The sequence below is a fragment of the Thermobia domestica genome, chromosome 5, assembly GCF_964235325.1.
Source record: "Thermobia domestica chromosome 5, izTheDome1.hap1.1, whole genome shotgun sequence".
Lineage (NCBI taxonomy): Eukaryota > Metazoa > Arthropoda > Insecta > Zygentoma > Lepismatidae > Thermobia > Thermobia domestica.
This window is the reverse complement of record NC_137458.1, coordinates 45539562-45683740: the sequence shown is the minus strand read 5'-3', so window position 1 is coordinate 45683740 and position 144179 is coordinate 45539562. Positions and strand designations below refer to the sequence as shown.

Here is a 144179-nt window from a genome sequence, read left to right as displayed (position 1 = left end):
TTTCGAAGCGTTAACCCCTAGAGCGAACGCGACCAAGTTGGCTATTTGATAACTTTACTTTTGCCAGAGCTATAAATCATACTGTGAGCCAGTCAGGGTTTCCAGGTCTTTTTTGCCAAGTCCAGGTCTATAATAGCAGAGTTCCAATACTCTGCACAAAACACCTTCCAAGCAGCTGTTTCTTGCTAAAATCCCATTGCTTGGCAACATGCCTTGCCTTTTTTTCTTTCCTTTAGTCTGTGGTTATTTGAGAATGCGTTTTCGAAGCGTTAACCCCTAGAGCGAACGCGACCAAGGTGGCTATTTGATAACTTTACTTTTGCCAGAGCTATAAATCATACTGTGAGCCAGTCAGGGTTTCCAGGTCTTTTTTGCCAAGTCCAGGTCTATAATAGCAGAGTTCCAATACTCTGCACAAAACATCTTCCAAGCAGCTGTTTCTTGCTAAAATCCCCCTGCCTGGCAACATGCCTTGCCTTTTTTTCTTTCCTTTAGTCTGTGGTTATTTGAGAATGCGTTTTCGAAGCGTTAACCCCTAGAGCGAACGCGACCAAGTTGGCTATTTGATAACTTTACTTTTGCCAGAGCTATAAATCATACTGTGAGCCAGTCAGGGTTTCCAGGTCTTTTTTGCCAAGTCCAGGTCTATAATAGCAGAGTTCCAATACTCTGCACAAAACACCTTCCAAGCAGCTGTTTCTTGCTAAAATCCCATTGCTTGGCAACATGCCTTGCCTTTTTTTCTTTCCTTTAGTCTGTGGTTATTTGAGAATGCGTTTTCGAAGCGTTAACCCCTAGAGCGAACGCGACCAAGGTGGCTATTTGATAACTTTACTTTTGCCAGAGCTATAAATCATACTGTGAGCCAGTCAGGGTTTCCAGGTCTTTTTTGCCAAGTCCAGGTCTATAATAGCAGAGTTCCAATACTCTGCACAAAACATCTTCCAAGCAGCTGTTTCTTGCTAAAATCCCCCTGCCTGGCAACATGCCTTGCCTTTTTTTCTTTCCTTTAGTCTGTGGTTATTTGAGAATGCGTTTTCGAAGCGTTAACCCCTAGAGCGAACGCGACCAAGTTGGCTATTTGATAACTTTACTTTTGCCAGAGCTATAAATCATACTGTGAGCCAGTCAGGGTTTCCAGGTCTTTTTTGCCAAGTCCAGGTCTATAATAGCAGAGTTCCAATACTCTGCACAAAACATCTTCCAAGCAGCTGTTTCTTGCTAAAATCCCCCTGCCTGGCAACATGCCTTGCCTTTTTTTCTTTCCTTTAGTCTGTGGTTATTTGAGAATGCGTTTTCGAAGCGTTAACCCCTAGAGCGAACGCGACCAAGTTGGCTATTTGATAACTTTACTTTTGCCAGAGCTATAAATCATACTGTGAGCCAGTCAGGGTTTCCAGGTCTTTTTTGCCAAGTCCAGGTCTATAATAGCAGAGTTCCAATACTCTGCACAAAACATCTTCCAAGCAGCTGTTTCTTGCTAAAATCCCATTGCTTGGCAACATGCCTTGCCTTTTTTTCTTTCCTTTAGTCTGTGGTTATTTGAGAATGCGTTTTCGAAGCGTTAACCCCTAGAGCGAACGCGACCAAGTTGGCTATTTGATAACTTTACTTTTGCCAGAGCTATAAATCATACTGTGAGCCAGTCAGGGTTTCCAGGTCTTTTTTGCCAAGTCCAGGTCTATAATAGCAGAGTTCCAATACTCTGCACAAAACATCTTCCAAGCAGCTGTTTCTTGCTAAAATCCCCCTGCCTGGCAACATGCCTTGTCTTTTTTTCTTTCCTTTAGTCTGTGGTTATTTGAGAATGCGTTTTCGAAGCGTTAACCCCTAGAGCGAACGCGACCAAGGTGGCTATTTGATAACTTTACTTTTGCCAGAGCTATAAATCATACTGTGAGCCAGTCAGGGTTTCCAGGTCTTTTTTGCCAAGTCCAGGTCTATAATAGCAGAGTTCCAATACTCTGCACAAAACATCTTCCAAGCAGCTGTTTCTTGCTAAAATCCCCCTGCCTGGCAACATGCCTTGCCTTTTTTTTCTTTCCTTTAGTCTGTGGTTATTTGAGAATGCGTTTTCGAAGCGTTAACCCCTAGAGCGAACGCGACCAAGTTGGCTATTTGATAACTTTACTTTTGCCAGAGCTATAAATCATACTGTGAGCCAGTCAGGGTTTCCAGGTCTTTTTGCCAAGTCCAGGTCTATAATAGCAGAGTTCCAATACTCTGCACAAAACATCTTCCAAGCAGCTGTTTCTTGCTAAAATCCCCCTGCCTGGCAACATGCCTTGCCTTTTTTTCTTTCCTTTAGTCTGTGGTTATTTGAGAATGCGTTTTCGAAGCGTTAACCCCTAGAGCGAACGCGACCAAGTTGGCTATTTGATAACTTTACTTTTGCCAGAGCTATAAATCATACTGTGAGCCAGTCAGGGTTTCCAGGTCTTTTTTGCCAAGTCCAGGTCTATAATAGCAGAGTTCCAATACTCTGCACAAAACATCTTCCAAGCAGCTGTTTCTTGCTAAAATCCCCCTGCCTGGCAACATGCCTTGCCTTTTTTTCTTTCCTTTAGTCTGTGGTTATTTGAGAATGCGTTTTCGAAGCGTTAACCCCTAGAGCGAACGCGACCAAGTTGGCTATTTGATAACTTTACTTTTGCCAGAGCTATAAATCATACTGTGAGCCAGTCAGGGTTTCCAGGTCTTTTTTGCCAAGTCCAGGTCTATAATAGCAGAGTTCCAATACTCTGCACAAAACATCTTCCAAGCAGCTGTTTCTTGCTAAAATCCCCCTGCCTGGCAACATGCCTTGTCTTTTTTTCTTTCCTTTAGTCTGTGGTTATTTGAGAATGCGTTTTCGAAGCGTTAACCCCTAGAGCGAACGCGACCAAGGTGGCTATTTGATAACTTTACTTTTGCCAGAGCTATAAATCATACTGTGAGCCAGTCAGGGTTTCCAGGTCTTTTTTGCCAAGTCCAGGTCTATAATAGCAGAGTTCCAATACTCTGCACAAAACATCTTCCAAGCAGCTGTTTCTTGCTAAAATCCCCCTGCCTGGCAACATGCCTTGCCTTTTTTTCTTTCCTTTAGTCTGTGGTTATTTGAGAATGCGTTTTCGAAGCGTTAACCCCTAGAGCGAACGCGACCAAGGTGGCTATTTGATAACTTTACTTTTGCCAGAGCTATAAATCATACTGTGAGCCAGTCAGGGTTTCCAGGTCTTTTTTGCCAAGTCCAGGTCTATAATAGCAGAGTTCCAATACTCTGCACAAAACATCTTCCAAGCAGCTGTTTCTTGCTAAAATCCCCCTGCCTGGCAACATGCCTTGCCTTTTTATCTTTCCTTTAGTCTGTGGTTATTTGAGAATGCGTTTTCGAAGCGTTAACCCCTAGAGCGAACGCGACCAAGGTGGCTATTTGATAACTTTACTTTTGCCAGAGCTATAAATCATACTGTGAGCCAGTCAGGGTTTCCAGGTCTTTTTTGCCAAGTCCAGGTCTATAATAGCAGAGTTCCAATACTCTGCACAAAACATCTTCCAAGCAGCTGTTTCTTGCTAAAATCCCCCTGCCTGGCAACATGCCTTGCCTTTTTTTCTTTCCTTTAGTCTGTGGTTATTTGAGAATGCGTTTTCGAAGCGTTAACCCCTAGAGCGAACGCGACCAAGGTGGCTATTTGATAACTTTACTTTTGCCAGAGCTATAAATCATACTGTGAGCCAGTCAGGGTTTCCAGGTCTTTTTTGCCAAGTCCAGGTCTATAATAGCAGAGTTCCAATACTCTGCACAAAACATCTTCCAAGCAGCTGTTTCTTGCTAAAATCCCCCTGCCTGGCAACATGCCTTGCCTTTTTTTCTTTCCTTTAGTCTGTGGTTATTTGAGAATGCGTTTTCGAAGCGTTAACCCCTAGAGCGAACGCGACCAAGGTGGCTATTTGATATCTTTACTTTTGCCAGAGCTATAAATCATACTGTGAGCCAGTCAGGGTTTCCAGGTCTTTTTTGCCAAGTCCAGGTCTATAATAGCAGAGTTCCAATACTCTGCACAAAACATCTTCCAAGCAGCTGTTTCTTGCTAAAATCCCCCTGCCTGGCAACATGCCTTGCCTTTTTTTCTTTCCTTTAGTCTGTGGTTATTTGAGAATGCGTTTTCGAAGCGTTAACCCCTAGAGCGAACGCGACCAAGGTGGCTATTTGATAACTTTACTTTTGCCAGAGCTATAAATCATACTGTGAGCCAGTCAGGGTTTCCAGGTCTTTTTTGCCAAGTCCAGGTCTATAATAGCAGAGTTCCAATACTCTGCACAAAACACCTTCCAAGCAGCTGTTTCTTGCTAAAATCCCCCTGCCTGGCAACATGCCTTGCCTTTTTTTCTTTCCTTTAGTCTGTGGTTATTTGAGAATGCGTTTTCGAAGCGTTAACCCCTAGAGCGAACGCGACCAAGTTGGCTATTTGATAACTTTACTTTTGCCAGAGCTATAAATCATACTGTGAGCCAGTCAGGGTTTCCAGGTCTTTTTTGCCAAGTCCAGGTCTATAATAGCAGAGTTCCAATACTCTGCACAAAACATCTTCCAAGCAGCTGTTTCTTGCTAAAATCCCCCTGCCTGGCAACATGCCTTGTCTTTTTTTCTTTCCTTTAGTCTGTGGTTATTTGAGAATGCGTTTTCGAAGCGTTAACCCCTAGAGCGAACGCGACCAAGGTGGCTATTTGATAACTTTACTTTTGCCAGAGCTATAAATCATACTGTGAGCCAGTCAGGGTTTCCAGGTCTTTTTTGCCAAGTCCAGGTCTATAATAGCAGAGTTCCAATACTCTGCACAAAACATCTTCCAAGCAGCTGTTTCTTGCTAAAATCCCCCTGCCTGGCAACATGCCTTGCCTTTTTTTCTTTCCTTTAGTCTGTGGTTATTTGAGAATGCGTTTTCGAAGCGTTAACCCCTAGAGCGAACGCGACCAAGGTGGCTATTTGATAACTTTACTTTTGCCAGAGCTATAAATCATACTGTGAGCCAGTCAGGGTTTCCAGGTCTTTTTTGCCAAGTCCAGGTCTATAATAGCAGAGTTCCAATACTCTGCACAAAACATCTTCCAAGCAGCTGTTTCTTGCTAAAATCCCCCTGCCTGGCAACATGCCTTGCCTTTTTTCTTTCCTTTAGTCTGTGGTTATTTGAGAATGCGTTTTCGAAGCGTTAACCCCTAGAGCGAACGCGACCAAGGTGGCTATTTGATAACTTTACTTTTGCCAGAGCTATAAATCATACTGTGAGCCAGTCAGGGTTTCCAGGTCTTTTTTGCCAAGTCCAGGTCTATAATAGCAGAGTTCCAATACTCTGCACAAAACATCTTCCAAGCAGCTGTTTCTTGCTAAAATCCCCCTGCCTGGCAACATGCCTTGCCTTTTTTTCTTTCCTTTAGTCTGTGGTTATTTGAGAATGCGTTTTCGAAGCGTTAACCCCTAGAGCGAACGCGACCAAGTTGGCTATTTGATAACTTTACTTTTGCCAGAGCTATAAATCATACTGTGAGCCAGTCAGGGTTTCCAGGTCTTTTTTGCCAAGTCCAGGTCTATAATAGCAGAGTTCCAATACTCTGCACAAAACATCTTCCAAGCAGCTGTTTCTTGCTAAAATCCCCCTGCCTGGCAACATGCCTTGCCTTTTTTTCTTTCCTTTAGTCTGTGGTTATTTGAGAATGCGTTTTCGAAGCGTTAACCCCTAGAGCGAACGCGACCAAGGTGGCTATTTGATAACTTTACTTTTGCCAGAGCTATAAATCATACTGTGAGCCAGTCAGGGTTTCCAGGTCTTTTTTGCCAAGTCCAGGTCTATAATAGCAGAGTTCCAATACTCTGCACAAAACATCTTCCAAGCAGCTGTTTCTTGCTAAAATCCCCCTGCCTGGCAACATGCCTTGTCTTTTTTTCTTTCCTTTAGTCTGTGGTTATTTGAGAATGCGTTTTCGAAGCGTTAACCCCTAGAGCGAACGCGACCAAGTTGGCTATTTGATAACTTTACTTTTGCCAGAGCTATAAATCATACTGTGAGCCAGTCAGGGTTTCCAGGTCTTTTTTGCCAAGTCCAGGTCTATAATAGCAGAGTTCCAATACTCTGCACAAAACATCTTCCAAGCAGCTGTTTCTTGCTAAAATCCCCCTGCCTGGCAACATGCCTTGCCTTTTTTTCTTTCCTTTAGTCTGTGGTTATTTGAGAATGCGTTTTCGAAGCGTTAACCCCTAGAGCGAACGCGACCAAGGTGGCTATTTGATAACTTTACTTTTGCCAGAGCTATAAATCATACTGTGAGCCAGTCAGGGTTTCCAGGTCTTTTTTGCCAAGTCCAGGTCTATAATAGCAGAGTTCCAATACTCTGCACAAAACATCTTCCAAGCAGCTGTTTCTTGCTAAAATCCCCCTGCCTGGCAACATGCCTTGTCTTTTTTTCTTTCCTTTAGTCTGTGGTTATTTGAGAATGCGTTTTCGAAGCGTTAACCCCTAGAGCGAACGCGACCAAGGTGGCTATTTGATAACTTTACTTTTGCCAGAGCTATAAATCATACTGTGAGCCAGTCAGGGTTTCCAGGTCTTTTTTGCCAAGTCCAGGTCTATAATAGCAGAGTTCCAATACTCTGCACAAAACATCTTCCAAGCAGCTGTTTCTTGCTAAAATCCCCCTGCCTGGCAACATGCCTTGCCTTTTTTTCTTTCCTTTAGTCTGTGGTTATTTGAGAATGCGTTTTCGAAGCGTTAACCCCTAGAGCGAACGCGACCAAGTTGGCTATTTGATAACTTTACTTTTGCCAGAGCTATAAATCATACTGTGAGCCAGTCAGGGTTTCCAGGTCTTTTTTGCCAAGTCCAGGTCTATAATAGCAGAGTTCCAATACTCTGCACAAAACATCTTCCAAGCAGCTGTTTCTTGCTAAAATCCCCCTGCCTGGCAACATGCCTTGCCTTTTTTTCTTTCCTTTAGTCTGTGGTTATTTGAGAATGCGTTTTCGAAGCGTTAACCCCTAGAGCGAACGCGACCAAGGTGGCTATTTGATAACTTTACTTTTGCCAGAGCTATAAATCATACTGTGAGCCAGTCAGGGTTTCCAGGTCTTTTTTGCCAAGTCCAGGTCTATAATAGCAGAGTTCCAATACTCTGCACAAAACATCTTCCAAGCAGCTGTTTCTTGCTAAAATCCCCCTGCCTGGCAACATGCCTTGTCTTTTTTTCTTTCCTTTAGTCTGTGGTTATTTGAGAATGCGTTTCGAAGCGTTAACCCCTAGAGCGAACGCGACCAAGGTGGCTATTTGATAACTTTACTTTTGCCAGAGCTATAAATCATACTGTGAGCCAGTCAGGGTTTCCAGGTCTTTTTTGCCAAGTCCAGGTCTATAATAGCAGAGTTCCAATACTCTGCACAAAACATCTTCCAAGCAGCTGTTTCTTGCTAAAATCCCCCTGCCTGGCAACATGCCTTGCCTTTTTTTCTTTCCTTTAGTCTGTGGTTATTTGAGAATGCGTTTTCGAAGCGTTAACCCCTAGAGCGAACGCGACCAAGTTGGCTATTTGATAACTTTACTTTTGCCAGAGCTATAAATCATACTGTGAGCCAGTCAGGGTTTCCAGGTCTTTTTTGCCAAGTCCAGGTCTATAATAGCAGAGTTCCAATACTCTGCACAAAACATCTTCCAAGCAGCTGTTTCTTGCTAAAATCCCCCTGCCTGGCAACATGCCTTGCCTTTTTTTCTTTCCTTTAGTCTGTGGTTATTTGAGAATGCGTTTTCGAAGCGTTAACCCCTAGAGCGAACGCGACCAAGTTGGCTATTTGATAACTTTACTTTTGCCAGAGCTATAAATCATACTGTGAGCCAGTCAGGGTTTCCAGGTCTTTTTTGCCAAGTCCAGGTCTATAATAGCAGAGTTCCAATACTCTGCACAAAACATCTTCCAAGCAGCTGTTTCTTGCTAAAATCCCCCTGCCTGGCAACATGCCTTGTCTTTTTTTCTTTCCTTTAGTCTGTGGTTATTTGAGAATGCGTTTTCGAAGCGTTAACCCCTAGAGCGAACGCGACCAAGGTGGCTATTTGATAACTTTACTTTTGCCAGAGCTATAAATCATACTGTGAGCCAGTCAGGGTTTCCAGGTCTTTTTTGCCAAGTCCAGGTCTATAATAGCAGAGTTCCAATACTCTGCACAAAACATCTTCCAAGCAGCTGTTTCTTGCTAAAATCCCCCTGCCTGGCAACATGCCTTGCCTTTTTTTCTTTCCTTTAGTCTGTGGTTATTTGAGAATGCGTTTTCGAAGCGTTAACCCCTAGAGCGAACGCGACCAAGGTGGCTATTTGATAACTTTACTTTTGCCAGAGCTATAAATCATACTGTGAGCCAGTCAGGGTTTCCAGGTCTTTTTTGCCAAGTCCAGGTCTATAATAGCAGAGTTCCAATACTCTGCACAAAACATCTTCCAAGCAGCTGTTTCTTGCTAAAATCCCCCTGCCTGGCAACATGCCTTGTCTTTTTTTCTTTCCTTTAGTCTGTGGTTATTTGAGAATGCGTTTTCGAAGCGTTAACCCCTAGAGCGAACGCGACCAAGGTGGCTATTTGATAACTTTACTTTTGCCAGAGCTATAAATCATACTGTGAGCCAGTCAGGGTTTCCAGGTCTTTTTTGCCAAGTCCAGGTCTATAATAGCAGAGTTCCAATACTCTGCACAAAACATCTTCCAAGCAGCTGTTTCTTGCTAAAATCCCCCTGCCTGGCAACATGCCTTGCCTTTTTTTCTTTCCTTTAGTCTGTGGTTATTTGAGAATGCGTTTTCGAAGCGTTAACCCCTAGAGCGAACGCGACCAAGGTGGCTATTTGATAACTTTACTTTTGCCAGAGCTATAAATCATACTGTGAGCCAGTCAGGGTTTCCAGGTCTTTTTTGCCAAGTCCAGGTCTATAATAGCAGAGTTCCAATACTCTGCACAAAACACCTTCCAAGCAGCTGTTTCTTGCTAAAATCCCCCTGCCTGGCAACATGCCTTGCCTTTTTTTCTTTCCTTTAGTCTGTGGTTATTTGAGAATGCGTTTTCGAAGCGTTAACCCCTAGAGCGAACGCGACCAAGTTGGCTATTTGATAACTTTACTTTTGCCAGAGCTATAAATCATACTGTGAGCCAGTCAGGGTTTCCAGGTCTTTTTTGCCAAGTCCAGGTCTATAATAGCAGAGTTCCAATACTCTGCACAAAACATCTTCCAAGCAGCTGTTTCTTGCTAAAATCCCCCTGCCTGGCAACATGCCTTGTCTTTTTTTCTTTCCTTTAGTCTGTGGTTATTTGAGAATGCGTTTTCGAAGCGTTAACCCCTAGAGCGAACGCGACCAAGGTGGCTATTTGATAACTTTACTTTTGCCAGAGCTATAAATCATACTGTGAGCCAGTCAGGGTTTCCAGGTCTTTTTTGCCAAGTCCAGGTCTATAATAGCAGAGTTCCAATACTCTGCACAAAACATCTTCCAAGCAGCTGTTTCTTGCTAAAATCCCCCTGCCTGGCAACATGCCTTGCCTTTTTTCTTTCCTTTAGTCTGTGGTTATTTGAGAATGCGTTTTCGAAGCGTTAACCCCTAGAGCGAACGCGACCAAGTTGGCTATTTGATAACTTTACTTTTGCCAGAGCTATAAATCATACTGTGAGCCAGTCAGGGTTTCCAGGTCTTTTTTGCCAAGTCCAGGTCTATAATAGCAGAGTTCCAATACTCTGCACAAAACATCTTCCAAGCAGCTGTTTCTTGCTAAAATCCCCCTGCCTGGCAACATGCCTTGCCTTTTTTTCTTTCCTTTAGTCTGTGGTTATTTGAGAATGCGTTTTCGAAGCGTTAACCCCTAGAGCGAACGCGACCAAGTTGGCTATTTGATAACTTTACTTTTGCCAGAGCTATAAATCATACTGTGAGCCAGTCAGGGTTTCCAGGTCTTTTTTGCCAAGTCCAGGTCTATAATAGCAGAGTTCCAATACTCTGCACAAAACATCTTCCAAGCAGCTGTTTCTTGCTAAAATCCCCCTGCCTGGCAACATGCCTTGTCTTTTTTTCTTTCCTTTAGTCTGTGGTTATTTGAGAATGCGTTTTCGAAGCGTTAACCCCTAGAGCGAACGCGACCAAGGTGGCTATTTGATAACTTTACTTTTGCCAGAGCTATAAATCATACTGTGAGCCAGTCAGGGTTTCCAGGTCTTTTTTGCCAAGTCCAGGTCTATAATAGCAGAGTTCCAATACTCTGCACAAAACATCTTCCAAGCAGCTGTTTCTTGCTAAAATCCCCCTGCCTGGCAACATGCCTTGCCTTTTTTTCTTTCCTTTAGTCTGTGGTTATTTGAGAATGCGTTTTCGAAGCGTTAACCCCTAGAGCGAACGCGACCAAGGTGGCTATTTGATAACTTTACTTTTGCCAGAGCTATAAATCATACTGTGAGCCAGTCAGGGTTTCCAGGTCTTTTTTGCCAAGTCCAGGTCTATAATAGCAGAGTTCCAATACTCTGCACAAAACATCTTCCAAGCAGCTGTTTCTTGCTAAAATCCCCCTGCCTGGCAACATGCCTTGCCTTTTTTTCTTTCCTTTAGTCTGTGGTTATTTGAGAATGCGTTTTCGAAGCGTTAACCCCTAGAGCGAACGCGACCAAGGTGGCTATTTGATAACTTTACTTTTGCCAGAGCTATAAATCATACTGTGAGCCAGTCAGGGTTTCCAGGTCTTTTTTGCCAAGTCCAGGTCTATAATAGCAGAGTTCCAATACTCTGCACAAAACATCTTCCAAGCAGCTGTTTCTTGCTAAAATCCCCCTGCCTGGCAACATGCCTTGCCTTTTTTTTCTTTCCTTTAGTCTGTGGTTATTTGAGAATGCGTTTTCGAAGCGTTAACCCCTAGAGCGAACGCGACCAAGGTGGCTATTTGATAACTTTACTTTTGCCAGAGCTATAAATCATACTGTGAGCCAGTCAGGGTTTCCAGGTCTTTTTTGCCAAGTCCAGGTCTATAATAGCAGAGTTCCAATACTCTGCACAAAACATCTTCCAAGCAGCTGTTTCTTGCTAAAATCCCCCTGCCTGGCAACATGCCTTGCCTTTTTTTCTTTCCTTTAGTCTGTGGTTATTTGAGAATGCGTTTTCGAAGCGTTAACCCCTAGAGCGAACGCGACCAAGTTGGCTATTTGATAACTTTACTTTTGCCAGAGCTATAAATCATACTGTGAGCCAGTCAGGGTTTCCAGGTCTTTTTTGCCAAGTCCAGGTCTATAATAGCAGAGTTCCAGTATTCTACACAAAGCATCTTCAAAGCAGCTGTTTCTTGCTAAAATCCCCCTGCCTGGCAACACGTCTTTCCTTTTGGCAACTTTCCTTTTCCCTTCCTTTTCGCATCTTTTAAACAGCAGGCAGTCTATTGTTCCGAAGCGCACCAAATACGCTAAGCTGACGTTTTCTCTGTGTTTTTATTGCTTTCGCGTTTGTAGCGCATTGTGATTAGCTATCCATATTTAAATACATGGTCAGCGTATTCCAAGCGTTCGCATGAGCAATAAAAACACTTTGCGAACGCTTCGAGTAACCACCCTGCACAGGACCACCATCAGTTGCCCTTGCTGTGAGCACCATCTGTCTTGGCAATAGCCCTGCACCGCAACTTTCATTGTAGTGTGCTAACTAACTAATTAACTCTATGGCCTATGGAACCCGGAGGTTCAATGCCGCGTTCACAAAAGCTCTCCACTAACTTCTATCCTTAGCTAACTGCATCCATTTCTACTTTGTATTCCAATCTCTGCGAGATCCATCTTAATATTGTCCTCCCATCTGCGCCTAGGTCTTCCTAATTGTCGTTTTCCGATTGGTCTTCCAGTCAAGACTTTGAAAGCGTTTCTACTTTCTTCCATTCTAGCTACATGACCCGCTCGCCTAAGCCTCCTAGACTTGACGACCCTAAGAGTAGTGTTGTAAAAAAAACTGTTTTTTTTTCTGTGAAGTTTTTTTTCAATAAAAAACATCGTTCTTTTTCATGTTTTTTTTCAAAAGTCTGTTTTTTTTCTGGCAACTATTATTTATTGATTTATGTGGCAGATTATTGAAATAATCAACAGAACTTGAGTCGAAGCCCTCGTAACTTACAAATCATTTGTTTCTTTGTACTTATACGAGCAAAATTGTGCGATTATTCCTTTCGGCCCCAGGTCATTTTTGGCGTTTTCCTACATTTTCAGTTATTGACTTATTGCTCAAAAACTATTCATTTGATTGATATGGTTAAGGTCTTGTTTTTTAGAAAATAGAAGTGGGTATTTTTTGGTGTAAGTTGCATTGCATTGTTGCCAACGAGTGAGAAATTATTGAGGGAAATGTAGGGGTGAAAATTTACAAAAAATTCCCTAACCGAATTTCAAAATTTTTTGTATCTAGCACCACTGCTGCTATAGGAGTTCAAGTCACCTAAACAAATCTTTGGTGTGTTGAAAAGGTACAGTGAAATCCTGAAGTCGATGGCTTCCATTCAAAGAGGGAAAAAAATCTGTCATACACATGAAATTTTGACACTTTTTAGGCCTGAGAAGCAAAAATCAAATATGCCGAGGCTACAGCTTCTCTAATTATCCTATTGAAACTTTTTATGGTGCGTTCTGTAGGGCAAAGAGAAAGCTTTCAGGTAGTGATACGTTTGTTTCAATGTAGCCAGTAAGAGGGTAATAATAGAAGGGAAAAGGGAATTTTTCCGAATTTTTCACCTAATAGTGGGAATTAATTGTTTTGGCTGGAAACGCTGCCATCAGACAGACGAAAACTATCTGGAAATAAACCGTAGTACTCCAAGAATATATCCTACAAGTATCATGGCGATATATAGCAAAGTAAGCATGAAATTTAAAAAAAAAATCTCATTCTAACTCACAAATTCACCATTTTCTTACCATTTCCAGAAAATGGTTTATTATAAACCTCAACTGTACTTCCCCTAATTATTCTAGTGAAGCTTTTTGTGGTGCGCTGTGTAGGCTAAGGATGAGGCTATTATAAACTGGTACGTTTGTTCGAATGTAGCCAACAAGAAGGAAATAATAGAAATAAAAAAGGGATTTTTTTCCAAAGTTTGCCCCTAAAATCTGGAATTAAAATTTTCTGTAGCTGGCAACACTACCATCAGACACACACAAACTATCTTAAAATAAGCTTTGGTATCCCTCTAATATATCCAACAAGTATTGTGACGATATCTAATAAAGTAAGCATGTCAATAAAAAATATCTCATTCTACCTTTAAAAAAATCAGTTATCTTTCCAATTAGAGAACAAGGTCTACTGTAAATCTCAACTGTACTTCCCCTAATTATCCTATTGAAACTTTCTATAGCGCGTTGTGTAGAGCAAAGACTAGACTTCAAGATACTGGTACGTTTGTTCCGATATAGCCAACAAGAGGTAAATAATAGAGACAAAACTTATAATTTTTCCAAAATTTCCCCCTAAAATCTGGAATTAAAATTTTCTGTAGCTGGCAACACTGCTACCAGACAGACGCAAATTATCTTAAATTAAACATTGGTACACCACTAATATATCCTACAAGTATGATGGCGATATTTGAGGAATAAAGTTTCTAATTACCAAAAAAATATTACGGTAAACAGAAAAGTAAATCAAGGGTTAGAACCTAAATACGAATTTTACGTACGCCCCCTAATTACCCCATTGTAACGATCTGTACTTGCGTTTGTGAAGTAAGGACAAATTTTCGATTGGCGTAAGTTGACTTGCACTCGGACGTATAAATACCGATTTATAAACAAAAATTTCTAATTTTTTGCCCAAATATAGGAGAATTTAAATTTCCCTAATTGGCACACTGCGCGCAAGCCCGTCCAATTGATGTCAACAGTTAGGTATCCATCCGAGGTATCAACCTGGCAAGTCTTAAGGATGTCTTTCTACAACTAAGGAAGCTACAGGGAAAAAAGAAGTAAAGGAAATTCGAAATTAGAAAATTCTCGAATTTTTGACTGGGGTGAAATTTGAGAAGGAAATTCGACACCAGAAGAAAAAGAAATTAATATGATAAACTATAGTCCAGCCATATTTTGCAAGAATAATATCCCGATATCTTAATTAGTGTCCACACAGGAGCGGATTAAACAAGTGACACACCCGTGTGTGCCACTTTGGCCACCTGGGCCACCGAGTATACATTTGATTACATTTTGTAGTTATAGTCTCGACTAATAATAATATCGTTGTAAACAATAACTTTAAGGTAAATTTTCTCTCCTTTTTACATCTTAGTTCCAACACTGTTGGTGAGAAATGCAGGGTATTTCAAAATAAATTTTGAGGCTTTAAGTCTTCGTAGTACTTATTACATTTTATGTACAATTATAAGCAATGCATCAAGTAAAAGAGCACCTCAAATAGTCTTTGCTACAAGTGTTCGATGTAAGATTCATTCGTCACACGGCACACATCTAGTCGATAGGCGAGAAAGGCCCATAAAGTTTCTGCCATATGGCACAAAACACATTCAATTTAGGGGAGTCTCGTTTCAACTGTACTATCTCCTGAGGATTTGCTGACGGCCAGGTGCAAACATTATGAGTGTTCACATTAGCTGTTAGATGAAATGAGGATTTATCATTGAAGACGACACGATCCAGAAAATCTTCATTGTTATGCAGCAATATTTCACTTGCGAAATTGGCACGTAAACCGTAATCTGTAGGCTTTAGACCTGTAGCAACTGCAAACGATAAAGACGTAGTTGCAAGCTTCTCCTTAATATTCTTCACACAGACGGTTGCACTGTACAGATTCAGTCTTTATTAAAACACAAAAAGCTTTCTGCTCTCTAGTCTCCATCTTTGCTACTTGCTCTTTCTAACGGCAGACAGAAGAAACAATGCATGTACATGCGTGAGTACAAAACTGTTTGAGTTGCTCTTTCATTTGATATAATATTTATAATTGTAAGTTAATTGTAATAGATACTACAGAGTTTCAAAGCTCTAAAATTAATTTTGAAACACCCTGCATTACTTCAAATTGAGTCATCCTATATTCATGACTTTTATATACATATCATCAGGGCCGGTCCTAGTCAATTTGTCGCCTCGTGCAATGGCATAATTTGCCGCCTCCCCCTTTCTCCAGAAAGAACAAATCTTAAAAGTCGTGATTTTAAGTATGCTACTCCAGCATGAACAACAAAGGTGACGGTAAGTGCAGTCGCACTCAGAAAGGCTTAAATACTTACTAAAAATGCAATCCCGTCGTGTCTGTTTATTTTCCTTTAAATATTAATCTATTATGTTAGTGAAAGATAAAGCAAACACACCTGCAGAGGAAAGATGGTAATCCTTTTTATAGAATTCACTATCGAGCTTCAATCTCAATGTATCAGTTTGCAATTCCAGTGCAACTAGCTCTTTTATCTAGAATCAAGGTGAGTTATAGGTGGTCTTTGACCGTAAGGTCGCAGACAGGATCTCCAACAGAGCCCCGTAGCAGGCTAAGAGGAGTGGATTTAAGGAACCAATGCTCCGTAGCAAGCAGAGGCGGGTTAAGTGGCCAACAGAGAACCGCAGCAGGCTAAGCGGCTGAGGTTAGGATTCCCAGACAGAGCCCCGTAGCAGGCTAAGCCAGGAGATGGGATAGGCGTAGTCCCATAGTAGACTAGAGGCCTGGGGCTAGGTTACTCCAAGAGTCCCGTAGCAGACTAAAGGAGGGTCTCCAAAAAACTGGTATCGAGTTGCCTTCGTCCATCCAATTTATAGGGTCCTTTGGGTGGCGGTGGCGCTGCTACTCCGATGTCGTCTTCTGCTCCGTGGAAGGGGACAGAAGCCATCGTCTGCATGTGATTATAGGTCCCTCTGGTGGGAGATCCTCTTGCTGAACCATGTGGCGGTGTTTGTAAACATTGATGCGTGGAACTGCTTGTTTACCACATTACATAGGATATTACAATATACTTATGACAAATTTTGCCGGACCATCCAAGCTTGCCGCTCCACGCAAATGCACGTGTTGCATATATGGTAGAGCCGGCTCTGCATATCATATATATCTAGTCGACAAATTATTTATATATGACATTTAGAAAAATACTATTAGGCAAATTAGTATTAGTTTTTACCTTTAGACAAGCTATTGGATACTGTTCGTGACATTATTTTTGTACTTATTAAAGGCCTGCTTTCACGAAAAAACAAAATTTCATTTCTACTTTTATTTCTTAGTTGATAGTGATGAAAACTGCTGAAACCCGAATTGTTAATAGGTATGATATACATGTAAATTGTAAAATATTTGTAGCGTATCAGTATCTAGCGTATAATTTATGTTGCATTTTACGGTAATTACACCTACATAAAAATATTTCATACTTAAATTGACGTAAGATGCATTACAAATGACTATTTGAAAAAAAAACGAAATTTAGAAAAAAAAACGAGAGGCAATGTTTTTTTTTCTAAAAAAAACGTAAATTTCTGAAAAAATACGAACCGTTTTTTTTCTATTTACAACACTACCTAAGAGTGTTGGGTAAACCGTATAAATGATGTAGTTCCTCGTTATGAAGTTTCCGCCATTCCCCATTCCCGTTCCTCTTGGGTCCGAATATTCGTCTCAGGATCTTTTTCTCAAAAACTTTCAGTCTATGTTCTTTCCTCAGAGTAAGCGACCATGTTTCGCAGCCATACAGAACAACAGGCATGATTATCGTTTTGTATATTTTAAGCTTCAGATTCCTCGACAGAATTCGCGACGACAAGAGATTTTGAACAGATATTTGAATAACTAGTATTTGAATAACCGAACAGTTGTTCATGTAGGATTGCCTGGCTGTCTCGTCTTCAAAAGATGAATTGGCAGTGGTCCTTAGTCTTGGAAAGCATATCTGTTCCTATTGATTCATTTTCTCGTCTCACTTTTTTAAAAAATCTGCCTCGTCTCAGTAATATTTGAGTAATTATTTAAATAACTAAACCCTTTAAATAACGAATCCTTGATTGAATAATTATTGAAATAACAAACCTTTGTTTGAATAAGTTATTGATTGCATAACAAATAATAATTTGAATACTTATTTAAATAACATATCCTTGTTTAAACTATTATTGAACAACAATCTTTGAACGAATCCTTGTTTGAATAACAATCACTTGTTTGAATTAATATTTGAATAACAAATCCTTGTCTGAATAATTTTTTGAATAAAAAAATCTTTGATTGAATGTTTAAATAACAAATTCTTGTTTGAGTAATTAAATAACTAAATCCTTTGAATAACGAATCCTTGATTGAATAATTATTTGAATAACAGGCATTTATTGAATAACAATTATTTAAATACTTATTTAAATAACATATCCTTGTTTGAATTATTCTTATGAAACAAAAATATTTGTTTGAATAAATTCTTGTTTGAATAACAATCCCTTTTTTGGATTAATATTTGAATAACAAGCATTTACTCAAATAATTAATTGAATAATGAGGAGTTGTTGAAAAAAAAAACTATTGGATTAATTTTTGAAATAGGTAGTTCTTTAAAAAAGGTACATAAATAACGAGCAATTGTTGCAATGTTTATAAGATTAAGCTAGTAAGTGTTGAGATAACTTTTAAAAATCTCTCTTAATGTTGTTAAAGTTAGCTTCAATTGGTTTGCCAGCAATGGCAAAATTCTTAACGATAATGATGTTGATGATGAAACATTTTACGCTACTATCTGTTAATATGTTTTAACAAGCTCAGATTTCTTTAAGTTCGTAAGATTAATTAGAGTGATGATAAAGATAATGTTTATATTTTGCATTAATCCCTTCTTAATCCTTTTTATACTTTGTTTTAAAATGCAGCAACTTAGAAAAAAGATTACAAAAAGAAGAAGAGGACGGTACTGCATTAAAATCTGATGAAGTTATCAGAGCGAGTGTTTATTTCAGCTTGTGTCATCTCATCAACACTAGAGCGCGCTGCTGTCACGATGCGCTTCCGACACACCCGACAGTCTTCACTCATACTTCCGCCAAAAACGGAGCACTTTGCTCCCGTCCGGAAGCGAGGGTACCGTGAGAGCGAGTCTCGTGCAAGTTCATAACCGGAAGTGACTCTGTCTCGCTATTCCGTCACCTAACTTGGTTCTTTAGTAACTTGGTTTTCTTTTTTTTATTATTATTTCTCCTTTTTGATCATCTTCCGTCTGTCTGCGCCCATTCTTATCCATCACTTCTTTCTTTTGGTTTCCCATCAAATCCCACTCGCTCTGCATTACTTCTAGGACTTTTGTCGCTTTATTTTATTCTCAGTTCTTTTTTTGCTTTCTTTAGCGTTTTCCTTTCTACGTCGCTCTTCGTTGCTAAAAAGGTTTGTGGTTTTGCGCTGTTACGTCCAACTCTTAGCGTATATAGTAAGACCGTTCGTTTTTCAGCTTTCTGGCTTCCATAGTTTCACTCCCTACGCAACTACCCCAACTTATTTTTTGTGTCATTTTTTCCTCTTTTCTCTATTATGCGTCTGCTACAGAACTTTATATGGATATTATTTTCGTTACTATATATATATATATATACTTTTGCAACATTGAAGTAGAAAATAAGTATGCGAGGGTTTAGTATTCTTCGAGACGAGTTTGAAAAAGCTATATTCGAAATGGAAAGGCAACAGGAATAGATAATATCAATCGAATGCATTAAGAATATGAGAGACAAGGGCAAGAAAGAATTGTTTCGACTGCAACGAAATATATTAAACAAGACAGTGGCCAGAAGGCTTCCTGAAGAAGATCATGATACCGATGACTGAGAAATTGAACTCAGATGTGAGAATTGTAGAATTATTAGTCTCATATTATATGCAGCAAAAATTTGCTTCGAATACTGAACAGAAGGTTGTATGGAAGAACAAATGAAGATATTGATGAGAAACAGTTCGGGTTCAGGAGAGATAAGGGCACAAGAGATGCAATTGAATTATTAAGGGTGATCGGTCAAAGGTTTATAGAGAAAGGAAAATAGGTCTGTTTTGTATGTATTGATCTAGAAAACATTTTTGACCGTGTGAACTAGGAATTATTGTTGGGCGTTCTAAAGAAGGTTGGGTTCGAATGGAGAGATCACAGACTCTTAAGAAACTTATATATGATCCAGAGATGGATTAGGTCGTGAGTTAACAGAACGTGGCCCAAAATGACCCACCGTGACCCACTTTGATCCACCGACTCATTCTGCTCACTGCATTGGAGAAAGCATCTTCAGAACACTGATGAATTTGTCTAAATTTTACTTTCAGTTTTCTTCCTTTTTTCTGTTTACTTACCTGAGATGTGTATATCTGAAAAAAGAACTTCAGAATATTGATATTTGTAATTGTAACAATAGCAATAAAACTTACTACTTGACCTTCGAGACACAGACGATTTTTATTTATTTATTTATTTATTTATTTTTAACCCTGGCTTACTCTTTTACGATATAAAATGGTAAGGTGCTTGTCATGGGCCATATTCGATGAATTTCAATTTAATTATCATATATATTTCTTTCCTTGTTGAATTACAGATGCTTTTCAGGAGAAAATAGGATGACATTTGAAAGTCTGAAATTGAGGTAGGCAGATCCACCGGTATTGTAACAGAACTATGCTTGAGCGGTTGACTATAAATATTGAAACTCCGATGAGTGATAATTTCACAGCCTTAGATTATTACAAGTGTAAATTCTTTATTCAGTGGAGAGGAGGGCGTGGACCATGGGTCTGAGTTGATGACGATAAGCTTTGGTAGGTGGTGGATCATGGTGGATCGCGGGACAGAGTGGGTCATGGGTCAATTTCTATTGAGACACTCATTTCTAATATGAACCAACAAATAAGTATTAGAATAGAGGAAAAAATAACAGAGGAGAATGCAATTGGAAGGGAAGTTCGACAGGAATGCTGTTTTTCGCCAACATTTTTCAATATCTCTTCTTCATAGATATTAAATAAGAGCCTACACAATCAAGACGTCATTTCGGCAGGAGGTCGAGTGATTAAATGTATACGATTTGCAGATGATATGGCGCTTGTGACGGAATCTGGAAAGAAAATCAATAAAATGTTGGAAAACTTGAGGAAAGGCCGTGAAGAACATGGGATAAAAATAAATGTTAGAAAGACAAAAGCCATGAGAATCGGTGTCAAATATAGGAGGGGAGCAAATAAGACAGATGAATAGTTTTCGATACCTGGATGGTATTATTACTAAAGTCTGTTTCAGGCAACCTGATAGTAAACTCCCCTACCTCCCACTACTTACTACTGCAGAAGGGGAAGGCAAGTTGTTAACCTTCACAGGGAGGGAAGCTTTTCAAATAAACAGAATCGTGTAAACTCTAAATTCGTACGTCAATTCGCTCGCACCTGATGTTGAGAAAGCACTGCTGTTCCTTTTGGCTATCAAACCCGAGTGGAAGGCGGAACACCAACATTCACCTGTACTTGAGCGTGGTGGAGGGAAAAACTTCTTCTTTTTCCTATCAGGTTATGTGAAACAGATTATAGTAATGTGAAGTGCGAACGAAAAATGAAAGCAAGGATAGGAATAACGAAAGAAGCCTTTAGGAGGAAGTAAAGATGATTTTATGCGACCTTGACAAAAAAAAAAAAAAAAAAAAGAGTTGAGAAAAAGGCTTATGAAATGCTTCAAGCGGGTACTGTGTGGATCAGAAACATGAATATTACGCAAAAATTATGGAAACTGACTGGAAGCTTTCGAAATCTAGGTGTAGAGAAGAATGAAGAGCATTAGTTGGGACGAGCGGAAAACGAATGAGAGAGTATTAGAAATGGTGAAAGAGAAGAAAAACAATTTTCGATATTATTAGAGGAAGATAAGAAGAGGAAGATAAACTAGTTGGGACTTTTGCTAAGAAGGAATTGTATAGAATGACAAAAAGACATTTGAATATGTAGACTTGTGGACCTGCTTCGTCCACAATAATTTTTATTAACTAGTAGTTTTGATTTTCACTAGCTGAACCTGCGCTCTCTACACAGCGCATCAATCGCATATGAGCATAAATCTCCTTCTCATTCCTCACAACATATGTACATGTCCCTTTACGGACACAAGTGAAAGACGTCTTGATAAAAAATAAAGATTTACCTTAGACTCGAGAAATCGTTATCCTTCCTTTTTCATTATTATTTGGCCATAAAACAAACGCCTGAGACATATACAACCCCAATATACAACAATATGGTGTTGGAATTATAACACATAGGATATGATGCTTTAGTTTTTTTTTTTTTTAATTTCAACGCTTCCAGTGTAGCCAAACAAATGTAATAAAGAAATAATGGCCATGCTTTTTTTAAATATTCAATTGGAACTGGACAATCTACGCAAAATTTTCAATCGATCAGTGAAAACGTCATCTTTCTAGAGCCTGTAGTTTCCGAGATCTCATTGTCAAAAGGATTGACCACAAACATATAGTTTAAAAGAACTCGGAAGATGGAAGCACAATTCACATGCATTGATTTTAGAGAAGGCTTATTAAAACACAAAGGCTTTGAACAATAATTTTATATCATAAACTTTATGAAAAAGATATAGTTAACTAATTTAGACTATTTAAAGTACAAATACTTAAAATGTTTGTCTCTGTTAAACATGAAATCACACATACCCGTAAATGAAAGATTTGAAAGCTAAAGTTATAGGTTGGAGCTCAAGCGCTTTTAATTGCTAGTATAGCATTTTAATAGATCTAACATCTGTGCCAAAGAGAGGGCGTAACCCTCTAATGGCTGGGAGTGCAACATCTCTTCCTCAAAATGAATGCTCAAAAAAATGATGAATAAAGATATATATTTTATACCTTTACTCCCTCACCTAAAAAAAAAAAATAATAGATAGATGGAACAGGTTGCGTTCAGGGGACACTGTTGTTTTAGTGGTAGAGTGCTCACTTGTGATGAGTGTTGTCACTATTTTCAACTCAGCTCATACAACATGATGATTAGTTTTCGTAGAGTAATAGAATTCCTTATATGTTCATTCTACCTATTCTTCCGTAATCTTATTCAGTTGCAGGTAGTGCTCTCAACGGGTCGGGTCGGGTCGGGTTGAAGACCGACCCGACCCGACCCGTGACCCGAATTGACTGACCCGACCCGACCCGACTGACCCGAACCGTGATCCGATCTGATTGACCTGACCCGATAACCCGACCCGAGCTGACCCGGTTGACCCGACCCGACAACCCGACCCGAATAACCCGACCCGACAACCCGACCCGAGCTGACCCGATTGACCCGACCCGACAACCCGACCCGAATAACCCGACCCGACAACCCGATCCGAGCTGACCCGACTGACCCGACCCGACAACCCGACCCGAGTTGACCCGACCCGAACTGACCCGATCCGAGTCGGGTCGGGTCGGGTCACGGGTCGGGTCGGGTCAACCCGACCCGTTTGAGAGCACTATGGTCACGACAATGGGTGAACGCCAAAATGCACTCACATTGGAAACTAGTTTTAAAAGCATAATTTTAGAAAATAAAGCATAAAACATAATTTAAAATATATAGCACAATTCTTGGAAAATTCTCTAACTGAAAGTTTAACATACTGTGTTAATATTTTTTAAAGTCAATATTTACAATGCAAAATCATTGAGAACATAACAATGCAACAATGAAAAGCTTATTTTCATTTCTGTAAACTTTTCGGTGTAATCCTTTGATGTGGAGAAAAGAAAGTAAAAGAATAAATTTTTCCGACAACAATGAATAGTATGCAAGAACTCCATACTATATTGTTACAGTGACGACGGCAGCTTTAAGTTCTTAGGGGGGCAAAGGAGGGGCAGATACATTTTCGGGGGGCGGCTATTTGCCATACCAAAAATGACATACTTATTACGTTTGACTTATTTTACATTACATTGTGTATTTCGGTGCTGTTTTTATATTAGACCTATATGATTATAAATTAAAGTTATTTCAAGTAAAATTTGTAACTAACAAATAAGTAACGTCTGCACATGAAATATTTTTCAATAAAACTTTTCAAGCCTAAACATAAATTGAACTACTTTCGCGTATGCTACAAGTAACACATTCGTCTATATGCTACGTATCTCTCTCTCCCTCCCCCCTCACTCTCTCTCTCTCTCTCTCTCTCTCTCTCTCTCTATATATATATATATATATATATATATATATATATATATATATATATATATAGAGAGAGAGAGAGAGAGAGAGAGAGAGAGAGAGAGAGAGAGAAAGAGAGAGAGAGAGCTAAAGAGATAATTTACGAGGATCTGCTGAAAATGTCGTAGTCCAATCTAGACGGAGTGTAGGTACTAGGTAGAAAAATGAAACCGTAGTTTAGAAAAACATATCTCTGTATGTACAAATATAAATTTTCATATTAATAATGAAATTCTTATTGTTTCTCAGACCTCTGAAGTGATTATGTGTGCCCAAACAGATAATTTCACGAACATCCTGATCCTTACTGTTATAACATTCTTGTTCCACCAAGGAAAGTCACCGAAGTAAATTAATTAGGAAATCAGTGAAACACCACGGGACTCTCCTCCGTTATATATAGTGGTGAAGAAGTAAGTGGCTTAGTATAAATGTAGCAATTTCTCAACAAATTATGCTTTACATCCAGGATGATTAAAAGCAATGACTCTTCCTGGAATCATGGATGTAATTTGTGACATTATTCTTGAAAATTGCAGCATTTCAGCCAGTGGTGGATATAGCCCGGGGCCGGAGGGTTAGGCCACCCCAGTTTTTGTGTGACAAAAATAATTTAAGCTATTTATATTTATTATAGTCTGAGGTCTGCACCCCGCTTTCTCAGTTTTTACCTTCTCAGTAAAGCTTGTGTCAGGGATTCTGGGCATTTCTTTGGAACTCGTCGGTAGCATAATTCAGAATGGCTTGGGTATGCGCAAGTTCTCGGCATAATGGGTTCCCAAAATATATGTCAGGAGAATAAAAGGGTAACGGCATTAAGAGAAGTATTCTTCCAATTTGACCGTAATGCTGATCAATTTCGCTGACGAATAGTAACCATAGATGAAATATGGTTGTACCACTATGATCCTGAATCGGAACAACAGTCAATGGAGTAGTAGCACTCATTTCTCCATCGCCAAAAGAAGTTCAAGACACAGAAGTAGGTTGAGAAACTGTTTGGAACATTCTTCTGGTATAAGTATGGAGTGGTAGACTACCTCCTCAATGGTCAGATATTTAATCCAGAATCTCTACATTACTTACAAAACTTAACGAATTTCGTTGATCTTCTTTGTGTCTACAAAAACGCATTCCTAGAAACCTACAAGCTAGGTATCACCTCTGTGATTATATCAGTTTCTAGTGCTACATGTGAAAGGTCATTCTCTTCTTTGAAAAGATTAAAGACTTGTATACGCAAGTCAATGATTCATGATAGGTTGAAAAACTTACTGTTACTTTATATTGAGAAGAAAATTGCTAAATCGTTAGATCTTTAACAAATTGTGGATATGTTTGCTGCTGCCCACACGAATAGAAAGATCCTCTTCAAGTAGAGGCATGAACCTACAAGTTATTTTCTTTACCTGTAAAAGTGTATTTGCTTCCACTTAAGTCAACCAGCTACACATATTTTAAACGCCATGATTAAATAACTATTTACTAATATTAGAAATCAATTGCATTAATGAATCCTAGTTGTTTGAGGTACTAAATTCTTATATTTTCACTGTTTTCCAAAGAGTAAAATCATGAACAATAAAGATGGAAACATTCACCTTGAATACACACACACACACACACACACACACACACACACACACACACACACATATATATATATATATATATATATATATATATATATATATATATATATATATATATATATATATATATATTAGAGATTCCCCCTCAAAATCCTCTTGGGCCCTTCATTGCCCTCCCCCTGAAAAAAAAACTCTAGCTACGCTACTGGACACCATGCACCAGAGATGAATTCTCTACCACTGAGCCACCGTGGCCCTGCTTGGGCTTGGTCGTCCATATCCAATCTCTCTTTTGGCGTTGCTTAAACAACTTCTAGTTTTGTTCTAAATCCAGACTCCATATTGTCGTAGATATTAATATTACAGTCGATTGGTAAAATCAATCTTCCACATTTAAAAATTAAAGTACACACAAGTAGAAAAATAAGCATTTATCATAAAAACACTAGCTGCAAGTGTTCAAAATAGATTTATGGTTTCTATAAAATCAATTGAAAATTGCTATTTTTAAATAGGCAGCTTTCGACTCCAGCCGAGTTTAAACTCAACCTAAACTCAGTTGACCAAAGTGAACTGACCCGACTGACCCGACCCGACAACCCGACCCGATAACCCGACTTGACCCGACCCGAGCTGACCCGATTGACCAGACCCGACAACCCGACCCGAGCTGACCCGATTGACCAGACCCGACAACCCGACCCGAGCTGACCCGATTGACCCGACCCGACAACCCGACCCGAATAACCCGACCCGACAACCCGAACCGAGTTGACCCGATTGACCCGACCCGACAACCCGACCCGAATAACCCGACCCGAGCTGACCCGACTGACCCGACCCGACAACCCGACCCGATTAGCCTGACCCGACAACCCGACCCGAGCTGACCCGACTGACCCGACCCGATAACCCGACCCGAGTTGACCTGACCCGACCCGACCCGTTTGAGAGCACTAGTTGCAGGTATAATAAGCTCTCTTTAACCTACTAGACATACCTATGAAACTTTAAAGCTTTATATTTCATTTTTTTTAATGCTGTGGGATTTCTTTTAGACTTAAGAGTAGCTCAAATTGCATTGGGTTGAAATCGTACAAGAATGAGGTATTCTCTCCGCTCATGGGCATAATGAATATTCGTGTTTTGTCACTCTTCCCGCTGATCTAGTGGCTAGCTCGTGCGCCTTTGATGTACGAGATCTCGGGTTCGACACCCAGTGGGAGAATATTGAAAATTTGAACGTATTATTGTAGCTTAGATTCTACTTTGAACTGTAGATTCATGATTCATATAGACTCGGTGCTGAAGAGGGGCGCTAAACTTCTACAAACGACAACAGCGCCGGTCTTGTTTACTCGGCACAGTGTGACTATTGACTATGAAAACAGATGCTCGGCCTATTATCCAATAGATTGAGATCATCTTTGTGTTAACAACCAGTAGTTGGAAAATTGAGACGTTCTCCCCGATATCTTATAGCTTTTGAAAGAATCTTGAAATTATCCAACTACCGATTATGAAAACTGGTTTTCAGAACAGTATCCAATAGAGTAAGTTGAGATTATCTCTCAATTTTTCCAACTGTTGATTGTGAAAATACATATCGATCTATTACCCATAGACTTAAGTTGAAATTGACTTTTAATTTTCCAACTATTGATTGTGAAAACAGACATTCTCCCCGATATCCTATAGGTAGCCTTTGAAACAGTCTTGCAATTTTCCAACTATTGATTATGAAAACTGGTTTTCAGAGTACTATCCAATAGAGTAAGTTGAGATTATCTACCAATTTTTCCAACTATTGATTGTGAAAATAACTTAGTCTATGAATAATAGATCGTTATGTGAGATTGTTTTCACAATCAGTAGTTGGAAAATTGGAAGTCAGACATTCTCCCCGTTATCCTATAGATAGCCTTTGAAATAATCTTGCTATTTTTTCAACTATTGATTGTGACAGCTGGTGTTCAGCATATTATCCATTAGAGTAAGTTGAGATTATCTCTCAATTTTTTTTCCAACTGTTGATTGTCAAAATAGATGTTTGCCTGTAAGAATAGGTACTTTCAACAGCTTGTAATTTTTTTGCTGGGTTTCCATATTGTAATATTATCTTCTCTTTGAAGGCTTTTGGTTCAGTCTCTGATGTTTCTCATCAAATCTACTCGTAGAAATGTTATCGTACAGGGTTCATGAATATGAAAATTAACATAAGGGGTTTAACAGTTGGTTATACTGCAGTGTAACAACCATATTGTAACTATACCAAGAAAGAAAAAAAAAAAGCTTCTGATAGAAGAAATACAAAAAAGCCACCTCCCTATATTCATGTATTCTTTATCTTTTTTTTTTTTTTACTCCAAAATGTTAATCAGGAGACACTGAAGTATGTAAAGAATGAAACGAAGTCTTTTGTGAACGTATATTTTCTTAGTAGTTCACAAAACGAGGCGCCTAGAGGTTTATTTTTCATTATGTCGTTTCATTAATAGTGGATATACGTACTACGAACGAAGAGATCCAGGCAGAGTGATTGTTCTAATATGCTGTCGGTCGCTTTCTTTTGATGTTTTTAGTGAAAAAGAAAAGACATGTTGAAAAGAAAATGCCGCTAGAGGGCTCCAGTCTTTTCTCTGTTTCTTCTTCTATGTTCCTTTCTTCTTCTTTTTCTTCTTTCCGAGCTCGATTGTTTTGTCAACGAGACATACAGATTCCTTCTAACTAATCCATTGAAATCTTAGGTTAGAGAGAATAATAATAATAAGGAAAAAAATCCCTTCCGAATCTTTTATACTTTGTCATTTTGGGAACATTTTTTTTTCTTTCTTGGTAAGATCTCTTAAGCTTATATATATATTAAAGTAAATTAATTTTTGCTAAATCAATATTCTACGCTCCAAATCCAGTAAATGTTGATGTATGGAATAAAGAAAAAAAGAAAGCAAAATAAATGTCGTATAAAGAAGAACAGTGCATTAATCATTGTAAGGAACATTAATCTTCTTGTATGAGTGGTTCATCGTCAACTTGATGATGGAGTATCGACGAGTGATGAGAAACCGAACCATGTTTTTAAGAGATTGTTTTTTTCTTTTTTTCTCTGCCGCGCAGAGATTAAATTTGATTACGGTTGGTCGGAAGGAATCTTCATACTGTATTCCTACACTACGACCTACACAATTTAGTCAAGTTACGTTCTAAAATTATACTTTTCTTTCAATATTTCTTAGAAATTCTATTACATATCGCTGTAATAACTGAATCATACTTGAAAAAATGAAATGAAATCTTTTAAATTTTACGTCCCACGCTTATACCGATTAGGCTAAAGGAGACGGTGATGATGAGAGATGAGTGAAATGGTGGAATGAAGACAGTGGGAGGAAACGGGAGAACACCGAGAAAACCTACAAGCACGGTGTTCGTCCACCACAAGGTCCACACGGCGCGAGCTGGGATCGAACCAGGGACGCCAAGCACCGGAGGTGAACGCTCTACCACTGAACCACCGCGCTCCCTTAAATCATACTTGAATGTGTGTCTTATCATTTGATTCAACATACATTTAATCTGTCTGTCTGTTCCACGATAACTTTTGTAAAGTTTACGCATCCTATTTTAATGAAATATGCGAGGTGATTTCTTTGGGATTTAGGGAATGCGATTAACGTTGTATTGAAGTTTTTTTTGGGGGTGGGGGGAGAATTAAAAGCAAGAGAAAGCAAAACTAAACCCAACTTTATTCATCAATTTTGCATGAGAACTTTCGTCAATATGACTTTTTATTCGATGTTAATGCAATACGGTATACATTTGCTTTAATGTTTTACAATCATTATGTCCTTACACTCCACTTGCGGGTGGTGAACCTACGATTCCGATGCGGCCAGTTCCCATTGTTCAGGGTTGACATCGGCCAAGACTAAAAAACTCAAGATTAAAAGTTTCAACATTTACATAATGTTAAGGAGTACGGTGGCTCAGTGGTAGAGCGCTTATCTCTAGTACGTGGGGTCCCTGGTTCGGTTCCCGACTAAGCAAGTTTGTGCTGGACAACATAGTCTCTGTTGGTTTTCTCGGGATGCTCCTATTTCCTCCCACATTTCATCAATTCTTCCATCATTAGTCATTTACTTTAATCATCGTCTACCTTGTCTTTCAGTTTAACGTCCCACGTCCTGTCCGTTAACCCCTTTCTGCATGATTTTTTTCTTTTAGCGAAAAAAAATAATCAGTATTGGAAATCCTCATATGTGGAACTTAAAAAAATGAATTAAAACTTGAATTTTAGATTTTTCACTTAATTCCGACGAGAAATAAGTAAGTGCCATATATGACACACTTACAACTCACAAAGAACATGCCAGATGACACCAAAATCTCTTATTCATACATGTCAATATCTTACGCAGCATACAAAACAGTCATTTGGTGCGTTAGATAAATCACAAAAAGAAGCTAAAGTGAAAAAAGGGGTATGTACCATATATGGCACGGCACGCAGTAAGGGGTTAAACTATCATTTCATATACATAATGTGAGTTTTTAAGTTCTAAATTTTGCCGGTGGTCTAATCAACTTCATGTAAACTTAATTATCTTAAATCATGATATGTATAATGTGCTGTAATGAGGTACAGATCAGTGGCGGATCTAGAAGATAAAAACTCGAGCTCCTAGACTACACCCACCCAGAGTTTACCATAAACTTTCAAATATATATATTTGTCACTCAAAGAAATGGGGAACCTAGGCCCCCTGGTCCCAGGTTAGATCCGCAGATCTGGCACAGATGTATTTAATGTTGCCGACAAGACGAGAATTGTTACGTTGCTTATATCATCTCTAATTTAACAACTTAGTTCCAGCCTCGTGAGCAACACTACGTAGGATACGTCGTTTGTATAAACTCTTCAGCGTGACAAGCCTCTCTGCAGGAACATTGCTAGGGCAACATGTGAACAAGGTAGAAAGATAAATATGCACCTGTTTTCAATTAATGCTCTTAAAACTCGAGTGAACGAGTAAAGAAAACGTGGGACAGTTCTTAACGGGGGGGAATGAAGATTGGTCTTTGTAATTCTTATTGGATTTGTGGCCTAATAGATGGATAATGTTTGTGGTGTTAATTCAATCACTATTTTGGGTTTTGCATGAAACCGCTTCACGCAGAGACGCAGGGAAAGTGTAACCAAGAATATTTTTTATCTAAATGAGATTAACATTTTCCAGACACCCTTCTCTCGAATTCAGACTTCAAATATCCATGAGGGTAATCAATTCTTTTATACCTAGTTACGTCCTTGTTGTTTTATGAGACAAAGTGGGCGTCAGATAAGGAGGGAGTGTAAATTTCGTATTTTCTCAGCCGATCAGGTCACACCAAAAAAAAAAAAAAAATCCTTCATGGCTTTTTCTCTGCTTTTCCTTTCTTTCAAATAATTCCCCTTAATTAGCCTAATCCCTTACGGGGAAGCTAAGGGAAAAGAGAAAAAGATCGATGAGTAAAAAAAGAAAAAAATGTTCGAGCTAATCTGACGCGCCGCGCTTTCTTTCTGCTTTTTGAAGTCAGCGACTTGTATGTTGCTCAAATAAAGAGTGTAGCTATACAACTCTTCCTTTCGGCAGATCTACTAAACAATGTGCCGGATATGCAACCCTTTTCTCACCCGCTGGGTCTTACCCTAAGGGGTTATTTTTCAGGAGGCATAGAGAGCAACTAAAAAGACGTGGAAAAGGTTTTTTTTCTTCCTTTCTTCAGTTTTCCCCAACTTGCCCCAACTTCCCCTATTTCTTTCCTATGCTATGCATTTTTTCTCTTTTTCGTCTCTCTATGTAATATTACAGCTGAAAAACATTGCAAATAATACGAAAAGCCAACTTTTAGCAAAGGCAAAACCAAGAAAACCTATCTTTTTGGGTGCATAATAATTAAAAAAGTATTAACGTCTGGTTGGCCACGATCGAAATCAAAGAGAAGGCTTTGTAAAGCCGGGGGAAAGGTGGGAGCAAGAGTTTTGATGTGTCACACGATATAGGGTGTGAGTATTTTAAACCGTATTGTCAACCCCCCTTTTTTTTTCTCGTAAGCTCACTCCTTATATATTATTATATTTTTCTACCCTTTTTCTCTTTACCCCTTTCCTCATCCTATCGTTCGTAAATGTTCTGGCAAGTAAAAGTTATTTTACACGGTCGAAGTACAAGCGAGGGGATGAACTGTCATGTTTTAAACTGTTTTCCGGTATCATTCAAAATGTTACTTAAAAAAAAAAAAATACAGATGTCATAAAACTTCAGCAGCAGAAAAAAAATGTATTAACATTTTCTCAGGTCAATATTGTGTGCACGTACTACCAGTGTCTTTTTTTCAATTCTAGAAATGAAATCCAATAAGATAGCAAACGTTACGGTTTTAAACTTTACGATTTACTCTTTATGTATAGAGTGAGTAACTTAAATACACACACACACTTAACACAAAATATAGTGTGAATGATGACATATGTCAGACACAAAGAAAAGAAATTGATAAAATATTATTTGAGAGTGTCTCATGCCCTCCATTTGACAACAATATCTTCATTTGAGCTTTGTAAAATGTTTAAGTATCATGTCGTGTGTGTGTGTGTGTGTGTGTGTGTGTGTGTGTGTGTGTGTGTGTGTGTGTGTGAACTCTTTTCTTTCTCACTATGCTAGATGTAGCCTTTTTTTTTTTTAAGTTCAATTGGACCCTCCAACCCCTTGTGAAGCGGAAACTCATTGCCTAAAGTCGACTTCCGGTTTTTATTTCGTATACTTCTCTCATTCTGTATGTATCTAACGCTAGAACCCGTTCGTTCCCCATTCAACACAGCCTACTCAATTTCTCTCCGTGAATTGCTAACTGAAGTGTGAATGACACAAATGGTGGCTGGCATACAGTACTTTTTTTTTTTTTTTTTTTTTTTTTTTTTTTTTGTATTCGAAGACAACTTCATGTTTCGTAAATTGTTCAGAATGATTTGGGATCCCTCCCGAGAACAGATTTGTCTAATTTGTTTAGTCTTTTATTCTCTTTAATTGTTAATGTCTTTGCTTCAAGTACTAGATATATCTAACGTTTTAAAATATGTACTCTGACGTGCGCGCTTGCGTATGTCTCCAACCGATGCTCCACTTTAAAACGTTCCGTATCTCTTTATTCCTGGTCGCGCGACTCGCGTGTATCGAGTTCTTTTCCAAGTAGAGCTTCTCATATTTATCATATTTATGCTTCCTGACGTCGCGTGGCGTTCGTGCTCTCACACCAAACAATTTCTAGTACTGTTTTTTTTTCTTTTTATATTATAAAGTGCTAAGTCATCGCTTCTGAGTTCCTGTAATTTATCTGTAAGCGTCGATTGAAACAAAACACCAGCGTGTACATTTGTCACTATCACAACTTGAATACCTAGAATAATAAGATGATTAGGTTATCTTCAGCAGCTACGTATATCTGAGCGTAGATAGGTCTACTAGGTGGAGAAATACGTTACTTCGAATATAGCAAATCAACACAGTCATCATGTGACCACAATTTGCACATCATACATCATATCCATATTTTCCATTTGGACATCAGCGGTGCCTAGAATTTGATATTTTAGGAGAAATAGTTCATATTTTGGTACGTGATACTGTTGACTATTCCGAATAAAATAAATTGATAGAAGTATTCCCAATTCCCGACACATTTAAAGTTCCGATGCATGCAAAGATGAGTGAAATCGAATTTGGTTGATTATGATGTTTTAATGTTCACGTCACTAGAGAGGATATTTGTAAAGAGTTTTTACTGATGTCACTAATGTAAAGAGTTTTCTTTCATTTTTGTTTACAATTAGGACATAAGGCCATTTCATTTTGGACATAAAGAGTTTAATTAGATATTAGTGTCGAATCCATAGTTTTGGAGGTCTCTGAGACTTACAATGACACTTCCGACGCCATTCAAATCCAGTCATTTTTGATCAATTATATATATATATATATATATATATATATATATATATATATATATATATATATATATATATATATATATATATATATATCCCTCCTTCCCCTCCCCTAATTTTTGGGGCTGAATTTGGATTTATACGGCATCGGAAGTATCACTGTTCATCTCAGCGGCCCTTTCCCCAAGTTGCGGGGCTAAATTTGAATTTAAACGGCATCGGAAATGTCATTGTCCGTCTCAGCGACCCCCAAAACTATGGATTCGAAACTAATATAGGTCATTTTCGATCATTTTTATATATCTTCCCGTCCTCCTCCCCGAATTTGCACCATCAAAGTGAAACGATAAAAAAAAAATCTCAGGCCTAAACCTAATTTATGTTGAAAATTTGATCGAGATCGGTTGGATAATTCAAGAGTTAGTAAGTCACGAACATAGTGACTTTCATTTCTATACAGCATATGTATATATACATACGTAGATATAACACTTGAAATTTTTGATAATACTGTATCAATTACTACAGTTTTGTTACATTGAAATTTTATTAATAATATTTTTTAAATTAAAAATTATATGTATTATAATGCCATAATACATCAAGTTTGATATAGAAGCGGTCATATTTCGGAACACTTTACAAGATTGTTGATAACATAATTTAATGCAAATTATTGTTAGATAAACTAATTTACTATTATTTTTCTTTTCAGGTAAGTGAGAGATGAACAACCAAATGAGAAATTATAATTTTCAAAGTGTCGGTGTAACCAGTAAGTAAATTGTCGCAAGCTATTACAGTATTTAGAACATATATTGGTTTCTTATGTCTCTGAGCTGTAGCATTGATTGGGCTATTTCATTTGACACTAGCTGAATTATCAGTGTATTCACAACGTATTATTCAAATATGACCATGAATTTCCTTCCCACTTCCTTACTGTACCTGTACCTGTCTCTTTACGGACATATTCACTCTCTGACTAATATACAATCACTGATCCAGTAATTGACAGTCTCCGAAAGTGGAGGTTATTGATTGAGATTAGTTGGGAGAATACCTCTCAGGATACATTAGAGTTTTTGTAATACAGTAAAATACCGGTATAATGATATTTTAGGTACCTGGAAGTTTATTTGTTATTTCAGTAGAAGAAAATTTCAGTCGAAGACAATAATCAAGAACTTATCTTGCTATATCTACTGCAGAATCTACATTACTTGAACATCAATTTATAGGGGAAAATATATGAAATGTAATGTATACTTAATTAATGAAAGCGTGGAAATGTAGCAGCATGAAGTGCGTTCCCTTAGCATTTATTCATCCATTCACTGTGTAATTGCTTGTTTTAAATAAAGATGCATGTTAAACAATACTTAAGGGAGGAATGTTACATTAAAATCAGCGTTTATATAATTACAACAAATCAATCCTAAATAACTGCAGTTATTATTATTAACTTAATGAATTTATTTAATGAATTACTTAATGAAATAACACTAATTCACTTCAAGATTACTTTTAAATCGTTACCCTGTCCGATTACCTTCATACATGTACGAAAAATTGCTTACCATATCATTTGAATAGTAAAATAATGTAATACAAATATTTATCATGAAATAGGATGAATTTTAATTATATCTTGAAAAAAATAAAGTGTAGGGAAGGAGATGAGATTTTCATTCGTTCACTGGAAGTTTGAATATTTTATCACAAAATAAATATTTTATCACATTAAATAGATAAAAGACAAGGAGACTAAATATACTTTCGTAATTCTGATCATTTCTTTACATTGGCGTTCGTTATACTGATACTTTATTGTAATTTGGTGCACATTATAATTTGCTAAAAATCTTCTTGAAAAAAGGAAATCTCTATGCAGCCAACTGGGCTTGAACTTTGTTGTCCGCGGTTCTAAGTTTCAATTAACAACAACGTACACTATATTTTGGTACTGAGCTATCGTCGCGTCGTGTAGTATTTCGAAATTTCCAAGAACTAGGCCAGAAGTCGAAAACATAGTTCAATCTTTCTAAAAGTCAGTATGTAGGAGTATCTGAGATCGCTGGTTTCGAATCTGTAGGTCTATTACCTTGTAATAAGTAAAAGATAAAAACAAAATAGCGACATCAATTTGGCGGACTTACAAAAAGATGAAATGAAATCTTTGAGTTCTAGGTCCCACGGTTATGGCGGCTAGGCTAAAGGAGACGGTGATGATGAGAAATGAATGAAATGGTGGAATGCAAAAAGTGTGGTGGACAAACACCGTGTGCGTGGATTTCCTCGGGGATCTCCCGTTTTCTTACAAAGTTCACTTGACGGGAGCAGGATTTGAACCCGGGACTCCATTCATCAGAGGTGAACGTTCTACCACTGAGCCACCGCGGACCCTGGCGAACTTACAATGGATAATGTTTTTGTATAAATTTGTACTGGTGGGATTTCCAAGGTCACTGATTTCAAATTTCATATTATTGTTTGAAAAAGTAAAATAAAATGTCGGATCCAATATGACGGTCCAAAAAAAAAAATAAATTAAAAATCAGTTTCAAGAATCATTGATAATGAGGAATTTCCTAGTTTGCTGATTTCGAATGTTAAATAAATTAATTGAAAAATAATTTTATTATTATTACTTTTTATAGTGTATATTTTTTGACTATTTTAATACATTTTACATCAACCAAATAGAAAGCTGGTAATGTTCACCTAAACGGGTATTTATGCATCGTCGAACAAAATTGAATAAAACATAATAGGGCAAGTGGGGACACTTACTTTTTGTTTTAAATTACTGAAGAAAGATTTTTAAAATCGAAAAAAAAAATGTTTGTAGACTTTTAACATTTCTAGTTTAAATCGCAAAAACATACAGAAGTCAAACTGTTCCACGAGATTCCACTCTCAAATTGAAGCTTCGATTTTGAGGGTTTTCACCACGTTTTTGCCAATCGGGATCACTGTGCGTCGTGAGGTAATTCGGAAACCTTTCCAACTAAGATATTCTAGGAAATCATATTGGATCCAACAGATAACTGTGGATTACCTTGAAGTCACCTTGATCGGCAAAGCACAGTCTTTTTTAATTTTTTATTTATTTATATTTAAGTTTACATGATAGTTTTCGACTTCATAGGAATTATAGGGTTGTCCAGAAGGAGAGGTGTGGATGGAAAATTTTGTTCTTGAAATTTTAGAGAATGATGGATTTAAAAAATTAAGCCAGTCAACAATATATATATATATATATATATATATATATATATATATATATATATATATATATATATATATATATATATATATATATATATATATAGGGTGTTTCAAAGCAACACCGACAACGTTTGGAAGGTGATTCCTGACACCAAGATAAGACAAAAGGTATAGACCAACTTGGGTGCACAAATGCTTCCTTTCGGAGTTATCGGCTGCCGAAAATATGAAAAAATGAACTTTAAATGTCCATAGCTTCAAAAGTATGGGACCTACCGTAGTCGGTTCAAGACTTCACTTAAGAGTTAGTATGTGCCCTATCCAAATATCAATGTTTCAGAATCCTGCGGTACTTCCGCAACAATTTTTGTAGAGGCCGTTTGGTTATGCTCATATAATTTGAAGTACTCATCAACTGCCTTTATAAAAATTGTTGCAGAAGTATCGCAGAATTCTGAAACATGGATATTTGGATAGAGCACATACTAGCTCCTACTCCTAAGTGAAGTCTTTAACCGACTACGGTAGGTCTCATAGTTTTGGAGCTACGAACCTTTAAAGTTCATTTTTTCATGTTTTCGGCAGTCTATAACTCCGAAAGGAAGCATTTGTGCACCCAAGTTGGTCTATAGTTTTTGTCTTATCTTGGTGTCAGGAATCACCCCCAAACGTTGTGGTTGTTGTTTTGAAACACCCTGTATATATAATATACGAAAAGTGTATAATTTATGCAAGAACAGTAATTTTAACTAAGGCCATGGGGTGAAGGAACGAGGTCAAGATTGTGACTATTTAGACCGAAACTAGTGAGGAAGTTTAATAGTTCACAGAGTACCCATTGCTTTAGTTGTGACAGCCCACAGCGAGAGGTGAGCCACGAGGGACCTGACCCATATTTTTTGGCCTTCCTAGACCTCCTAAACAAAAATAAAACTTAAATATTTGTAAGAGAGGCTTTATTTCAATTCCAAATACAAGATTAAAATATGAAGGAAAGTTAGGAACTAGTAATACCCAGGAAGAATACACTTCTTTTCAGCTAAAAATTTACACCAACTTCTTGGTAACTCCTAAGTGATATCACAGACAAAATGAAGCGAGTGAAATTGGATCTCGGTAAGTGCGCGGTAGTAGTTTAATGTAATTTAACCTAATCATTACCTAATTACTCCATTCTGCTCTGGAATCAACGTTCATCTAACATTTGTAGACGGCGCCAGTAAGTCAGTAAGGTAAGGGCCAAGCCCGTAACCAGAACAGTAAAACAGGGAGAGAACATTTTTTTTTTCGGGGGGCTGACTTGAGTTCACCTTACATATATACCAACAAACATCTGAAAGTTTCAGGGGGGGCTGAAGTTGATCGTAAGGGTGCTCAGCTCTCCTTCAGCCACCGCATAGCTAGAAGCAGGACCTGGTAGGGGGAGGACTTTCCCTTCTGGCTTAGAAGAGGATATGAAATATAAGATTAGAAAACTAGAATGACGGGATAGAATATGAATTATGTAAAAGCTGAGCAATTATATTAATTGTTGTGTTTTGCTGAAGTTTAGGGTCACTTTTAGTAGTATGCTGTATATGATACACTGGTTCTGGTTCCACGTTAGACTGTAGATACACTATGTTCAAATTATTTATGCTCCCACACTGGAATCAAACCCGGGACAACATGCACTAAACGGTTACTCTCTTACTATTAGAACAGTGTTACGACATTTAAGTATAAGAAAACAACACTCACTTTTCCAGAACGAAATGTCAAAATCGTATTAATCAAATGCAATACGCATCCTTTTCTGCTATTTTTTTTTTTTCAAAATTTATTAGAAAGCGCATTAGAATCAATAGCGCATGAAATTCAAGTACAAAAGTTGTCTTCTGCTAAAACAGGAGCGTATGCACGGGGGTCAGCCGAGTCCCACTCCAAAACTCCGTAATTCTTTTCTATAATATGTTGTGTGTTGTCTGTATCAGGGGAGCACTCACGGAGGATCAACCTGAACCGGACTTTCTATCGGCTTTGGTTCGGGTGGGGTAGGGAGTCCAAAGTTTATACGACTGTGACCAGAGGCATGATGATGATCTGCCTTTAAAATTTAGAACAAAGCCTTTTACTTTTATTAGCACGGTTTTATCAAGGGGTTTTTACGTTCTTGCGTAAGGTGAGTTTGCATTATTTGTCAATTGTCTAATAATAGCTGCTAAATGTAACGAGTCATTGGTTCATAACAAAAAGGTTTCCGTTGTAACTTAAGACAAAGTCAGTGCTAATGATTGCCTAAGATAACCTTACTGTACGATCGTATAAAACAAATGTTGTATGTGCACATTGCATTGCTAGTAAAATTATATTGAACTTTTACATAAGGAAAAGTAATGTCAATCTAGATATACAGATGGTGATCAGAAAAATGGAAACACCTGTAGTTGGCAACACGTCAGATGTATGGGTTGGCAGTGGGGTCGTGGCGCCCGCAGCGCCGGACCGCTGGTGGTGGTGTGTTAGGTCGGTCTCCATACTACGTCAGGCGCAGTGGAACAGCTGTGTCCAGTGGCTGCAGCAGACGGAGCACGGAGATAATGTAAAATGGGAGACCTCTCAGATTTTCAAAGAGGGCAAATTGTTGGTGCGCGGTTATGTGGAGTGAGTGTCACAGCAATGGCTACTGTGTTAGGTGTGTCACGTGGACAGTGTCGAAGGTGATGACGGCCTACACAACACACGGGAAAACCACATCGGGGAAGCGGAACAGTGGGCGGAAGAAAATCATGAATGGCAGGTCACGCCGGGTATTAAAGCGCATTGTCACGCAGAACCGTCGTGCCACTGCGGAGCAAGTTACGGAGGAACTCAATCAGCACCTCCCCCACCCTGTTTCGACAATCACAGTCCGCCGTGAATTACATGACATGAACTTACGGGGTCGTGTTGCACGGGCCAAACCGCTCATCAGTTACCATAACGCTTTCGCACGCCGCAAATGGTGCCGCGACCATGCAACTTGGACCATTGAGGACTGGAAACGTGTGATATGGTTGGATGAGTCATCCTTCTCCCTATTCCCAACCACGGGTCGTGTTTATGTGTGGAGAATGCCCAAAGAAGCTTATGATCTCCAGTGTCTCCGCCCAACTGTGAAACATGGCGGCGGCTCGCTGTTGCTATAGGCCTCAATATCATGGTTTTCATTGGGTCCTGTAATCACACTTTGCGACATAATCGTTGGCAGTGATTCGTCCGCTATTTTAGGAGACCACTTGCATCCTATGGTCCGGATGTTGTTCCCGGACAATGACGCCATCTTCCAGGATGATAATGCACCCGTTCACACTGCTGGCGTTGTTGCAGCGTGGTTAGAGGAATATCGGGATGAAGTTCAACACCTCCCCTGGCCCGCCCAATCCCCAGATTTCAACATAATTGAACATCTGTGGTCCGTCTTGGAAACACGACTCCGGCGACGATTTCCATCTCCATCCTCTCTCACAGAACTGGCCGATATTTATATTTATAAAAGTTATTTATTTTCCGTGATTTTCTCAGTGATGAATCACATGACACACTTTCCCATTAAAAAAATTTGTGTAACTCCTCAGAGCTCAATGCTAGAGGGCCATATGTAGCAAAAAGAGAACTGTAAATATGAGGATGAAACTAAAAGTGACATTGGAAAATGTCACAGCGTATCGAATATAATGACATTTGTGATATATAGGCAATAGACTTTTCATCAAACATCCGGTACACGTGTATGTAGCCTATGTAATGTTTATTGATTAGTAAAATATTTCTGAAAAGAATACCATGAACATTTTTGACAATAAGATTATTAGTTGCGCAATTAGCTTTTTCTTCACGTGTATATTTCATGTGTATAGGAAAGATCTAATACTTCTCGTCTTTACTTGTAACATATCGATAATCCATAAATACACATGTTTTTGTATATGTTATAAATTAGGTTATTACTATTATTACCAAATGTACTTTGTTTATGTCACACCATCATTGTTATTTGTTCAATCCATTGTAGCATTGTCATTTCGTACTGTCATTGTTAAAATGAATAATCTTCTGAGATCACGTTGATTAGATCATTATCTCTGTAGATCATTATCTTTTGTTAATCAGTATTTTCATAATATTCTAATCCTTCCCACTAGTCTAGTGCTTGGCTCTTTCCTTTGGTGGGAGGGATCCGGAGTTCAGTTCTCGGTAGGGGAACATTCAAATTCTCGGTGGTTTGGGTTTCATCCTAAACTATAGTGTTTACGTCTTATATAGCCTTGGTGCTGAAGTGGGGGACGCTAAACTTGAACAAACAATAATAATACGAGACGAGACGAATATGCAGTAAATGCTTCGATTGATTATAACTTCACATTTATTTCTCACATAACAAACACACAACAAACTGCACTTAACAAACTTAACTTCAGAATTTTGATTCAATGAAAAAATCAATGTGTAGTTATAATAGGGCTAAGAAACAAATAACTAAACAGTGTAGCAAATACAGTATAAAGGATAATAAGTATAGTACATCAGTGGGTCTGTCTAAGCGGAAATCTAGAAATTTTTGTTGAGAGGGATCCAAGCTTTTGGAGGTGGGGGTCCAATACTGCAAACCACTACGTTTATGTACGAGTAATATTCAACGGACGTCATTTTGCACCGAAAAGATAATAAGTAATTGTAAAAAAAAATACTTCCACCTATATTTTCAGAAAAAAAGAACTAGATTATATATATATATATATATATATATATATATATATATATATATATATATATATATATATATATATATATATATATATATATATATATATATATATAAAGAGAAACAATACAGATGAAGTGTAAGATGAAATATGTATGCTACATCAATCATTTCCCTGTTAAACAAGTGTTGCATCACCGTACATAGAGTCGGCATTGCACTGAAGGCAACCTAATATAGTAAGAAAATCGTTGCCCAACAGATTGAGGATGTTGTCTCCACCACCAGCTTTTATGAAAAACTGGAAACATGAATAATTAAATTGTATAATTCTTTCATGTAATGCAAAAGATACTAAATTCGGGATGTAGCTTTAACAGGGTTAATATTGTAATAGTAAATGAAATACACAAAATACATATTTCAAAAGATGCAGCAGGATTTGGGTAGGTAAACTAGAATGTTAGGTCTGTAAAATTGTAATGGTTTGTAATTGTTGTAAAGTTCCTTCAATATGTCAGCTGATTACAATACCTTCAAGAATCGAAGTAGCTCCATGACCTGTCGTCTAACGATGTTTTCTCCGTCAAAATCTTATTCACACTTCCTCAATAACAGCAAAGCAATAGTTAATTTATATTTCGATGTAAAGTCAGCTAGCGACGTACAACAGAATATTGGTGTTAATAACATCAGGCAGTGAGCTCTTGAAGGCTGCTTGGCTTCCATTAATGTCTGATTGAATTCACACATGAAATTAAGATGTTCTAGCTTGTCCTTACTTCATATCCCGTAACACAAGTATAGTTTTATTGAGAAAATGTACAAATGTATGTTGTTAGGAAGCTCTTTGGGAGGGAGGGGGGCAGGTCTGGACCTGGTGGACTCCTGTGGATGGGCTCTTGGGTTTGTCTTGCCATCTTCGGAATTAGATCTATTTCTAGTTTTTGTTTTTATTCGAAATTTTGTAGCATCCTAGCCTAATTGGTTTTTATTTATTTTTTATTTATTTATTTATTTTTTTTTATAAATGAAGGAGCCTAGAATACTACACAGTGATAAGAACAGGAAATATTCATTTAGAAAAAAGTTCAATTATAATTTTATTGTTAACAATTAAAGATAAAGCATTTTGTACAGAATGTTGCAATATAGATGTTCATATTCAACATGTCAGTTTGATGACAAAAATTAATCCCTTATTTTCATCTTTCCTTATTCCCCTCTCCCCCCACTTAAATCGAGGACACTATGGTATAAATTCAATCGAACTAATCTGACGTGGATCAAACTGGTTGGCAAGCTTAGTACGTTACGGATTAAGAACTAAATTTCTGGGCTTTCGACATCTGTGGCCATGTTAACCCGTTACGTATGAATGATGACGTCCATCGGCGATCACGCTATCCAGGGAAGGGGAAGAAAGGAAACGGCCTCGAACTTGTAGCCCGTATCATCCCGGCATTTGCCTGGTGCGAATAAGGGAAACCTCACTCGGGATGGCTGGCTTGAGAAAGATTTTTACACTTTTTTGACCGAGTGTCCCCACCGGGAATCGAACCCGGGATCGCTTGCACAAGCTTAGTACGTATATGAAATACTGTACTCGAAGAAGAAAAAAACGGGAACACCGTAATAATGTACCATCGAATTTGGTGCTTGGACTGAGTCAATTTTTATAAAACAATTTTAATAAATATTTGCTTAAAAAGCAGTGAACGATGACTTTTTTTTCCTTACAATTGAGGACCTCGTTACTAGTATAGTACTTTATTTAAGATTTTGGTTCAGATATATTGTTAAAATTCTGTTAAGAACCATTCAAAATATTTCCATAGTGTGAAGGAAGCAATATACAAACTTATAACGCAAAATTTGACCAGCCATAACTTGGGAACTGTATTTTCAAAAACAAAAACCCGTATAATATAGGTAATATAGGCAAATGATCCGATTGGGAGTAAATTTGCCGTGGTTGTAGACTTTGACTAGCTATACAAACGTAAGTTGATTGGACATCAGGTTCCCGCGTTGTACACAATCGAATTTCTAATTCATTGGATATAACAGAAAAAATGGCGCATCTAGAAGGTACAAACTGGGGAAGAACCGGAACCCAGACTATGATCTCCTCATCTCGAATTTGACCTTCCTGTGTCACCTTTCGTCTTGTTTTCGAGACGAGACAAGAAAATTATCTTCTCGTGGATAGCACTATTCAAAATCATACCTTTTTAATTTTGGTTTCAATATTGCATTCAAATCTATCATAATTTCAAACAACTAACTTGTAACTATGCTAGCAATTACTGGCTATGGCTACCGATAGAGGGTTGTACCTTCTGTTCAGGGAAAAAAGAAGATAAACTCTCCGAGACGAAACCCTAAAAAACTTAAATTAACCAACTGGCTATTTGGAATCTGTTAATACTTTTTTCGATCTAAGGACACACGAGTTTCAGGTGCGTGAACTTGGCTCTCCGACTTACAGCACAAACGATGGGATTAGTACCTTTCGTTAGTGCATCGTTTGTGCACCAAACCCCATCGTTTGTGATTTATAAGTTTCGGAGATTAAAAAAAAAAAAAAAACTGTTAAGGGTGCTCGGGGGAGCAGCGTGAACTTGGCCCGCTACCAGTTTTCTTTGCTTATAACTCCAAACCTAATAAAGCACAAACGATGGGCTTTCGTACACAAACTAGCACAAACGATGCACTAGCGAATGGCATTAATCCCATTTTTTGTGATTGAAGTCACGGTGCCAAATTCACACGCCTAGGAATTTCCATGTGAGGAATTGGATTTTGCACTTACATGAAGTCGGGTCGGTGCAATGTCTGTTTGACATCGTCATGTCGATATCAAAGTGATCCACACATTAATGTGTTTACGATCAAACCAATGCCAATTTAGAGAACTTGCCTCATTCATTAATTTATGAACCGTAGATAATTGGAACTTTCTGCTTATCATGTTGGTTCTACAAATTATATGAATCTTAATTAACAAACAGGAAATACATATCACATCAATAGTTCTTCTTTAATTACCACATATTCAATAGAAAGAAGAATACCTTTTTAAGAAGAAATTTACTCTGAAAATTATGATAAATGATTCCTTTGTAATGAAAGATGAATGAATGGTTGAATTAACACGTGAAAAGTTTCAAAGTTCATTGGGGAATGGGGTAAAGTGGTGAATAACCTCAAACAATACATGATTTTTCATGTTCTTAAAAAAAAAAAAAAAAAAAACTGAATTCTTTTAAATTCAAGGTGATAGATTTTCTCAGGAATTTTTATACTCATTCATAAACAATTATGTTTATGAAGTTCTATTCATTTTTTTTTAATACATAAATATTTACTCAGTTTCAAAGGATTATTAGAGAGCCACTTCCTTGTTTGAGTTCGAACTAGCATTATGTGATGAATGAATATCCTGTCGACAATAGAACATACATATTACATCATTATTGATAGCTCTTGTTTTCCTCTGAAATTCTTATCCTTTGGTACAGCTGGACTTAACTGCTATTTAATTCAATTTAAGAGGAATGAGGGCTAATACGAGCTAATACGAAAATGAGCTAATACGAGCTAATACGAGCTAATGTAAAATGAGCTAATACGAGCAGCTAATACGAGTATCTATAAAATGAGCTAATACGAGCTAATACGAAATTAGAGCTAATACGAGGGACAGTCAAAAACTTCCCGAAATGTCGTTGTAGTTTTGGCATTTATGACGCAGGCAGTGTGCAAATAATGCAGTGAACGGAAAAGTCTTTTGGGGGGATGATCAGTTGACGCAATTGCACATTTCAAGCAACGCTCAAACATCAAGTTTATATGCAGATTGGGGAAAATCTGCTTCAGTGACTTTGATAGCCTTAAAAACAGTGTAGCGCCATCAGGTGTTTTGTCTGTTTCCAAAGCTAAAAATGGGCCTAAAAGATACCCCGATTCATCACCACCGTAGAAGAAATCAAAACCAACACGACGTCTGAACTTCGAAAGATACGAAAAGGGGACTTCTATCAGTGTTTCCAGCAAGGATATTATAAAATAGAGGACCTGCCCTTACAACAAAATCTTGAAGCCATACGTCACAGTTTCGCCACCCCTACTCTGCTCACTCCGCCCAATAAGATAGCAATGTTTTGAGCAACAATCATGGCGAAAACGAAAGTAGCCAATCAGACGTGCCGATGCTTGGTTGCTTTTTGCCTTCATTTATTTAATAGGATGAAGATACATATGGGCAGATCCCCTATTTTATAACATCCTTGGTTTCCAGCCTTCACAGAATCAGTGGAGCAAGTGTGTATATGTTTCGAAGGCGCCTTCTTTGAAGGTGAGGTAGCAAACAGCTATAACGAAATTCCGAGAACTTTTTGGTTGCTCCTCGTATTATTATACAAAGTATTACATTTATATGTGTGCCTATCGGAAAAGCAGCATGACAGAGATTTGTAGTAGAAATATACTGTACATGCCTTAGCTACAGGAAATGTTCGAAATAATGTATTTTAAGTCTTTTTCTGCTAAGCTCACCACCAGTTTGTTGAATTTTAATTTGATTTAAAGACGAAGTAGAGTAACAAAGAAGTACAGAATCCTATTAAATAAATTAGTAACTGTTCCCAAACTTTCTCTCATAGACCAGAAATTAGGGTGTGCAATGTATGATGATATAATTTCTACGTTGATAACATAGACATTTTTGTTATTTTTTTTCCCTACCTTTTGGTTTTAAAATGAGATGTCTTCAAAGTTCATTTAGTTTATATTTTGATGTGCCTTATTGAATTGTTTCTTTCGTATGTACGTATATGTCTTCTTGTTTTAATTCATATAAATGATGTGTTTTGAGCATGAGCGGATTTAAGGGTTGTCTGCTGTAGGGGCGACTCTTCCGGGTGTTTGGAATACCTCTCAGTCGAGTGCGGGGTCCGGGAGCTTCCCCACAGAAAATTATTGATATAAAAACTAGGTTTTTGATCATTTTCATGTATCATTCTCTATAATACAACATAAGGGAATAGTTTTTAATTGTTTTTAAGAAAGTTGTTTCCAAGGGATCAAAGTCTCTCCATGCCTTCCCTCCGTAACTAACAGAAACTCTCTAGTGGTTTTCAGTCATTAGGTAAATAGAAATGCAATCTTTTAGGCAACATACCCTCACTGTATTTCAAACTTTAGATAGCCGGTATGTCGAGTCAAAATCGTAGTAACACATACCGCCTCTGCCTTTTTTCCACTTCAAATACTGCGTTAAACTGTAAGCCTCTTATGTCTACGCGTTAATTAAAAAAAAAAAAAAAAAAATCCTTCCCCCAAGAAAAAATAAAGTTCGTGGAATTCCCCCCAAATTGTATGTCCATGAGATCTTGTTTTTAAGCCAGACCTCTAACATAAGCTCCCTTTATATTTTGAATATATGTCGTTCGATTCTCGGTGGGACACTCGATCGAAAAAGTATAAACGCTTTCTCAGGCTAGTCATCCTGAGTGAGGTTTTCCTGGGTTTTCTACATTTGTACCAGGCAAATGCCAGAGTGCTACCTAACATACAGGTCCCAGGTCACTTCCTTCCTTCCCTTTCCTCGGATAGTGTGATCGCCGAGGGATGTCATCACTCTTATGTGATAGGTTAACATAGCCATAGACGCCGAAAACCGAGGAATCTAATTATTAATCTTAATTCCTTGAATATACGCCGCTAAGTACTGCGAAAATACTGAAATGTTGTGTACGACAAAACAAATTATCCGGTTGGAATCATCCTCCCCCAGGCACTCTTTGAAATTATGCACTGTCTTTCGTTATTGGCAAGTCACATGCCGAAAACTGAAATACTTCCATACACCACGGGCTTCGGCTAATCTCTTCGTCTTGTAGAAATTTTCTCTTTTAATACCGTCCATCAACTTTAGCCTGTTCTATCCTTTCCCTCTTTCTCCTGCCCCCATACCATCTGTCACGTCGCTAATAATACAGTTCATTCTCAGCCAGAGTCCCAGCTACGTAAAATTGTTTAATTACAGGTATAATTATTGCTCGTTCCTCTACTATCCTTAATACTCTCCTATTTGTTTCCACTCAACCCAGAAAGGTATCACGGCTATTTCGGACACGAGGAATCGTGGAGTTCGCACTTCGTAACACCTATCACTCTCCGCCGACGTATTCCGTATTCACTGCTGTCAATACCTACTTTTTGCCTACTTTGGACTCATGTTTAGGTCCGAGCATTTTTGAGAATCCCCTTTGCCTTATGGTGACTCCCTTTCGCACTCATCACACTTTGATGAAACATTCAATTTTGGATCGAGTATGGACCGATCGGAGTATGGACTTTTGAATAGAGTGAAACTTCCTTTACTTGTCATGGACCGTCAGCTACACGGTTCCTTGTGTTCGAAATAGCACGTTCCGATGTATTTTTCTACACTTTTAGATGGCCCTAGCTCCGAAACTATGCACTTTTCTCCACAGGTCAATATATATATATATATATATATATATTTCTTTTTCTTATTTTGATGTGAGGAATTATATCTCTGTTTCTCGGTGTAGTTTATAGTACTAAACCTTCAGGTTCATTAATCACCATCAATATAGATTCTTATTTAAAACCTAATTAATTTCATGAAACATGTAACTATGTATCAATTGGTTGGACCATCTACATATGCTACATTTAGGTAACATTGAAAGGCATTTCCTATTTTAATCTATGATTCGCAAGATTTCGTTCCCAATAGCTAGGTACGTACCACATAAAGTAGGTTGGAAGACCGGAAATAAAAATGGCCTTTGCAGAGACCGAGAAAGATATTAGACAATAGTATAAAGAATTTAGGGCGATACTCAGTGACGGCTCTTAAGGGGAAGAACAATTACCTAATGTCCTAATTCTTGTATTCAAGAATGAGACCCTTAATTATTTTTTTTCTTTTAGCATGTAGCGATGAAAGTTTATTTATTTATTTATTTATTTATTTATTTTTAACAATGTGACTTGCCTCGAAAGCTGTCACTGACAGATTGTGCTAATACACTGCAGTTTAACTGGCTGGCTTTCGTTTTTTGAGGGGTTGAACTTGCCCTTCCTTTTTTTTTTTCTAATGAGTTGGTTATATTAGCCCAAAATTGCACCCTTCTTCATGACTTCCCCTTGGTCTCACGAATATTGATTTAAACATACTTCATCAGTATACTCTAAGGAGAATAATACTTGTGGTAGATAAACAAACTTATGGGTTAATTCCAACTGTAGCTTTGATCAATAATTGGCTTTATTTAGTAAACACCTCTAATGGATAATATAGACAATAACTTCAATTATGTCCTGTGATTGTGTGTGCACATTCCCAAAGGCAAACACTTTCAAATAACAAAGTACACAATATGAGCAAGCACAAAGCCCTTCCATCCTCCATCCCCTTCTTGTTATCTGGGTAAACTGTGAATTATGTTGCATATAGCAAAATGCAAAACAGTTGCATAGTGCACAAAGATTCTGTAATAAACCACATTTGTAATTTATGCAGTTTATCAATTTGCAAAATTAATTTTCAAGCTAATTTGAAGAGTAAACTATTTGGGATTTCTGTGTGTAACTCTCTCTCTTTTTTTTTAAATGTTTGTTGTAAATGCCAATATTGTTTTAAGTAATATGCTAAGTAAATGTTTGTATAATATAAAGGTGAATCATGAAAGCAGTTACTCTTTTCGTTATTAAAGCTTATTACTCAAATTATTTCAATGACCTATGACGGCATGGTGGTTCAGTGGTAGACCGCTCAGCTCTGGTGTTAGGTGTTACTGGTTCAATCCCACATCAAGTTAATTTGTGATAGACAACATTGTTTTCGTGGGTTTTCTCGGGATTTCTCGTTTTCTCTCACGTTTTTACTTCGCTAATTCTTCATACTCATTAACTTTCATTGGTTATCTATTTCCTGTAGCCCAAAAGAGCTCCTCAGTGGCTAAGCGGTTAGCGCACGTGCATTTGGCATAGATAGACCCGGGTTCGATTCCCGGCGGGAGCTCATGTGGTTCGGATTCCACGTTAATCGGTAGGTCCCGACTCATATAGCCTCACTGTTGAAAGGGACGTTAAACTCAAAATCAACTCAACTCCTTCAGCCCAAAGAGCGTAATCTTGGGACGTTATATTAGGCAACGGACTCTTGTCAGTAACCAAAGTAAATATATTAATTTCTAGTGTCAAGAGTTGTATTTTGTTGCTTTTGTAAGATATTCAGTGAGTGACTTTCTATTTCGTACCTGACTTTCTACAGTGGCTTGCGTTCGTTGTACTTTGCATTGCAAGGTTTGCAAGCTTTGAGCTATAGTAAGAGAGGTGTGGATCATTGGTTTGAGTTCCAGTTAGAGTAGTTTTCGAAACTTACCATTTTTGGGTTATTTTCAAAATATTCATCGCACATTGGTAAGCATTTTCCCTCTCCTTAGTTTACAAGATATCAGATTGATATTTTGCACACGCATTGCGTACACTACTTAGTATTTTTTTTAAGTGATTTTGAGGTCTTACATTAACACAGAGACGATCCAGAGGAGCCTAAACGTTTGAAAAAGGGATTTTTAAGAAAAAAAAATCCCAATTTCCTCGATTTATCCTTTCTAAGTATATGATAAGGACATACAAATGGTACCGTTTGGAAGGTTGCTTTATTATGAAGAGAATGAGGTACGAACCAAAATCCTGGGCTAAATAGTGATGATGCAGTAGCTGCTTGACTGAAAGTCTAAAATTTACCTTAAAAATTCCAAAATCCCAAAAGGTTAAAACTGTTTTTTAAGTCCAAAGTTTCCAAGACAAAAAAAGGAAAAAGGATTTTTAAAAAGGTTTTCCGAATTGTCTTAATACATAAAGCAAGTGTATCGTACAGTGGCGGCTTTAGCGGGTAGGGCGAGTAGGCATGGACCTACTCAAAAATTTTGAAAAATATATAAACGCTAAAAGATACAATAAAGAGTATAATGATAGATAATTATATAGCAAATAGCATCAACCACTACTGTAGGAGTAATTTCGTACTGTTATTAATCAATCAAATGTGTGTATGTATTCATAAGCGAGGGAGAAGGCCTACTCAAAATTAAAATCCTAAAGCCGCCCCTGGTATCGTACCAGTCGGTAAAGCAATAATCGAGTAATTGAAGGAGTTAATAGTTTATATATATATGTTAGCCTGTTTGAAATGGGGGCTGGCCATCGACACGTTAGCATAAAAGACAGTAACTTCACTCACTTATATTTTCAGTTCAGCATATATACAGTGAAACCTGTCTATGTTGGCCACCATCGGTTCCAAAGAAAAGTGACCAACTTAGACAGGTGGCCAACTTACAGAAAATAAGTGTGATTTGTGTATTTTTAGAATAGGATTTCTGGTATTACTTGATTGTAAAATTTTAATAAGCAGTGGCACGACAGCTACTGATAAATAAAGTATATCGAGTAATCATAAAAATATACAGTACTAGAAAATATTACTATAGTATGCAAGAGCGCCGATTTCTCTGTAAATTTGGGGGGGGGCATTCAGATGCAAAAGGTATATATATATGAAGATTTTAAGACAAATGGCATTCAAATTATACGAAATATTGTATACTCATAAATAAAATAGGGTCCACATGAGCTTTGGGGGCCCGAGCCCCCTCGGACCCCCAGTATCGGCGCTCTTGATAGTATGTTTAATATATATGCATACCTTTCTCTTCCTGAAAACTAGTCTGGTACATTGGATTATTCGGATTGAAAACACAATAACACAAACAACCATGAAATAGAAGTGTATGTACGCAGTTTATTGAAATTGATATTATAGCACACTGAGTTATTCAGATTGAAAACAAGAAAAGCTAAGTTATAAGTTGAGAAATTCATATGCAATTTATATGACTTCTTTTCAGCTGTTACTGAATGCTGGTTCATTCTAGACATATTTGCTTTATTCCTTTTGACAGATATGCACTGTTTCCCTCGGAGCAAACGATGTTTTGAGAAAATCTTGAGGGAATTCATATCTCAAAACCTTTGCTACCTTTTGACATGCAGTCAGATGCCAATAAATGACAATTGAGCTTTAACCTTGAGAATTTTCCGGATTTATTAAAGCTTCCCACTGGTGAAAGGAACCGATATAGCTAATGGTTTTACCAAAACAGGGTAAACAAATACGTACAACCATTTCCTGAATTCCTGTACGTGCTTTTTCTTATTCACACCTTCCTTCACCACCCTTTTATGAGGATAGTGTTCTGGCCATTGACCTCCAAGAACAAATCGTGCAAATCTATGCTTCTTTATGTCCAGTCACAAATACAGAACATCTGCCTCTCATATGGGAATTCGAAAGAGTTAAGAAAAATAACAAAACTGTATTTTTTGTGGCCAAGATACGCAGGTAAATTTATCATTATCATCATAGGGTAAGCATTGCTTCAGTGTGGCCAACTTCCAAGATAGACAGGTGGCCAACTTATAGAGTAGTAAGTAACGAATGTCTTATGGGAAAATGCAGGTTCAAGACTAGCCAGGCCAAGATAAGCAGGTGGCCAACTTAGAGAGGTGGCCAAGTTCACAGGTTTCACTGTACTAAACGTTGCATTTTCATTTAACATTGAGCATATATACTAAAGTGTGTCCAGTTACCCTATGTCAAGGGATTTTTGAGGCATCCTATATATATATATATATATATATATATATATATATATATATATATAATATGTGTGTGTTACCAGATAGATGCAGTTACAATTTCAAAACCTATTATTTTGGAATTTCATTTTATTTTTTCTCAATAATTGTGAAAAATGGTAGTTTTTAAAGAAATTTGAAGCACTTTCATTCAGTTTAGCTGCTGAATTGAATCCCCTCTTCAAATCCTCAATTTCGAGATTAATTTAAAAAAATCATTAATTAAACGCATTTTTGTCTAGTACAGTGATATGAGAGAGACAATTACCGTATTTCCTATGACTGTCACTTAGTTCTTAATGGAAAATATTAGTTCCCATAATTCGTGTGTTTGCGGTTTTACAAAAGAGGACGTGGAAAACAATCTTGACATATTTTCCAAATACACGTTGAGTTTATTAGTCGTTGTTTCAATGGTATTTACGTATACAGTCACTGAATTAGAAGGTCCTTTGCAAAAGCTTTACTCGCCCTTAGCAACAAGATATGTGTTTATACATATATATACGTGACAAGTGTCCATAATCAAGCAGAATCTGCAAGCCTCTTTTCTTTCTTTTTTGATGTGTGTTGTGTTAGGGTGCGTATGTGTCGGTCAATTGTGTAATTGCCATAATTTCTCGCTGCGTGCGTGGGTGGATCCTAGCAACGAGAAGGTCTTTTCCATTGTACTACATATTTTTGCTACGAGAGTCTATAAAGGGATTCCCTACCATGAATATCATCTTTACATATACATACATACAGATAAACATGAATATACATACTGTACATAGGTGAATACAAGATGAAAAAAAAATTACAAATCAACAACCACCCACCCCCTATAGTATGACACATTGGAAGGCTTCTGTTTGTGTGTATGCGAAAAAGGGTGAGAGAAACTCCGAAGGGTGGACCCTAGCAACTGACTCTGCATAGTTTTTTTTCCCTCGATGATATATTTTTTTGTTTATTTGTTTATTGTATAGCCTGACCATCACGTGGCTCATAATAATGCATGTTCATTAATAGATTTCGAGTACTTGTATTTTGCGTGTTATATGGAAGAAGGATGGGTTGTTGGTAATTAAATTCTTTTGCAAAATATCTTGTAAATACTGCTGTTAAAAGATGATTAATGACTGAAATGAACTATATTGTTCGGGAAGAAATAAATGCGTCCCCTACATTAGCTATCTCTCGTGGTATTATTAAACTATGTCTTTCGGATAAATATTGTTTATTGTACTATATTTATGAAAGCTTGTATATATTAAAGTTTGCTCCATATAGGGGACTATAGGCTTTAATTTTCATCAGTATTAGTGTTGGTTGTTTGGTTCGAGTTTATCGACCCTTTTCAGCGCCGAAGGTACATGAGGCGTGGTTCTAGAGTTTAAGGTGGAATCCGAACCACTGTAGTGCGTTATAATTTCAAAGCTCTTCTAACCGGGACCCTTTGCACTAAAGATGTGCCCACTAGCCACTAGACCAGACATGAAGTCATCCATATTAATGTATTTCTAAGAGTAGTTGTCTCCTCCTATCAGGACAGGCCATAAGTGGCGCAAGGGCTGGAGTGGAGGCAACAGGCAAATCTTTACTCTACAGTTCCGCGACTTACCTGTTAGGCAAAAAAATCCCTTCAGTTCTGCGACTTAGGTACAAAGATCCCCACACTTTCTCGACTTAGGCACAAAGATTCCCATATTTCCGCGACTTAGGCACGAAGATTCTCACATTTCCGCGATTTAGACACAAAGATTCCCACACTTCTGCTACTTAGGCACAATGATTCTCAACATTTCCACGACTTCGGCAAAAAGATCCTCTCACCTCCACGACTTATTTCTCCAACACTTCCACGACTTAGCAAAAAGATCTTCTCACTTCCGCTATACTGACACAAAGATTCCCACATTTTCCCGACTTAGGCACAATCATTTCTCAACAAAGATTCCCCACCTTTTCTACTAATTATTACCAAACTTTATTAATAGGAATTCTTTTACTTGGAATGACGAAAGATAAAGAAGCAAAAGTATATTTCTACACTTAAGAAAGTGATCTAATCAGCATTCAGAACCAGAGGTGTCCAAACTCGGTAGTTCTGATCCCACCTTAAGCTGTAGTTTCAAGTCTCTTATAGCATTGGTTCTAAAAAAAAAATAAATAAATAAATAAAAAAAAAATAAAAAAAAACGTCAAACTAAAACCCAAACAATCTCTATTGGATAGATGTGTCTCTCTGACCGTGGACGCCTTGATTTTATTGTTAGTGATACGTCAATGTTGCAGTTCCGCATTGTGTAACTTTAGTCCATTCACTAGTCTGTTGGCCTATTTTGTTTATCAAATATTTTAGCGATCAACTGTCACACACATGCAATATAACAGACCGTGTGGTTGTTTTGATATTGTACAAAAAGTCTATCACAAGAATATTATATATCGTATGCGTTCAGTGTAATTCACCCTATCTTGACCAAACTTGGTACGGAGCTACCTTAACGATTCAGATTTCCCAACGGGAGAACTGTCAATACGTGAGAGGTGAAGGAAAGTGTTACTATGAAAATACTAGTACTGCATATTGAGCACAATCTGAGGTAAGTCCCAGGGTGAAATTAAATCTTTGAGTTTTACGTCCCATGTTATGCCGTGTGGGCTAAAGGAGACGATGGTGATGTGAAACGAATGAAATGGTGCAATGGTGAAAGTGGAAGGAAACGAGAGGACACCAAGGCAAACCACATACGCGGTGTTTGTCCACCACAAAATCCACTTGGCGCGAGCTGAGATCGAACCAGAGACCCCGAGGGGGCAGTTTCGTACTTCCAGAGTGGGATATTCCCCCGAGCCATCCCTTTGGGAATAAATAATTTGTTTGGATTTCGCTAAAAATAAAAAATTCTCTACGCTATCACTGAAACTCGCCGATTTTTGACCAAACTAGGGATGACGGTTGACCTTAACGAGTTTAATGGATATATTATGGTCTGCAGGCTTTGATTTATGAGTTAAGAGTCTTCATCCCGGCGAAATTAAAATACCACTAATTTTACGGTAATTATGTGATATTTTCAAATAGATAAAAGATAATCGAAATGTGGAACAAGAGCGCCCTAGACAATATTATTTTACATGAGAAACCGTTATCACGACTCACTTATCTGTTTTCGATTTCGAGCCATTTTGAATTCGGCATTTATTTTCGCGTTTCTAAACAGCTGAAAACGGAAAGCCACTAGGTGACTTGTGATAACGGTACCTCACGCAAAATAATATTGTCTAGGGCGTCCTTGTTCCATATTTCAATTATATTTTATCTATTTGAAGATATCACATAATTACTGTAAAATTAGCGGTATTTTAATTTCGCCGGGATGAAGACTCTTAAGGGACACAAAGTTTGGGGTTTATACTTTATAAAATGCTCGCAACAGAAACAAAAAAAAAAAAAAAAAAAAAAAAAATGCTATTTGGAACAAAAATACATAGAACAAAATTGTTATTAAGCGTCAGTTTTAATCATTAGAAAATAGTGAGCCGATTGGTTAGTTAGATGGTAAATGTTTTGTCTACTTATAAAGGTAATCAAGAAAGTTCTGTCGCTCTTTCACACCACCTTCGAACATCGATATATCACCTAAGACGTACCTGAAAGATCAAAAGTTATCCCCATCAACATCAATGATCTTCTGCCAACGTTCTGGAAGGTCATGGATTCCATCTCGGTAGAACTTTGTGAGCCGTGAAGCGAAGAAAGTATCTAGTGCAGTGCATCCTTTTGCACCTCTACTAGGGATTTGAACTGGCGTTCTTTTAAGATGATTGTCCAAGGAATGGAACAGGTGATAATAGGAAGGTGCAGTGTCCAGAGAGTATGGCTGATGCAATAATATTTCCCATCCAAGGCATAAAATTGTGCCCCAGGTCAAATCATGTGGGACCCATCGACCCAACTTGTGGCGTTTCCCAAGTTGATGGAGGTGCTGTAGAATGGTTTCTCCCACACTGAATTGTAGTTCCAATTCCTTACATATCTGGCCACTGTTTGTCTCAATTCATGCCTGAAGATCTTCATTTTATACATGTGTTGGTCTTCAGCACATGGTGCGTCTTCGAGTGTTTCGTCACCTTCCTTAAACTTGTTAAACCACTGTTGCACTGTCCACATTGTCTCGACACTCTCACCAAAGGCCTGGCATATCTTCCATCCCGCTGTAGCGGTGTTTGACCCCAGTTTGAACTCGTACAGCATACACGATCTTATGACGCTCTGTGGAGGTCCTATGTTCACTCTGTTCTTATGGGGCGTTTACACTTGGTCGATTTAGTCGCACGGCTAAATCGACTCGCTACATTTGCGACTAAATCGAAGCAACTAGACCGAATGAGATCGATGGATGAGTTCAATTGTTTCAACCGAAATTGAATGCTGCTTGTCGACTCACTCTCCTCTGGTCAATTCGAAATCGATTGGTAATTTTAAAGATGTCCAAGCAAAAAGTAATTGATACAATTTGCGGTGTTATAGCAGAAGAAAATAGAATCGACCACAGAAAATAGAACGTCTTTCAATTCAGTTGCTAGTCGATTAGTCGCTTTCGATCAACAAGCGATTAAGTTGAAGTCCTGTTTACACGGTCGATTAAGTTGAAAGTGACGTCAATTCAACTGAATCGAACGCAAATCGACTAAGTGTAAACGCCCCATTACGCAACTTTACGGTGTAACTGAATTGCCACAACCAGGTAGTATGTTGGACATACCCACACCAACAACTGACCTTCGCCTTATCACCATTCGCATTCAACTCACTGTGTGAGGGCCAATTGAACACAGACCTCCACAAAAAGCAACAGAACTTTCTTGGTTATACGACAACTGTATTGATGCTTGACTTTAACCGCTGCTCTCATATCAACCATTCAATCCGCTTCCAACGACGTTGTGCCAACTCTGTGGTGTGGAAGTTCAATATGGTTGGCATGTTGTATGTTGTTCAGTGAAAGGCAAGAAATACCAGCATGAATCAGTAAGACTCGTCCCTTGAAAGCAAATTTCTCATCTCTTGGTTTATGTCAAATGCCAGTTCAGATCTCTCTCTCTCTCTCCTCAGCAATTTTCTAGAATTTGACAGTGCCCTCAAGACGAGACAAGACGATAAATAAGATAGTAGACGTGGACCTACTTACTGATTAACGTGGAAGCCGAACCATATGAACTCCCACCGGGAGTCGAACCCGGATCTCGCATGTCAAAAGCATGTACGCTAACCCCTTAGCCACGAATGAGCCCCCTTATTAACTAGAGTAAATAATCTATATTCTATTACTATAGTATTTAATATAAAATATATTAAATGCTATAACACGTAAGAGCAAATTAATATGTTTTAACCTAAATTTCCGAGAGGTGAGCACTCTTCGAAAATTCAAAGGGAAACTGCCCCTTTTGATCCCCACTGCGGGTACTATGTACTGTAGTGAGTATTTATTGCTGAAAATAGTAGTAAATGAGTGACTTCAGCCATTAAAAATTCTTTGGCTTTAGAAATGATCATACTAGTGCCCACACATGAGTATTGCCAGCTATTTTAGTTATAAGCTACTTGCGGCAAATAAGACCCGGAAGGAATTAAGGCCCAGTGCAAAATGTTATAGGTTGGAATCACTGTAGGAGAAAACTGACATCACAAGTAGCGATTACATGCTTGCTTGAGAGAGTTCTTCTGGTGCGTGGCTAGACGGAACACTGGCAATATTGAAGCATCGAGAAGCCAGTTTCCATGTGTTGATATAATTTAAGGGGACAAAGTAAGTTCATCTTTTTCTGTGTAGAATAAAGCTAACCCGAAATATCTTGTATATTTGTGATGATCATAGTGTTTAGTATTTGGAATAGTAGTTACTTCGTTTTAGTTCGAATGATTTATAAAATGACGAGTACATGGTCGGTAAATAAGGCCCATCAAAAATCCACTGGGCCTCATTACCCTACAAAACATGTATGCGTTATTAAATACTTAGAAACTGGCAACTGAAATATGTGTTCGTTTGTTATTCTTTCTTGGCCAGTGCCAGCCCCTGTAGTAGGGCCGTCTATCGTGTTCGGGTTAGTTGTTAACACAGGTTCGAGTTATGCGTTGGTGTCTTTCATAACGTAAATCTCAATTTTTAATGCATGCGAATGGCTCATACAACTGTTTCTGGGTATATTGTAAGCACATTTTCGTGCGGTTCTGAGCGTTCGAGGTATCGTAGTATCGTTTATTATGCGACAAAGAATAGGTCGGTGACATGCGAAACTGTAAAGGGTGCGATGTATGGGTACACGACGAATGCATTGGCTTGGTAAAGTGTTATCAAGTGTAAACATTGTTGAAAGTTAGTTTGAATTTTGTTAATGGTGATTTATTATTTGTCCAAGCTTATTCTTTAAAATTCAGTTAGTTGCAACAAGTTAACTAACGACTGCATAACAGAAGAGAGATTGATTACCTATATCCTTAATATTTGATATTCATATTGTTACTAAATATCGTAGTGATGTAAAAATATGAGGTGTTAATTGAGTTCCAGTGGTCTCTCAGGACCTAAAATTTTACTTTTCAAAGGGTGGGCCTTATTTGCATACTATGCGAGTAATAAGGCCAATTTGTATGTTTCTCTTTCAATATGTTTTTCATTCATTTATTTAACTCAATGTTTAAGTTCAAATTAATATACCATAAGATAGATAAAACACTGACAAATAAAATATATATAAAATTTTGTCTACTACATCATATGTAGTTAAGTAATAAAGCATTTATACTTACGTGGGCCTTATCTGCCGTAAGTACCTTAGTATGTATTTTAAAAGTTTATATATATATATATATATATATATATATATATATATATATATATACAGTGGTGGCAAAAAGTCCTGAACACACTCATTTTTTGCCTAATTTTTGTGTTTGACTTCATTTTTCGTTATGAAATTATCGTACTATCTTAAATATTGTTATTGATTTTAATGTATTTTTTCATGCTGATTTCAAACCTACTACTAGTTTTTGATTGCCTAAAATATTTTTTGTAGTAAAGCTGCCTGAACACAATAATATGAAATATGTGCAGAATAAAACAATATAGAATAACATAATATGAATAGAAGAATAACACGAACATTGACAAATACGGTACATTTAATACGCATTTTGGAAATTACATTGTTGTCACATGTTAGAACATCAAAATTTTATGGGCAAACCGTTTGCTTTAATTACGGCTCTACATCTTTTTGGCATGGAATGCACTAATTTCAAAAGAAGTTCTTTCGTGACAATATGGTTGAAGGAAAATATTAAAGCTTCAATTAACACGCTCGTTTGAAGTTTTTTTTCTTTGAAATTTCATAACCAATTTTAAACCATAAGTTCTCTATCGGATTCAGGTCGCAAGACTGTCCTGGCCAGTTCATTCTATTCACAGTATGGTCTTTGAACCATTTCTTTGCTACTTTTGCACGGTGACAAGGGGTGTTATCGTCCTGAAAAATCCATAACTGATTCCCAAAAAGATCTCTTGCAGTTGGTAGCAATTTATTTTGTAGTATTTCAATGTAATCCATGGCTTTCACTGTTCCGCTAACGATGTGAAGTCTTCCAACACCACGACAAGACATGCAACCCCATACCATCACTTTTGTCGGGTACTTTACTGTGGGCTTCAGACACTGAGGGCTCATGAGTGCGTCGTCTTACATAGGCACTACTTTGGTTATCAGAAATACAAAACTGACTCTCGTCACTAAATATGACCTTTTCCCAGTCTTTAATAGTCCATAATCAATGTTCCCTTGCCCACGTCAATCGCCTCTGGCGTTGAAATTCAGTCGGTAATGGTTTTGGGCGCGCTTTACAGCCTCGTAACCCAATTTCCAGCAGTCTCTTGGGCATACACTCACATTTGATGTCAAAATCCATTGTTTCAAAATTTGCGTTGAATTAAGCTTTCTGTTTGAAAGTGAAATTCTGTGCAATAACCTGTTTTCACGTAAAGATGTTTTTCTTGGTCGTCCTGATCGCCCCCTGTGCGCAATAGAATTTGTTTCAGAAAATATTTTCAAAGTTCTCACGACAGTAGAAATGCCACATGGTACTTTAGCAGCAATTTGGCGAATAAAATAACCTTCTTCCTTCAAATGTATTATTTTGTATCTTTTATTCTCAGGCAGATATGAAAACTTAGCCATAATTCCAATATTTTTCACAAATGCACTTCAAATTGCTTTCAATACACTATTCAATACACTACTAAACCACGTTTCACCTTCTCCTTTCAACCCTTTATCGCTACTGCTTTCACATTGGTTGAAATAACAGAGCATTTCATTGGTTGAAAACACACACACTCATTCTTATAGTGACCTTGTGCTTTCTTGTCAAGGTTTTTTTCACCGTATCATGAAACTATTTACTTTAGATGAAATCTACAGATAGATTTGAAATCAGCATGAAAAAAATACATTAAAATCAATAACAATATTTAAGATAGTGCGATAATTTCATAACGAAAAATGAAGTCAAACACAAAAATTAGGCAAAAAAATGAGTGTGTTCAGGACTTTTTGCCACCACTGTATATATATATATAATTTACATATTTCAAACCTTTGTGTGAGTATATTGCGCCAAATATGCTATAGAAGCATAGTAGACATTGCTATTAAGAAGTTTGGAAATCATTTTGACTGAGATTTGCATGTAAATTGTTAGTGTGCAAATAGAAATAAGGTAATCGTAGAATTAAAAAAAAATAATAACTATAACTTCTATAGCATCCTAACTAACTTCCTTCCATCTTTTTTCTTGACACGGACAAAACAAGAAAATCATCTTCAGAAGCAGCCATTATTTTGTCAACTCCCAACAGGTGTGACTCTTGGTTCTTCGGCTGTGAAAAAAAAAAAAAAAAATATATATATATATATATATATATATATATATATATATATTTCATAATTTGTCACCCCTCCCGTCACCTTTCAAACTGTTCATAAGCGCAAGAGTCTAAAAGGTTACCTTTAGATGACGAGGGTAAGAATTCTTTGTATATCATACACCAGGATTTATATTTCAGAGTTTAAAGAAGATGGAGGTAAAAAGGGGTGAACCATTGAGATAAACTATTGACTACACGTATTTTGACGTCCACCCTGTATTCGGTACAAAGTTATAGTGAGAGTAAATGAGGAACTTAAAGTCATAGCGAAGAAAGAAAGATTCCTGAATATGAGCTCGTGTGTGTGGATGTGTGGGGATAATGCGACATATGATAACTGGTTACCCGCCCTGTATTGAGAAAGACCTGCACGGTCTAAGCAAGTTTTTTGTCATCGTTAAGTGTCTGCTACAGCCCCAGACAGCGATGTTTAGGAAGGGAAATTAGATTCAATGTATTGACTCAGTGAAGGAACAAAATGGACAAAAATGAAGGGGAAAAAAAGCATATTAACTATGTATATTGCAGTAGAAAATAGCATTTTGAACACGTGTCTAGTAGGTCAAGGCTATCATAATCATCATATGAATATTTGAACCAATAGCTTGCTTGCTTTTTACGCTTCTGTTCAGGTTTGTTTGCATCAATCACGGCTGGTAAATACGTGCAATTACTCCCAGTGTTGGGTAAGTTACTTGTAAAAATGTAACGCGTTACAAGTTACTTTACTTTCTCTTAAAATGTAACACGTTAGTAACGCGTTACTTGTCCCCAAAAAGTAACTGTTACTTTACTTCGAAAGTAACGCGTTACTAACGCGTTACTTTTAAGTCCGAAACTTTAAAATTGTGAAAAAAAATTATGACTTCAATTTTCCGTACTACTATTACTACCGCTATTATTATTATTATTATTATTATTGCACGTTCTGAATCGCTTTATGTAAATGCAAGGACAAATTTTTACTTGATATATGAACATTTTCATATAATGTAACATTGATAAAATGCCATACTGCGTTACTCATAGGGATGGACACGAGCGAGTTTTCTTTGACACTCGATTCAACTAGAAACAGACATCTTTGAGTTCGACCCGAGATTTGAGTTCGATTCGAAAAATTTCCTCCAACTCGACTCCAATTGGGGTCGAGTTTCGAGTCGACTCGAGCCAAATCCGGTATGTAGTTTCGAGTATATTCTTTAAGTATATTACATAGACAGTATAATTATTATCAATGACACTACTACTACTATAACTCATATTATTATTATTATTATTATTATTATTATTATTATTATTATTATTATTATTATTATTATTATTATTATTATTATTATTATTATTATTATAACACTATATAAAAAGAAAGATAGGTGGTTTGTATTTGAATACTAAAAACTAGTTGATTGCCAACCTCGGTAGTCGTGAAGTCTAGGAGTCAAGGACGTTGTCCACGAGCTTCTGAATTTGGGTTGAGGATCTAGGTTGAGTATTCGGGCTCGAGCCAAACTGTTAAAAGTTATAGGGCACTGGCCAAAAATCTTCAAAACTGCTCGGCCCGAGTTTAGAATTGTCAACGACTCGAGCAGCTCAGCTCACAGCTCATTCACTATCGACCCGAACCGAGAAGTAAGCCGAGCCAACAGCTCACCCAACCGACTCGGCTAGAGTCCTCGGCTCAGTTGAGTCGAACCGAGCAAATGGCTCATCCCTACCAAGCCAACTCGAGCCGATGGTTCACCCCAAGTGAGCCTGCTCGAGCCATCTTCTCAGTTGAGCCGAGCCGAGCTGAGCTTGTTATAAAAAATCTCTTGTAGTCTCGCTATCGAGACGAGACGAGATGCGAGCCGTGTCCCCTCTCGTGAGCAACACTAAAAGTATTCCATATTACTGTTTAGCTTACATTTCTCATGGCTTTCGTTTTCCAGTGTAATCAGGCCATGATTTCAAGACGACTTAAAACGAATGAGCCATTTAAAAAACTCGACTGGACTCGAAACTCGACGCGAAAAACTGAATCGGCTCGGAACTTGACTCGAGGATATTAGCTTTGACTTGACTCGAAACTCGACTTGAATTCGAGTCGAGTCGAGTTTTAGCTTGACTCGTGCTCATCCCTATACGTTACAAAAAATGGTTGCTTATTATTATTGTGTTAAACTAATTATATAATAATAACAATGTTGTAATGTAAAATTAAAAATAAAGAATGTAGAGAAACATTACACTACTCTACACTAGTTAACAAATTTAAACTTTTTGTTTGTTACATGAGAAAAATCACCTGATCTGAAAGGAACTTTTTGCGCTGAATTCGAATATGCACTCGGTTTCTCTCCATCACGTACAGTTTTCCCGTAACAGAGGGATTTTCGGGAAATTCCCTCAAAAATTTCCCTTTTTCAGATATTTTATTCCCCTAGCTCCTGTCCCCTTACATATAGTAACATAGAAATTATACCTAAGTATACCTTGATTTATATTTAATAAACCCTAAAAGTTTCGTAAAAATCGCTTTGTTCTTTCTAGAGAAATAAATATATTTCTATGTATACTGTGTGCACTGTTTATTGCACCTGATAGTAGTCTAATGCCTTCAGATCTCCTGAGTTGGGGTAAAAACGATTTGCTTTATTACTACAAACACAGACATAAAAATGAATATTTACAATAGTCAACAACACACTTGTATTGCTCTCTGTAAATTAGAAACGTGTATAAAAATAGAATGTACTTCCAACGCATATTTTTTTAAACGTACAGTATATGTATATCTTAATACATATATATACAATTCTCCAAGTTTTTTCGTTTTGTTCATGAAATGGTTATCAATATTTGTTATCAAATGTAACAGAATGCAAAAGAAAGAAAGAATGGAATACTTATTGGATGCAGAAACGAACATATCAGTGTACAGGAAAAGGCATGTTCAATTTTCAAGCTATTTCTCAATGCAAGATAATGTGTGCGTATGTACGGTTATAAATGGGTTGATGGCGGAGCTAGGAATTCCTTACGTTCCAGAAGAATGGAGGTTATTTATCGACGCGTCAAAGGTCAGCCTTAAAGCTGTCCTTTTACATAATGGAAATAAAAAAAACCTTCTATACCACTTGCGCACTCAGTGAAGATTAAGGAATCCTATGACACCATGTCAACTTTGCTAAATCTTATAAATTACAAGGACCATTGTTGGCAAATATGTTGTGATCTCAAGGTAGTTGGTATTTTATTGGGACTGCAGTGCGGTTACACGAAGTACCAATGTTCTTTATGTTTATGGGATAGCCGAGCTGATGACAAACATTATGAAGTGAAGGAATGGGAACCTAGAGTGAATTACGTACCTGGAGAATGCAACGTCAAATACGCTCCTTTGGTAGATCCTAATATAATATTACTACCGCCACTTCATATCAAGTTAGGACTTATGAAAAACTTTGTCAAAGCCATGGACACATCTGGTGAAGGTTTCAAGTATTTGCGAGATAAGTTCCCTAACCTGAGTGATGCTAAGATTTCAGCGGGAGTGTTTATTGGTCCCCAAATTAGGAAATTAATGCTTGATGATAGCTTTGACAGCAAGTTAAACAGTGCTGAGCTAGCTGCCTGGACAGCATTTAAGTGTGTTGTGCGCAACTTTCTGGGCAATAACAAAGCTGAAAGTTACACAGAAATCGTACAGGACATGATACAGAAATACAAAGAGTTGGGTTGTAGGATGTCTTTAAAAATCCACTTTTTGCACTCCCACCTAAGCTTCTTTCCTGCTAACCTAGGTGCTCTCAGCGACGAACAGGGGGAAAGATTCCACCAAGATATAATGGCAATGGAGAAAAGGTACCAGGGACGAAAGGAATCCTTCAATGATGGGGGACTATTGTTGGGGTCTTGTTAGAGAATGCAACATTTCTTACAAAAGAAGGAAGTAGTGTACGTTTTTGTAACCCAATGGAAGTTTCATATATTGTGATAGTTTTGATTGTCTTTTCATGACCTTTTGGTACATTTGTATTATTGTTTATTGTAAATTGTCACACTTGTAAATTATATTGTATTATATTTTATATATGTGTTTGTGGTAATAAAGCAAAACGTTTTACCTCAACTTAAGAGATCTGAAAGCATTACTATAAGGTGCAATAAACAGTACACACAGTATACATACAAACATATTTATTTCTCTAGAAAGAATAAAGCGATTATTACGAAACTTGGAGGGTTTGTTAAATATGAACCAAAGTATACTTAGGTATAATTTCTATGTTAGTATATGCAAAGGGACAAGATCTTGGGGTGTAAAATAAACTAAAAGGGAAATTTTTGAGGGATTTTCCCGAAAATCCCTCTGTTACGGGAAAATCGCACGTGATGGAGAAAAACCGAGTGCATATTCGAATTCAGCGCAAAAAATTCCTTTAAGAACAGGTATTTCCTTTTATGTAACAAAACCTTTGTTAACTAGTGAATCAACGGGACTCTAGGATAAGCAAACTGATCTGAAAGAACTCCAATATTGCATACCATCAGCAAACTATTTTCTAATAATAAAGTAGGCCTGCTCATCAGAACACAGTTTATTCATATTGATACCTTACTGTAAATCGTTAATTATGGCACCCTAGTTGTTGATAAATATTTTCAGGCGGGGCACTTCAGACACTTTACTTTTAAATTCTGTCCACCATCATCCTCAGCTTTTAAGAAGAAGTATCTTTCAAATGTTCGAACGGTAAAATATTTTAGTTCTCCATTTTTATAAAAACAACCAATCAAAGTAAAATAGACTACCGGTATCATTGCACTCTTAGTTCACTTACTGAATGTATTGATTTGGAGCTGTCAAAATCTACGACAAAATCTTCCAGGTGCTTGCAGTCAGTACACGTGATTTCCCTAAGGCTGTCATCATCTTCAAAAAACAGGAAGTGGCACTACGAACTTATCTGTTTCTCTGTGTGTCTGTGACTGTCGGTCACTGACATACGTAGTTCATCCTCCATTATTTCATTCTGAGAAATTCACTTACAAGAAAGAAACATTTCATTCCGAAAAAATATATAAATATATTGTAGTTACTCATCCGAAATGTAACGCGAAAAAAGTAACGCAAACTAGGTACGTTACTTAAAAATTTGTAACGCGTTACCGTTACAGTTACTTTGGAGAAAATGTAACGCGTTACTAGGAAACGTTACTTAAAAAGTAACGCGTTACAAGTAACGCGTTACTTGCGTTACGTTACTTCCCAACACTGATTACTCCTTACATTCGAGATGTAATTCTGAACTTTTACCAAGTGTATATCAGGTGTCCAAAAGTTCTAAGTCCATCCTTTTACATTAGAAACAATTAATATTTATGAGCAAGAATTTTAGAAATGATCCAAAGAATGGATCAAAAGATTGGGATCTTGGCCAAATATTTTAGAAATGATCCAAAAAATGGGTCAAAAGATTGCGATCTTGGCTAATAACTAGTTTGTGGATCAGGGGCCACAAAAGTCTAAAACGGTCCCTAAATCGAGTTTTCGTATTTTTTAAGGAATAAGCACACTATACTGAGTTAAGTGATAGATTTGGTTTGGCTACACCATATGTAGTTCTCCAGATATGGATCGTACAAGAAAATGTTTGATTGAATGAAATATATTGCACTTTTTGGATCAGGTGCCACAAAACTGTTGAATCGAGTTTTCTTACTTTTGGATCAAAAGATCCAATATATTTCAGGCAAAAATTTTCTTGTATGCCTTATATCTCGAGTACTACATATAGTGTAGTCAAACCAACACTAACAATTTACTCAGTATGATGTGTTTATTCCGTATAAAATACGTAAACTCGATTTAGGGACCGTTCAAAAATTTTGTGGTCCCTGATCCAAAAAATTCAACATATCTCATAGAATCAAACATTCTCTTGTACGCCCGATATATATTTTGAATGGTACAATTTTTTTCTTGGATGGACAAAAATTGGACAAAATTCTGAGCTACTTAAAATTCAAATTTGAAGATGTCGTACTACAACTAAATGGAACCAGCACGAAGTGCAGACGGACGACTGAAGGTCATTCGGAGTAGCGCGACGATCGGAGTACCGTGCGTGCGGATTAACGAGTTTTTACTGTACGTAGATTTTGTTGTGAGTTTTGTATTTCCATCACGCTTTTGTGTCATAATCTTCTATTGAAGATAATAAAACTATGTACACTTTGTTCTTCATTTCGTATGGAACGATTTGGAAGTTAGACGTTTCTCGTTTTATTTTCTTCCCTTAATTCGGTTCTTTCTTTCATTTCTCTCTCTCTCTCTCTTTCTTTCTTTTTTCTTTTCTTTTTTTTTTTTAAATACCGGAGTACAATTAATGTTTCTTGGCACTTGCTTTTTGAGATTTATAAGCCACTGCATAAATCACTTTAACACTTTTTATAGTAACAACATCTGACAATTAGAGTTAACTTCAAGTTTATTGAAAACTTATTTGTCTACCCTTCACCTATACAATTTTCTTGGCGTTAATAGAACAGATATATGAAAAATCCCATAAATCCTACCTTAAAAAAAAAAAAAAAAAAAAAACGAAAATTCCCTTTATCCAATTTCGAGAAATCTTTGTCAAAAATCCCACAATATGGGATTTTTCCTATGGGTTGGCATCATTGTATTAGATGATAAAAGTAACCTTATTTTACTTTGTTAGCAAATAATATTTTTCTAATGGCTCAGTTACTTGTAATAAGCCATTTGCAGTCAACATTAAATGCTGTAAAAAAGTTTGGTAACAGATTAAACCCATAAATATGCAATAAAAGGTTCTAAAAATATGACCCATCCCATCATGTGACTGAGGAAAAAAAAATACGTTACTGAATCCTTTCTCTGTCAACAATCAAGGTTAAAAGAGTTATGGCTGTTGCTGCTATTATTACTATTAATACTACTGTGACAATGACTGTTTTGAAAGAAGACTCCTTCACAATCCCACTCACAAATCATATACAGCAATAGATTTTTTTGTTATTATTAAACACGAAATAATCAGGCTGTGTAAATGATGAGGTCAAGTAAACATTGCTTCAAGTAGGACCATCTTTCAACGTTATAAAGAAAGTGCTTTTTTTATTAAAAAAAAAAAAAAAAAAAAAAAAAAAGCATTTCATTAGTCATCGAGAATGGAGATAAGGACTTCTATTCTTTGTTTAGTGTGTGTGTCTGTGTGTGTGTGTGCATATATAAACAAAACACCATGTGTCAGTGTTTAGAATCGTTAAGATTTTTTTTTTTATTTCTTCGTAAATCTGTTCAGTCTAGAATGAGGAACAAAAACAAAACGCAGGCTAGGGAAGTTTGTTCCTTCTTACAACAACAAAAAACAAAAGAAAAGCGTGAACAACAACCTATTTTGCTGGTTATGCAATTTGATACGTAGTTGATAAGTTCCGTCTACTGACACATCTCTCCTTATGGATTATAGGGTTAAAGAAGGGGTAGTTATTGTATTTTTATTATTATTATTTTTTTTAATGGGGTAATCTTGAACTGTGTATCAGTAAGGTCATAGAGCGAATGTGTTGTGTATAATCTAAAAGGTCGGTGCACTCTGTGGCACCATGCCAATTAATTGATTTGACATGTTATGGTTTGAAACTTTTCCAAGCATAATATTCCTTCTCACGTCATCTGAGCGCATCATTTCTTTTTCAATTTTACTGTTTACCTTCTTTTTTATTGGTCTAAGATGGAGGTCTAGTTCACTTTAAAAAAATCTTGAGGAGTAAATAAAACCTTATTGGACTCTAAACTATTTTGTGGCAGTATAATCATTTTTTCTTCTGTACAATTTCAGTGCCGTCACAACAAACATGATAAAAGCAATATAAGGGGCTATTCTTATGCAGCGTTGACCCACCTACATTTTTAACGCCAACAAAATTTGCTTTAATGTATTTTGAATAACTATATGAACACGCAAGCCAGTAGCCAGCCCAAAAATGTAGGGGGGCCCAGGCTGAAATTAGGGGGTCCCGATCCAACCATATTATAGTTAATTTGCAAGCCTACCGTGAAACTTTTAGGGGGGAGGCAGCAAAAATTTAGCCCCTTCCCTGGATACGGGCCTGTGAACACGTTAACCGCATGCAATTCTGTCGGCCGCGAACAGTGACCAACAATCACGTCTAGCAGTGTACGTAGGTTTCTGTAAGAAAATTTCCCTCGACTGACACAAAATTTTCCCTTTTCCAACCAAAATTTTCCTAGTTTATTGAGTGTCTAATTCCTAAGACAAAAGTTATCTGATAACATGAATTTAGCTATATTAATGGGATAAGCAACCACATTTGTTTCAATCATTTGCTTTTAGCTTTTATTTTTTACTTTTTCTTCACTTGTTTTTAACAAAGCAAAATACCAACAATGGCGCGAATATGTCTCCAACATTGTGGTGGACGGGTAAGACCATTCCCATATATATATATTTTAAGCGATGTTCAAAATATTGATGAAGTTGGAAAACAATGGTGTGAAATATCAGGGGAATAAGGTTGTCTTCAACATTGGGAGGTGGGTAGATTTGAGGCTCATTATGCGGGTTGGGGGGAAGGGCATCAATTTCATCTCACTCGGACATAAATCATCACATTTCTCCCAAAAACACACATTTCAAATCGGATTATTGGGGGGAACAGTTCTCCCAGTTTCAAGATTCGAAAAGACATGCCCCTCAACCCCCGGGATTTGCGCCAGTGCTCACAAATACACCCAGTCAACAATGTGAGCAAATTTGTTACTTTGAACAGAAACACATACACAACATATTGCTATTGTATTAATTTATTTCTGAAGAACGAAGAAAAAATTAAGTATTTATATTGGTCAGTTAGTCAGCGCATCAGCGCGAGAATTTCCCTGAATTTTCGTGTTTCATCGAAAAAACTTCCCTTTTTCCCTTTTTGTTAAATTTACCAGCAAAATTTCCCTAGATTAGAGAAATTTCCCTGAAACTACGAACACACGTCTACCATTGTGTGCAGTGATGCCAACCTGTGGGGAAAAATCCCATTTTGCGGGATTTTTTGATGCTAATTTCTCCAAAAGGGATAATGGAAATTTTCCTGAAAATTAGCAGCATATGTGGGATTTTTTTTTTTTTTAATTTTTCATACTTCATCACAAAATTCCCTGTGGTCTAGAAGTAACTGAGTCTTCAATAAGCTTGGAACCAGTCTTAATTATCAAATTTTGTTACCGAAATAATCCATGCTAGTGATGAAGTGATTTTGTACAAATAATTGATACCCTAAAAGAATTTAAAAAAGCACCAAGGAACCTAAATTGTGCTCTAATTACTGGAAGTTCTTTAGAGGAGAATAAAATTTGTTTCTATTATTATTACGTTGAGTAAAAGATGATGGTTCAAAGACGCTATGGCAATACTAAACTCTGACAACAAAATGTACCGGTATTTGTTTTTGTCAACATTTTCATTTTTTTTTTTCTCTCAGGTAAGGAAAACTCTTATTTCTAAACTATTTCTAAATGTAGATGATCGAAGCTTACGGATAAATCGCTCATATATTGGAGGAAACTAGTGTCATAATGGAGTAGGTTCAGTTTTATATTTTATGTTTTTTTTTTTGTTTTTTTTTTTAAACTTTCTGTAACTAGTGTAACGTGGGGAAATTCAAGAACAAAATGGGAATTTTTGCCTCTCAAGATGGGATTTCGCAAAATTTCAGGTTGTCACTACTGATTTGTGTGAAAGAAAATTTCGCTGTTCGCCAGTTAATGAAGAAATCAATGTTGCCGGATCTGACAATTCCCATACATAATAACACAAAGTTAGAGTTTTGTAGATATTTGACCCTGTTGTGATTCATAATGGTCTTTTACTATATATGAATATTGATTTAACCGAACTAACTTATGAAACAACAATATTGTACCGTAATCTTACTATTAGTCAGAAGATGTATAAATGAATTGAAATCTTTCAGTTTAACGATTATGACCGTTAGCCTATGGGAGACGGATGATTAAAACAAGTGAATGATGATGGATGTATTAGTGGAATAAGAAAGTGGGAGAAACCGAAAAGGAAACTTTTTTAAAGTTTGGTTCATAAACATTGTCCTGTATTTTCTGTGATCTAAACGCTGCACCAAGAACTACCACAAATCCAACCATTTATATTGGCAATAATCGTGAAGTAACCCGTGGAGGAAACAATCAGGGCCGGATCTAGGATTTTCTTACAAGGGGTGCACCAATAACTACCAGTACATTTGAATTAAATTTGAATTTGAAATGTTTTTTTGGCATCTGTGGTGTAAATGAATAACTGCCCTGGAAATGCTAAGTGTCTGGTCTCGGTGAATCCTTTACCTTCAATCTTCAGAAAATTGACTTAAACTATTGCTTTTTCAAACCCCAAACGAAAACATGATAGCAGAAATTTTCGGAAAGTATTGTTATTTTCACTGCTAGCTTCTCACTTTAGATAGTGTATATTTACAACGAAGGGGGGGGTGCATGTGCACCGGTACACCCTCCCTAAATCCGGCCCTGGAAACGATATTCTTCTTCAATACATTGTTATAATTTTAATACCAGTGAACGAATTGAGTCGGTACGGTATAGTCTACCGGTAGTAAATTATGATGCCAAAAATCATACCAGTTGTAAACATATACAAATAAGCTAGACCTCTATACTGTGTGGAGTTAGCGGTATACGTAAGACAAGTCTGTGTATACGAGCATGCTGCAGTAACTTCTCTCCAATTCGCGCATTGCTCAATACAATCCTACCTTTAGCATTAACTGGGAGAAGGTAAATAAGGATAAAAATATTTATTAAACACCATTTAGTACACTGTTGCTTCTTGATTGCGTGTATGAGTAAATCTACCATAGCGTCCTCTTATTCAATAGTCTTTGTGCTAACATGAAAAGAAAAAGAAAAGAATTACTATGACATAATATTGTAGTCGCGTGGCTAGGATCGTGTTCCGGTTTAATAATATTTTTTTTATTTTCATTTAGTTTTTTTAATTCTATTTTTTCTTTCTATCTATTCAGGAAGACAATTCCGTAGAAAGAGTAAAAAATTCTCGAATAAAAACCTTCCGTGGGGGGTTGGATGTTGTCCCTTATACCACCCGCAGTGATCATTGGCTGGTTTCAAATGGATTGCGTGTGTCTCAGCATGTAACAAGATTACAGCCAATCAAGTTTTCTTTTTTTTCTTTTTTTAAGAAAAGGGAAATAAAAAAAAAGAAAATGGAAGACACCCTCACAGAATTGTTGTTAGATTTCGATGAAGGGGTAGTGACTTCGACGAAGTGTAGTGGACCATAATCAGAATTGAGAGACAGAGAAAGAGAGAGAGAGAGAGAGAGAGAAAGAGAGAGAGATGAAATTTGAGACAAGAAACGAAAAAAAAATCTAATATTTGAGTTGATTAAATTACATGTTAGGAAACTAACCAAGATTAAAACTTTGTGGTGTAGATTCTGTTCTCTCTGCTCTTTATATTAAATTACTTCCTTAGATTTCAGGACAACAATTTACTTCCGCTCTTGACGATTTTCTTCCTTTCTTTTCTCTCTCTTTCTCTCTCTCCCTCTCTAGCCTTTCTTTTGATCAATATTTCCCAATAATGAGTATATTTGCAATAGAGCATAATCTCTCTATATATAGGGTGAACCACTTATATTGACAATGAAATCTTTGAGTTTAACGTCCCACAATTATGTCCGTTTAGCCTAAGGGAGACGATGGTTAAAGCAAATGACTGATGATGCATGAATTGATGGAATGAAAAGTGAAAGCGGGAGTACCCGGAGAAAACAAACGGACATAATATTGTCCACCACAAACTTACTTGGCCGGGGATCGAATCGAACCAAGGACCCCACGCACTAGACGTAAGCGCTTTAACACTGAGCCACTGTGCCCTCTTCCATTTATGTTGAATCGCCTTTACAACTTTTAAACTAATCCATAAAACACACTGAAATTTTGTACGAAGCACGTATCAACATGGGAAAATCAGTATGACATGTTCTGCAATACCACCACATGAACAGTGTTGCCAATCCAACGTTTGTAATAATTTGACGTAGTACCATACATTACAAAAAATACATTATGTGCTAGATTGGCAACACTGTTTATTTTGTGGAATTGCAAAGTATGTGAAACAATTCTTCCTGTGCGTCAACAATTTGATGAAGGGTCGTATCTCAAAATCTCACTTTTTCAGACATAAAGAAAGAAATAATAATTACGTAAACAGGAAAGCAGTTGAATATGTAATAACTCGTCACTTATTCCAGATAATAATTATGTGGAATTATTGATCAATAATTGCATATTTAACTTTTTTATTTCTCTGTGGAAGTATATTTCTTTCTTCATGTCTGAAAAAGTGAGATTTTGAGATACGACTCTTCGTCAAATTGTTGACGAATATAATACAAATTATTCATCCTTTATATGAAAGGAAGGATCAGAAACTAGTGTTGCAAGGCCGATATTTCTGGAGTTTCGTCTGTTATAGAGGAAAATGAGGAGTGTGCTGTAATTTTAATACATGAAGTTGGCAACTATGAAGAGTTTCAGACACCTGCAACCTATGGCGCTAGTTGTAGGTAAACACAAATGGCGACTTGCTCGGAAAACTAGTCTTGCGAAGCATTCTGCTCAGGTATTCGATTTCTGTGGGCGAAACATGTGACTGCGGCTGAAATTCACCGACAACTGGTAAAGGTTTACGGAAAGACTGTAATGTCTCGTCAGCATTTCGCAGAATGGTGTCGGAAGTTTGCGGCTGGTAGAGAAAACGTCACCGACGAGGAGGGCAGTGACCGAGCACGGCATCAACAGATTTGACATTAGGGACATCATCGATCACCTTCCCTAGAGCATAGACCTCGCTCCAAGGCGGGAATCTTCAAACTAATCCCACGATGCAACAAGTGCATCGACCGATATGGAGAGACCATGTCGAAAAATAACCTAATGTATGTTTCATCTGTTGGCTGTATTGGTTGTATGAAATAATATATATTTACACGTTTCACTCCAGGCTTTGTAACCTTACTTTTTGATTAACCCTCGTATATATATATAATCGATGTTACTTATGAACTGGATATTTTTCAATGACTCGAAATTCATGGAACATCCTGTATGTGGCTTTATGGGACATTTTTTTGTTGTAGCTATATGGTTAGCGTACGTGTCTTTGGTGCGGGAGTTTCGACTGATACGGAAGCTCATGTGGTTCGAGTTCCACGTTAAATTGTAGGTCAGTTTGTCGTATACCATTGGTGCCAAACGGGACGCTAATCTCCAAACCAATCTTTCCAATTTGATACTCTGTGACGTCCCAGTCTGACAGTAAAAACTAAGAAGATGGTAGGAGCTGACATTAAGCTGCACGTTGTCGAAGCAGTGTTAGCAGACAAACAAAAAATTCTATCATATTTTTGGAACAGCATCCGTTGATTCATAATTACTTGTACACTGCAAACACTTGTTTTAACTTGTCTTTGGCTCTTACTGATTTTCCAGGTAGGACCTGTTCAGAGCAGAAAAGTGTGCTTTTACGTCATTCACTGACTATTTGGAAATGCATCCTCTGGTAGATAGATTTACTGCCAACGTCATTGAAAAGAAAGATTGTGAAATTGAAAACGGAAGTAAATCGATTGTTTTGAGTGTGCTACATTTCCCATTAGGCCAACAAGGTTCGTGCGTAGAGCGCAAAAGTTTTGAAAGGCGCAAGATTTAAAAATTAATAATACTTTTTCGTGTTGTTTTTTGTTACGTAGTTGTAGCTGTAGCATTTAGTGACTGGTATTTAACTGTAATGAATCGTTAATTCACTAATTAAGCATAATTTATTTTTAAGTTAGGGATGAAGGGGTAGAGAAACGTAATTATTCAGGGTGCCATCAGCAAAAAAGTGCTTAGGGGCGCCGAGCTCCTAAAAGCGGTACTGAGTGTTTTGATTCTGAATCTGAAATCCCCTTTTCGATAGCTTCCGTGCTTGAGGTGCAATCAAAGCTTCCTTCCTCCCAATTTAATTCCTGGCTATACCACTGCCAGACAGGTAATTACATTGAAAACAGTCAAGTGAAACAAGGATAAATATTCCAAATCTGAAGATAATTTGTGGATAGTTCTTATTTGCTTTTGCCAAAACAAGGCGAAAGTAAGAACGATTTTTATAAACTCGGAACTAGGGCCATCATATGCTCCCCTCGTGAGTTTGAGAAATATGAGCTTTTTAATAAGTTTTACACTCATATACTACTAATAATAAAAAACTTTGGAATTCTTATCTTGCCTTCCCTGATATAATCTGAAATGACGTTATTGTTCGGAAGTACTGAAAAATCAAAATTTATTCTTGGTATGGATCAAATTCTAAATTTCTAGATTTTTTGGGTCATATTTGTGATGCTCATCATCATAGGTATTGCTTTTGTTGGCAGGTCACTTGTTTGTAACTGAGAAGCTTCCATGTTTCATGGTCTGCCGCTAGTCTCTTCGTTTTCATGTACGATTTATCTGTTTTGATATCGTCCAATAATTATAGTCTCTATCGCTCCCCTCCCTCTCCTTCCTGCCACCATACCCTCTAAAACGTCCCTCCCTTAGCCAATGTCCAAATCAGTTTCTCTTGCCTTCTTAATATCATCTAAAATTGTTCTTTTCTCCACTATCATTCCTAACACACTCTCATTCATTTTCCGTTCGACCCAGCTGATTCTCTCTACTCTTCTCCACATCCACGTTACGAAAGCTTTCAGTTGTTTATCATAAATTTTGTGTAATGTCCATATTACTGACCCATACAGCACAATACTCCACACGAAGCATGAGTCTTTTTCTCAGGTCTTTGTTCAAGGTTTCACAAAATAGTATTATCTTCCTCCTAAAGGCTTCTTTCGCCATTCCTATCCTTGCTTTTATTTTACGTTCACACTTCATACTACTACCCAGGTATCGAAAACTAGTCACCTGTTCTGTTTTCTCCCCTCTCAGTTATATATTTGACAACAACCGCTTCGTTCCAATCACCATGGTTTTTGTCTTTCTAACATTTATTTCATGTCATAGGTATATTCTTTCTAACATTTGTCATGGAATGTTTTTCCAACATTTGTCATAGAAAAATAAAATTTTGGATAAAGCTTTCAAATAAAATTTTGGAATCTGACAATTACTAACACCAATTCCTGTGAAGAAAAACAATTTAATTGGTTGGAAAATTTCTGCTTTCTTGAGAAAAAACATCTCTATTCATTTGGAAGAAGTAGAAATATATTTCATCGCTACCTGTAGGTACAAATGAAGAGTCTTCGTCCCTTTTCTAACATTTTTAAATTGTCATCAAAGCTTTCCTAATACATCACCTCTTTCAAAATCTCAATATGGTGCCCTCTTTTTATGATTCGTTTTTTTTTGTAACGTTATTTTCTTCTTCTGCTTGGGACTTTTTTAAAGGTAGCACCTGTGTCTCTTAACCTAACATATACTCTATTGTTAAGGTCGCAGCATTGTGACTTGCGGTTCGTACGTTCAAGTCAATTTGTCTTTTCCTGCGGCAAGTTGGGCTTAACCTGCTTACCAAAACTCTTTCGCTTTAACAACTGTTTACGTTGATGGATGGTACTTTATATTTTTTATATAACATTTCCCTTTTTTTACTTATATCGAGCCACCACCCTTCATGTATATATATATATATCTATGAAAGAAAACCTATTCAAATCAGTTACTTGTGATGGGTCACACACTTAACCAGACAATGATGTTGCGATGAGTATTGTTGAACGCCGTCGTATACGATTCTGTCAGAGAAGACGAATTGCTACTCGACAGGATTCATTTATGTTGGCGAAAGAGAAGCGACTGGGGTTTCTCTCCTTTTTTAAATATTTTTTTTTCGCCCTCACTGCCTCGAAATCTATCATCATCCCGTTCCCCACGTTTTTTTTTAAGTATTGCAAACATTTATGTAATGGAGACAGGTGAATTTTTATTCTGCTTCACCCTCATTCATTCACCCCCCCCCCCTCTCTCTATCTCTTTCTGTATATATATAAACCAACAACCCTCGCGAGAAGCTTTAATCATGTCGATAACACTTTGTAGTCTTGTGCGTGCATACGTAAATGGGCGAAAACGTAGGCGCTTTCTTGACAACTTTATTTCTAGAAAAGTAGAGCATATTAATGGTGGACTTTTGTATGGAACACACGTCTGACACTGTGCTAACATAGATAATTAATTACTTATATCGTTCTTTTTATTCCGTAGCTATACGATTTACTTCCGAGTTAGCCACTGCCTTTAGTTGTACTTCTTGCATTCACTTTTTCTGGCTAGTCTTGAAGTGAAATCTTAGGGCTTTATGCAGAGACGTTCTGACGTGTGATTAGTGCCATACTAAAGAGTTCGATTAACATATGTTTACTGCATTAGTATGACGCTAGTCGTACGTCAAAACGACTCTGCATAAGACGGTTACAGTTTAACGTCCCACGATTATGTCCTTTAGGCTAAGGGAGACGATGATTAAGGCAAGTGAATGATGATAAAAGAATTGATGGAATGCGAATGTAGGAGGAAATGGAATTATCCCGAGAAAACCTACGGACACTATGTTTTCTACCATAAACTTACTCGCGTGGGAATTGAACCAGGAACCCTAAGCACCAGAGGTAAGCACTCTACCTCTGAGCCGCTGTTTATGTCTAGAAGTCTTTTTGCTATATGTTTTTCCATTTTATTTGTTTATTTTTGAAGTTCTGTGAATAACAAGACGACAAAAAATATTCAAAGTTAGTAATAAGGGTTTATACAGGGTGTTCTATAAATTGGAATCCAGATTTAGAGACTAAAATAAAACCGGGTTAACCTATGAACATATACAGTACAGTCATAGTTGTTAGAACTTTGTTTTTGCTATAATATTAGAATTAATTAAATAATAGGTCTGAAATCACCAAAAATGAGTGTCAAGAAAAATAAAATCTTTGAGTTTAACGTCCCATGATTATCCTCTTTATTCTAAGGGAGACGGATGATTAAGCAAAGTGAATGATGATGCAATAATTGGTGGAATGAAAAAGTTGGAGGAATCGGGAGTACCCCGTAAAACCCATGGATACGATGTTGCCACCACAAACTTACTTGGTTAGGGATCGAACCAGCAAACCCATGCACCAGAGGTAACCATTCTACCACTGCGCCACTGTTTCACTGGAGCTAAATAAACGCTCATTCCTAGGGTCACACTTCAAAACAAGCAAGATGAAGTTTTACGAAGTTCAGCTTTCCTTTTCACTACGTACATACATTTATGATATGTGGATCTGCAGCTAAACTTCGAGAATTGAACCTAAATTTCCAGCACCAAAGGTGTGTACATTTACCATATAGTCATGATTGAGTTCGTTTCATCATCGGCCTGCGGTACATGGAAAATATATACAAAATTTCAAGATTCCAGGTCTAACAGTTTCGGAGATCTGGAGAATGGCAGAAAACACTTTCAAATCGCTGTTTTCGCCTTACGGGGTCACATATTGCAAATTTCGGTTCGCACTCGATAAACTTTGTTCAGTGTGTCGAAAGTTGAAAAATTGGAGGCGGTTCGAACCGGCTGGATACATCGTGAGTGTGTCACTGATGCCGTCAAAATACATGTATATTCTTTAAAAAGAGTTATGAAGTGCTTTTGGGTAGGCCAAACCCGGTGGCCTTCCAGTGGGTGTGCCCCTGCGCAAAATTCTGCCTTACTTGCAGCGTTGTGTACAAGATTACACCTACAAAATTTCAAAGTTGTATGCCTAATAGTTTCAGAGGTTTGAACCAGATCTCTCATCTGGTGAACAGTATAGAATTTTCAGGAGCATCTTCTCCCATTCAGAGTACATTTTTTTAAAAATTAAATTTCTTCTTATCTACAGAATCATCATCATAGATATTCTGCAATTCTTGCCGCAACTGATGGCAGAATATGTAGCCTTCTTCGCCTCTTTCTCTCTTTCCTGCCACTAAACTTTCTGGTATCCCTCATGATAAAGTTCCTTCTCAGTCAACGTTCAAACTTTTCTCTTCCTCTTTTCAATTATATCTAAACTTGCTCTTTTCTTCCTAACCATTTCTAACACTCCCGCATTCGTTTTCACTTCGACCAGCTAATTCTCTCCATTCTTTTCCGCACTTACATCGTGAAAGCTTCCATTCGTTTTTCATCACTTTTACGTAATGTCAATGCTTTTGATCAGTACATTATTCCAAACGAAGCATTTTATGGATTTCTTTCTCAACTCTTTATTCAATCACCCATAAAATAGTCTTTTCTTCCCCGTAAATGCTTCTTTCACCATTCCTATTCTTGCTTTTATTTCACGTTCGCACTTCATATTACCACTAATAGTACCACCCAGGTATCGAAAAATATTCACCTGTTCAATTTTCTCCCTTCCTGCTTCAATCTTCGTCTCAATCAGCATAGCTTTTGTCTTTCTAACATTTATTTTCATTCCATATTCTACACAGCCCTTCCTCAAGTTTTCTAACATCTTATTCATGTTCTTTTCAGATTCGCGGCAAACACTATATCATCTAGAAATCACACAGAGGTTGAATCATTTATACTTGAGCAGAAGTCAATATGTAACTGTACTGCGCATACGAAACCCATCGCCGTGAGATAGACATGAGGTAGGCAATAGAATCTCGTTATTCACACAGTAGAGAGTGTGGTTGAACGTAGTCTGATGCGGCTAAAACTGAACATATTGTGCAGGTTCATTGTGATCTTTTCCGATGCTAACTTCAAATAGAAATGTGTCGAGTGCATGCGTAATTTTCGTGTAGGTCGTGCCACTGTGAATCATAGGAAAATATGCGGCTCAGAGTTCTGGGCCCATCACACCGACGCAGGCAGCTAGAAACCGGCATCATGTAAAGACAACCCTGCCGCTGTTGCGTGTGGTTCTTCGTATGACGACCGAAAATCCCCCACACAGCGTGCGATGGCCAGCAAATGTTGCACATCGCAGGCGGCAATCAACCTCGTCACTCACAGAGATATACTCCTCACGATCGTTTGCAAGAGTAGTGTGCACGGCCTTCAAATCGTGTTATGTGGCTGAGTAAAAAAGGAAGTAAAGGAGGCCATATGAACATCATCTCGCGGGTGATCGGTGGAAGTTTATTATACCCTTAATGAAGAGTGGCTTTACCTCACTGACTTTGGTAAAGTTCGAGCCATTACGTACAGACCTGTTGATGCCAAGGGCCGAAGCACGTTTTTCCGCCAATGCGCGGAGAGCTTCCAAAAGGGTTCATGATTGTAACCGGTTTCTCTTACAGAGGAAAACTATGTCTCCGAAAGGTGGAGCAAAACATCCAAATCAATGCGACGTACTACTAGACTGATGTCCTGACTTAAATGTACCAGCATGAAATCCTATCATTGTCGGACAAGACTTGAACCTGGTTGAACTGAACCAAGACATCTAGCCATATTGCAAAAATATCACTGGAATTCGATCGCCGTATCGAACAGGAAATTTAAATTTTGTCAATTTCGTTCTCCGACATCCCTTTCAAGAATCCAGATGCCACCCCTATGGACTATTATGCTTTCGAACTCCTCAAGCGGCGCGTGTCCCATCGTCGAGTAGGCACCGGCTCAGGCCTGTTAAATCCTGTAAAGAGGAGTGGGATGCAATATCCATGGTTCAGCTGCAACGCAATCTCTTGCAATGGAAATTCCGATGCCGGGCAATAGTCAGAAGAGGTAACCTGCGGATCTAACAGAACCTGTGGTGGAAAACTTGCATTTCCTAATAAGTGCCATATTCAGATTCTGCTCAATATAACTGAATAAGATCTCTATATAAACGTAATCATTTTATCTACTACCGAAATACTGTCTTGATTGTGTTGGCTCTTTTACACTATATATTCTAAATAGGTATTACATAATGTTGAGAGACAACATCCCTGTCGTACTACCCTTCCAATCGCACTCTATCATTTCTTTCCCTGTTCTAATACGTATTTGTTGGTTCATATATGATTTTTATGGGTCTTCGATCTTTCCATTCGAACCCAACCGTCTTTAGAACTCCGAACAACAGTTTCCAGTTCATGTGGTCAAAAGCCTATTCTAGATCAATAAATACAACATGCAAATCTTTCCCTTTTTCTATAAACCATTCATTGATTACCCTTAATAAGCCAGTTGCATACCTTGTGTCTTTATTTCCCCTGAACCCTAACTTTTCCTCCTCAACTTTCTTATTTGTTGTTCCGTACAGCCTTCTGTATTCAGCATTCGAAGTATAGCGATATGAGACTAATATCATAGTTCTATAGTTCTCACATCTTTCTGAGTTCGATTTCTTAGCCATTGGTATCATGATCATCTTCAGGAAGTCTTTTGGCCACCTTCGTTTTCATATTTTTCATTGCAGAGTCGAAACAATTCTTTATTGCCCTTATCTCCTACATGCTTAATGAATTCGATTGATATTTTATCATCCTCGCGAACTTCATTTCTTGCTTCAACACCTAGGCCACACGGTCTTCTATCCTTACGGTCATGTAAGTCCTCAACATATTCTTTCCATCTTCCTAAGACTTAACTATTCTCGCCCGCTACCTTCTCATTCTTATTTTCTACTGCCATTGTATAACCCCATTATTTTCTACTGCCATTGTATAGTCCCATAGATTTCGTCTCCTTATACATTTTCTCATGTTCTCAACTCTTTCTAATTCCATGTCGTCACTTTTTCTTTTTTTGTAAAATTCTTTCCTTGTTCTGTCTGTTTCCCTTCGTGACTCATTGTTTAACTTGCCATAGAATTGTCACAAGCAACCAGCTGTGTATGTATTCTTTCTAGTGCATACTCTTTCATGAAAGCAACCGAATTTAATATTATGGTACACTCATGTTCAAAATGATTGTCGCATATCTATAACTGTCTTCTTGTAAGGGTATAAATCGATAATGATTTTACAGGATACTTTTAATACTGATACTATGTGTATAATCGTAAAATTTATATTTGTGGTGACTTTCATAGGAAAAGAATTATAAATACGAAAATTAGAATGAGTAAAACAAAATGTTGCTAAATGGACAAGAAAGTTTTATTTTCATTTTATTGTTCTTATTTACTGCTTTTTTGACATGAAATTTTCCACATACATGTCTTTGCCGATTATACACATACTAACATTATAAGAAATACCGGGCGAATTCGTTATCAAATTATATTCCTACAACATATTTATAGACATGCGACAATAATTTTGGACATGAGTGTACATAGGGTACGAATGTAAACGCTGATAGAATGCAGAACAATTACGAACAAACTTAACAGTTAGAAATAAAATGTTCCAAAAGTGAACCGTAAAAAATCTTATAAAACTACAGAATTTTGCAATGTCTGTAGCTTTCATCAATAAATACGTATTAGATATACACAAAGCATTTATCTTTTTTTCTTTTTTAATACATGTCCTTATAAACCAGTGTATGTGCGTGCGTGGGGTCCATTACAAATTATGAAGCACTTTTAACCCCCGACAGTTTATTCGCTACAAACCCTAGTAATTGCTGTTTTGAATTTTGCCACGAAAAGCCAAATGCATTAATTATCTGCTGTGTGGAAGGTTCCTTCATCTTGTAATCCAAGTTCATGATAATTTATACACCTATATTTATACGTAATAAAAATAAATTGTTAATGGAGCTAATACGTATAAGAAAGCCAACCATTCGTAGATTTCTGGCCTAATAAGTTGATACGGTGAGGTTTTTATCTTCTGAAAAAGCAACCTGTGTGTTTGTACCCCCTACTGTGGAAGGGAGAGTAATGAAGAATGCCAATTCTTGAGCACCTGGTCCAGCACGGTGAAGCGTAAAGAGGGTGGTAGTAGACATTTTGAATAAAAGGGGGCCATCTGCCAACTTTCACACGTCAATCGATCTTCCTAACGTGGCACTTATCATACAATTACTCCACGCTGCTAAGTCACGCAACAACCATACTCAACACTATACGGAATGAGTGGACTTCCAGCCACACGTGTCAGTGATCCTAACACACATAACCAAACACATTCACACTCAATTTGTTTTTCTCGATCATCCGGGCATATGGTTAAAAAAAAAAAAAAAGAATATTTGGAAACGATAGATTACATTTGACTGTGAGGTGATGGTGATACCTTGCATTTGGACACTTGCTATATCATTCATAGCAATAACGTAATGGAATTTTGTTATTGAGAAAACCATAAGATGGGTTGTAGATGCTGATGGATGAATACAACAACTTACTGGACAGTGGACACAGACTACTTCTGGTTTTCTTTTCGTGCGAATCGTTGACTATATTTTCTTATTGAGTTTATAAAAGTGCTAGGTACACTTCGGGAGCATTTTTTATGGTTCAACTACCACGAGTGTGTAGTTGCTCTATGCAAAATTGAGATGATGCAGCTCTTCGAATTGTCTTCAACTAAATGATTTGCACTAAACCAGAGAGAAACTTCTGAAACTAAAATCAATAAAATCGAGATTTATTTTATAACTCTTAAAAAAATAAATAAAGAATTAACTAACTTGCGAGAAAACTGAGGATTTATCAAAGTAAAACGAAAGCGCATCATTGGGTTACACCTTGCGCAAGGGCGCCGATCCTCCCCAAAGCTCATGTGCCCCCCCCCCTACTGTATTTATGAATATACAATATTTGGCATAATTTGAGTGCAATTTGTCTTAAAAATCCTCATATATATACCTTCTGCATCTGAATGCCCCGCCCCCAATTTTTAGAGAAATCGGCGCCCTTGACCTTGCGCCAACCCAATAAGACATACCAAACAGTTAAGTTATTATCTAACAAGGGAGTATTCTGTACGTGAGAGAGAAATAGTGGATACAAAGTGGTTTAAATAAAAGGCATTGACATGTTCTGTAAGTAATGGATAATACCTGGTCTGGTAACTGACAGGTTCCTAAACTGTAAGCGAAAAACTATTGCATAGATAATACATATGTTAAATAAAAGATCACATAAATTCCAAAGGGCAACAGGGAGTGTAACAACAGAACTTTTCGTATTGGATATAAATTGTAAAAGAATTAGTAAAAACAACGAGAGCCTTAGAAAGAAAATTAGCTTATTTAAAGCCAAATCGTTTAGAACTTCGCAAATACCATTGTTCTTCACCAACTACTCAGACTAACCACAAAACATCTGATATTTTTTTGTTTTTTGCAGGGTCAGGTGGGATTATGGTGAAACCTACTAAAAGGAGAGGCTATTATGAAACACTTGCACAGAATTAAAATTATGTATATTAGAGACTTTTAAAAAAGTTCTAAATGTTAGCTTATTGAGTGATCTATGCCCCTGTATGAAAAACATTCTTGAGCACCGACTAATGGTAAACAAAAACAAAAAAGATCCTTCCCAAAATTCTCCACTTTGTAACTAAAAGAAAACTTCTCTTTTCTGTCTGGAAACTTTTATTATAACTCTTGAACTATACATGATAATCAAAAATTTATAATATTAGTAGGTAGTAGACATTAAGGAGTAGCAGAATCACTAAAAATCCCCACGTGTCGAGCAGCCTGTGTGTGTGTGTGTGTGTGTGTGTGTGTGTGTGTGTGTGTGAGGGGGGGGGGTAGGAGCTGTCAAAGACATGGGCTATTATGAGACAGTTTTCGGTTCTATTTATGCCCATTTAAAAGCACTGCTTTTCTGTCACGTACAAATGTTTGTTCTTATTATAAAAGATCAAAAGTGTATTCAGATGTATAACATCTAATTTATTTATCGCCAATAATATCTAGTCTATTCTTCAAAGCTTTGCGTGTTTACCACCTTAATTTACATTTTTAAAACAATAAACCTGACAGAAACGAAGAAAACACTATGAAATAAATTCTTACTGAACCAGAATGTTACTTAAAAAAAAAAAAAAAAAAAATACAACCGTATGCAGTTAAGGTTTCTATCATTTTCTGAACTGTCGTAGTACCTATTTTGATTAAATGTTGTAAACAAATATCCATTACAGAGTTACCAAACTTAGTTTCTCTGACAGAGGATGCCCGCGACTACTCATAAGTGCGGGGTATTATACACTTTTTTTTTTTTTGAATGCAGAATCCCTTTTGAAATATGACACTCAGATGATGGATTCTAACATAATTAGAGATCTTAATTCAGTATATTCTGTTTTTTTCTTCCTAGCATTAATAACACGGGAGTTAAAGCAAAAGTTTTATTTTTGTGCGTGTGTGCGTGTGCCAAATAGCCGCACCTGACCCTCTTCATAAATGGTAGGAGTAAGACACAGTTATTTGATAGTGATACATCGTTGCAGTATCTTGAATTTTGGTCCATAAATTAGATACCCATTTGTCTCACGTTTTACATCACCTGATAAAGCGAAGGTAAAGTGATCGACCAAGGGCAGAGTCAAGATTTCCGAGTCTTTTCATCTAATACATTTGCAAGTAACAATACTCAGAAACCATCATACACCTTGTGTCATAAGGGAAACACAAACTTCTTGAAGGGAAGTTGTTTTACTTACATTCACACTGAATCAAATATTTCCGTTTGCATTCGTCTTCTTTTACTTCTTGGAAACCAATTAGTTTCCATACCAGAAGTTCCTGTTACTTGCATAATATTAGATCGGTCTCTTATTTGAGCCTAATTTCACCTTCCAACTTAGAAACCATTTCTTTCCGAGTTCCTACTTCATACAGTGTTACCCTCTTACTTTGCTGTCGGTTGACCCAAAGGTTTCCGAGTTACTACACTCTATAACTACATGAATTTTTAACAATTAAGTCACCCAGTTCCCAAACGTTACTGTTGTTTAATTTTTTTAAATTTAATATATTGAAATGCTAGAAAAGTTTATATGTTTGTTGCCAATTCTTTCGACAATAAGATCTCGAAAACCACAAGTGCTAGGAACTTTCCGCTTTCGCTGATCGATTCCAAATTTTGTGTAGATTTGCCAGTTCTCATTCAAATGTTCAAAAACTTGTCTTTATTTTTCTATTCCACATTTTGGACAGTGTTTTGGCTCTATTGACCCTTGTGAAAGGCAACCAGTAGAGGAGCTACGTATAGCGGGTTGATGGACATTTCAGGCGCTTTGCTTTAATCTGAATGACAAAACCTATTCCAAGCTGGTAATTTCGAAGACTTGCAGACTCACAATAAGGTATACTCGGATATGGAATTATAAGGAAAAAAATGCATTTGGTATCATCTAAGATTGACACAAACTCACCCCCAACATTCTATATATTAAAATACTACATTTATATGTTTGTCTACAGCAATTAACTTCCTTTGAGAGTCAGGGGCCGCGGTGGCTCCGTGGTAGAGCGTTCACCTCTGGTGTTTGGGGTCCCGGGTTCAAACCCTGCTCCCGCCAAGTGAACTTTGTGGTGGACAAACACCGCGTGCGTGGGTTTTCTTGGGGTTCTCCCGTTTCCTCCCACTTTCTTCATTCCACCATTTCATTCATCTCTCATCATCACTGTCTCCTTTAGCCTAACCGGCATAACTGTGGGACGTAAAACTCAAAAATTTCCTTTCATTTCTTCTTTTAGAGTCTTCCTGTCCTTTACTTATATTCGTAAAGGCAGGGTCTTGCACAGATATAGTAAGAAGTGGGAAGAAGATTCACGCTCATTAGAACTGTGCTCTGTATAAATAACTTAGGTTCAGCTAGTTGTTTTTGATTTGTTAACAGCTAATTTATTCCATGTAATGTGTTCAAGTGTTTATTACACATTTTATAGAACTTATTTTGCTTATTTTTATGTATAGAAATTAAGCTGGGAAAAGAAAAAAAGTATAATTTTCGACAGTTTTGTAAAGTGGGCAGGGACGTTTTGGTATTGGACAACTTAGTGTTTTACATGTTTTTGATGTCTTCATCTTGTTCGAAGAATTTGCGCGGAACTGCTGTAGATATACTGTTCATTTTTTTTTTTTTTCACTCGTTCCTTTCATTGTCTCCTTTTGCTTCAAAAATTTCCCCTCAAAGCTTCGACTTTGAATTTATTAAACCTCTGTTCTTTGCGAGCTAACGCTCAATTTTCACGTCCATACAATAAATCGCGATACTAAGACCAAGCCACTTGGTGTAACGGCCCGATTTGTGGGCCTGAGCCACTCCGACGCCATCTGTTAGCAACCGGTTGAACTACGTCTAACCTAGCGATGAACACGCGGTCAGCGCGCCGCGTCGTCCTATCGCTAACCGGCGTATCAGGAGCTTTTTAGACCTAGTAGCCGTCACGTCGTTTATTCACGTGACTCCCCAGTTTTGTTCACGACGCAAGGTAGAAGCATTGGCCGGGAATCGAAACCGGGAATTGACATGAATCTAACGCTCTAACCATTAGACTACAGTGCCCCCAAATCACGATATTAGTAACTTAATAAATACCGTGATAAAGATATAATGTAGCCTCACTTAGTTTTTTTTTTTAAGTCTTAAAATGTATAGTTATGCAAATCGTAATTTTGAAAAATTGAAAACATAACTGTTTCTAAAATACAACAATTATGATATTGACTTACCATTACTAGAAAGCTTGCAGAAAAGCTGCGGAAAATATGGGATGAAAGTAAACGTTAGAAAGGAAAAAGCAATGGTGATTCAAAAAAAAAAAAATGAAATCTGAATTTTACGCCCCGCGGTTATGCCGGTGAGGCTAAAGGAGACGGTGATGATGAGAAATGAATGAAATGGTGGAATGAAGAAAGTGGGAGGAAACGGGAGAATCCCGAGAAAACCCACGAGCATGGTGTTTGTCTACCACAAAGTCCACACGGCGGGAGCTGGGACTGAACCAGGGACCCCGAGCACCGGAGATGAATGCTCTACCACTGAGCCACCGCGCCCCCTATGGTGATTGGAGTGAAGCTGTCGGTACCAAATATAGAAGTAGAAGAAGAGAAAGTAGAACAGCTGATTAATTTCCTGATACCTGGCAAGCATTATTATTAGTGAAAACATGAAGTGCATACGAGAAATAATAACAATTATAGGAACGGCAAAAGAAGCAGATGGGAAGAAGTATATTTTGTGGGTCCTTAAATCAAGAATTAAGAAACTGACTTTAAAGTGTTTTATGTGGAGCATTATAGTCTTATTAGGCAAAAATATTGACATTATTCAAAGAGCATAAATAAAGATTGAAGGTTTTCGAAAGAGAGGTGTGGAATAGAATTAGGAGAGTCGAACAGAAAACGAATGATGAATTGTTAGAAACAATACGGGAGAAAAGAACGATTTTAGATATTATTGAGAAGAGGATGAGAAACTATTTGGGACAGTGGCTAAGACGGAACTGTATCATGAGAGACGTGCTGGAGGATATGGTTGCAGGAAAGAGCGGAGGGGTCGAAGCAGACTACAGTTAAGGGTGATTTAAAGAGACAAGTTTTGTCGATAGATGTCACTACAGTCTTCGTATCTCTCTAATGTATTTTTTTATCTTTCACGAAAATTCACAATTTCTCTTACTTTCAACCTACGGACTTCAAACATTTAGAGAAGGAAGGAACTTCATAACGAGGCAACAATCCGTGCCGATTTTTTATTTAGAATTTTCTTAATTGTTGAAATGGCTTGATTGTTGGAATGAATATCCAAACCTTTAACAGTGGAATTGATTCAGCAATGAAGAAAATTTTAAATAAAAAATCGGCACGAATTGTTGCCTCCGATAGGTTATGAAGTTCTTTCTCTAAAAGTTTGAAGTCTGTAGGTTGAAATTTATAAAAGAAATTGTAAATTTTCGTGAAAGGTAAAAAATACATTAGAGAGATACGAAGACAGTAGTGACATCTGTCGCCAAAACTTGTCTCTTTAAATCACCCTTAATTGACGATATCAAAACAGAAAAATCGTAAGTGAAGACAAAGAGGAAAGTGGAAGACCGTAGAGCATGGAAGTTTCTTAGTTGGAACAAGTAACCGATCAAGGATGGCAGAATATCTATGATGATGATGATGGTGATGAGTTATAAACACTATTTTAACCTTTCAAAAGATTGTTATTCATTTAAAACAATGAATTTATGTGACTTCTATATTTTACCACAGACGAAACAAATTTTCAAAATCTCTGTCAAATATATTCTAACTAAACTATTTTGGCCAGACGTACATTTTATATTAATTCTTCTTCTTTATATAATTTCCGAAATACGAAATTTACATAAAACAGTTGTTTCGTAACTGAATATACAATAATACAACAACACTGTATTTTAGTTTCAGTGATATTTTAGAATTAAATCAGGACATTTATTAAAATAGATAATTCTCTGATCACGACTATCAATCTACTTCATTTTATTTGTTTTCTGGATATATATTCTATCAGCAACAGACAAAGAAAACAGAACATTTTATTTCAATGCAGATTGTTAAGTATTGCGGGATTTGTCAAATTATGAAACTTTTGAATCGGGCCTTATTTCAATCATGACGGAATACAGACTGTAATTGAATGAAATTGCATCACAAACCTTGTATAAAGTACAAATCAGTATCAGTTTTATCTTAATGTAGTGACATGCTGTTTATTTTGCAACATATTTTTTTTAACATTACACACTCAAAAAAAGAAAGAAAAACAATTTTCTCTATTTTGTCGAAAATTACACATTAGGCGCCCTGCCATATCATTTTTTTTAAATCTCAATTAAATCGATCTAGATTATTATATTAAAAGTATTCTGCTTTCTGGTAGGTCCTGCGACTAGTGACTTTATTATTATTATTATTATTATTATTATTATTATTATTATTATTATTATTATTATTATTATTACTCGTATTATTATTATAGGTTTGTGTTCATAAATGTTTCTTCTAAATTTCTCGATCTTCAGTTTTCCTCTTTTAACTACCAATATTTTCTTCTATTTTTCAAATAACCGATCAGTTGTGTTCTTCTTCTCCATCTTCCTCGCTTCCATTCCAACTTTCCTTCTATGGCGGTATGAAGAAGACAATTTCTTCGCAAGATGTATCCAATCCAATTGGCTTTCCTTTCGCTCTAAATATTTCTTCTCTAACTCCCATAATGTCTAACTGTAAGTCTCTGGACCATACAGTCCAATGCTCCATATATAGCACTAGTATGTCTATAGGTATAGATCTCATATGTGGACATTTTTTCTCCGTTAAATCCTAAAAATATTACAGAATTTATTTGTGGATCAAAATTTACTGCCATTTATTTTTTGTAGCGCACTCCACATGTTGCTGGAGTAATGCTTAAAATTACCATTAAGATTCGTGTTATCTACATGAGATGTCTCGAACCACATATTCGGTTATATACAGGGTGTTTCAAAACAACACCGACAACATTTGGGAGGTGATTCCTGATACCAAAATAAGACGAAAAGTATAGACCAACCTGGGTGCACAAATGCTTCCTTTCGGAGTTATAGACTGCCGAAAACATGAAAAAATGAACTTTATGGGTCCATAGCTCCAAAACTATGGGACCTACCGTAGTCCGGTCAAGACTTTCCTTAGGAACTACTATGTGCTGTATCCAAAAATACATGTTTCAGAATCCTAAGGTAGTCACGTAACGATTTTTGTACAGCCAGTTTGGTTACTGGCATTACTCACTAACTACCTCTATAAAAATTGTTGCGGAAGTACTGTAGGATTCTGAAGCATGTATTTTTGGATAGAGCACATATTAGTTCCTTAGTAAAGTCTTGACCCGACTACGATAAGCCCCTTAGTTTTGGAGCTATAGACCTTTAAAGTTCATTTTTTCACGTTTTCGGCAGCCTATAACTCCGAAAGAAAGCATTTGTGCACCCAGGTTGGTCTATACTTTTTGTCTTTTCTTGGTGTCAGGAATCACCTCACAAATGTTGTCGGTGTTGTTTTGAAACGCTATATATATATAGCCTATAATATCAACATTTTATTTATTTATTTATTTACCAATTTATCCGCTTTCTCCTGACTCATTTACTGCTTTGAAGACTGCTAATTTTTGAAACCCATTAACATGTGTCCACGTATGTGAGTTGATGCCCAACTTTCATATTCAGACAGTACCATTTTTAACTGTATTCTACCGTCAATATCAATATTCTACCATCATTGTCAGTATTCTAGTCACTCTTCTACTGTCATCATCAGTATTCTATTATCATTATCAGTATTCTAATCAATTTTCTACCGTCATTATCAGTATGCTGATCAGTCTTCTACCATCATTATCAGTATTCTACCATCATTGACAAGTCTCGCTGCAACATCGGAGCTTCCATCATCATAGATCTCCGTTTGTCCCTGTTTTATGGAATGCGTTCTCTAATATTGTTCCATAAATTCTCTTCTTCCTCTCCGTCTCTTACTTTCTGCTATGACTGTCATCGCATCCCAAATTCTACAATGTTATTAGCATGTATCGAAGAGAGAAATGTCCAAATATGAGACATACATCAATTGACAGATTTCTTGAGCTGAGCAATATGACGTCGTTGCTAATAAAAATTGACAGTTTTTATTGTATTGAAGCAGATTGTGCGTCATTGCTGGTAGTGTGAATATCACCATTAGGACTCAAACAACAGATAGAATGTGCTCACAGAGTCCTAATAGTACTCCAAACACTCCTTAACAATAATACACATACTGCTAAAGCGATACACTGTATTGTAATGGATGGTAGAGAAACGGTACACGGATTTTCCCTCACCTTTTTTATTATAAAAGTTTAATGTCTCTAATAATCCTTTCCTCTGTAAGTTGGTCCTCCTGCCCACAGCAGCTCGGAGGTTTAGGGTTGTTGGTTAGGAACGACCCTGCCCGATGCAGCTGGGTCTAAAGGAATCTCTTGTCCGAAGCAGCGCAGAGGTAGAGTAGTATCTCCTGCCGGAAGCAGTGTTGAGATAGGTAAGGAACCTCTTGCCCGAAGCAGTGCAGAGGTAGGATAGCGTTTCCTGTCCAATGCAGCGCAGAGATAGGAACCTCTTGGCTGATGTAGCGCAGAGGTAAGATTAGAGGAGTCTCTCCCACCAGAGCAGTTTAGAAAGATAGGTAGGATGTTATCAGTTCGTGACTGATGTCTTCTGCCTCTGTGTGTCTTCTTTTATAACCAGTCTTTGGAAGCGAAGCTTTTGGAGGGTTGAAGGGGCGTTCTTCGTGATTCTTCGTATTTCATCGGAGACTGCATCCGTCGGCTGCTTGGTGGTGCTTGTGCTGAAGAATATGGTGGCGTTTGTTAATATAAGAAGATGTTGAAATATACAGTATATACTATTTGCAGTTCCCTAATCAGCTTCTCTTCTTCTTCTTCTTCTTCTTTTTAAACTCTCCAGTACAGTTCTTCCCCCAACCTTCATTGCCTGGAACTGCAGTGATCCTATGAAACCAGCTCTTTTCGAGACGAGATAGTGTAGTGGAGAACTACCAGATCTGTACAAGGTGATCTTGCATGATGCACGCACTTGCCAAATGCATGGGAATTAAGACCAGGCATGATTATTCGGAACCCACATAAATAGAGGTCCCGTTCTTCATATCATCGGTACTGAGTTAGGACGTAAAGCAGAACGTAATCGATTTCACTAACTTTCCCTATCATTTTTTCATGTTTTTTTTTTGTTCCGTTCTTCTAGTTTTCTCTACATCCATATTTCGATCAATATCACCCATTTTCATCGCTCTGCTCTAATGTCTATATTTCTAGGTAAAATTATGTTTTTTATATTAATAGTAATAATAACAAACAAGCAGGTGTGTCGCTTGTACATCACGTGAGGAAGTTTGGTTTCTATGGTGTGATTATTTGTTCAGTATTGAAACCGGAAGTAAAAGTAGACATCTACCACTTCTGGTGGATGGATCACTATTATCAACGAACTCAATTCTTAACTTCGGACTCTCTACATCCTGGTCAAAATTTATGGTGATCCATTTAGTAGTTCTGAAGAATTTTTTTTTTGTCTCCCGGATGAACAGACGGATGCACGGACAAAGTTATCAGAGTTATAACAACACCGCACGTCAGTTCGATTTATTTAAGATTTATCGTAGTATATAATCCTATATAGACCTAATATTGTTGCTACTTACTGCGATGAATATTTAATGATTACACACTATTGTTGATCACATGATTAATTGCTTCACAGCAATTCAATACACTTCTGTTTTGAATTATATATTGACAGTTATCTATAAACGGATCCCTGGTAACGAGAACCGTTACCATAGCAACCGGATTATTGTCCTAATAACGAATAAACAAATATTTAATTCTAACGACAGAAAAGTAAGACATTTTTAAATAACAGTTCTTCTTCTTCTTCTTCTTCTAATTTGTAACTCTTGCCAGATAAAACAGCACTTTTGCCCAGCATATTAAACAAAATAGAAGACCTAAATAAATAATGAATATACAATAGAAATGAGTTTTGGTAAACCAAATTTATTAAAAATTTTTGGATATTAAATACGAAGGCAAAAAGTTTCTTGTTAGATCAAAGCCTATATAATGCATCTCTTCTAACATCATTGCTGTTGATTATAAAATTTCCGCTTGTTACAAAGGTGTGGGTTTTAGGTACGACCAAGAACTCACAATATACACCTGTATAAGACATACTTTTGTCTTCTTCACAAACTTCCAAACCGCCTTATTTTTACACAGTCAGATTTTTTATTAAAGCATTTTCTTGCAGTAACATTATTATTTACTATGCACCTTGTATGGTTCTTGTGATTAGTACGCTAGTTAAAACAACTTACAAATCCTTTAACAGCATAAGTTCTTTATTCATAACTTTCATTTTCCTAAACTATTACAGGCAGATTTATGTAAACCCTAACACGTAAATTTAAACATCCCGTATTTGTAGATTTGCACATCCCTAATAATACACATAGGACTAAATATGTGGTGAATTATGAAGATTTAAAATTAACTAAAAAATAACTGTCGGCAATACATGCGAATTATGCATCTGTGAAATGAAATTAGCACTGCCTTCTTTACGAATATACACACACGTGTTTCTAAATTGTTTGGTGAAACAAGTCCTCAGTAAAGTGAAGGGTGACTCATTTAGGCTCACATTCCTAAAGAACGCGTCATTTCCTGTACAAAACAACAAAAAAATCTCCCTTGTACAGTGTCTGTATATTTCCTCCAGTCTTTTCTCTATTGATTGTCTTCGAGGTTCACTAAATACACATGACAAAAGGCCGTAATATTTCAACACTATTTGGAATCTAAACTTTTGTTCCACAGACGGTTGAATATATACTGTATGTTAGTATTTTCTATAGCCCCAATATAGTTTACTATCTTCGGTTACAATATATGTAAATTATTACAAAATTTAATATTTAAAAGCTACGAGAAGCTTGTGGTAATGACTATGTCGACAGATGTTCCCCCTCTAAAAGAAAGATATATAGATATGTCCATAGTCCACCAAGGGGTCCTTATGTGCATAAGTTTGTCCTGTCTGTGTCCCCCCCCCCCTTCGCGACAAGCACACACATACACACACAAAATGTCTCATCTCCCTCCTTTTTTGATCGCTGATACAAATCTTGAAAATAAATTACTAATTATATAGTTCCGGTAAACTGAGTGTTTATAGGGAAATAAATCGTACACATTCATTACGCGAAAATGTCGAAAACTTCCTGCATTCCTAACATTAAATTAGGGAAAGATGGAAACTATATACACACAACAGTTTACAAACAAGATGAAGATTTATCGACTCTAGTTTTCATGCCTCGTGAGTTTTTTTCTTTTTTTCTATTTTGAGGACGGGCTTTTGTTATAATAGATAACTCTTGTCGAGTTCCTGCGTTGAATTCAGTTCATCAATAATATATAACTTAATCTCATTAATAACCGCTGAAGAGGGACAGTTTCTCAAATACGGACACTTGGGATCTTTTGATACTACTTTTTCTTCCGTTATCAGATATGTTTGCAGAGGTGCGCTTCATACGGAAGAACTAGAAAAAGTAAGAAAAGAAACTTTTTTTTTTTTAGTTAGATTTTACGTGTGCTTCCGTTAAAATGTCTATGTTGTGTTTATTTTGCAAGGATCGCTCAATAGTAATTTCCTCTCAGCGTAAGATAGGCTCTTATAGGGTTGATATTAAGTCACGCAAAGGTAAATTCTTATTTTTATTCAGGAAAATGGAACAGGATAATATCCTATTACTACTACAATAAAAATGTTGCTTTAAAATATGAATGCTTTAAAATAAACTTTGTAAGTCACATTATTTCTATTAATACTTAGCAAAAAAAAAAAAAAAAAAAATTGGCTTATCGGCTTTTATAATCAGAATTGAGTTATACAGAGGGTCCCAGACAATGTAACACCAGTGATGAAACGGATCACGACGTCCGTGATTCATGATCCACCAGAACTGATGACTAGAATTCGGTGAACTAGTAGGACTTGGATCGACTCATGATCCGGACAGACTCTGTGTGACACGGAAATTGTAATTCTATCAAACGGTGTTTGTCCACTACAAAGTTCACTTGACGGGGGCTGGGATCAAACCCGGGACCCCAAGCACCAGAGGTGAACGCTCTACCACTGAGCCACCGCGACCCCTAGACATTTACAGATTTATGCAAGGAAGTGAATAAAAAAAAATGAAAAGTTAAGATTTTTATACCTGTTTATTGTTATTGGTGTTAAACAATGAACAATAAACTTTTATATTAACTCAAAGAAACATGAATTTGCTGAGAGAAACTTAAGTAGTCGTTTTTGGTAGTTATGTTTGGTTAAGTTACATAGAAACATTTACCACGAGGCTTAAAAACAAATTATCATGATAAATCACACTTTTTTCTTTTCATTAGAAAGGCAGGTATCTAAGTTGGCTAGACAGGCTTGTAGGGGGCAAATGGATTTGCCTCAAAACTCTTTAGTTCTTTACAAAAATGGCTGTTGGTTCTGGAACTTTATAGTATATTCTTTCACCCTTTATCAGCAAATTAGGTGCTTGAAGTACTGTATATTTAAAACTTAATCGATTAAGACAAAGATCTGTTCTTTTCATGTTGTTCATGCATTTCAGATTTGTTACTCTATAATGTCCCCATCTTCTTCTACATCACTTTCAGACACACATACATATCGATATTTAATCCTATTTCTGGAAGAACTACAATCAAATTTCACTAGGAAAAATACACCTGCTCTAATATTGCCCATTCTGAACTCGACATTGGACGGTTCGAATATCATTATGAACATCGTCTTCAAAGTTGTATTCATCAAGTGATGAGAGCGACATTAATTCAGAATACATCATTCTGTACACTGGCACTCTTTTCGTTTTCCTAGAATCAATCTAACTTGAATTACCTTGTTCTTCTTCACATTTTAAAGTGTTTTTCTCTTCTAAATGGTCAACAACGAAACAATACGGAATGAGTTTCGCAAAAGGGGCGTGAGAGGAAAAGAGTTAATCTTTTAACTTGCCTATAACGCTGTATTCTCAATTTATTTTTCAGTCTCACCATGTCCCTATATTTAAGTCTAAATTTTCTAGCCCTTTCAGTGCCACTCATTGCTTTTGTTGATCGATTCAGTTCATCACTGACAATATTACTTGGAACAGAGTTACTTGCCTGTGAATCCATATTACTTAAAAAACTCACACTAAAGCAAATCTTCACTGTGAAGTAGCAATCAATCATATCAAATAACCAAAAATCAACTGTTTCCCTTCAATTCACTTTCCCGCATTTCACCTGACAATGCAGCGTCCAAAAGACTCAACGTTTGGTAGGTAGCACAGAGAATCGAGCAGCTCAGCAGTTGCACAACATGTGGTTTGAACGCCACCAATCAGCGCTCAGACAAATACCCCAAAGACATGGTAATAACACTGAGTTGCCTAGCAAAGTTCGACTTTGATACTTTGGAATGTAATTTGATTCATTTGAATTAAATTATGGATGCAAATTTGTTATGCTTTTTAATGTCCAAATGTTAATCTTAAAATATCAATCTCTTTAGTAAGGATATTGCATAATAACAGTCTTAGAACAACCAAACAATTCTATGGTTGGTTACTTTTCTGTCCCGTGCGTAACGTTGAGTTGAAGAAGAAAACATAATGTGAAGCTAATCAAGTTCTATTTTCCAATTTAAAAATATGAATGTAGAACATGTACCTAAGTGATGACATATAAAATAAAAATGCTGCAATAAATCGCAGAGAATATCCAATGAAACTGAGGTTGTCAAATGAGCTTTTTGTCTGTCTCGTGCGTAACGCTTAATTTTGGCTTATAACTCAAATTTGCAATTGTTTTGAGTGTTTCATTTTATTTAACTATGCACTAATAATTTCCCCCCTAATTTTGACATAGGCCTACTTTTTATTTTATTTGAAAATACATTTTTGTTTAGAAAAGCAGTTTTTGTGTACAAATGTCCCGTGCGTAATGCTGAGAAATCAACTCAACTCAACTAAAAAATTCTAGTCTAAGTGAATTATTAGTGACACACACATTTTGTAAAAGAAAACAGTTATTAAACCTAGATTATAGTATAACTAACTAACTCACGTTATGACTGCCTTTATGCTGTGATATGGACGGCCACTCCACAGTTTCTCGAATTCGAAATAGTATGTGTTGAAATTTTGCTTTTTCACAATTTTGGGCAACCGTAGCTCTGAAACTATGGTACTTTTCTCCACTGGTCCATATGAACTTTTTCTCTTATTTTGATATGAGGAATTACTTCTCACAATTTATCGGTACAATTCATTAATACTTTGTCAGGGGCGCACCTATGGGGAGGTCCACCGGGTTCGGACCCTGCCCCCGAACTTCGTAGCTCAACATATATTTGTACACTTTTTCAATAAAACTATACTTGTTTAACAGGGAAATGATTGATGTAGCATGAAACGTTGATCTTACATTTCATCTGTACTCTTTTTCTTATAAAAACAATTTAGTTCCATCATTTTTTTCTGAAAATATGAGTGGAATATTTTACAATTACTTATCGTCTTTTTGGATGCAGAATAATACCTGTTCAATACTAGATAGATGTAGCGGCTTGTACTATTGGTCCCCCACCCCCAAAATTTGGACTCCTCCCAACAGAAATTTCTGGATACGCCCCTACACTTTGTATAGCTATTATAAATTTTCGACTCGTAATATACTACTACTAAACGGCGTGACAAACATCTTCGCATTTGAAGGAGGCGCTTTAAGTTCCCTTTAAATGCTGCTAACAAATGAGAGGCCAACAGTATTGCCACGTTTATTTTTTACACATCCACGTCCATCCTCTGCCACCTGATCGCGTTATAGTTCGTCTGCTTAGCCATAGCCACACCCCTTAGCACTCGGCAACATCGCGTCAGAGCTTGCGTTTTATTCGTTTAACTGAAATGCCAAGATGTTTGTCACAGGCTTTAATTACTAATGATACATATGATTTGTTGTATTTTTGTCAATAGCTTTTTATATGCTGTATGCTATAATAGGTAAGTGTATATGTGATGCTAAGTAAAGAAATAGATGAGCTTAGAAAAAAAGTAGCCTTTTTGGGGTGGTCGCTTCAACCGCCCTCCCCGTGGATCCCCTATCGAACGAAAGCCTTTTTTTTAAAAAAAAAAAAAAAAGTTATTTTGTAATTTCCTCGTGAAGGAATATTTGTCTTCCTAGTGTTAAAAGGAAAGTAATCCATTGTGTTTTAGTCGGACAAATTGTCACTGAATTTTGTAATAATGCCAAAATCTGCCGTTGCTTTGACCTCGATTTCTACTTTTAATTAAGATTTATTTTAACGATGGCATTATTCACGATCTCATTAATCTAGACAAACTAACCTTACTATATCTTGTGCTGGATTAAGTATACACTTTTGGCATTATTCTTCCTAATCCTTCTCCCTACACCATGAAGTTTCTATTTACGAGGGACATCCAGAGAATATATACAATGTTTTGGTGTGGAACATGAACGACGTATGCAAAAGATTTATGCTGCAGAAACTACATGTTTTACTATAGTTTTCAATATATTCATCACATATATTCAGCCACTTACACGTTCCAGTTTTTTCTATGACGTTATCGTTCGCCAACGCTCTCGCTTTTGAAGCGAGCGGTGTCTGACTTCGATTCCCGATAGGGTCATTCGGTCGAAAAAGTGCAAAAGCCTTTCCAGGCCAGACATTTCCTGAGTGAGGTTTTCCTCGTTCACACCAGGCAAATGCTGAGATGGTACCTAACTTAATAGTCCTAGGCGTACCGGAAGTCCAGAAATCTAATTCCTAATCATATACCGTTGGACCTTGGTGCTGAAAAGAGACGCTAACCTCCAACCAACAGCAAACCCAACCAAATTATTCAATTTCTATAGTTAAAGCAAAGTTCACTTTACTTGTATATTATCTTAGCTGCAGCTATGGTTGCTTTCTAAGAAAGTCATTGTAATATTTGGAAACAAGTGAACTTCTTCGCGAAGTCAATTTAATGCTATACATATAATATTCCTGTAATAAACAATTGAAAGTTGTTTTTTGAATCCCAAGAAAGTAGCGAGTGTATAAAATGATTACGTAACGTTGTCCAACAGTGATAAATGATACATAGTGGATCATGACAGAGCATTAGCAACTTAATTTGAGAATAGCTCTCTTGCAGATCTCCCGGGAGGAGCTAGCTGCCTTGATATGTGGACTCTCATTACTCAACAATTGATGCTTTCATCTATAAGTTAGAAGTTCGCTAATGGACCAAAATGACTTTGCAATTTTTTTACAAATGTTGCTGGTATTGGTCATCATGCTTAGATGACAAAACTCTCCAAGTTCGTTATCACAGATGGTAACGTGTTACATACTAGTTGAAAGCTGACAGTTGGAAGAAGCGAATCAAATTGCAAACGTTTCTTTTTTCCTGTATGGTATAATACAATGGTACTAGCGTAATAATTTCTGGTGGAGGAGAGTGTCGAGAATAGTGTGGTCCAGTAGTAGCGCGCTCACATCTGGCCGATGAGACAGCCTTCAAATTTGAACGCATTACGGTGGTTCGAATTCCAGGTCCACGTCTCGTATAGCCTTGGTCCTGAAAAGGGACGCTAAACTTCAGAAAACAAAAGCGATGAGATGACCCTAACATTAGCACAAGTACAATGTTTTGCTATGGGGGCCGTGGCCAGGGCCAGATTTACTACTGGACCAATCAGGCCTTAGGCCTAATGGGTAAACGTTTGACGAAAATTTAATAAGACGGAAAAAATTGCTAAAGTTGAATATTAATAAAAATAAAAGAGTATTATTAAAGTCAGATTAAATGCCCTCAAAGACGTATATTCTCTCGGAAAAAGAAACAAGAAGAAGAGTACTTTAAATTTACTTTTAAAGGCAGATACTTATATAAATCTGTTCATAGACAACAACAAACTTTCGTGTACTGTTTCATATAATTCTTTTCTCCTGCTTCATTTACTTTTATTAATTTAATGTGAAATGAAAAAAAAATGGTAATATTGAAAAAAAAAGTTGTTTTATTTCTTGTAATCTAAACAGTTATTTTGAATCACAATAGAAACATAAACCTTATATTCTACTCGTTTTAGCGTTTTCAGTGTGTGAATATTCTTACTATTACGGACAAAAATTCAAATTCAAAATTTTCGTCTATTTTTCAACTCATAGATCAGTTGTTCTTCTTCTTTCTACTCCCCACTTTCCTTCTATGGCAGTATGAAGAAGACAATTTCTTTACAAAATAGTCTAATCCAATTGGTCTTCTTCCTACGAAGAACACTGACTAAAAGCGTACTCTTCTGTCTTGTTCTTTTTAAAACATCTTCGTTTGTTAATCTCTCTGTCTATTTTTTCATCTTCTTTCGAAGCTCTCTAGATATTTCTTCTCTAACTTTTGTTGTGTCCATGTCTCTGAACCATACAGTCCAATACTCTATATAAAGCACTGAACAAATTTCTTCCTTAGTCCAGTGTTAAGCCTGCTACAGTAGTTAACAGTGATCTTTCCTTGTTGGATACTTCTTTGGCTATGGTAATCCTTGATCTGATGTCTTTGTTGCAGTGTCTCTCGTCAAAATACTTTCCACATATCTACTTGAAATGATCGGCCTATTCAAGTTGTCTTTGTTCTACTCTGACCTAAGAGCGCGTTTCTACTTCGCAATACTACCCAATTAACAACATTGCCAACCCAACATAAAGCTTCATTTTAAAAAACGACATTACGTGAGGTTATTACATATTTCAAATTTACATGTTAAACGAAAACTTGTAACATTATACGTATTAAATTGTGAATAGGAAGTTGAAACCAGGATAGTAATGATGAAAAGGAGAGAAAATATTTAGGAAGAAGAAAAGCCTGTGTTGAAAATAACTGTGTTATGAAACTTCCTTCAAATGTTACGTTGGGGGTGTTCTGAGATACGAGACAGAAGAATGGACACTACGAAAGAACAATGAAGAAATGGTCGGAAATGTTTCTAAGTGTATATTTGGAGAATTGAGAAATTAATATAAGGAACAAGAAACCAATAAAGATATCTTAATCAAAATAGGGAAGAGAAAAGTAACATTAGAAATAATTAGAAGGAGGATTAGAAACTGGTTAGTGCATTATTGGGGAAGACTGTCGTATTGGGAATTAATAGAAAGTGTGGTTGAAGGTAAAAGAGAGCGGGAAGTAGTCGGTTAGAGTTGATAGAGGCTATTAAATAGGGCAATTGATATTCGAAATTAAAAAGTTAGCATAGGATAATAGCGCGCGGAAGCTTGTAGACTTACGGCAAATACTCTACCAATAAAGAGGTATAGAAAAAAGATACTTCATGATGAGATTACAACATCCCCTCTTATTTGTAACACCATGTGCTTCTGCGCAAAGATCACCAAGCAGCAGATGAATGCCGTCTCCGAAGGAACACGAAGACAACACGAAGTGTCACGAAGAGGAGACCTACAACCCCTCCACAGACTCCACATCCAAAACTGGGGCCGCGGTGGCTCAGTGGTAGAGCGTTTACCTCTGGTGCTAGGGGTCTCGGGTTCAAACCCTGCTCCCGCCAAGTGAACTTTGTGGTGGACAAACACCGTGTGCGTGGGTTTTCTCGAGGTTCTCCCGTTTCCTCCCACTTTATGCATTCCACCATTTTTCCTTGCTTTTCTCATCATCACCATCTCCTTTAGTCTAACCGGCATAACCGTGGGACGTAAAACTCGAAAATTTCCACATCCAAAACTGAATTAAAAGAAAACGGCAAGAGATACAGTACATCGCCTGCGACAGTTGTGGTCCTCCAACTAAACAACGCTGGAAATCAAAAGTTAGTTCAACATAAAAACAACTGGAAGGCAAGGGCTCATGCCTGGAACTTCGTACACTCAAAACCTCTTGTCTACCAGAAAACATCAATCTCCAGCTGATTATATCCTACCTTTTTCTCCAAGCTGTTCTGGACGGGAGAGACTCCCTGTGCTGCATCGGGCAAGATGTTCCTTGCTTATCCATCTCCGCGCTGCACTGGACAGGAGATACTATCCCACCTCTGCGCTACTTCTAGCAAGAGATTCCTTCCGATCTTCGCGCTAAATTGGGCAAGAGATAGCATCCCACCCTCTGGGCTGCTTCGGGCAAGAGGTTTCTTTCCAATCTCCGCGCTGCACTGGGCAGGAGATAATTAACCAACAACCGTAAGACCTCTGCGCTGCTCTGGGCAGGAGGTCCAACTTACAAAGAAAGGATTTCTACAGACATTACTTTCTTGTAACTCAGTGTACAAATCTTGTATAGAAACTTTTATAATAAAAAGGTGAAGAAAAAAACCGTGTACTACTTCTCTACCACACGTTACAATGTTCTGATGATAGTAATAGATTTCTGAGAAAACTTTTCATCAACATATCCATCTATCAACTGAACTTCCTTAGTAGTCCAGTACATATTATTAAGAAGAAATTTTAAGATTACCTCCGCCCATTTTTCATGGAGAAAATATGAAGTATAACAATAGTCGCTTACCATTATTTTAGAACATTTTTCTTTCTGAAGTTAATCGAACAATCAATTCGAAAGTTGCAAATGTGAACATGACTTTTGGAACACTCTGTATAAATTTTATTATTACTTGTCTCACTGTAGAAGAAATGGTATTTAAAGCTGTAAACTTCGAAATTTCCTGCTCGAATTAATCTTTCAATTCAGATTAAACTGTACATATGAAACTAGAGAGAAAGAGAGAGAGAGAGAGAGAAAGGTGTGATTAATCAGTGTCACAATAGCGTGCACTATTTAACAATAATCTTTTCATAATTCAACACTATTTGTTACGCCTGTTGTTTATACTCGCTAATGAGTGCCGTAGAACAATACCCTTTTCCATACTCTTGTCAATTGCTTTATTACGTGTATGACAGACTACATTAGAAAAGGAAGTTTATGTTATACAGGTTAACAGGAGGCTGGGGCAAAAGTGAATGAGCAAGGTGTATGAAAAGATTTTGTCTCATCGGTCTTTGTCATAAGAACCTTAATGTGTTTGTATGTGTGCAAACAAGATCAACTTGGCATGTTTTAATTACCCCTCTTCACGTATTAATTATTCCAGGAAACTCATATTGTTTTTGTTTCAGTCTGTGATATATATATTCGTTTGTTTGCCCATTATGAGGCAAGTCTAATGGTATTGGGTAGCGCCCGGCGACTCCGGAAGATTGTCTTCAGCGAAACACAAGGGCAGCGGCACACGGCCGTCGAAATAATATTAATCAATCTAACCGTCATAACGAGAAGCTGTTGGAAAATACAGAGAAACCTAGTGAGGGTTGCCTATTTCCATTCTTTTTTCAAACACTACGTCACGCAACTGAATTCCCTGGAGATTGCGGGGGCGGTGTCGGTAGATAATACAGTTCCAGCTTTACGGAAACTACAAACTAAATAATCCGTCCATCTGCTTCTAGAAGAACCACTTACCAATGCGTTTGGTTTGACTTGCATGTTCTTATTATGGCCAAGTTTATCCATTTATCTTAATCTGTTTCGGCATTAAAAGAAAATATTATTGTTAATGATATGAAACAGCATTAATGCATATGACAAAATATTTTGCCTTTTTAGTGTCTGGGATTAGTCTGTAATAGTAGAATTTAGTTTCCTTATGACAAATGGAGTCGAGAGAATTCAGTCAATTGTAGTGTTGGTTGGGTGGATCACACCACACGGTTTGCTTTTGTACTTCCAAATTATTCCATGCACAAGTGTCGGAAGTTTTATAGAATGGCTATGTCCATTCATCTGTCGACAGGTAACAGAGCAAAGAACAGTTCGAGATATCGAGAATTTATTGCAATCGATTCAGCGTCTCAAAAGAACATACCACTAGGATCCGCAGCATTCCACGGAAAGCGGAAGTAAACAATGAAGTGAAATCTTTAAGTTTTACGTCCCACGATTATGCCTGTTAGGCTAAAGGAGACAGTGATAATGAGAAATGAATGAAATGGTGGAGTGAAAAAAGTGGGAGGAAACGAAAGAACCCCGAGAAAAGCCACGAGCACGGTGTTTGTCCACCACAAAGTCCACACGGCGCGAGCTGGGATCGAACCAGGGACCCCAAGCACCAGAAGTGAACGCTCTACCACTGAGCCACCACGACCCCCAAAACCGGAAGTAATTGAAATGTATTAGTACTTCCGGTTTTGACATTTATTTTCATAGAGCAACAACGGTAAGCGATATCGAAAAGCGGTTTTTTTTGGCACAAATTCAGCGACCCAAGAATGAGTTTTGCCTAGACTTTTGTCTGTTCAAACCGGAAGTGGTGATTATCTACCATTTCCTTTTACAACACTTTTTGCGTAATGGATAAAATGGAAATAGATAGGGACAAGCAAGTTTTTATTTTTTTAAAAATATGAATTCAGTAATTCTATAAATATGTATCGCCTCTGATTTTATTCTTCGATTGTAACCGGAAGTGATAATCAATTAGCACTTCCTGTTTCAGTATTTTAATCTCCATAGACCAAAAACAGTAACAGATAGTGAGTAATGGCTTTCCGATGCGGATTCAGCGTCCGAGCAACAAATTCTATCTTTAATGTTACTTCTCTATCGCAACCAGTAGTTATAGACAGGGCCGGCCCTAGTCAATTTACCGGCCCGTGCAATGGCATATTTTGCCCCCCTTTCTCTAGAAAGAATAAATCTTAAAAGCCAGGATTTTAAGTATGGTACCCCATCATGAACAACGAAGGCGAAGGAAAAGGCACTCGCACTCAGAAAGGCCTAAATACTACAAATACAATCTCATTATGTCTGTTTTTTTTTCTTTAAACAATAATCTATTATGTTAGTGAAAAATAAAGCAAACACACCTCCAGAGGAAAGATGGTAATCCCTTTTATAGAATTCAATGTCGAGCTTTAATCTCAATATATCAGTTTGCAATTCCAGTGCAACCTGCTCTTTTATCTTTATTTCTTGATTTTCCTTCTACATCTGTTAAAAATCATTATTAAAGAAAACTTGTTTCCACCTTAAATAATACGGAACTTGTTTGTAACAAAGACAAGACTAGTTTCCATATCAAAACTGTGATTACTAACTAAATGGAACAGATGTTCGCTACTATTCGAGAATTGAGTTTTTGTATTTGACAACAATCAAGCAATTAATTTATGCGAGGACTTGTTTGACCATTTGCTTTAGCACTGTCCATGTGCCCTTGAAGTAATGCGACCAAAACATGATTTGTTAATGTAGTATTCAAATAGAAGGTCAGGTTAGTAAATTTAACTACCATCATCATGAAGTCTGTTTCCAACGAGAAATATTTGTTTTAAATAATATAGTGATGACAGATTTTTTCGCCCCGTGCAAATGCACGTGTTGCAAATATGGTAGAGACGCACTACTTCAAGTCTGAATATTGAATTCGAATAGTTTGGAAGTTACTTGTCTTGAGTACAAACTTGAGTAGTGGTTCGGACGTTAGGCGTCCCCTTCTATAGTCTCGGCTCTGAAAAATAGTGTTGCTCATTAAACGAGAAATTTCGTTTCCGAGACGAGACGAGACGTAACATTTGTCATGTCAGAAATTGTCATGCTTCTCAAGTTTTGTGAATTACAGTAGTACAACCCAAGTTATACATTGAATGTAAAAAGTATTCATACACCTCGGAAAGTCGAAACATGTAACTTATCACGGTGAACAAACACCGCTTGAACTGAAAATTCTATTTTATTTCTTCAACTGTAGGAAACATAACACAAAAATACACTGATATGAAACAAATTAGGATTGTAGCAAAGGAAGAAACTACTTTTCGTGCAGGAAATTCAAAAAGGTTGTGAAAAGAAAGAAATATAAATCAACAAAAAGTATTCATACACTTCACTTAGTACCTATGTTTGCGTCAGATTGGGCCACTTTAGTACTTCGTAGGATATCCTTTCGCTGCTATAATAGCTTTAATACGCTTTGGCATTGATGTTACTAAAGCCTTGGTCTTTGATGAGGGAATTTTCTGCCATTCCTCTTGCAGAGCATTTTGCAAGTCTTGTTTATTTGAAATTGGTCGTTTTCTAATCTGTTTGTCAAGGTAGTCCCAAGGTGCTCAATCGGATTAATGTCGGGGGATTGGGGAGGTGTTGGCATGTATTTTGGCGTATTGTACAAGGTCCAAAGGCGTGTATTTAAAGCGGAATGCTTTGGATCATTATCCTGCATGAATATAAAGTTTTGTCTAATGCCCATTTTTTCAGCAGATGAATGGAGATTCGATTTTAAAATATCAATGTACTGATAATGATTCATCGTACCATCTATAAAGTGCAAGGACCCTACACCAGATGCACTCATACACCCCCAAACCATGATAGAACCACCACCATGTTTCACTGTAGGTTTCAGGTTTTGTTTTCGAAACTCTGTATTCTTTTGCCTCCACACCATGGTTCGTCCATCAGATGCAAAAATGTTGAATTTGCTTTCGTCCGTAAATATCACGCGGTCCCAGAATTCTTGTAATGTATTTCGGTGTGCTTTGGCAAATGTTAACCTTTTCTTCCTATTAACTTCACTCACAAAATATTTTCTTCGGGCTACCCGACCATGAAAGCCACGCTTTCTCAAGTAATTGCGAATCGTAGAATGTGAGACATGCACTTTAAGAGGGAGAAGGAGTGCGCCACAGCGGCCGGAATATTGGTGTTCAATTTAACATGGGATCTCAACCATTTTTTAGGCAAATCACGGTTTCATTTTGTTCTTTCGCAAAAATGTCTCAGTAGCGCACTAAATATGATGCATCTCATTTTAAAGATGCAATTTGAACGCCGTGCGTGATATTTTCTTCTTATAAATACAGATAATTACAATCCAAATTCCCATAAGAAAATTATCAAAATCAGACGGAAAAGTCTTCTGTTTTTTTACAGTAAGGAAAAGAGCTAAAAACTCCGGACTTTTTTTGAGAATGGAGTACAATCTTTGTATTTGTGCGCTACTGTACTATTTTTTCGCTGTTTCCAAAGACATCCATTTCACAGTCGATGAGAAATTATATCCTTCATAATTGAATCTACAGAAATCAGAAATCAGATTTTTTCGTGTTCACGTACTTGGCCGTATAACTGCTAGATGGCACTATAGTCATTCCTCATCCCCCTTTCCTTCTCAGCGGGAGCCAGTCCTTTTGAAAATCTACTTTGAACTTCTTAACAGGGGCGGGAGGAAGGAAATCATTGTGAAGAACGGGAACTTCAAACACGAGGAATGGCAAAATTTATGACCTCTTTGGTTGATGGTTTCTGTTTCAGCAGTACAGTGTGTTTGTAGATGGTTTCTGTGAGAAGAAGTAATTTTGTGTTTGTAGCGATAAAGTCAACCTTTCGACAAAAATTTGTGAAGGAGAAGCCGAACCAAAGTCTTTGTTTATCTATTCCAAGAAAGAAATGAAAACTTCCTGCAGGACTAAGAATATACATGCAAGAGAAAAAATAAGATACATTATTATAATCTTTAGGATAGATTAATTCCCGAAATATTCTTTGTTTACCTGTCAAAAAATCAAGAATAATATGGTATAAAGCTCTTTCATCAGCTTCCATCGTACAACATACTAGACACACACATTTATATACATACATACATGTATATATACATATATATATATATATATATATATATATATATATATATATATATATATATATATATATATATATATATATATATATATATATATATATATATATATATATATAGTGGCGGATCCAGGATATGATCAAGGGAGGAGGTAAACCATAGTTTGCCTCTTTATCCTGAGTAAACAGGATTGAAGCCCATTTTATCCAGTGTATACCTGTGCGTCAAGGGGGAGGGGGCTATAGCCTCTATAGCCACCCTTGGATCCGCGCCTGTATATGTATACTATTTACAGTGCCGGAGTTACGTGTAAGCGAAACAAGCTATAGCTTAGGGCCCCGCTCTTTTGGGGGCCCAAAAATCTAAAGAAAAATTGGATTTCTAAAATATAAGAAAATTTTAAAAAAATAAAGTAAAATTTATATATACGTAGCAACAGTGCTTCCTGCTGTGTAGCCTACGTTCGTGTAATTAATAGGGCTCCTTCTACCAGTCTGCTTCCTAAATTATCTCTAGTTTCTTCATTTCTGTATGTAGGGTGCGTATGTTCATCTGGACACATAAAGGACCCCATTACCTTCAACAGCTTGGGGTCCCACTAAACCTAAATCCGACTCTGACTATTTATGCATGTTTGCTCCCTCTTTTTTCGAAGCAGTGCTTCTTTGATATTGCTTCCAATTTCGGCAGGTTTTACCAAGGGCTGAAGAGTCCTTACTCATTCCAGTCATTCAAACTAGGGACTGGACTACTTGCTTCCAACATTCTGTCCCCCATGTTTCCCGGTCTGAATCAATTGTCTAAAGCTCATAAAACATTCAAATTCATATGTAGATGTTGCTCATCAGTGTCGACACCTAAATATTTCTCAATCAACGGTAGGGGTGTTTGGTATCCTCAATCTGTCTCCCTCTTATTAGCGGAGCGGTAGTAATATTCAGTAGTAATTCTTTAAAAAAAATGTTTTTTAATGTATGTAGTAACGCATAGGAAACTAAATTTTAATATACCCTAGTAGTATAGAAACGTACCATACGGTACCTTACCAAAATAAACACCCTATGCCAAGGACTCAAACATTAACAATAATAAAAAAGATAATAATAAACATTTTAAAGATATTCTTTCATTAATCAAGTCGCACTTAAAAGTTTTAAAAAAATGTTTATGCGTGACTAAAAAAAAAGGATGCGCTCTCATATAGGCTTACAGTTACTTTATAAATTCTTAAAATGACGCAGTCCATTCTTTTTATTTAGTCTTGCATAAACAAAATTATTTTTAACTTTTTAGTGGGAATTTATTAACAAAAGAATGTCTTTAAAAGGTGTCTTATCTTTTTTAATTCGTTGGACACCTTTTCCAAATCCTAAAGTGATATGCAACCAGGGATGCCAGGAATGGTTAAAGGCTAGTATTTATTTTAGGATAAGGAAGTTGAAAATAAAAACATTAAAATTTGCTTTTAAAATAAATAGATATATTGCAAAGTATGAAAGTAAGAATGGAATATTGTATTGTCACCGGACTTACATCGCTCTGCAACAGTTCTTAGTTCTATGACGTCAGGAAATAAGTTCAATTTATACGAACACTTATTTAATGTTTGAAACAAACATTTGTTACATCCTTGTACACTCATGTCCAAAATGATTGTCGCATTTCTATAACTGTCTTCTTGTAAAAATATCATGTAATAATGATTTTGCAGGAGACTTTTAATACTGATACTATGTGTACAATCGGGAAATGTATATATGGTAAATTTCATAGGAAAATACAGTAATTATAAATACGAAGATTAGAATGAGTAAAATAAAATGTTGTAAATGGACACGAAAGTTTTGTTTTCGTTTTATTGTTCTTATTTACTGCTCTTTTGACATGAAATTTGCCACATACATGTCTTTGCCGATTGTACGCATACTAACATTATAAGAAATACCGGGTGAATTCGTTATCAAATTATATTGCTACAATAACATATTTATAAACATGCGACAATAATTTTGGACATGAGTGACACATCTTTTAATTCTATTGTTAATGAAGCGGTCTATTTCCCCCAATAAAAACCAACATCAAGCAGGGCATGTGCTCCCTCCTGTCTATAATAGGAAAAACTCAGGATGGTCAGCAACTGGTATCGAACCCAGGACCATTCGAATGTGAAGGCGAGAGAGAGGGTAAATCTGGTGGTCATATTTTGAAAAGAAAATAAGGAAATGGATTCCACTAAAAAAATGATTCACATTGTCAATACATTTCAAATCTTTGTCTGGGTTTTCTGCCTTTCAATTCCAAGTTTTTTTTTAAACCACGAAGGCCCTAAATAAATTAGAATATCGACTCTCCCTTTTTTTTTAATATTGGCATGGTTCTTCATTTTATACCAGATTCTTCCCGCACTATTCTGTTATTTACCATAGGTAGAATCCTTTGAGAAAGAGACAGGCGACAAGTGCTTTAGTTCTCTATGGTATGGTCAGGGCCGGCGCGAGGGGGGGTCGAGCCGTGACATCGCCCAGAGCGGCAATTCTAATGGGCGGCAAAATTTGAAAAAGAAAAATATACTATCAAAATACAATGCTTCGTAATAGGTCCATATGGAGAAATAAAATTGTATTCACCTGAGAATGTAATTGAACTTATTTCACACATTCAGGAAAATAATCAGGAAATTCGGAGCATTCTCTTTCACTTTCAATTATCAAACTACTAACCACAGGTATCTCGTTCAATTTTTCCCTAACAGTGGCGTAGATAAGATTTTCAGCTAGGGTTAATAAGACTATCAAGGTTTCTTTTATATTTTTTCTATTCAGCAATGTTCTAACGCTCCACTCAAAGTATACAAAAGGTATATTCCCACTTGAGACAGGCCGTTCTAGTCTACAGCATCTTGGCACATTTAGATTCTAGCTGCGAATTGTTAACAAATTTACTGAGCAAATGACAATAATCGTTCGTTTGGTACCAATTACATACAGCAATGGAGAATACCTTGTAAAAATTTGCGAACACTTTCTTGGTTTCGTACCGGTAACAGACATCACTAGTCTAGGACTCACAGAAGTAATAATTTAACAGCTAAAGGCAATGAACATTCCTATCGAAAACATGAGGGGCCAAGGATATGACAATGGTTCTAATATGAAAGGCAAACATTCAAAAGAGAATTTAAGAAATAAATTTCCCAGCCTTCTACTCCTTGCAATAGTAATTCACTAAATTTTGTCTCAACGATGCAGCCACAACATCTCAGTACGTTGTTTCATTTTTTGTTCGTTAAAAAGTTTGACTTTTTTTCTGCGTCAGTTCAACGTTGGGCCTTACTAAAGGTGTATATTAGCAATCTCACTTTAAAACCATTAAGCACCACAAGCTGGGAGAGGCGAAATGATGCTCTGACTCCACTTAGATATCAAATAGGGGAGGTTTATGATGCCTTGCTTCAAATAAGTAACGACAATAGAACAGATAGAATGGTCGCCCACGATGCTCTGTGTATAGTAAACCAGCTGCGTGGCTACTTTCCTTTCCTCACTCGTTACCTGGTATGACTTTTTACTCCACATAAACATAATAAGCAAAAATCTCCAAAGCATTGATTCTCATGTGTTGGATGCAGTCGGGTTTCTTGAAAATATATCTGAGTACTTTGAGAGGAGAATAAATGATGCAAAGTTTCTATTTTATTTGGTTGATGCGATGGAGTTGGCATCAGCATTAGATATGGATGATCCACGGATAGGTAATACAGTGCAAGCTCGAAGTAGAAAGAAGAGACAGAATCAGTCCGAGGCAGAGGATGAAGCTATTGAAGATCCACAAATAAGATACAAGATCGATTTTTATTACAAAGTTCTAGATGCGATTGTGTTAGCTTTAAGAGAAAGGTTTGAGCAACTTAAGGGTCTTCACTATAGCGAAATTAAACTACCGCCAATTTTAGAGTTTGTCTGTAATATCTTCAAAACAAATACAAATATTCGAAAAGCAGAAACGTAGTGAACTAGACAATACGATTTTGCATGTGATACCTTCACCACAATTCACCTGTCTGCTTTTGGTATGCCGCTATTTACAGAACCCGCAAAAATTACTAAAACTAGCTACAGTTGCAAATCATAAGAAGATAGATGAGTTGTGATAACGGTATCACATGTAAAATCGTATTGTGTAGTTCACTACGTTTCTGCTTTTCGAATATTTGTATTTGTTTTGAAGATATCACAGAAAAACTCTAAAATTAGCGGTAGTTTAATTTCGCTGTAGTGAAGACCCTTAAACATCACAGCGAGTATTTCAATTTTCTTTACGATATAAGTAATTTTAAAGACATACCACCTGAAATTTTGTTTAAAAGGTGGACTAAACTTGCCAGCATTTTAACACACGAAGAATCTAAAGATATTAATCCGTTATTTGAAAGACGAACTGAAAGAAACGTTATCCGCTATAATTAAGTCTAAATGTTCACCAAAAGAGACTTTAAAATTAATTAAGGAACATGACTTTGCTCCCAATGTTCGTGTTGCACTTAGGATTTTGTTAACCATACCGGTAACAGTGGCAAGTAGAGAAAGAAGTTTTTCGAAACTTAAGCTTATTAAAAACTATCTACGTTCTTCCATGTCTGAAACACGCTTGAGTAGTCTAGAAATTATATTAATAGAACATGAATTGGCTGAAACACTGGACTACGTGGTGTGAAAAAGGAATTTTCTCATAACAAAGCAAGAAAAGTTTCTTTTAATTAAGGTGTGTTAAATTTATGTCTGTCTATTGTCTTCTAGTACATGATAAAGCTTAGGCTAATCACTTAGTTTTGCTATAATGTCTGATTCACTATATTATCTTGATACTCCATACTCTATTGGAAACACCTTTTGATATGAAATAAGTTTAAAAATTAAAATTCTTAGTCGTAACTAAAGGATACTTCTTTTGTTTTATTTTCTGTATGCACTGCTGTACATCACAGATATACAGCGAAATCGAGCATACTGAATATTGTGTCTTGTATGGAATCGTTTAAATATTATGTAAGCATTCGAGAGAAGTAGTTCAAATTTTTTGTTTACTTTTCCATTTCATACATGTTTTTAAATGGGGCATATTACTTTTTCGTGATACTTGAACATCTTCTGTCAAAATAAAGTTTGCGGATTAAAAAGGCGGCATGTGAAAGTACCGCCCAGGGCGGCAAAACTGCCAGCGCCGGCCCTGGGTATGGTTGTGACCGTTGTAGATATTTGAGTGGCTCTCTGACAGGGAGCTGACGGCTGATATCAGGTTGGTCCCTCTTATTTATTTGTTTCTTCAGTTCTGTTTCTCTTTTAGCCAAAAGAAAAGAATTTCACTCTTCTGTCCCATTTACAGCCGTAACCATCCCCCTCCTACGCTGTCCAACTTTGACCACATGCAGGGGAAAACGAAGGAAAAGGACGGGTGCATTTGTTTTGACGGCATTTCAGCGACAACCCCATCTGTTGCCAAAATAAGGAAACACTTTGAACAGCAAGGAGAAACTCTATCCTCGATTTGTCAAGGTCACTTGACTCCCGCCGGCTCTTAAGTTCATTATAAAGCTCACTTGCAAGCTCTGGCACACTCAGACGCGGATGTTTTTTTTATTTTTCGAACTATCAATGACTGACAACGCGTATTTAATTTCACTGGGCGACCTGTTCTGTGTGCATTTATCAACGTTTTTCTCTGTCCCACTCTATCAATAATACTTTGAATAGTCCCTCTAGGCCTACCAACCATGTCTGCGATTTCAGAAAGTGACTTACACTGGTTATGCAGACGAATTATAATTCTTCGTTCCTCTTCTGTAGTTTCACGACCTTTACGTCCCATTCTGCCGCACTTTCAAACTCCGCGATAATGTTGTGAACTTGAATGCACTCCAAGGGAACGTAGAACAAACTAGAGTGCCCTTACAGGCTTGTCGTTCGTTTTTGTACACGGAGAGTGAGGTATTCCTGTGAGAGTTGTGGTACTGTATGAATACTTTTTGCACATGAATTTTCAGACTTTTCCAATTTTTGTCTCTGTAAACCAAGGTCAAAATAGCATTTGTTGTTTATACTTCCCCCAAGTCTTCCTTCAGGAACACCTTTTTCTAATAGCCCAGTGAGTTGGATTTACATATCATGGAAGCGGGACAAAATCTCATTTTATACAAAAATACTGGCTGTATGAATACTTTTTACACTCACTGTAGATAGAGGGCCTTATGCAGAGTGGTTCTGGCGCGTGATTAGTGCCATACTAAAGATTTCGGACTAACATATGTTTCCTGCAGTAGTCATGCAGAGTCGTTTTGATGTATGATTAGCGTCATACTAAATGCCTAAGGCCCAAGCAGTCTACTGTTTAATCAGCACAACAGGGTATTTTATTATTACGGAAACGTTAAGAACTTTAACTTGATCGAAATTTTTATAATTTCAAAAATCAAGCCTCACTTAACGTTTCCGTAATATTATAATAACTATGTTCTTATTTTAAGTGATCATGGAGAACATGTCAGTTGCAAACATACGTATGTATTCAGGATCAATAAATGTTTGTTTCTTTTGCTGAAAATCTTTTCCACGTGCAACAAGTTAAGCAAAGAGTCGTTTACTTCATAGTTGATGAGTTTCGCGCCCATTTGACGACGCTGCATGACCTTTGACCTCTTGCAGCAAAGGTTCATCGAGAAGGAGGAAGGACCTCTCTGTTTCTTCTCTCCCCTGGTTCACGAAGGAAGAAATAATAATAATAAAAAAAAAAAGAACAAAAGTGAAATTAAGGCGGGGGTGGAAAAAGAAAGAAAAAAAAGTAGATGGATGCACCTGCAGAGAGCCCCTCGGGTTGTATGGCCAGGGGCAAGAAGAGTATAGTCTGTTCCTCCAATCACAGACAATGTTGTTGCTTTTTCGTTTTGTGAAACCCTTGGATGTGACCTTCGGTTTCCGTAATCGACATATCCCACGTCTAGTCGGCCAGAAAACCAACTGTTATCTTCTTGCAGCGCCTAGCATCGTCCCTCTTCAATAATGAAAATGATGTCATGCAAGACTACACTTCCATTATGGTGCTATTGTTTCTTCCCTTCACCTTGTATCTTTTTAATTCAGTGCTTCTCAACCTTTTTAGATACGAGACCCACTTTGAAAGATATTTAAAACTTAATGCGATCCACAAGTTACATCAAGTTAGTATCCATTTTAAAAGTATAATTTAACTCACGTAATTTTAACCTTAAATAAAATAATTTAACTAATGCTTTTGATTAGTGTTGAACCACGAGACGAGAGGTACCTTTTTTCTTAATTCGAGACGAGACACATGATCATTCTCGTTTCGTTCTCGAGACGAGACAAGAATTTTTACGGGTCTCGTGGAAAACACTAGTTCACTCAAGTCTTAGATTTCAAACACTGTTCTCATCTTGTTCCATCCCAGCTCGCGCCAAGTGAACTTTGTGGTGGACAAACACCGTGTGCGTGGGTTTTCTCGGGGTTCTCCCATTTCCTCCTACTTTCTTCATCACAATTTCATTTATTATTTCATCTTTACCGTCTCCCTCAGCCTAGCCGGCATAATGTGGGACCTAAAACTCAAAATATTTTTTTTTTTTTTACTGTTCTCATCGTCATCTTACATGATCCATAGTGTAAGAACTATAAATTAATAAAGTGATTATACGAACATAGTGAAAAGCATTTACTAACGTTTGAAGATACGTAAATCATTACACAATATACTCAACCCTTCATGGGCCTCCCATGGCTCGGAAGGGTTATGATCACTTCTAGATGAAATTGAGGGAAAAGGGGGTAAATGTTATACATAAATTTACAAAACGAGTCGAGAAAATTTCGAGACGAGACAGGAAAAGCTTTTCGAGAAATGAAATGAGACAAGAATGAATTCTTTGAGAATCAAGACGAAACTTCTGCAAAATTTACGAAACGACGATAAAACCTTATTTCTCGCCTCGTCTCCTCTCCTGGGCACATTAGGGTCTACTATAATGATTGTATGTTCAGTGGCAGCTCTTGAACTGATTTACAGAACCACTCATCAGTCCCCAGTTATTGCGTTATTGACAAAGAAACATGTAAAGTATAAACCCTTATTTTTCCTCTGAGACTGTACTTTTTCTACGAGTAATGAATTACTGTCGGCCGGCAGGTATGGCTTTTCAATGCTGGTTTTTAAGGGAAGTGACATCCAGAAAAAATGGTACTTTTTTTGCTACAAGCTATGCGAAGAAAACTTACCTAGCGTCCTATTCTTTTAAATCGCTACAAGCTAAGGGAAGGTAACTTACCTAATGTCGTATTCTTTTAAATCGCTACAAACTAAGGGAAGAGGACTTCGCTAATTTCATATTCTTTTTACATCGCTACAAGCTAAGGGAAGAGAACTTACCTAATGTCCTATTATTTTAAATCCCTACAAGCTAAGGGAAGAGAACTTACCTAATATGCTATTCGTTTAAATCGCTACAAGCTAAGGGAAGAGAACTTACCTAATACCCTATTCTATTAAATCGCTACAAACTATGGGAAGAGAACTTACCTAATCCCTTATTCTTTTTAAATCGCTACAAACTAAGGGAAGAGGACTTAGCTAATTTCCTATTCTTTTTACATCGCTACAAGCTAAGGGAAGAGAACTTACCTAATGTCCTATTCTTTTAAATCACCGAAGAGAACTTACCTAATGCCCTATTCTTTTTAAAGTTGTAAATTTTATAGATGTGATTTCCCTGAAGATCTGCTACAGTTTTTTAGTGATTTAATTAACAAAAAAAAAAAAAAAAAAAAATTGAAAGTAAACACATCATGTACACAATGCTATTCAAAGAATCAATAATAGTTTCCAAGTCCTTTCTTATAGGCAAGGAATTTCAGTTGGGTGCAACGAGGGGGATCTATCAGGTCTGGACCCCCTCCCAAATTTCCTAATTCAGCATACATTGGTATACTTTGTCAATAAAAACTGTAATTGTTTAACAGGAAAATGATTGATGTAGCATGAAAATTTGATCTTACACTTCATCTGTACAGAACTCTTTCTCTTCGAAAAACAATGTAGTCCTAGCATAGGTAGAAGTATTTTACAGTTACTTATCGTGTTTTCGGGTGCAGAATAATACCTGTCCAATACTACATAAACGTAGTGGCTTGCAGTATTGGAACCCCCAAGACTTGGACCCCTCCCGACAAAAAATTCTGGGTACGCGCCTGTAATATAATTTGCCTGGCCCCCAAGTATGGCTCTTATTTTGTCCTAGCTCACAGTACATTATAATAATTGGTCATCACTGCTATAACGTTTATATTAGAGTTGTTACAGAAAACAAGTTATCCTGGCTGTGGTTAGATTAGGCATTGTACTCCCCAGTAGTTTCATGAAAAGAAGAAAAAAAATTTCCACGCAAATAATAATATTACTAGTAGCAATAGTAGAAATGTTGCGTGTATAATGAGCGAATAATCGTCGCCCTGAAGCCTTCTTTTGTTTTTTAATTTATTATTTTTTTTTTTATATCTGCAGGAGATAGAATCAGCATTAAGGTTGCGTGATGGCTGCAAAAGAATCTGAAATAACATGCAACAGGACAACATCGTCTTAAAGGGTCTTGCACTTCGTTTGTTTGCGCTTTTGTCTTTTGACACGATTTGATGCAGATAAGATGGAATAATCATACGCTTGTTAGTCATCGATTAAACGTTATGAAATGCTAGGCATTAATTCGCAGTAAAGCTACGCATTTTTCGTTTATATATCATGATATAATCACAAAACGAACGTTAGAGGAAGTGTCCATTTTATTTTGGCAATGGTTTGTACTTGGCAAGATATCCGTTTAATTGATTGTGTTTATACCTAGCATTTTTGTGTTTTCGTTATCAAAGCCATATCAATTCGAGAATAAGCTGCACTCAAAAATTCTACATTTTTTGTCAAGAAGTAAGGGCGTCACGATTAGGGGTGTCACTGTTAGGAGGAATACATTCTGCTATTTATTAGTATAGCCTATATTTTTCGTATACAGTACATCAATAAATAAATAAATAAATCTATTGTAACCAAACTAACCGCTGACGTGACAGCCCTTAAGGGTCTGAGCCGCTCTAACGCCATCTGTTAGCGTCCGGCTTAACTACATCCTGCCTAACGACGAACACGTAGTCACCGCGCTGCGTCACCTTGTCTCTAACACGCGTTCCCAGGAGCTTTCTAGACCTTGTGACCATCACGTCTTCTATTCGCGTGAATCCCCGGTTGGCCTCACGACGCTGGGTGGATGCCGAAAATTGGGAAGCACCTGCTGAAGATCGAACTCGGGACCATGCGAATGTGAGTCCAACGCTCTAACCACTAGACTACTAGAATAATCTATTTAGAACAATAGAAATTATCAACTGGGTCAGACAAGAAATGAATGACATACTCTTTGCCGCCATAAAAAATACGGTTATCTCGATTTTCTCGAAACTGCACATCAGAATTTATCCTTCTGCTTGTTATTTTATTCAGTGATATTTGATCTATTGATTGATATACAGTGGGATATCGATATCTCGATGTTGAAGGAAAAAGACAAAAATTCGAGTTATTGAGTTTTCCGAGTAGTCAAGGTTCGAGTTTATCACAAGATTGCCACAACGAAAATTCGAGATACCGAGGTTCCGTATTTCTCATTAAAAGTAACTATATAACCTCTAGAACTCGAAAGTTTCCTAGATTAAATAAGATAAAATACTCTAAAAATACTAGTAAAAATAAAATACTGTACATGTATTGTTTTGGTGGGGCGAGGGCTTTCATTTGATTTGATTTGATTTTTAGTTTAGAGCGCCCATTTCAGCAGTGAGACTATAACAAACGTGGACCTGCAGCTTAACGTAGAATCCGAACCACATGAACTCCCGCCGGGGGGGGGGGGGCTTTCATGTCTAGACATGAGTAAAACACAATTATAGTACACATTAGCACGAATGGCAGGACTAGCAATAATGACAATTACTTTAATAACTCGAAGCTATAGCTAACGCTTCTCATCAAGAGAAATTCGACTTACAGAGGTAAACTTCGACTTGTAGAAGTTCGCAGATACGAAAGTTCGAGTTACTGAGGTTTTTAAATATGATTGTAAAATTCTTAAAATTAGAATTATCGAGGTTGTAGTTTTTAAACATTCGAGATATAGAAATTATTTTAACATTGAGTGTTATGAAGAGTTCAAGGGAATGTGAAAAAAATTCGAGTTATCAACGTCCATATGTAACAAAAATTATGAAGTTTAAGAATCAACCATATTTTTGGCTTATATCTCGTTAACCATAGTGTAGCGGCCGACCTGAGGCGCCTTCGGGCCGACCTAATTTTTTTGCTTTCCTTACTGTTATTAAATTCATAATGACTCTTTAAAAACCTTTTAATTGCTTTATTGCCATGTAATTATTGCAGGTATTAGTCAATGTTAAATTTCTCTCTTTATATTTTGTTCTTTCTGTGGAATAACTAAGCCAGACGAATACTTAAAGTTAGCTATTGTCTCGTAAGAGGAAACTCATATCTTTTTCTCCCCTCTTTGCATCTTGAGAAACAGATCTGAATTGGTAACCTATAACCTTCAATTCGCTGCACGTGCAAGGGAATATCTAACCCTTGTGTCTTATCTAAGAGTCTGATGTTATTTTCTGAATACTCTCATTGTCCTCTGTTTAAGCCCAGATGTTCTCAAAAACATGGTAGACGTATAATTAACATTTTGGCGCCGAAGTTGACACTTCGAAAATACTAAATATGTCTATTTTGACACCGTATAAAATAAGTGTCTTGGGAACACTTGTATTTTTGGTATCATTGTGAAACTATTAAGAAACCTGTAAAATCCGGATAAAGCCTGATTTTCTTTGTAATATCAAATTAACCTTTGACTTTTAATTTGGATATTATGTACTAGATGACGCTAAAGCCTTATACTGTTTGTAATAACGCGCATGCGTGACTATTCTAGTTAACACCCTAAATAGTCGTTTAGATTATCGATACCCAATCTAAACGTAAAGACTAATTTCATTGCACACGAGTATCCGCCCTTTTGGAAAGATACCACCCTACTATACTCCCACGTACGTAACGTGTGAATAAACTCCCTGAATACAAAATAGCTGTACAAGCTGTTCTCAGGGGGAAATCATTGTGTGTCTACGAGGCACGAGCTTCGTGCTCGTCGCCGGGGGCTCCGGCCCACTCTTCGGGCTCAGGCTTCTGTCCTTCGCCCGCCGGACTTGCGTTTCTTCTCTGACTTTGTTAGAGTCATAGAGAGAAGAACTTAGTGCATTATCAGAGTGTGTTAATACACTGTGTTAGTGGAGAACTCCGCCATCTCCGTTCTCCTACCAAGGACCATCTCTGTTTTCATTTCGTGTGTGCAATACAGCAAGAACTTTGTTGCTGTGCTGAACGTTGTTTTTAGTAAGTTTACTACTACTACATGCAGGCAGTCGTAATTCGATCTCTTCATTGAACTGCTCTTATTTCTCTTTTATCATTGGTCATATTCTGACCCCTCTCAAGTTTCACGCATACGCCACTAGACTGATGCGTCATCTAAAATTACCTCTGATGTATAACAACTTATTGCTTATCAACTCTTCTGCGCTGTACAAAAGCAACTTACAATAAAATTCATACTACTTCTAACTCGGCGTTCCAGTCATTTAAAACGCCTATCTAAAGTTTTCAAAATACGACCTCACCTACTCATATTCTCTTAGAAAGTACCTCCGAAGAAGCCGTTCGTCGAAGTCATTATTATCACATCTCTTTCGTTCTCTGGTTCCTACGTGAACCACTACACCAGTCACGCCTGTTGAGGACCGAACTCTTTATCTTCTGTAGTTGAGTGAACCATCACCCTTCTGTGTGTGTTCTGCGACTCCAGTACTGTTCCTGCATTCGCCGTGAGAATTCCGATTGGAGAAAGAACTTCACTCTCCGTAGGAAGTGGAAGCATCTTGTTGGTTTTACCGCTCGAACCAATACAGACATCTTCTGGGAATTCTTGGTTGCAACGAACATCTTGTTACCACGCTAAGCTCAACTGGACTTATACAGGACTCGACGATATCTCCAGAGGCCACTTGGAACTCTTTCATCTATGTAGGTGTTCCATTGCGAGGTGAGTGATTTAAATTGTTTTAGTGATTTTAATTGTGCATCTTGATTCCTCGCATCGACTCAGAATCACGTCTACTTCTTTGCACCCAATATCCGATTTCAGTGTTTGTGTAAAGTGATTCTACAACTAAGGTTGTTAGCGATAACTATCTCTTCCATTTTATTGTTTTATCGATTAAATTGTTATTAGGCTGAATTATTTAAGTATAGCCAAGCCTGACCTTGTCTTGTGAAGTTTTATGTATTTGAGGTCCATTAAGTGTGTTAATAATCCTGTCTCCATTGCATTAGCTTTATTTTTAAATTCATTGTTGTATAATACGTGCCTAATTATTAAGTTGTCGTCCCGCTACAAATATTTATTTCTTTGCACGAGTCCTAGTTGTCTATTATTTTGGTGTGCTAATTAATCTCGTTGTTGTGTGGGCTTCACGTTAACTAGTGACCCCCCCTTTGGAGCCGCCACTGCCCTAAAGTGCTGGCAATTACCTGCGGGACATTCATGGATCAAGGCTCCCTTATAATCTCGTAAACTCGTGCTTGAACTTTGTAATTAATTATTGTCATACATAGGCACTCATCCTGTTCTCTCTCTCTCTATCAACTCACCTTGCCGACAGCCTGGTTAGTCGGACATTGTTTGAACAGGACGGACCTCCTCCTTACCGTACTAATAAATTGCCGAGCCCCATAGACTGCTCAGCTCCATTACATTTTAATGTCAGGCTACTCTCTAAGTCAGTGATATTCTTGAGACCTTTCGTGGTCCTTTATTAATTATTCTGTTAGTTTGATTTCGGCTACCTTTGGTAGAGATATTGTCGCTAATAATCTCTTTTTATGTTCGTGACCTGTGGTGGGACTCCCTCACCAGTGGCCGCAAAAGTTCTGATCGCCTCCTGCCACCGGCCCCGACATAAATTTGGTGTTCAACAGTGGGATTCGATCATTAGCTCGTCATCTAATAATGTGTTAATTGATATTGATTATAGAATCCTATGTTGCTTTTGTAAATGACAAAGCAGGAGTTATTTATATTATTACTTTCATTTGTGTTAAGTAGTTTGCTTAGGGTCACATTTATATTCTAAATGAGTTTCGTATAATTTAATGTTTAAATTGTGTTAATTGAAAGGACAGGTTTCCTATTAATTTGCTTGAAAGTAAACATTTTGTGTTGATATGTTGCATTGGGCAAATGCCCCCTTCTACCCTGAAAGCTTAACTATCATTTTGCTTGTTCTAGAGAAGTCAATGAGGGAAGGAAAAAGAAACAGTCCATATATCAAAAGAATAGTTCGTTCCTTTTTCTTCGACACAGAGAGAAAACATCTGTTCTCTGTTAGTTTCCCCAGCTGGGCAAAACAAAACAAAAAGAAAAAGAAAAAGAAAGAGCGAGAAAAAGGAAGTGTGTTGGTTAGCGTTCCTCGGTTGTGTAATGCATTAGTATTCAAAAGAAAAAACTGTAGGGAGAAATATCAACACAATACCTTGAGAAGGTTTATGGCGCCAAATGCGGGACGGATACTTTCTTCTTCACCTATCGAGATGAAAGCTATTCCGTTCTGTATTCAAAGCTTCTCAACGTATTCTGAGTTCGATTCTTGCAATGGATTTTCGCGAGATTCATTTCAAGAATCATCAGTCGTAAGGCTGGTGTAGGAACTCCAAGTATTCAAATTCTGCTTGTGTAATTAATGTACAAGTCAGTCAAAACAAACATCATTGAAATTTTGAAATTTATTTTGAAATTTTCATTCTGTGAGTCCTTATACTCACGCGTTGTTAGTTCTTTGATTGTGGGTAAATTCTTGATCTTTCCCCGACTGTCTTCTCAGCGTTAGTGGTAAATTAAATATTATGTTAGGTGCTAAAGAGATTCCTTACACGAACTATGCGAACTAAAGCCTTAATATGTTTCGTTTCTCAGTAAAAGTTCATAATGAGATTCATTATTGTGATTTTGAAGTTTCAAATTATTTTAAAAATCTTCTTGGAGGCCAATTTAATTTTATTGTTTATGAATGGACGTGCTTGTTGTTAATTATGAGAGAATTAAGTATACCAAGATTGAAAGTTTAAAAGGGCAATAAATTCAGTTTAGTAATTTGTTTTAAGTAGAGACCATTCTTAATAAGTTGTTGTAATATTAAGCCTAACTCGTTATTTTATTATTTTAAGTCGTGTTTGAATAAAGACAACACTAATGTGGGACACCCCTGAAGTATAGTACCCTGTATTCTAAGACCGCGAAGTCCCTTGTATTTTGATTGAATGATAAGAGCGTAAAGTATTAGGATATGCGTTATTGCTTTTTGAAGTCCATGGCATCAAAGTTTTGTAATTTGAATAAAGCTCTTGTAAATTTTAATTGCCAGTGTAAGGCTGTTTTATTACGGAAGAAATACGTGAACTTAATGTAGTAGAAAGATTAATCCTAACAATTCCGTTTGTGCTTAGCTATTGTTATTAATTAAGGAGACGTTTAAATAATTTATTAGTAGACATTATTAATCAATGAATCTTTTCTTATTCATTATGTTAGAAGTTGAATTATCTATAAATTTATTACTTTCCGGTCACGATAAATTCGACCGTAGTCATTGTGTTAATAATTTCATTTGTTCAGGACGTAAAACCGTGCTCTGTAGTATTGTTATTAATTTTGCTATTTCTTGCCGAGCGCTAATGCCTCGAGTTGTGTAATTATCTTGTAAATTTTAGCGAGCTATCTAATTTTGGAACGTATCGTTGGGAGACACCCTGTCGGAAAATATTGAGACAGTAAACATACCTCTCCCTTGTTCCAGCAGTAATTCATGGAGTCTAGATTAGGTTAGGATGTGTCAATTCCCTTTCCTAAAAAGAGTACCAATTCCATCAAACGTGATAATTAACTATAATTATCAGCCCCAAAGCGTACATTGGTCGTTCAGAGAATTGCCACCTGTTTCTATCGCTCGTATTAGCTGAGAATCGTGTAATCTCTGATGTTTATACTCCCTTGAATCGATCTTATTGTACCAATTCCATCAAACGTGATAATTAACTATAATTATCAGCCCCAAAGCGTAAATTGGTCGTTTCAGAGAATTGCCGCTTGTTTCTATCGCTTGTATTAGCTGAGAATCGCGCAATCTCTAATGTTGATCCTCTGTTATATCGACCTTATTGTATAATGGTGCGTCCGCGTAATTGTAAGGATGTTAAGCCGGATCTTTGAGAAGGCTTACCCCCTTAAAGGTACGGGACCCTCCTATTACATCCCAGGTCGCTATGGACCCCCTAGGTCCCGCAGCTGTTTATTATCGTTCAGTTTACTAACGAACGACCAGAGAATGTTTGGTTCTTTCGGAAGGAAGCCCAGTGTTTCGTTCGAAAGACACCCTATTGTGTCAAAGTTTTAATTATGTGCTTTTCGAGATGGTAATGATAAGTATGGAAGCTAATGTTGTATTTAAATGGTCATAAATGTTCTTGCTCGCGAGTGCCTAATCTAATCAAAGGTGCGTTTGTGTAGACCTAATCCTTTTGAGCACTCTTGCTCCCTAATGAGTCCAAGCACGAGTCCTTAAGAAAATCTAAGGTTGTCCGAAGAGAGAATTAAATTCGCTTGTCCAATGTATCAAGTATTGTTATGTTTTCTAGCTTCCGCGTAAATTAGTGATGTTATAATATCATGAGTAAAAGAAATGCTTTTGCAAGTCCAGGAATCGAGTTATTTTCTAGAATAAAATTCTTATCGGGCCTAAATGTCAAATACAGCCGCCCTGTTTAGTAAATAAGTGCATTATTGATCACTTTGTAATTGCATATAAACTCCTTGTCTCCTATTTGAAATGATAAATCGTTCTTTTGTGCGTATAGATATCCCAAAAGGTCTCTAAAATGTAAATACGCGGTTAAATTCCTCAAAGTTAAAATTATGAATAAATGTGAAGTAAATGTAAGTCCCAGGGTCATATGAGTTAATATTAGATGATAGGCTAAAAGTAATCCTTATTATACCTCTCTTGCCTCCTGCCGTCCGAGTGCCAACTTAATTTGTATCTAAGAGTCGACATCATGTCTCCTGTAAGGAATTCTCGTTGATTTGTATTAATTGTTCTTAAATGTATTTAAGTAATTATAGTCTATTCCCGTTCGATTGTATTTCTATAAGGTTGTGGCACATTCTATTTTTATCATTTGGATATATTGATTATTGTATTTACTAGGAATAGACATTTTAAGCTGTAATTCTAATAATATTCTAACGTGAATATACATTCTAATAATTATGATAATGGCATTTGATATATTATGCGTTATAATGCATATGATAAATGTGTTTTGATATCTACTATATGTTATAATTAATATGAATTTTTGGTGAATATCCAGGTTGAAATTAAGACCCACCAATTGAATGATATTAATATTTTACTGTAAAAGGTAGTTGTTATCATAGTAAGGCAACAAGATAATTGCCTGAAGTTATATTTAAATTCATTGTTAATTTCTAAATGTCAGTACTTCAGTTATATTGGTTCCTTTGTTAATAAATGACGTAAAAGTGAAGTACCTCTGTGCGAATAGTACAATTAAATATATGTTGATTTGAAATTTTATATAGTAACTCTACCTCTCTTATCGATTAATTATTTGTAGCAGTTCATTTTATAAATTAAGACGATTTATTTGATTAAGTTTATTAAACGTCTGTTCAACTGCGTTGATTAATTATTTGTGGTAGTTCGTTCTATAAATTGAGACGATTTATTTGATTGATTTTGTTAAGCGTCAGTTCAACTGCGTGACAATAGTCACTAAACAATAATATTGAACCACGCCTTAATTGGCATATTGTTAAATGAAAATGTTGAAAGTCTAGCCAATAATTGATCTTGTATATTGGTCGTTTGCGCCATATTATAATTCAGGTATTTTAGACGTAACTATAAAATTGCCATTTAGTTTATGAACACCCTGTATTGAGTCGTGTTCCATATAAATGCTATTTAAAAAGGGTTCATTTCGAAACATTCATACGCTGTTTCGTACTGAATTCTAATTATTTAAAAGGATGAATGTTATAAAGTGTTTTAAGAATATATATATATATATGTGCTAGTTTATCCCTTTCGCGCTAAAAGAAATCAGCCTTCATTTCATTCGAAAGCTTGTATGAAAACAGAAATTCTTCTTTTGGCCGTTCTCTGTTTAAAAAGAAAAACCAGACCCTTACCAGACAGGGCTGTAGTATAATTTCTTTTTCTTCACACCACCCTGACCTCAGCGTGGAGTGTAGTAGCAAAAAAAAAAAAAAAAAAAAAAAAAGAATAGAAAACATCTGAGCGTCAATTCCCAACTACCCTCCGGTAGTGGATAACCTTCGACCTCAGGGAGTCCCAGTAACCCAATTTTGGTAAAGACTAGAAGAACATAAAAACAAACTGGCTCCCTTTCTTATCGTATATTTAATGGTTTGTTTTGACAATTTTGGAGTAAGTGATAAAGTGTAAATTTTTAATTAATGTATCCAAAAACAAAACGTAGAGAAAAAGAAAATTTACATATAGTAATAATAATAATAATAATAATAATAATAATAATAATAATAATAATAATAATAATAAACAAAAAAAATCATGAATTAAATCCTTCAGTAACTAATGTAGTTATATTCTGTATACGGTAGTCTTGCGATTCTGTGTAGTGTTTATAATCTCTAGAATTTTAAGTAGTTGATTCTTGTACTTTTTAATAATATAGAAGTCATGCAAATCTTTTGTTAAATTTAGTAATTCTATATATACCTAGTGGAAATTTCGTTTAGGAAATGTGCAGTTCCTTGAATGTCTAGAGAGGTCAAGAATACAACTATCGTTAATGATTGCAAATTAGTAAAAAAATGCGTGTGAATATTTATTATCTATATATACTTCCTTTGTAGTTATAATTGATTTGTATAGCATAATTGCATGTTACTTGAGTTTAATATCTAACTATATTATTTTAGTATGGGTCATCCATCTCCTTTACATATAGGTATATCCTTTATATATATAGGAACTCGTATTATAATAATAATAACTATAAAAACTGAGTAAAAAAAATATATTTTAAATGTGTACTGTACATAATTGAAGTCATTTGTGTTATCCCTCGCTATAGTGTTTTAATAGGTATAGTGTATTTATACAAAATCAGGTTGTGTTGGCCTTGTTAGTCTTTGTATATTTTTACAAACAAAGCTTAGTTTTGTAAATATGTAGGAACAAATCGTACCAACTAGGGAACTCTTTGTATGATACGTATATAACCATTGGTAGAGCCATGTAGTAATTTCTTAAATTGTGATTCACTCACAATCGAGATTTTATATCTTAATAATTGGTAGTCTAATGATAACTTTGTTTATTAACGTAGTTTAATAATAATTTTGGGTTCTCATATTTAATTCTAGTTATAGGTGTATATATATATAAACATTTCTTTAACTTTTTAATTGTTTGGGTATGACCTAGGTATTAGACCTTTAGATAATCGTATATCTTCTTATATACACAAAAAAATATATATATTTAAGCTATTTTGGGATTCTAGTGAATACTTCGGTACTACTGATATAATTACTTTTGTGTCATATTATTTTATTATGGTGTTACCTAATACTATATAATCATTTCAATGGGTTTTTACTTTATGGATTTAAGTACTTCGATTATTTAGCTATAATTGTGTATAAAATAATACTTGCTGGTATAAGCAACAAAAATGTTTTACCTTTATGAACTTTACTTAAAGAATTAGTAAGTGTTGCCAACTAGGACAAAGGAATTTTAATTGAATATATCTATGTATGAGTATTAAGCAGTGTTGCCAATCCTAAAGATTAAAAAGTGTTGCCAACTCTAAAGTTTAAAAACAATATTGCCACTTAACTTTTTTTTTTCAAAAAAAAATTTTAAGCCCAAGTACTCAAAAAAAATATTCCTCAGTTCCCTCGTCTATTTTTTTTTATTTTACGCGGGAGGAATGTAGCGGCCGACCTGAGGCGCCTTCGGGCCGACCTAATTTTTTTGCTTTCCTTACTGTTATTAAATTCATAATGACTCTTTAAAAACCTTTTAATTGCTTTATTGCCATGTAATTATTGCAGGTATTAGTCAATGTTAAATTTCTCTCTTTATATTTTGTTCTTTCTGTGGAATAACTAAGCCAGACGAATACTTAAAGTTAGCTATTGTCTCGTAAGAGGAAACTCATATCTTTTTCTCCCCTCTTTGCATCTTGAGAAACAGATCTGAATTGGTAACCTATAACCTTCAATTCGCTGCACGTGCAAGGGAATATCTAACCCTTGTGTCTTATCTAAGAGTCTGATGTTATTTTCTGAATACTCTCATTGTCCTCTGTTTAAGCCCAGATGTTCTCAAAAACATGGTAGACGTATAATTAACATTTTGGCGCCGAAGTTGACACTTCGAAAATACTAAATATGTCTATTTTGACACCGTATAAAATAAGTGTCTTGGGAACACTTGTATTTTTGGTATCATTGTGAAACTATTAAGAAACCTGTAAAATCCGGATAAAGCCTGATTTTCTTTGTAATATCAAATTAACCTTTGACTTTTAATTTGGATATTATGTACTAGATGACGCTAAAGCCTTATACTGTTTGTAATAACGCGCATGCGTGACTATTCTAGTTAACACCCTAAATAGTCGTTTAGATTATCGATACCCAATCTAAACGTAAAGACTAATTTCATTGCACACGAGTATCCGCCCTTTTGGAAAGATACCACCCTACTATACTCCCACGTACGTAACGTGTGAATAAACTCCCTGAATACAAAATAGCTGTACAAGCTGTTCTCAGGGGGAAATCATTGTGTGTCTACGAGGCACGAGCTTCGTGCTCGTCGCCGGGGGCTCCGGCCCACTCTTCGGGCTCAGGCTTCTGTCCTTCGCCCGCCGGACTTGCGTTTCTTCTCTGACTTTGTTAGAGTCATAGAGAGAAGAACTTAGTGCATTATCAGAGTGTGTTAATACACTGTGTTAGTGGAGAACTCCGCCATCTCCGTTCTCCTACCAAGGACCATCTCTGTTTTCATTTCGTGTGTGCAATACAGCAAGAACTTTGTTGCTGTGCTGAACGTTGTTTTTAGTAAGTTTACTACTACTACATGCAGGCAGTCGTAATTCGATCTCTTCATTGAACTGCTCTTATTTCTCTTTTATCATTGGTCATATTCTGACCCCTCTCAAGTTTCACGCATACGCCACTAGACTGATGCGTCATCTAAAATTACCTCTGATGTATAACAACTTATTGCTTATCAACTCTTCTGCGCTGTACAAAAGCAACTTACAATAAAATTCATACTACTTCTAACTCGGCGTTCCAGTCATTTAAAACGCCTATCTAAAGTTTTCAAAATACGACCTCACCTACTCATATTCTCTTAGAAAGTACCTCCGAAGAAGCCGTTCGTCGAAGTCATTATTATCACATCTCTTTCGTTCTCTGGTTCCTACGTGAACCACTACACCAGTCACGCCTGTTGAGGACCGAACTCTTTATCTTCTGTAGTTGAGTGAACCATCACCCTTCTGTGTGTGTTCTGCGACTCCAGTACTGTTCCTGCATTCGCCGTGAGAATTCCGATTGGAGAAAGAACTTCACTCTCCGTAGGAAGTGGAAGCATCTTGTTGGTTTTACCGCTCGAACCAATACAGACATCTTCTGGGAATTCTTGGTTGCAACGAACATCTTGTTACCACGCTAAGCTCAACTGGACTTATACAGGACTCGACGATATCTCCAGAGGCCACTTGGAACTCTTTCATCTATGTAGGTGTTCCATTGCGAGGTGAGTGATTTAAATTGTTTTAGTGATTTTAATTGTGCATCTTGATTCCTCGCATCGACTCAGAATCACGTCTACTTCTTTGCACCCAATATCCGATTTCAGTGTTTGTGTAAAGTGATTCTACAACTAAGGTTGTTAGCGATAACTATCTCTTCCATTTTATTGTTTTATCGATTAAATTGTTATTAGGCTGAATTATTTAAGTATAGCCAAGCCTGACCTTGTCTTGTGAAGTTTTATGTATTTGAGGTCCATTAAGTGTGTTAATAATCCTGTCTCCATTGCATTAGCTTTATTTTTAAATTCATTGTTGTATAATACGTGCCTAATTATTAAGTTGTCGTCCCGCTACAAATATTTATTTCTTTGCACGAGTCCTAGTTGTCTATTATTTTGGTGTGCTAATTAATCTCGTTGTTGTGTGGGCTTCACGTTAACTAGTGACCCCCCCTTTGGAGCCGCCACTGCCCTAAAGTGCTGGCAATTACCTGCGGGACATTCATGGATCAAGGCTCCCTTATAATCTCGTAAACTCGTGCTTGAACTTTGTAATTAATTATTGTCATACATAGGCACTCATCCTGTTCTCTCTCTCTCTATCAACTCACCTTGCCGACAGCCTGGTTAGTCGGACATTGTTTGAACAGGACGGACCTCCTCCTTACCGTACTAATAAATTGCCGAGCCCCATAGACTGCTCAGCTCCATTACATTTTAATGTCAGGCTACTCTCTAAGTCAGTGATATTCTTGAGACCTTTCGTGGTCCTTTATTAATTATTCTGTTAGTTTGATTTCGGCTACCTTTGGTAGAGATATTGTCGCTAATAATCTCTTTTTATGTTCGTGACCTGTGGTGGGACTCCCTCACCAGTGGCCGCAAAAGTTCTGATCGCCTCCTGCCACCGGCCCCGACAATAGTGTATGCTGTCATGTTACCACGGTCTCGTAATGATAAAACTTTTTTTCGATCCCAGCTCGCGCCGTGTGGACTTTGTGGTGGACAAACACCGTATTTGTGGGTTTTCTCGGGGTTCTCCCGTTTCCTCCCACTTTGTTCATTCCACTATTTCACTCATCTCTCATCATCACCGTCTCCTTTAGCCTAACCGGCATATACGTGGGACGTAAAACTTAAAAGATTTCATTTCATTTTGATTAGTGTATGCTTCAGTGTCAGCTTCATCTCAATAGATGGCATGGTTGTCGTAAAGTATGCAGGTTTTAAGTTTACGAAAACAAAAAGTTTCTCTCAATTTTCATTCGTTAAAATGGCCATAGACGCCGAAAGCCCGGAAAGATAATTCATAATCTTAATTCTCTCAAAACCTTGACGAAAAGAATATCCTAACATTACTTTTACGAATATTCATTTTCGTTTTCAGTGTTTTGAAAACTATGGAAAGTATTGTAAACAATCGACTAATTCCATAACTTTCAATAATAATAATAAAAAAATCCTGTTTTTCTTTATTTTCAGAGTTCCAGCGTGAGTGGTGCTTCGGAGAGGAACCCGTCACTGGTGAGTTTACTTCGAGCTGGCCTTGGATTGAACAACGACTCAGAGCCTCAGGGGCGGCCCAGATCATACTCTGCAGGGGCACTTACCTTTAAACGACACCAGAGACCTGCTCCATAATACAGTACGATTGGGATCATCGTCGTCTCTCACATTTATGTTGAAGAGTTTTTATTATTACAACCGTTAGTAATTTATAACCTTTCAAAGTTAGTTTGTACTTTAGTAATGTGGAAAGGTTTTGGCTTTAAAAAAGAAAAAATACCGCCAAGTTATTTTTTGTGTAAATATTGTCTCCTTGAACGTGGTTGGGATTGAATAGGTAAATATATAATATATTACGGGATTTACATAATATAAGTTTATATACAAAATTATATATTTATACAATTTGTATTTTTCCATCCTTGTTTATTGTTTAAATTATTGAATTGTTATGCAATCGCTAAATAAATGTTTTGCATTAGTGCTTCCTTTTTCTTTTCCTTACAAGTTTCATAGATAACTTTTATTTTAATATTCGTATTCAGAACTGAAATATAAATTACGTGATTTCTACCAAGAAACACTATTTATTTAAAGTTATAAAATTTTTACTACGTATTTCGAAATTATCAAGAAGCTCTTTATAGTAAATATTCTGAATCTCAAACAAATTTATTTAATTTCTTTTGTGTCGAGTTAATTTACAGAATTTCTGTTTCCAGAGTTACGCCCATTATTTTTGTGAACTTCTCTATATTTTAAGATATGTCAGATATAAGCTAACCCAAATAAGTATAAAAATAAGATTTATAGACAAACAAAAAGGCGTTGGATGTGTGAATTCGACGGGTTGTGCTAGATTTTATTGTAAACGGATTTTATTTTTCTTTCTTGATTGAAGACTATATAGCCTATAAATTTATGCCTTATCTTTAGCCAGGTTTTTTTTTTTTTTTTTTTTTTTTTTTTTTTTTTAAGTACCAGATTGATCATCAAGTTATTTTCTTAAGAAAAAATATAACAGGAGTTCTTTTCCATACAAAGTAGGAGTTACTTTTTGATGCGTAGTACCATATGGAAAAGGAAGAAAAATCTACCTGTATTTGCGGAGACTTTTTGAAATGCATACTATTCTGGAACATTTTGAAGGTCGTGGTCCTGGTGACAAGTTCTGTAGGTTCTTAAGAGTCTCTATCACTGCGAAATTAAAATACCGCTAATTTTACAGTAATTATGTGATATCTTCAAATAGATAAAATATAATCGAAAAGTGGATCAAGACCTCCCTAGACGATGTTATTTTGCATGAGTTACCGTTATTACGAGTCACCTAGTAGCTTTTCGTTTGCTGTTATTTAGAAACGCGAAAATAAATGCCGATTTTCTAAATGTCTGGAAAAGGAAAGCAGATAAATGAGTCGTGATAACGGTATCTCACGCAAAATAATACTGTCTAGGGAGGTCTTGTTCCACTTTTCGATTATCTTTTATCTATTTGAAGATATCACATAATTACTGTAAAATTAGCGGTATTTTAATTTCGCAGTGATAAGGCCTCTTAAAAGTCTAAAAATAATCACAGAAAGACGAGTTTTGTATATAAAATAAAATAACTTTACATTTCAGGACAAACCTTGCTTATGGTAGATTTAGGGACTTCTCTTAAGCTTTTAGTGCATAGGATTTCCTCGTTCGATCCCAGCTCACACCAAGTCGGTTTTGTAGTGGACAAACACCGTGTAAATGGGTTTTCTTTGGGTTTTCTCACTTTCTTCATTCCATCATTTCGTTCATATCATTATTATAGTCTCCTTTAGGTACGGATTATGATCGTGGGACCTTAAACTGAAACAAAAGTTTTCAGTCAGAGCTTCACTAATGCCTGTGTGCACCAACGAAGTTCAACTGTTGAACGAGGGTCATAACCAAGCTCGGTGAAAATGTGTTACATCAACAACGTTCCAAAGTTTCGGGTCGGTCAAGTGATGGATAAACTTGGTTTTAGCTTGAACGGCCGAATTTGGGGGTTTAAACTTCGTTGATCTAAGTCAGTCTTTGTATTTTTCCACTAATGAAATTACATTACTCGTGTTCGAAACACTTTTTTGCTTGTGGTTTCATTATTATTATTTTTTTAAATCACAATTACGATCACTGAAATTAGACTACTGACAACCGACTACGATCAATGATAACGGACTTTTGACACACCTTGTAATCCTAAGAAAGATTTTCGCTACAGTAATATGCAGAAGTGTGTACAGTCATGTTTAGACGTTCGAAGGGGCCCGTTTTAAAAATACTTTGTAAAAAGCATTTTACGCGCAGAAGCTTTTCCAACACACTGTATAATTACAAAGTTTAAGACATTTAGTAAAATTACAACAAACTATCTGCCACTCCGCTCTTGTTAAATTACAAGTAGGCGTAACAAATAAGTTACTTATTCTTCCAGAATGGTAGAATGTTATTTTTATTGATCGTTGTTTTCCTATGGATTATTAATATTTAAATTTTGACACAATTTTATATATTGCGTGTCACTGTAATTTAGAAGAATATGCCGACAGATTGTTTGCCAACCATTTGATGTAATTTTACAAAAAAAAATATTAGTGAAGCACGTTCTACTATAATGAAAACGTTCACAAGTAAAATTTCATAATTTTAAAACGGAAACTTGTATACGTGACATTGACATTGCGTTATATTCTATCCGTTCTTTCTCAACCGATGATGATGACTCAATAAAAAAAAAAAAAAAAGCCGTTTATATTACCTTATTGGTTCTAATGAATCACGTACATCAACAATGTATACACTCTATAATTATTTTACTCTCACCATCACTTGAGATATATAGTCATACGGCCACGGCCACGAAGGCGCCACGATCTCAGCAAAAAGGAGGCCACACGTCACTCACTTCCCTTTCGTCTCTCGCTTGCATACACGCTAGCTACATCCTCTGTAGGGATATCCTCATACTTGCCGACAAGGTAACGAACGAAGACTTTATGGCTTCCGCAAAACATTTTTCCGGAGCTTGTTTCGCAATTTTTCATTCTCTCTCTGTCTGTATTGAATTCAAAATTCTGCTCTCATTTTCCTTTTCTTTGTTCCTTCGATAACAAGGAAAATATACTAAATTCAAAACAGAAAGGTTCTCTATCCGGCGTTTTGTTCTTGACTGAGTGCTCCGAACATATTGAAACCTCATCCATGGCCGGCTACAGGATATTCGAAGGGTGTTCACTTCTTAGAAATACATACTAATTTGCTTACTCACATACTATGTATATAGTGGCGGATCCAGGATATGATCAAGGGAGCGGCTAAACCATAGTTTGCCACTTTATCTAGTGTAAAGCGGGATTGAAGTCCATTTTATCCAGTGTATACCTGAGGGTAAAGGGGATAGCCCCTATAGACCCCCCTTGGATCCGCCCTTGGATATATATATATATATATATATATATATATATATATATATATATATATATATATATATATATATATATATATATATATATAATATAATATAATGAAAATCATTATGTTTGTGACTTAATAACTCTTGGACCACCCTACCGATCTCGATCCAATTTTCAACATAGATGAGATTCGGACCTGGGATGTTTTTTTTTATCACTTCACTTTGAGGGATAGGGGTAGGGAAGGAGGAGATACACTCCATGTAATCACTTATAATAGATGCATTACTGTAAAATGTTCTTGATAAGTTTTCAGTTATTAAAAGAAAAATAATGCTCTAGTAGCAGAAATATCTTGGAAACTGCTTGCTGTACGCTTGTCTCAACCGATGACGATGACTCAATAATTAAAAATAAAAGCCATTTATATTACCTTATTGGTTATAATGAATCACATACAGCAACTAATATCGGCCAAGCTTACATCCAGCTTGATTGGAAAACGTGCAAGCACGCCGCAAGCTGGATTCCAGTAACGAAGTTACATGGGGGCAACCTTGCATTCAGTGTTCCATTCAAGCTTGACGCAAGCATTTTACAAGTCAAGTCAATAGCAAATGAACGGCCAGTGACGCTATGACGCTCTGCGAAGGGTCTAAAGCGTCGCTTGCGAGTACAACAAAAGGCAGATTTTATGAAAGCATGCGTTTCAAGTGCAAGTGTAGGAAGCCAAAAGCCAAGCACGCGCCAAATGGTCGAAACCTTTTCTGCTACTAAGGTGTGTATATTCATTTAATAATACCAATACAAAATTAAAGGATCAAGAATGACATAATTTTAAGAATATAAGTACACTACAGTCCCGTTTAATCGAATCCAACTAACCGAATTTCTTGATTAACCGAACCACTTAAAAAAAGAACAAGCTTTTACTTGTGCACGACTTATACTTAAAAACACCAGAAAATAGTACAGTGTATCTGTTTTGATCTAACAATTATTTACCAATCCACTGCTCCATCCCCGTCTATTTTTACCACATGCACTGTAAAGCAGGGTCATCATTGGGGTGGGCAGGGGGTAATTTTCTCCACCTTGGGTTTGAGAATCACATGCTTTTTTGATAAATTCTTTATTAATATACTAAGAAAGGACGTGACACATTTATGTCGGTGGACAAACTTCCTCCACCCCTAGGGCAAAATCTAAAATTACGCTACCGCTGTAAAGATAAAGAAATACCTGCCAATTTATATAAAGTACTATAATATATCAAGATACTTTTATCGGTATAACCGAAATTTCGTTCAACGGAAACAATCGGTCCCATCAAACTCGGTTAAACGGTGCTCTACTGTATATTGGAATACGCTCCAAACTAACTAAAAATGATAAATTTATTTTCGGAGGGAACAAGAATATGGTGGTTTGTAGAGAATTCTCACTAATAAAAGTGGTCCCCATTAATAAAACTTTGAGGAACTCTGATCTGATTGGAATCCTCTTTGTTTTCTTTCGGATGAATTGAGTCTATACCTCTCTTTTTTGTTAGTGTGCGTGAAGACACTCAGGGCTCATTATTTTGTTTATACAGCCAAACTGCCCCATGCACCTTTACCTAAATAAATCGAGTTTTAATTATTTTCTTTACATGAATTTTCCTACTTCTCGTTTAATAACTAAACTGAATGCCAGTCGTTTTCCTTGTACAGGTATATTGTCTCCATTTCTCGTTACCTAATTAAATTGAGTACCAATTATGTATTTCATGCAATGTATATAAGTGAATTATCCCCATATTTGTTTGTTACCCAGTTGAACTGAGGGAAAGGTGGTTTTCTTTACAGAGGTGAATTGTATATTCGATCGTTGGAGTAAAGTTTATCGTCTCTTTCACCATCTACGATATATGAGGCGTGAACGTACGATTTCAAAGTGGAATCGAAACTACCGTAATGAGTTTGAATTTCAAGGTTTTCCCACCAGGAATCGAATCCGGGACCTCATGAACCAAAGACGTGCGAATTAGCAACTACACCAGTGGGAAGATCTAAAGATTTGTAGATACTGCATCATAGCTTCAGATTCTTTCATTCATTTTGAAAAGGAATTTGGACGACACAAGTGGTGTATACAACGGATGGTAAATCATCATCATCATCATCATAGGTATTCTGTCATTATGGCAGGTCACTTGAAGAGGTTAGCGGAAGACCGTGGAGCATGGAAGCTTCTCACTTGCGGCGTCTTCACGTACGATCTTACTGTTTTTATTTCATCCATTAATGTAGTATCCCCGCTTCCTCTTTTTCCTCCCACCATACCCTCTAGCACGCCCCTTATGATATACTTCCTTCTTAGCGAATGTCGCAACTAGTTTCTCTTCTCCTTCTTATCTAAAAATTTTTATTTTCTCCTCCATCGTTTCTAAGCCTCTCATTCGTTTTCCGCTCGACACAACTGAGATCTAAATTTGCCACTTCTTAAAGCTTATAGACTAGAATTCATTGACGCGTTTACCCCAAACTAAGATCTAACTGAATCATGACTTCTATTAAAGGTATTGCAATCTCCTCTAATAATCAATTCGTATTGTTTCTTTCACGAAAAACCATAACATTAAGTTACTTTTATGAAGAAATACTATCATAAAATCTGGAAATTTCTTCTTTTCTTTTTGCGAATTCGTGATTTACAGTTTCCTCTGCTTCTGACATTAATCCATACGAGGAGGCTATATGGTGCAATATAAATGCTGTAGTACCTATGGCCGGAAAACCTGATCAAAAGAGACGCTGGAGTAATTGGAAATAAATAACATCGTTAATGACTGGGAATGAGAACAGAAATCACATCACATGTGTAATGTGATTGTCTAGAAACGGAACTAAATATGAAGGATGGTTATCTCAACTCGTACCCTATATAACACTGTAACTGTGGTATTGAAGAGCAGCGCTCTTCTCTTTGTGTGGATCATAAATGTCGTTTCGATTATCTCCGATAGGGCAAAAATGAACTTTTTTTTTTTTTTTTTTTTTTTTTAGACTTTGTATGGTTGTTGCAGTTGCTTGCTGATATATAGAACATGGACTCTCTCTCATTCACTTTCATTTCCATTCGCTGAGAGGAAAATTATTTTTGGATCATTGATTTCTCTCTCTTTTTTTTCCTTCTTTCGCAAACGGACAGTAATCTAGTGTCGAGACAGTCCAACTAAAGACTAGCAATAATCCTTTTGCTTACTGCACAGTTGTCCAGGGTTGCGAACTCCAATGTTAAACCAAACTTTGTTTAACAGTTTCAGTTACAACATTAACCGTTTTGCTACAGATGTATATGAGACGAGACAGCATTTTCGTGATGAGATTGACAATTATATAGTCAAATTTCTTCCAGGGCTTTGCGGTGGCTCAGTGGTAGATCGTTCACTTCTGATGAATGGGGTCCTTGGATCGATCCCAGCTCGCTCCAAGTGAACTTTGCGGTGGACAAATACCGTATCTGTGTGAGTTTTCTCGGGGTTCTCCCGTTTCCTCCCACTTTTTTCATTGCACCATTTCACTCATTTTTCATCATCAACATCTCCTTTAGTCTACATGACATAAACATGGGATGTAAAACTTAAAGATTTCATTTCATTTCTTCCAATAGAAGTAGATACATTTATCGAAACTAGGGATGGCCAGAACCGGTTCTGGTGGAACCGGTTTTCGGGTCTGAACGGATCCGGTCCTAGAAGATCCGGTTCCGAAACCGGTTTTTCGGATACAGGTCTGGAACCGGAACTTTGTGGCCATCCCTAATCGAAACAAGATATCGCTTTCATGATTATTCTTGTCCATGAGACAAGACGAAAGATAATTTTTTCCCCTCATATCGTAAATTGTGTAGAAATATCGTCCCATCTCGTTTCTCGAATAATTCTTTTTCGTCTCATCTTGTTTCTCGAAATAACTTGTCTCGTCTCGAATTCCTTTCTCGTTTCATTTTGTAAATTTAAGCATAACATTTATCCCCTGATTGTATTCTGATAACTTCATCAAGAAGTTATCAGAATCACTCCATGTCACGAGAAGCCCAAAAAGAGTATGATATAACAACACCAATAAAACTATATTAATTATTACTAAATATTACGTAATAACTTGCGATCTTTAAACGTTGATAAATACTCTTCATTGTGTTCGAACAATTACTTTTATCAATTTTTAGTTTTTTATACTATGAACCGTGTAACACTAAAATAATGTTTGAGATCTAACACTTGGATGAACTAATGTTGCCCACAAAACTCGAGAAATTTCTCCTCTTGTCTCGTCTGGAAGGAAAAAAGGAGAATTGCTGAGTTTGTCGTCTTGTCTCAAATTTGGAAAACTTTTTTTTTCTGTATCGTGGATAACACTAATTTCGAAGAACCTGAGGAAATACTGCTAGGGAGAGGCAATTTATTATTATTATTATTATTATTATTATTATTATTATTATTATTATTATTATTATTTAAATATCAGAGAAAACACTGAACAATAACAATGTGTAAAGGGAAAGCAAAAGTTGAATGCCACACTATTGATGAAACTGGGTAGATTTGAAGACCTTGGCAATTTAGAAAAGACCTTGGCTAACTTGAGTCCACCGTAGTGTAAAATTTAAATCTAGCTTTGATGTTCTAAATCCTTTTGTTAAACTTTCAATATGTTTAGATATAACCTTACGTCTTCTATACTACTATTACAAATGGGTGAACATTGAGTGTAATTATAGAATTTCCTTGTCCCGCGTGTTCGCTGGTTCAAATCCTGCTACAAGTACTACGCTTCGGCTATAAACTTGAGTTCACTAAGGGTGAACTTCGGTGTATAACTTAGATTCCTCATTTCAGATTGAATGCTCTGTGACGTCACGTATTACTGCTCGCCTTCTAAGTAAATAGCATACAGAGGAGAAGGAGCAGGTAGGAAATCTGGCGTTGATAAAAAATAGTGAAGACAGAGAAACAATAACACTATTAGCATTATAAATAGTTTTCAGAAAGACTATGCATAGATCATGATAAGTAATTTATTGGTAACACTTGCTGTATTCGATTCTCCTACTTTATGCACCCCTCTCTCTTTTTTTTCTTTTTGCTCTTACTATTCTCCTTCTCCCTTTCGCCTAACTAAAAATGCAATCCTACGTCATACATTGGCCAGTAATATAGGAAAATAGTTGAAGAACATAAAAGAAACAAAGAAAAAATCAGAAATGAACTTTATACTAAATGCGTGATAATCGAAGTCATGAAATGAAATTAAGATAAGTTTTCATATTAACATCCTAGGCTTAAGGAGATGAATGCATTTTCTTTCCAGCATATTTTCGAGAATGGCTTTGTACCCCGGAATTGGCCAACCACCTTCCCGAAGCTAAGATAAATTGAATTGCACTTTTATGTTAAGTGGACCCGTGTAGCGTAGTTGGTAACGTTCTCACTTTTGGTGCTAGCGGTCCCGGGTGTGATTACCAGTGGGGGACACTCGGTCGTAAATGTGTAAAAACTTTGTCAGGCCAAATATCCTGAGTGGGGCTTTTCCTGGGTATCCACACCAGGCAAATGCCGGGATGGTACCTAACAATAGTCCCAGACATCTTCCTTTCTTCCTCTGTAATCTCTGAGGAACATTATCCCTCATATGTGAGACGGGCTAAACATAACCGCAGATGCCGAAAGCCGAGAAATCTAATCCCTAATTTTACGTTACGTTCTTCTTGTACAGAGAATGTCCTTTAGCAAATAGTATCCCAGTGCAGTTCCTTCAAATTTTGATGTTGCCCTCCCCCCTTCCCAGATAAAAATAATCTGGAAGAAAGCTTGGAAGGATGACTAATGACAGTAAATAACTATGAAATAATATTTGGAATGAGAGTGTGGGAGGATGCCGGATAACGTCAAGAAAACCCACAGACACATTATCCACTACAAATTCGCGTGGGCCAGAATAAAATATTTCAGTTTAACGTTCCATGTATATGCCCTTTAAGACTTATGGGGCGTTTACACTTAGTCGATTTGCATTCGATTCAGTTGAATTGACGTCACTTTCAACTTAATCGACCGTGTAAACAGGACTTCAACTTAATCGCTTGTTGATCGAAAGTGACTAATCGACTAGCAACTGAATTGAAAGACGTTCTATTTTCTGTGGTCGATTCTATTTTCTTCTGCTATAACACCGCAAATTGTACCAATTACTTTTTGCTTGGACATCTCTAAAATTGCCAGTCGATTTCGAATCGACCAGAGGAGAGCGAGTCGACAAGCAGCATTCGATTTCGGTTGAAACAATTGAACACATCTATCGATCTGATTCGGCCTAGTTGTTTCGATTTAGTCGCAAATGCAGCGAGTCGATTTAGCCGTGCGACTAAATCGGCTAAGTGTAAACGCCCCATAAGAAAGACGAATGATTAAGGCAAGTGAATGATAATGCTAGAATTGGTGGAATAAGAATGTGGGAAGAAATGGGAGTACCCCGAGAATACCCACGAACACGATGTTGTACACAAAAAGCTTACTTAACTGGGGATCGAACCAAAGACCCTACACATCAGAAGTAAGCGCTCTACCACTAAGCCACCGTGGCCTCCATGGACCAGGATCGAACCAGGTATTCTTCGCAAGCGTTCCTAGGAGTTACGAATTAAAATTATTTTTTTATCCTGTTGGAATCTCAAATTTGAATTGTCTCCGAAGAGAAAACTTAGCGTGAAAACAGTGTGTTCGCTTAAGAGTCTTCATCCCGGTGAAATTAAAATACCGCTAATTTTACATTAATTATGTGATATCTTCAAATAGATAGAAGATAATCGAAATGTGGAACAAGAGCGCCTTGGACAATATCATTTTACATGAGAAACTGTTATCACGACTCACTTATCTGCTTTCGATTTCGAGCCATTTTGAAAATCGGCATTTATTTTCGCGTTTCTAAACAGCTGAAAACATAAAGCCACTAGGTGACTTGTGATAACGGTACCTCACGCAAAATAATATTATCTAGGGCGCTCTTGTTCCATATTTCAATTATCTTTTATCTATTTGAAGATATCACATAATTACTGTAAAATAAGCGGTATTTTAATTTCGCCAGGATGAAGACTCTTAACAGAAATTTAAAAATTTGCTGACCTTAGAAATGTGCAACTTGAGCCTCTAGTCAGTTAGCAACGCTAAACGTTTAACATGACAGCTTTCGTTTCACCAAAAACTAAATTCGTTAATGATATTATTACATTTTCTTTTTTCACGTTTCTGTGTTAGTGAGAGAGAGAGAACTTGATACGGTTGGCAGCGCTGGTATTTTTGAACTGAGGCGTCAGATCATAAGGGGATCTCCTACCATCTCCGCTTAGGTTTCTAACTCTCCATTTGATAACATGTAAAATTTAATATGGTAATTTCTAACAAAGTATTGCAGGTAATAACTTGAAATTTTTAATACAAATACACAAGACCCATATAAATCCAACCACGGTCTCCAATTTACGTTACATGCGTTAGATTAATTGCAATATATTCTTCAGTAAGTTTGGCAACAGAGAATAAAAAGTATGCTGCAGAGGGGAGAGGGCTGACCATCTGTTTGCTTGTTAGCTGCTTTTAAAAGGACGCTCTTACCAGAAAAATCACGTTGTGATTCTCACTTCTCAGTGGTTAGAATGGTCTGGACTGGAAGAGCCCAAAACCTCTTCTTTCTTCCTTTCACGGTTTGTTTGTTTCTTCCACCCCCTGCTGTCACAAGAAGACAACTTGTTTCGGAAAGCACTTTGAATTAGTAGCGAAAAGCCAAACTGAATGACACCACGGACGGATTAAAGGGAGGGGCGGTCACTCCCTCCGAGAACATTTGAATACTTTGAATAATCGGGGTAAGAAACTAGAAATTGCGTAATCTAATAAGAAAAGTTTGTTAAAGTATACAAATCAAGACGCATTTTAAGTGTCACAGCATTGTACTGTCATCCCCTCCCCTCCCAATTCCCTTCTGAAGAAGTTCTCTTTTGTTTCTCTGTTCCATATTAGCCTTTACACTTACACTTTCATTATCCAGTATTGATTTTTACCATACCATCTGCACAGAAGGCGAATAAGGTTTACGAGTCCTTCCTGCCCCCTTTTTTAAAAATTGCTAATTATAATAAAATTTATCGAAAACAATTCATCTCAACGATAAAGACTTATACACATTCATTATTGCAATTTTAAAATAAACTCGCCGCCTGTCGCGTATGCTAGCGATCTAATATATACGAATAGATGAAAAGTTAGTTTGAAGCGTATTGTTTTTCTGTAATTAAGTCCGAATTCATATTTGTTTCTATTGTTGCATCGACAAAAGTGAGTGCTAAATCGATTTAGGCTCGTTGGTCTTTGCGAGGTCCCGTTTCCTTCCACTTTCTGCATTCCAGCATTTCCTTCTTTTCACAACATCACTAGAGCTCCTTTAACCTACCAGGCATAACTGTGGGACGTAAAACTTATAGATTTTTCTATCCTTGATCTTCCACTTCCTGGTTTTACTTCTGCCTTTTCCCCTATCAACATGGTGATCCAATCGGAGTGCCGAATAAGATGTCCAAGCATGTGTTTCTTTTTTTTCCTATTATCTTCATGATCTGTCGTACTTCATTAGCTTCCTTTAGTACGTCTTCATTCCTTTTCCTTATACAGTATTATTATTATTACACAACCACACAAAATAAATAAAAGTTCTGTGCACTGGACCCCAGGGTATTGATTCGATGTATTTTGGTACCCAGAACCCAAATTTCGAAACTTCAGGACGATTTGACCGTGTCAACTTTGTTTTATGGGCGAAGAACGTAAGTGCTGTTTTACGTTTGCTTATGTTTATCGCCCATTTAAAAAAATATCACGGTCAATCGTCCTGGGGTTTCGAAATTTGGATTCTGGGTACCAAAATATTTTGAATCCATACCCTGGGGTCTGGTGCACAGAACTTTTATTCTTTTTGTGTAGCTGTGTTATTATTATTATTATTATTATTATTATTATTATTATTATTATTATTATTATTATTATTATTATTATTATTATTATTATTATTATTATTATTTTCCATGCGTACATTTTCTCGAAAATATCCTCCCCCTAAGAGATGATCAACAATTCATTCCTGAATAGTACTCAGCTTCTTTTCCTACTAATGACTATTTAGGAGTTTTTCCTTAGCTGAATCTCGTTATATTGTGTCTCCATTGTACGTAGAATAGGATTCGATTGCCAGTGTAAGCTCACAACTTCCGAAGTTGAGTCAACATCGTGAAAGAAATGGAGAACTATCCGAATAAAGTGGTAGCG

The 144179-nt window shown here is 36.9% G+C and overlaps 1 long non-coding RNA gene across 1 annotated transcript; it reads left to right on the top strand.

Annotated features, from left to right (window-relative positions):
* Nucleotides 1-33502: 33502 nt before the first annotated feature.
* LOC145684647 (uncharacterized) lies at nt 33503-131860 on the top strand. Its single transcript, XR_014131345.1, has 2 exons — nt 33503-33562; nt 131355-131860. It is a non-coding gene; the product is annotated as an uncharacterized LOC145684647 (long non-coding RNA).
* The last annotated feature ends 12319 nt before the right edge of the window (nt 131861-144179 follow it).